The sequence below is a fragment of the Nelumbo lutea genome, chromosome 1 (genome assembly GCF_056320005.1).
Source record: "Nelumbo lutea isolate HS-2025 chromosome 1, American lotus-T2T, whole genome shotgun sequence".
Classification (NCBI taxonomy): Eukaryota; Viridiplantae; Streptophyta; class Magnoliopsida; order Proteales; family Nelumbonaceae; genus Nelumbo; species Nelumbo lutea.
The window spans coordinates 64,361,240-64,471,761 of record NC_142684.1 but is presented as its reverse complement, the minus strand read 5'-3'; the positions used below and the strand labels follow the sequence as shown (position 1 = coordinate 64,471,761).

The 110,522-nt window shown below is 38.5% G+C and overlaps 6 protein-coding genes and 1 non-coding gene across 10 annotated transcripts; 2 read left to right on the top strand and 5 right to left on the bottom strand.

Moving 5' to 3' along the window:
- The first annotated feature begins 5,396 nt into the window (after window positions 1-5,396).
- LOC148874945 (C2H2 type zinc finger transcription factor family) lies at window positions 5,397-8,003 on the top strand. Its single transcript, XM_088963921.1, has 2 exons — window positions 5,397-5,874; window positions 6,021-8,003. Exon 2 carries the CDS (start codon window positions 6,044-6,046, stop codon window positions 7,814-7,816), a length of 1,773 nt encoding a protein of 590 aa, XP_088820047.1. The 5' UTR covers window positions 5,397-5,874; window positions 6,021-6,043; the 3' UTR covers window positions 7,817-8,003.
- A 4,542-nt stretch (window positions 8,004-12,545) lies between these two features.
- LOC148874944 (uncharacterized) lies at window positions 12,546-15,039 on the bottom strand. The gene has a single exon (XM_088951588.1). The coding sequence runs from the start codon at window positions 14,525-14,527 to the stop codon at window positions 12,926-12,928; it is 1,602 nt and encodes a 533-aa protein (XP_088807714.1). The 5' UTR covers window positions 14,528-15,039; the 3' UTR covers window positions 12,546-12,925.
- An 11,386-nt stretch (window positions 15,040-26,425) lies between these two features.
- LOC148874943 (ubiquitin-conjugating enzyme E2 5A-like) lies at window positions 26,426-37,057 on the bottom strand. 2 transcript variants are annotated; one of them, XM_088963919.1, is made up of 3 exons: window positions 36,625-37,057; window positions 35,930-36,159; window positions 26,426-26,907 (listed from the first exon to the last, which is right to left on the bottom strand). In XM_088963919.1, the coding sequence occupies exons 1-3, from the start codon at window positions 36,743-36,745 to the stop codon at window positions 26,677-26,679; spliced, it is 582 nt and encodes a 193-aa protein (XP_088820045.1). In that variant the 5' UTR covers window positions 36,746-37,057; the 3' UTR covers window positions 26,426-26,676. The 2 variants fall into 2 exon arrangements, with proteins under 2 accessions (XP_088820045.1, XP_088820046.1); XM_088963920.1 differs by having other exon boundaries at window positions 36,951-37,057.
- A 2,802-nt stretch (window positions 37,058-39,859) lies between these two features.
- Window positions 39,860-86,308, bottom strand: LOC148874942 (high mobility group B protein 10-like). Of its 2 annotated transcripts, XM_088963917.1 has the most exons (7): window positions 86,174-86,308; window positions 85,438-85,555; window positions 76,065-76,143; window positions 51,571-51,733; window positions 51,397-51,480; window positions 50,509-50,870; window positions 39,860-40,281 (listed from the first exon to the last, which is right to left on the bottom strand). In XM_088963917.1, the coding sequence occupies exons 2-7, from the start codon at window positions 85,473-85,475 to the stop codon at window positions 40,201-40,203; spliced, it is 807 nt and encodes a 268-aa protein (XP_088820043.1). In that variant the 5' UTR covers window positions 85,476-85,555; window positions 86,174-86,308; the 3' UTR covers window positions 39,860-40,200. The 2 variants fall into 2 exon arrangements, with proteins under 2 accessions (XP_088820043.1, XP_088820042.1); XM_088963916.1 differs by lacking the exons at window positions 85,438-85,555; window positions 86,174-86,308 and adding an exon at window positions 78,237-78,767.
- On the bottom strand, window positions 86,111-86,904 carry PSAG (photosystem I subunit G). The gene has a single exon (XM_088963918.1). It carries the CDS (start codon window positions 86,766-86,768, stop codon window positions 86,259-86,261), a length of 510 nt encoding a protein of 169 aa, XP_088820044.1. The 5' UTR covers window positions 86,769-86,904; the 3' UTR covers window positions 86,111-86,258.
- A 195-nt stretch (window positions 86,905-87,099) lies between these two features.
- On the top strand, window positions 87,100-87,171 carry TRNAW-CCA (transfer RNA tryptophan (anticodon CCA)). Its single transcript has one exon. It is a non-coding gene; the product is annotated as a tRNA-Trp (tRNA).
- A 705-nt stretch (window positions 87,172-87,876) lies between these two features.
- LOC148874939 (Transducin/WD40 repeat-like superfamily protein) lies at window positions 87,877-105,562 on the bottom strand. Of its 2 annotated transcripts, none has more exons than XM_088966365.1 (10): window positions 105,276-105,562; window positions 103,712-103,865; window positions 102,502-102,669; window positions 102,335-102,421; window positions 98,190-98,324; window positions 97,980-98,090; window positions 95,173-95,264; window positions 94,988-95,093; window positions 89,008-89,094; window positions 87,877-88,762 (listed from the first exon to the last, which is right to left on the bottom strand). In XM_088966365.1, the coding sequence occupies exons 2-10, from the start codon at window positions 103,850-103,852 to the stop codon at window positions 88,349-88,351; spliced, it is 1,341 nt and encodes a 446-aa protein (XP_088822491.1). In that variant the 5' UTR covers window positions 103,853-103,865; window positions 105,276-105,562; the 3' UTR covers window positions 87,877-88,348. The 2 variants fall into 2 exon arrangements, with proteins under 2 accessions (XP_088822491.1, XP_088822492.1); XM_088966366.1 differs by having other exon boundaries at window positions 105,100-105,294.
- Window positions 105,563-110,522: the final 4,960 nt, after the last annotated feature.

The following is a 110,522-nucleotide window of genomic DNA, read 5'->3' as shown; positions in this document are numbered from 1 at the left end:
ATATTTTCCTAATCTAGCTTAACATGCTAGGGTGCAAGGAGACATTTCTTTCTTTCCACTGGGACACACTGAATTTCTTAATAGAAAATTTGCCATTATTAGCCCTTTTCCTTGTGAATTTATCAAAGTCCCCATTGAATATATGTGTTTCCAGAATATAAGACAGCTCAGGTTGGAGAAATATCCTTGTCAATTTTTGGACATGCCAAGACCCCAATGAAGGAGAAATCAAATCACGAACTTGGGTATCCTCATTTTCAGAAAGGAGGAGGCCCAATTAGAGATAAAAAAGAAAAAAAATCCTGCATTTGAATCGAAGCAAAATCCCAAATCCTAAGATTGGATTGAGAATGAATTTGGACTCCCAAAGATGGGAGGATGTGCCCTCCATTCCTCCAAAGAGGAGAAGCTGACCTAGAAACCTTCCTGGAATTCTTTCATTATTTGAGAGATGCTTACTTTAATTTGCATAACTTGGACCCATAAAGTTTTAAGTCTTTAAATGCTAACCCTCCTTCTGTCTTGGGAGTACAAAGTTTATTCCAAGAATCCCACTTCATATTTTTCCTATTATGAGACTCATTCCACCAAAAAGCTTTTTGATGAAATTTCTCCATTTCATTTATGGTTTTGTGTGTGTGTATGTGTTGAAGTCTAAACTATAAATCCATGTTCATTTATGGTTTTGTGTGTGCTAAAAGCTTTTTGAATTTCCACCAAAACCTAAATAGTTAATGCCTTTTAATATTACACAGTGTGTTAAAGTCTAAACAATAAATCTTTGTTCATGGGTTTGTGAGTCCTCTAACCTCTTCCAAGACCTCCTTAGAGAGAGGTTGAGTTGATCTGTTAATCTTTCAAACACCAAAGACTGAGAGTGTAGTAACCCAAAATTCATTTCAGTGTGGTTGGTTGGTTGATTGATTTGATTCTAATGACTCACCAGAGTAAAATTGTACTACCTGTGAAAATGTTACGTAGACTTGACCAACCCAGTTTTAGTTTAAGAAGAAAGCACATTATTTTCTCAACCCAATTGGTTCCAGTCTAAGTTGTGAAGAGTATGTGTAAACCAAGCAAGCAACCAGGCAGTGCCACTGCTTCCCTGTCCCCACACATACCACAGTTCAGTTGCATGTAAAACGCCCAATTCAACGTTGAATCCCTTGATTAATTTCAATTCTCTCTTTTCCGCAAATCCCTCTTGGCTCTTTCACACCCAGCACCCAGTAATAACAACAATAAACCAGTATTAAATGGAAAATAAACTCATAATAAGTGTCAACCATTCATGGCGATGTTTGACTCAAAACTGTTGCGGACTCTCTGAATTTTGATAAATACCACCTAATTGCTTACCACTTTTAGTTTTGATACCTGTTGATTGGTTATGATTAGGGGTTGTCAAAGGATTTTTGAAGTCTGAGTCTGATTTGGCTTTCAAATCAACTACCCTACATTTAGATGTTAGAATTTGTAGTATAATTATGTTTGTGTGTAGATATTATATGTAATTATATGAACTTTATAATTAATAAATTTAATATTTTATATTTATATACTATATATAAGTTAAAAGCATTTTTTTTAATTTTTTTCTATTTTAAACATAATAAGATGGATGAGGATTAACTCAGGATAAATCCAAGTCCAACGTTTTAGATTTCAAATTGGGATCCGAATCAGATGTTGATATAATTAGACCCTATCCATGCATTATGGGTTCGGATCTCCTACCTATAAATTCTTCCCACATTCCTATCTAAGGTTTAAAGTATCGACACGTTTTGGCTGATACATATCTGATGTAACCGTTTTCGGCCACGTGTCACAATTTTACTGGAGGGCCAAATCTGCCCTCATCAATAGCCCCCCACTCTCGAGTTGATAGTAATTCAGCGAAGGGAGTAGATTTCTTTTGGCCCGTAAGTCGATGAGCTAGTAAGTGCTGATCCAATTACTAGTATGGCCCGTAGGCTTTAGGAGCGACTCGTAGTCTATTCTTTTTTTGACTTTGCCCGTGCCGGAGAGGCGACCGAGTCTTGAGCAGTAATGTGGCCCGTAGGCTTTTGGGAGCGACTCGTAGTCTACTCTTTTTTGACTTTTGCCCGTGCCGGAAAGGCGATCGGGTCTTAAGCAGTAATGTGGCCCGTAGGCTTTTGGGAGCGACTCGTAGTCTACTCTTTTTTTACTTTTGCCCGTGCCGGAGAGGTGACCGGGTCTTAAGCAGTAATGTGGCCCGTAGGCTTTTGGGAGCGACTCGTAGTCTACTCTTTTTTGACTCTTGCCCGTGCCGGAGAGGCGACCGGGTCTTAAGCAGTAATGTGGCCCGTAGGCTTTTGGGAGCGACTCGTAGTCTACTCTTTTTTGACTCTTGCCCGTGCCGGAGAGGTGACCGGGTCTTAAGCAGTAATGTGGCCCGTAGGCTTTTGGGAGCGACTCGTAGTCTACTCTTTTTTGACTTTTGCCCGTGTCGGAGAGGCGACCGGGTCTTAAGCAGTAATGTGGCCCGTAGGCTTTTGGGAGTGACTCGTAGTCTACTCTTTTTTTACTTTTGCCCGTGCCGGAGAGGTGACTGGGTCTTAAGCAGTAATGTGGCCCGTAGGGTTTTGGGAGTGACTCGTAGTCTACTCTTTTTTTACTCTTGCCCGTGCCGGAGAGGTGACCGGGTCTTAAGCAGTAATGTGGCCCGTAGGCTTTTGGGAGCGACTCGTAGTCTACTCTTTTTTGACTTTTGCCCGTGCCGGAGAGGTGACCGGGTCTTAAGCAGTAATGTGGCCCGTAGGCTTTTGGGAGCGACTCGTAGTCTACTCTTTTTTTACTCTTGCCTGTGCCGGAGAGGTGACCGGGTCTTAAGCAGTAATGTGGCCCGTAGGCTTTTGGGAGCGACTCGTAGTCTACTCTTTTTTGACTTTTGCCCGTGCCGGAGAGGCGACCGGGTCTTAAGCAGTAATGTGGCTCGTAGGCTTTTGGGAGCGACTCGTAGTCTACTCTTTTTTTACTTTTGCCCGTGCTGGAGAGGTGACCGGGTCTTAAGCAGTAATGTGGCCCGTAGGCTTTTGGGAGCGACTCGTAGTCTACTCTTTTTTTACTCTTGCCTGTGCCGGAGAGGTGACCGGGTCTTAAGCAGTAATGTGGCCCGTAGGCTTTTGGGAGCGACTCGTAGTCTACTCTTTTTTGACTTTTGCCCGTGCCGGAGAGGCGACCGGGTCTTAAGCAGTAATGTGGCCCGTAGGCTTTTGGGAGCGACTCGTAGTCTACTCTTTTTTTACTTTTGCCCGTGCCGGAGAGGTGACCGGGTCTTAAGCAGTAATGTGGCCCGTAGGCTTTTGGGAGTGACTCGTAGTCTACTCTTTTTTTACTTTTGCCCGTGTCGGAGAGGCAACCGAGTCTTAAGTAGTGAGGTGGCCCATAGGCTTGGCCTGCATCAGCTTCGTAATGCCGGTCACCTACTCCTACAAGAAGCTACTAGGGGCTCAACCTTCGGGGGCAACACCACTAACTTTAGGTTGCCAGCTCACACGGGAGCCTTGGAAGGCTCGACCGGTAAGGGCGCCTATGTAGTCAGTTGGCCGCCAACTTCCGCAGAAGCCACGAAGAGCTCATCTTTGTAGGGGGGACCTTGCGGAGAGGACTGATGTGGCATTATCTGAATTGAAAGTAAGGTTGGTAGAGCTACTTAGTCCGTTAGCTCCCTGCATAGTCTCTGAGTTCATAAAAAATGTAAACTATATAGCGATAGTTTCAATTTCTAAAAAGTGAGGACTTAGTTTTGGCAAGATGAGAACTTAGCTTTTTGTAGCGGGTTCCCACAGACGGCGCCAATTGATGTAACCGTTTTCGGCCACGTGTCACAATTTTACTGGAGGGCCAAATCTGCCCTCATCAGTATCCTATTGGGAGCATTCTATTATGCCCTTACAGAAAATGTATCGGGGTTTTAACCGGTTCAAGGGGTGGAGGAGCTTTAAATCGGCCCCCCTTGAATCAGTTTTGAAAAAAAAAAAAAAAAGACCGATACTGCTCAAATCCCGATACACCCCTATTGGCATATCGTACTTATAGGTATTTAAAACCTTGATAGAGAAAAAAAAATAAAAGAAAGAATCGAGGTTGTTTGATAAGGGCTGAAGTAACTGAACTGAATAACTTATTGCTTCTCTTTTATAAAGTGTTGGATACATTAATATTCCACTTATTAACTAACCCCATTACAGCTCCAGCCATCAAGGATCTCATAACCTCTTTTATAACCTTTTATTTTTCTACACAACCTCCTTAATAACTTTATTACCTAAAAAATATTCCTCCTTCCCAACTTATTTATTAAAAGAAAAAGCAGAATTATAGGAACCCACTACCAATACAAGCTCCCAAATACTGTCCCAACAATTCGTTGCAGCCAGTAGGGAATATGTCTCTTGTAATTCGTGTCATTTATAGAGAGGAGATCACATCAGCACCCGACAACGGAGCGCCCCACATGCATATCTCAGCGAGCGTGAAGACGTCGCTATGATTTGTTGGGATAGTGTTGGTAGTGATTATTGGCAGCAGATCTGAACAGGTCATTCAGTTCAGCCATTTCAGCTCACGTCCACCTGACCAAAAAGAAAAATAAAATAAAGTTGGGGAATGGAAACAGTACTATTACTGGATGTATGTAAAGTTGCCTTGTAACTTACGTAAGCTTTTTAATCCCCAAAAGGTCTACTTTGACAGTGAAATAAATGATGGTGTATTGGGTGTCATCTGTATTCACCACTGACCATATTCATCCAACCACACACCGGGAATATCAGCAATAATAATACAATGTTTTTCGCCAATGGTTGCATCACCCTATCAAAATCAAACGGATTAACTTGAACCACGAAATATTAAAACCCCCGAATGGCCCACGAAATATTAAAACCCACGAAATATTAAGTTGGGGAATGGTATGGATATGGATTGCCCAGGTCGTCGTCTTTCCATCAAATGGACGGTCAGGATCATAACGGAAGACAGACAAAATGAATTTCTTCGAGTCCACAGCCAAAGGACAAAATCTCAGAGAAAAAAAAAAGGCTGCATTTAAACTCACTACTCACCACAACTCAATTGGAATCTTAACAGATACGTTTCCTTGTATCCTTTTCCTGTGGAACCGACCCTTATTTCCTTTTTCTGACCTGACTTCCCTTTGCTTTGCTGTACTGACAAAGGGTACAATCGTAAAAACATAGAAGATGAGGAAACCGTGTGGGTGAGGGTGAGGGTGAAGGTGTGGGAGAAGTGGAAGGGATTATGGTTTATGAGGTGAGTGGGTGGTGAAGTAATAACATTTAATTAATTAATTTAATTAATGGTGAAGATAAACATGGATTTGAAAACTGAAGGGTTTCAGTTTTTGTGAAATTTTCTCCTTTTGGGGGTCACAGATTTCATTAAATGCTTACCTCTTTAATGGGCATTCACAGAGAGAGATTCGCGGTTATAGACTTTTAATGTATATCCAAAATTAAAGTGTCAAATTTTCAGAAAATTCGGAATTTCTCTCATTCTTTTGCTTAGGTTGGTTATTATCAGAGCCGGAGATAATTAAATTACCCAATTAAATTAAATTTCAAGAAAGAAAAAGAAAAATAGAAAGTAGAGTTGAGAAAGGAAAAGGAAAGGACGAAGAACGTGGTAGTCAATCTTCTGATTAAGGGAAGAAGTTTCAAGGTCGTGATGTGAGCTTTTGCTTAATTGGGTTCTCGTGGGGGAGTTTTCTCGACTGGGTTTCAGTCTTTTTGGTGTTTATTATTCCTTGATCTTTAAAAGGGTTTTTGGTTTTCTTCCTTTGGTTCTCTTCTCTGCATCGATCAGTGGAGCTGAATTTTCAACTGGGTATTGGATAGTTTGATGTTGTAACTGGTTTTTCCTTTCTGAGATCGTGTCAGCTCATGCTCTCTTTTGATCGGCATAGATCGGGAAACCTTCAAATTAGCTGTTATATATCTTCTCATTGAAACCATTCTATTTTGTGTTCACAGTTTCTTGTTCTTCGCTTCCTGAGATGGATGATGAAAATAATCATAAGAGCTGGAATCGGATTCGAAACCAACGCGTATTGCTCCAAGAGCAAGAAGAATCATCAGGGCCAGGCTCATCATCAATGGAGAAATCGGGTTTTGAGGATTCTGAAGAACTAACCAAGAAATCCGGCCTACGGATCAAGCTAAAAGTTGGAACCAGCAACCAATACAGCGGAGAGGAAAGCGACCACGATCAGAGCTCAGTAAAGGAAAAGCGAGTTTGTAAGGTCTGCAACAAATCTTTCAGCTCGGGACGAGCTTTGGGAGGTCATATGAGAGTTCATGCTCAGGAGCAGGACGGTGGTTTTGGTGTTGGTCCTGTCACAAAGAACCTCCACAACTCCAAGCAGCTCAAGGATCATCAGCTCCTCCATCGATCAAACGTCAACTCTAACAGTACAACCTGTTTGCTTTGTGGGAAGAGCTTCCCCTCCATGAAATCCTTGTTTGGTCACATGAGATGCCACCCTGACAGAGAATGGAGAGGAATTCGTCCTCCCCCATCAGCGACAATCAAGAACAGCTCGTCGTCGACGGTGTCCGATGCCGTGGCTCCTCCAAAGGTGGACGATCAGATAGATTCTGCTGCTACTACTACCATCACAACTACTGAAACCGAATATTTAACTCTTGATCTTGCACAGTCTCTTCGGAGCTGGTCCCTGACTGCAAAGAGAGGCCGGAAAAGTCTGGTTCAGACTAGAAGCATCGATCCTCCCCTATCCGATGCTGCTTATGATCTCTTAGCCCTATCCAACAAGCAAAGCGGCCATGGAATAATCGAGGCTCTAGATAGAGATTCTTCGTCAAAGAAGAAGGTCAAGACAGAAGATGTGAACCGTGTTACTAAAAATTTGAGTTTGAACACCTTAAAGCGGAAAATTAAAGAAGAATCGCAGCTGGAAGAGAGAGATTTGTTATCTAAGAAGATGAAACTTAATGAAAGAGGACTACCCATGTGCAGAAAGGACGAACCCGAGAATGATGTTGGTCCTGACTCGTTGAGCGTGAACTCCAGTTGGGAATATAGAGATGGGTTTGGGGAAGAATCAAACGACAACTGTGAGGATGAAGAGGAGGAGGAGGAGAAACACCAGTTCACTCACATATCAGGAGCCCACAGGCATAAGCATAAGAAGAAGAAGATGAAGACAATAAAGCTTAAGGACTTGGAAACTGTTCAAAGTGTCAGTCCGATGCCAGTGGTATATTGTGGCAGCAGGTACAAGTGCACCACCTGCAATAAATCCTTCTCTACTCACCAAGCTCTGGGTGGCCACAGATCAAGCCACAACAAAGGCAACAAGTTTCTGCTCGTTGCAGACACCGAAGACTACTCTGAATTTGCAGCAGATGCCTCGGCGGCCGAGGAAGAGCAGCAATTACTTGGGGCTGCCTTGAGTCAGACTCAAGTCGACAGCTCACCACCACCAGCACCACCTGAGATGACTGAGGTGGAGGAGTCAAGGTCGACGGTGATAACCATGCATCAGTGTAAGATATGCAACAAGAAGTTTGCAACAGGTCAGGCTCTTGGAGGGCATAAAAGGTGCCACTGGATAAGCCCAGCCGTTGCAGCTCCTTGCAGCAGCAGCTCGGTGGCATCACCGGAACAAGACAATAAGAAGATGGGTCGTAAGATGTTCGACTTTGACCTCAATGAGCTGCCAGTGGTTGAGGATGAAGAGATTCCCGAGTCGGTCTATGATGGAAATTTTCTAATGGATCACTCGTGTGATTGGGGAAAGAGATGAACTTAATTTGTCACATACTTGCTTTCTATTTAGATATATAAATAGTCTATTCTAAAATATTCATTTTTGTGTAGATACAACTTCATTCTTTTTTGTTTATTATTGCATTATATAGAGGTGTTACTACGTACTTACTGATGTTTTATGTATTTATTTTCTTATGCACTCGTTTGCTGTTCAGATTTCATTCTCAACTCAACCCTTTTTTTTTTATGGCATATATCCATGAAATTGAAAATGATGATTCATAGAAAATAAGTAACATGTCCGACTTAATTGATCTTGTCCTTCACCAAATCTATCTAACTCTTCTGGGCTGTGAATCCTCCAAGCCACTCCATTCCCCATCAACTATTCAAATATTGGGCATCCTCACACTTGAATTATATCTGGGCATCCTCACCCTAATCACTTAGGTCCCAATGGAACAATGTCATTTTATCTGACCATTGCGCCAAGACCCACATCTTCTTACAATTTGTCATTATATCAAAGAAGAATCCAAATTTCCTATCCACAAAATTTTACCCACAGGACACTACAGTTGTAGATTGAGAAATGGGAACATCTCTCCATGAATTGTAAATACCGAAGATGTTCACAATGTACAGCAGTGATATCATGTGGTTACGAGATCCATGGAGCTCCACTTGAATTATGTATACTGGGCAGAAGTTCTACTCCAACGCTGATGACCCACTACTACCCTTGTTATTTCTGATATAAGATTATAACAAAGTCTCTGAACTACAGATAGATAGATTGTTGGGGTTGTTAATTAATATGTCTTAGTTTAGAACATATTCACTATATATTTTACGGTTCTATTCTATTTTAAGTAAGTTAGAAAACTAAATTAGGGTAGGGGGTATAAGTGTCTCTTGAACTAAATTCGACCAGAGATCGAAAATCCAATGAATCACAGATCCAGAAATTCGTAAGATGTTGGGATTTTGACCTCAATGAGCTGCCAGTGATTGAGGATGGCAATTCTGTTTGGTTTTGAATGTTTACTTTGAACATTTGGTTAGCTCATCATTTCATTTATTATTCTTACTATTTCTTTATTCCCATTATTAATGGGTTTTGGGAGAAGTTTAAAATTTCAGTTCCTTAATTTCTGAGTTAACTTGCAGCTGCCAAATCTGATAATGTAGAGTTGGTTATTTTCCTAGTTATTCTAAAGCAGCAATGACCACAAGGGATGATGAGTCTGAGTCATGCACGCTGATTAAACCCATGTGAGTTCTGGCCCGCTCATCATTCATTCAATGGTGGAATTGAAATTTCTAGTTTCAAATGAAGGTTTTCAATCAAAGCTGCTTCTTACATCTTTGGAACTGGAACATGTTTATTTTCTACGACAACCAAGATGGAGGGTTGTGTTGTGTCTAGTGTGAGAGCGGTGACTTTGTTCAAAATTCAAAAGGGTTTGGTCCACATCCAGTTTTTTTTTTTTTTTTTTTTTTCCGTTCGCACCCCTCCCAGCTCTCCAAACGGACCAGATTTTGTTGCATCGTCTTTTAATTTATCAATAAGGGGTACCCTTATTACCTCGTCTTGTGTAGGGCTACCCTACATTATGTGGTGACCTCGGTCTCGCTTGGGTAGTTGGTGTTGAATGAATGAAACGAGAATTCTGCAATACAGGAGGCCCAGGAGGAGCAGAAGCCAGAAAGAGAACAATGAACAAAACGGACAAAAAAGGGAAGGGATGGACGTAGCCCGTGGGGTGGCTAGGTTCGGCCTTTTTGTGCAAAAACCTTTTCAGAATCCAGATCCCCCTAGCCAAGCCATGGGAGCTGTTCAACTTCAACACAACATAAACAGTTTGATGATTATGGCTTATAAATTCTGCCAACTTGAGCTTAATCTTCTAAGTGCTTACTGTGGCTAGACTTGTTTAATTATTACTAGTTTTGTTGTTCAATTTCAAAGAAAACTAAATCTTTTAGAGTTTGGAGTAACCTCCAATTTTTCTTATAATACTGGATGGAACCGGCCGGAAGATATCAATGGGTTGCCCAAAGGACAAGGACGCATTAATAATTATAGTAATCCCTATCTTCTAATCCTAACACAATGTGAACATTTGACATGACCATTCTTCAAAACAAAGCTTACTAGCTTATAAAAATATAGGTAGAGTTGAGGGATATTTTTCAGGCGTTTTAGTGACCCAGAAATCTTTCAAAGACATATTGAGTTTTTGGAGTCCTATCTGTAAAGATGAAAATTGTTTGCAAGTGGTTCAGTCTATCAGGTTTTTAAAAATTTGTTTAGAAGCTATTTGATATATTTATCACATGGAAAGACTAGAAAGTTCTACCTGAAGTTTTATGAAATTCCACATTGTCGATCTTTTCGGATCTTTCAATTAGCACATCCATTTTCTAGTCTTTCCAGCTTTTGGTTATCAAATGGAAAAAGACCAATTGATCAGTATTCCAAACTTGTCAAAGTCACCTTAAACTTAAACCCATTAATTAATTACATACGCACCAAAACAACAGGTAATTAATTACTGGCATGTATTTATATATCAGTCGTATAAAACCCAGAAGGCTTTGTCTTTGAAAGGGTGTTAATTATCAAAGGCTTCCTAAATTTCACATGTTAAGTATTGCAAAACATCTTTCTCCTGCAATTAAAACTAAAGGCCACTCCTTTTTGATTTAGGGAGAAAGACACGATTGAGTATTGCAAAACATCTTGATCATCCTTGATGAAGATGGGGCTGGAATACTGTACAAACGTAAATGTGTGTTGGTTATGATCGAGCTTTTCATATTGGTTCAACTCTACGCACTAGGCTTGCATTTTCTACACTCCCCCCTCCCCCTTCCCCTACGTTAAATGAATTATTTTAGGTATCACTTATCTGGGTAAGTCATATATACTTTCCAAATAAATAAATAATTTTTTCAGAGAGAAAAGTTGTCTATAAACAAAATTATCCTATTTAATAATAACTTTTTATAGGTAAAATGAATAAATATATTTACAATAAGGCCTTGGTGTTATTTGATGCAACATTACAAAGCAATAAGTGCGGCGTTTACATAACAAGAATATATTTTGCCTACTTAGCTATTGGCTCATACCTACCTGTATTGGAAACATCTGTGCCCCACATTGTCCCACAGTGCATTTCTGCCGTGTATTGGAAACATCTCCTGAAGATACTATCAGACCCGATGATATCATCATGAGGAGATGTTTCCAATACAAAACAGGGATGCACCGTGAGATGTTGTGGGGCCTGAACTCCATACCTACTTATCATGTACTGTGCTAGATTCTTTGCTTGACCATACTCAAACAAGTGAAGGGAACCACATACAAATGTAATATTTTGACAAGGTTTTTTGATAGCCAAAATTTAAGATGAACGTAAAATTTAAATGAACCCAACCAAACCTTTGGGCTGTAGGAACTTGAATAAATATGCAGTGCCGCCACTTCCACCGAGAGTAAAGCATATAGCGTGAGGAAGGTGGGAATGGATGCAAAGTCAAATAACCCGAATGTATAAGCGTTGCTTTCAAAGGGGTCACGAGAATTTGTCAAGAAGACAGTTCAGTTGGCACTTTAGGGATCTCCATTATAGTATATGGTTCAGATTTCAGAATCAATAATCACCTATTACGCTGCCTTCCTTACGTTGTTTCCATTATAAAATACTGGATTATTATCTACAACATTCCCATTCTCCAAATTGAAACAAATTCGAATTCACTTGAAGCATTCAACGTTCAACAACAAGAAGCTAATTCCTGGTTTAATTAGTTCTGTCACTCACTCCAGCTGTTTATTTCTTTTTCGTTTTTAGTTAATGTGTGTATCAAGTGTTTGAAAGAAATACAGCGGCAGTGAAATTATTTGTTTGACTTGGTCTGGGAATTGAAACTAGACCAAGCCAAATAAGTTAGCAGAATTTGCAGGTCACTGTCATGCCCACACACCCGTATCGTCGTCATTTTTTTTGTTCGCATGTTTTGATTTTTGGGAGAATGATCAATCAGCCCAAATCAGAATTGTATAGCCTCATAATACAGGGGAATGCAGATGTGGTTTATAGTAGGGGGCTGGAATTCAGAATTCTGCATCGGATGTTTCCGTACTTACCGTTGATTTTTAGGCTTGAGTAGGACAAAATCACAAAATTGAGGCCCAAAGCCCGAAATTGCTTTCTGGCCTTCTGGTTCTGGGGAGCACGGATTTGAGAAGCTGTTCAAGAAAAGACCCACATGAAATGAAAGCAAGCACCTCAAACTTTTATACAAAAGATATAACCCACCACCAAGAGAGAGAAAGAGAGACCATCCACCTTTTGGTTTTTGGCTTCACGAGGAAGAGGAAAGTTTGCACACTTTTAACTTTCTACTTTCTACTTTCTACACTGCAGAAGCAATTTTCTTTTTTTTCAAGATAAGTAATAATCAAACTAATGGAGATCCTTCCGCAAAAAGTTCTCAAGAGTGGTCATTTCTCGTTTACACCCCCCCCCCCCCCCCAATCTATTCTTTTCCCTCAGAGATCTCAGTATCTCACTTTTTGCCCTCCGGTACTTGTCCTCTCTCTCTCTCTCTCTCTCTCTCTCTCTCTCTCGTCAATACTTTAATAGAATTTGTTTCAAGATATTAAAATAATAATAACTACACAGAACAGAACACAACATTCTTCCTGAATATCCATCTGCTGGCATATAAGATTAAGAACTATATTTAAAAAAAAAAAATTCATATATACTCTAGCATAAAAGGTTGATGGATTGAATATGAACACACTACACAGTAATGAACACACATCTGTTTCTGTACATTGTCTTCATTCAGCTGTTGAGAGTAAAGAGAGTGCATTTACATGAACAACACAAACTAAAAGTCTAGTCTAGTCAAGAAAGAAAAAAGGAGCATAACCCATCAGGGAGGGGAATAAAAAAATACTGTTGCATCAATTCAATCGCCACTGGATGGAGTGACAACAACCTGAGCTCATCAGCTCAGCTAACTAAATGACATGACCAACAAAGATTCAAAATCACAAGCAGTAGAACGTGATTCCATTACCAAAGCACAAGCAGACGACTGGGTCTGGGGCTCCCTTTTACAGACTATGAACAGACTCCAGAACAACTTCTTCGTCCACCGCCGGCAGCTCATTAAGGTCAAAATCCAACACCCTACGAGTTTCCATTCTATTACTATCGTCTTCTTCTTCCTGTACATATGCCACTGAGTTCGATGCAGCTTCCACGACTGTGCCCGCCTCCGTCGCCGCTGAGTGACATCTCTCATGCCCCTCAAGAGCCTGACCAGTGGAAAACGTCTTGTCACAAGTCTTGCATCGATGTATGGCTCTCACTCCCATCGGACGGAATTCCAATGAACTGCAAACTTTAGTCGACGGATTGACAGGAACCACGAACACGGGTTGCTGCCGATGTTGTTCTTCATCTGCGGTGCTTTCTGCAGCAAACCCAGATGATTCTTCCGGGTCTAAGATGGTGGGGATAGGGAGGCAGATCTTGCCTACTTTATAGTTGGATCTGTGACCACCCAAAGCTTGGGGAGTAGAGAAGGATTTGTTGAATGTGGTGCACTTATATCCTTCAAGGAGGACCCTTTCTTGTGTCTCCTTGTAATTGATCGGATTGCCACCCTGAACAGCTCCCAAGTCTACGAGCTTGATTTTCTTCTTTTTGATCATACTAAGATTATTCTTCTTCTTATTCTTGTAGATCTCAGACATGTAACTGAAGCTCTTGGCATCCGGGTCCTCCTCTTCTTCGTCAGCCGCGTCTCTGTAAACCCTTCTCGCGTCCACGTTCATCGCTGGCCTATGGGTTTTGCCCTTCTTCGACGGAGGTAAATCTGTTGCGTCCGCAGCCTCAGCCTCAGCTTGTTCGCTGCGGTTTCGCTTGATCGAAAGAGACAGTAGACCATAGACGGCCTCGGGAACTGGAGCAGCAGCAACAGTAGTAGAAGCGAGACTCTTGCGACCACGCTTTGCAGTGACGGACCAGTTCGGAAAAAGCTGGCAGAGATCGAGAGTTGAAGTAGTTCTACCTGACGTAGTAGCGGAATCGGCCTGATCATCCATCTTCGGAGGAGGTAGGGCATCGGACACAGTGGAGGACGAGCTGTTCTTGGGTGCTGTGGTTGTTGAAGGGGGAGGACGAATACCACGCCATTGTCTTTCGGGGTGGCATCTCATGTGACCGAACAAGGACTTCATGGAGGGAAAGTGCTTTCCACAGATGGAACAGGTTGTTTTGGTCATTGGATCGGCTGTTGCGCCATTAGAAGAATAGCTTGGTTGATCCTTGTTAATGGACTCGTGAGGTTTGAGTTTAGAGAAGTGGGGTTGATTATTGGTTCTGGCAGGATCGTCCGCCTGGACTTGTGCCTGACCGTGGACTCTCATGTGACCTCCTAGAGCTCGTCCGGAGCTAAATCCCTTGTTGCAGACCCTGCATATACGATCTTCTTTTGATGCTAGACCTAGTGGTAGTGAAGAATTTTGACGGTGGACGCTCTGATCTCCAACCGTGAGCTTGATCTTTATCCCAGATTTATTCACGGACATTCCATCACCGGAAATCGATCTCTCCTCCTCCGATGTTGACGACGACGACGATGATGATTCACGGACCCCAGATGGATGGTCGTATGGATAGTAATTGCCCCAGTGGTTTTGATCAGCCATTAGAGGAAATGGAAAGAACACGAAATTAAGGAAAAAAGAGCAAGGTGGAATGAAGCAGCTGGTTAAGTGGGAAGATGAAGATCTGGGCTAATGGAAGAAAGAATTTGGGCTTGTTCTATAAAGGAGAAAGGAGAATCAAAGACATGATAGACGACTGATGAGACTAGGAGTCACCATGCAGATGCAGAGAGAGAGAGAGAGAGAGAGAGAGAGAGAGAGAGATCTTCATCGGAAGTTCCGTCCCTTCCAAATTAAGTAAAGTGGATAATTAAGGCGGTGATGATGAATCGCGAGCATCGGTTACCATAGGATAGGACCAACCCCAACCATTTAGCTTTCCTTCTTCCTTCAAATTCCTCTCTCTCTCTCTCTCTCTCTCTCTCTCCTTGTATGAATGTATGGGACGATCTTCGGCGCTTGCCTCTTATTTCGTTGCTGTGATTTCTCTCTCGGCTTCTCATTTTTTGATTGCCTAATTTGTCCTTTTCTCTTATTCCGTTGAAAATTGGAGAATGTTTTGGGTCTTTCGCGGCCTTTAGGCTTCTATCAAAACAAAAAACAAAAAACAAAAAAAAAAGGATGTGCCCTAATCACTCTCCATCTCCAACGAAAAAGGGATTTTTGTGGTTGGTCTTGTTTTGCGTAAATTACGCATTACTACCTTGTTTTTGTGGGTATTGACATTTAACCCTCAACTTTTATACTTGTTGTAATTACAAGATTTCGTAAAAGTTAAGGGTTCACGGGTCCGTTTTGGTTCTGTTGAAAGTTATTTGTCCATCGAAACTGACCTGATTGGGGTAGGGTGTTTGCTATGTAAAAATGATCATTAGTAAAAACCGACCAATTTGGATCTTATCTCTTTAATTGATCAGTTAAAAAAGACAATTTAAAAAATTAAATTGCAGTTGTGTTCAACGTTTTTGAACTACAATTGACCCGGATGATCAGACCATTTGGTTCAATAATCGTCTAGACAATTAGTTTTGTTTTATCCAAAACCTGGAATCTGGTAAAAAACCATTTACCCAAGCGGTCAAAACGTCAACCCATTCAATGGTTTTGGTTTTTTTTATTTTTTTCATTTTTTTTTATTTTGCTGTCAGAACTGGTCGTCTGTTTGAACTAGACGGCCGCACCATTAACCAAGAAACTGGTGACTAGAACAGTTATGTTTTTGGATAGTTTTTTAAAACGTTGGTTGTGTTATTAAAAGAATTAAATTTAAATTATAAAATATTTTATATTAAGAAATATGAAAATTTTCTCACATTTTCATATTAAAAATTAAATTTAAAATATAAAATATTAATAGATATCTATAGTGAGACCAGATTGGTTTTGGTTGATTTACATACCGTCAAATCGAAATTGATCCAACCTCTCGAGTTAGCATAATGTATGAATTAAAGCCGACCAAAAATGGTTGAAAATTAACTAACTTGAGTCAAGTTGGGTTGATTTGGTTGGTTTGATCGATCTTATGAACAGCCCTATTAGAAGCTTCTTGGTTTTCTCTTTTTGCAATTTTCATTTTATGGATTTTTTGGGTGGTTACTTTGATAAATTAACTAGGCCTTGTTTAGTGCATCTTTCTGTGCTGGTTGTGAGCTGTTTAGAAGCCCAATAGCCCATGTTTTCTTCTTTTCTTGCTTGGTTGGGGGAAGATCTAACCATTAAAAGACTCTACCCCAAAAAAAAACGAAAAGCTTGACTTGAGCTTATTTTGTGAAGCTAGAAATGAGTTCGAGCCTTGTATTACTTTAGTGAGTCGAGCCCAAATAGTTCAGCTTGACTCGAACCCACCCCTACTCCTTTGTCATTTTTTGTCTTATTTTCCTCTAAAAAGATGCACCTCCAGCCAAATGACCTGTACACTCAAAATCTTTATATAAGAGCCTAATACGTTTTTTAAATGTCAAATCTTTCAAAAAACCTTGTCCAACGACACCTTATACTCTCATTCACCCAACTTAACAGAGAAAGGTATTCGTTGAAATCTGAAAGATTTAGGAGCTAATTGCCACGGCCCCAAAATAGACATTACTAATACGTAATTTACCCTTTTTTTTTGTCTTCTCTATATAAAGATTCTAATTAAAAATAAATAAAACTCCAGGTTATAGCCAGCACGGATGGGAATTCAAGGCGAAAGGTAAGTCGTTGGACAAAAACAGAAAGTCTTGGGTTTTCAGTTTTCTATTTATTGTCTAAATATTAAATAAGGTAATTAATTCCAATTTTAATTAAATTCACCACCACCCACCCACTCGCCCCACTCGCCCACTCATTTCCAAGTTCCCAACCCCTACTCCCACTCCCACTCCCACGCGGACACGACATGGTTTGGTCGTTTCTTTCTTTCTTCTTTATTTTGTATTAATTATAATATTTACTTCTTTTCACTGTCAGATGTAGAGAGTTATTATTGATTGTGGGTTCTATGGAGAGTTATCAGCTATGGGTCTAGGGGTTATTCTATCTCAGTCATTTTTTCATTTATTTATTTAGCAAGTACCAAAGAGAGCAAAATCAATAAAAAAAAAACAAACAAAATAAGGAATATGGAGGGGGAAGGAAGGAAACGTGCATATTAATATTGTAATGGTGCTGTACTTATTGGGCTGTAAGGTTGTAGATAAAAAATGGTGTAAATCATTTTTGGTTTGTAGTTGTTGCTGAAGCCTTTCATAAGTTTGGTAATTGTAATGTAAGTAGATCCTCTTTGTGATAATCCCATAAGAGGCATGAAAATGTCCAAAATATTCATACAATTATTATTGAGGTTGGTTTCAAAACAAAAACAATAACAATAAAAATGAGAATTTAAAATTGTAGTTTTACCTTTAACCATTGACATGAAAGGAAATTTTGGGAAATAAATCAATTTTAGAAAAGAAATTGGAAGGGCTTGAGCTAACAATTCATATGAAGAGAAAATATAAAAGATAAACATTTTGGTGAAAATTAATTCCATGGGTATTTGGTCAGGTTCATGCCTCTTTTTAGAGGACTAGTAATTGTGCACGTGTTTTGTATGTTGTAATTCTAAATGATGATAATAATAATAATAATAATGTATCCAAAATTTTTTATAAACTTTATGTATTTTTATTTTTTTTTTGTTTTTTATTATTAATCGGATGCGGATTGAAAATCCAAATCTAATTACATAAACACCTCATCCAAATATGTGATAATCAGATTAAATTGTGAAGTTTCAAGTATCATTGATAGGCCTACTTGCTTGGTTAAATTCTTCCTTTTGTAATATTTAATATTTTTAATGTATCACTTTTTTGTTCATTTATCAAAAACAAAAAATATAAGATTTAAATAGAGGGAATTGAATGAGGTGAAAATTAATAGTTCAATTTACAATTTAAATCTCATAATTAAATAGGAACTAAACTCAAAATTGAGTATTTTGGTCAAAAGAAAGTTCCGGAATCTTATTCATATTTTTAATAGTAATGTAAATATAGAATTATAAATGGTTTCTCAAGTTTTTTATAATTTTTTTTTTGTATTTTTGTGTATAAAAATAATTTTAATATGTTACACCTACTTTTTATTTAATATAATAAATATATGATATTATACATGTGCCTAAATGCTTTTTTTTTTTGCAAAATTTATGTGTTTTTTTATTTTTTTATTTTATATTTTATTAACTTTTATTATTTATCTATGACATTAAATGTTAACATGTTTGACCCAAAATTTGAACTATCAATCTTTTCCAAATAGTAAAATAATTTTATTTTTGGTCAGTTCTAAATTATGTATTTTATTTTCATTACCAATAAAAATGGTTATTATTTATTACACTTATTTTTAATTTGATTAATAAAAATATCATGAATGTGTCTAATTTTTTCTATGTTTTTTGGTAAGTTTCTATATTTACTTCTATTTTAAAAATGTTATTACCTAACTATGATTTCATAGGTTGATCAATTTGATTTGGATTATTGAATTGCTTAGCCATTGATTAAAAATGGTTTTGTTTTTGAGTCATTTTTAAAATATATGGGCTTATATTGTTAAAAATATTAACACATATCTAATTTAATAAACGAAAATGGGAGTTAATAATTCTAGTATAAGACTTAATGAGAGGGGCTTAAATGAGATGAGAAGTAATAATTGAAGTTACATTTTCAACCTTACCATTAGAAATGAAATAAATATACAATTATTGGCATTTTAGTAGCCACGAAATCTGGTATTAAAGTTATAATAAAATGGCTTTTATACCCTTTCTTTAACAAAGAGGTAGAGGGTAATTTTAGTCCAAAAAATTTTTACATTACATTCACACTTTTCTATATAGTATAGATATCGATTTTTACAAAAGGGGGTCCGCTTGTAACCATGTAACAAAGTTCAATGGAGGTTTTAGCAAAAACTAAAACCTTTAGGGAGGCTTCAATAATTTATGCTAAAAAATAAAATAGATAAATAAAGATTTTGGATATGTTTGGTACCATTGCATTTTGAATTGCAATGGTAATTTTTTATTTGCTTGAGGCTGCTTTAACTCAAAATAATAAAAAAACGTTTTGTCCGATGTGGCATGGTGATGTATTGATACAGTGCATCATATATCATACAACACTTCAACGTGATTGGTGTTGCATTGGAGAAAAAATCTGATGAAATCCTATCTAGAAAATTCTTGTCAATTAGATTGGCATAACAGTAATTGGAAGTGTGATTGGTGTTGATATGTACTATAAATTCCTAGTCAACATTGCTGTTGATACTGTAAACATTAAGTGTTAACCAAACAAGTTTCTCCTTCAACCATTGAAATTTGCAACTCCCAAACTACTCAAAACATTTCAACCTGAAAATGACAATGATACCAAACACAACCTTTATTTTGTGGAACTGAGTGAGCTCATTAGACCATATTAATTAATATACTTAGTATCAGTTTGGAAAGAGTACAATGCAAATATGTACAGCGTGAATACATATAAAATAATATAAATTATAAAGTTTTGCACTCTATATATTTGCATTTGTACTCCTTCCAAACTCAGTTTTAAATTAATAAGTGGCCCTGCCTTACAAGGGGTCATAAGGTAGGCTTCGTCTATGAATCCCTTGTCGGGTCAACATTTGGCATTCTGTGTGGGCATGAATACGGCATTATACCGCACAAGATTGGACCACCAACCATTGCAGTGCTTTATCGCCAAGAGCCGTCATTAGAACCAGCTGCACCTAAGAAGATCCAGGAGGTCAATTTCTGCACCAACTCTCAAATGCCCGATGGGACAAGAGAGCAAATGGCAACAATATGCATGTAGGGGTGTCAATTGGATTAGATTTGGTCCAAACTGATGCAGTCCAATGTGAGTCCATTATAAATGGACCAGGTCCAATCCAATCCAATGAATGTTTTGGACTAATTTGGACCGGTTCAATTCAATGTCTGGACTGTATAATCTTCAAATTCATTTTCATTTAGATTAATTTCAACTCAAACCCAGTCCATTGACGCATACATGCTTATCTTATATCAATGGACTAGATAGTGGCTTAATCCAACCCAATCCAATATAAATTTATTACGAATGGACCAGGTTTAATTCAATCTAATAAATATTTTAAACCGGATTGGTCCAATCTAAAATGTCTTGTTGGTCCATTCAATCCGTACAAATTGATTTTGAACTGGACGGACCAATCCAAAACTGGTCCATTGACACCCTTAGATGCGCGGATGTGTTGCAACGGTAACAGAAAGGGATTCACTAGCCCTATTCTCTAACTCAAGAAAATTAAAGAAAAAAGAAAAAATATCCTTCAGATAGATAGATAGAATCTTTCTCCCACTTTTTCCTCCCATCTTTCATCTCATTTGGTAGTCCGGCCTTTATGCTATAAGTATGATCTTAGAAAGGACATTTGTTTGAGTAAAAGAAAGCTAGTGGCTAGTGGATGGCATAGGAATTTGGCATGGCACTATTAGACTAATAGACTACTGGTATAGTCGTGGCTTGACGCCAATTTCCACCAAATCTCTACTTGTGAGAGAAAGCTTCTTACACGAAATTGGGTTCTCTCACACTACTAAGTGTAATAATAGAATAATGAAGACTGTTTTTCTTCCACCTGCTTACTGCTTCCCCTCCCCATAAACCAACAATGTTTCTATTTTTTTAGGCTTCACTTATACATTTATATCTTAATAAATCATTTATTTGGGCAAATGCATCTATTCGGGCCATGATTTTCAAAATTGGATCAGACCAGAAGGTCAGACCAAAAAAACTGGGAACCTATCATGTGATTGGTTTTATTTTTCTCTAAAACCAGATTTCCTGGGCAATTATTTCTTGGAAATTACTCTCGGATAAGTGTCTGTTTTTTTGTAATCCGAATTAGCTGAACGTGACTGTTCAGCCAACTGTGGAACCAATGACAAGGTTTTATGCTAGTAATAAATTCATGGGCCCACACTAATTTAGTCGTCCCCACTTCCCAAAAAACCAATGAGGCCTTAATGGTATTTGGTAAATGTTCTAACAGTAACACCCACACCAAGGATTTTAAAATTGATCCGGACAACAAACTGGTCAGGGGTCCGGTTCCCGGGTTGAATGGTCCGACTATTCGAACTGAACAAATAGCCCGTTTTAACAAAAAATAAAAATTTAAAAAAAATATATAAAACATTCAAAACCATTGAACTGTTCGAACAGTTCAACCACCCACTTCAGCAGTTTGCTCACCAAATCAACGCTTTTTGGCAAAAACCCAATTTTGGGGAAATCAGAACCGGTCGCCTGACCGGTTTCCGGTTTTTCCGGTCCGGTTTTGAAAACCATGACCCACACCAAATACAAGTAAACATCCCACTAATGTTTTAAAAAACGATCAGAAACTAAAACCATTCTAACCACCAATTTTCAGGTTAATAGTTCGACCATCCGCTTCAAACAGATGGCCCTTAATCCAAACACGGTCCTAAGCTGAACAGTCCGACCGTCTGGTTCACGGCGGATCGAAAACTTTGCATCCCACCACCTAATGTCCTAATGGATTGGATTGATTATGTTTACTATTTCATCGTCACCATTGTAATTAATTTCAAACTCTCCTCTAAATCCATCTATCGTTCTAATCCTATTGGAGTTCGGGATCTGCTGGCCTCATTCATCCAGCTGCACGTTGCGAACACTGGCAATATAAGTACAAGAGGTATTCGATAAGGCTGTGTTTGGAATTAGTGTAAAATGCCATCGGTGTAAAAATACATTGATAACGTTTTACAATGAACCGTGAAAGTGACTGTTGCTTTTTGAAAAACGTGATGGGTGGAAGAGTGTAAAATTTTACATCGATAAAATTAATATAGTTTTTACATCGATTATCGATGTAAAACTTTATGCTTGATGAGGTTTTACATTGATTATTGACGTAAAACTTCACTCCATCCAAACGCATGCAAAACTGAACCGGAGTGAAGTTTTACGTTGATCATAATTACACATTCATTCCAAACGCCTACAAAACTGACCTTGATTTACGTCGCTTCCAAATGCAACCTAATGTGCAACTGCTAAATGTTAGCTAGCAATGTGCTTGTGGTCAATAGACCTGGCAAAAAATTGACCCAATATGCGAACTCAACCCAACCCGACCCGAAAAAACAGGGTTAGGGTCTCATATGTAGCTACCTGAATGTGAAAATGACTCGACCCGACCTGACCTAGAAAAATTGGGTTGGGTTGGGTCATGAGTCAACCTGCTAACCTGATTGTCAAGTCTAATTGAGACTATTTATGCATTGTTAGAAGCAAGGTTTTAAAAACAACTCGGAAATCAAACCGTTCTAGTTACCGGTTTCTAGGTCAGCGGTTCAACTGTCCAAGTCGAACGGTTTGTATACTAATGTTTATATGAGATTTTCCCTAATATGTAAACCTCATAAGAGATGTCGGCTGGGAAAGCTAGAAAGCAAAAGGAGAAAGGAAATTGTTGTCTGAGAAAGAAAAAAAGAAAGAAGAAGGAGAGAAGGAGAGGAGGGAAGAAGGAAGAGGATGAGGATGATTGGATTCTCACCGGCAAGGCAGCAACAACAAATACAGATATGAGATCTGAGTTCTTGGATCCCAGATTTGAGATCTGAGTTCGTGTCTTCTTCTTCTTCTTCTTCTTCTTCTTCTTCTTCTTCTTTTCTTTTTGCTAAATCCTAGATCTGAGTTCATGTCTCATACTGGATCTTAGATCAGAATCATCTGAGTTCTCTCTCCAACTTTATATTGCGAACCACTGACTAGGTCGAATGAGTCAACAGTTCGACCGCCCGGATCAGCAGTTTTCTGACAAAGTCAATGGGTTTTGACCCAATAACGGGTTAGGGGTGAAACGAACCGGTTGTCTAAATAGTTTCTAGGCCGAACGGTCTGACCGTCAAGGTCAACAATAGTTCAAAAACATTGGTTAGAAGTTTCCACTCTTTAATTTTTTCTATTTAGTCTTTAGTCTTTATTGTTTATTCTTTAAATTGTTAAATGTTCAAGCTTATTTATTTTATATTTGGAATTTTAAGATTAATTCTTTTAATTTTGACTTTTTTCATGTAGTTTTTCTTTATTTTTTTTATTTCATTTATTTTTTGGGCTGACCTGTATTGACCCATGGGTCAACCCTAACCCGAACATTTAAGGTTAGGGCCTAGCATTTAATAATCCAACCCGAAATTCAACCCGACCTAAAATTAACCAGAAGTATCTTGACCCAACCCGAACTTGACCCACCCATCCCAATTGCCAGGTCTAGTGGTCAATATATGGGAAAAGCTTACAACTTATCAACCAACATCATAAAAGTATAAGATTTCATTAAAATTCATGAGAATTGTGATTGGTCAAAATCTTTCCGATATCATGTCATCATAGATTTTCCCTTGGGGTATTTGTTATTCAATCCACCCATAAACGTTAGTACAGTGGAACAGTGACAGGTGGGGAAATGAATCAAAAGTTCAAGAGGATAGTGAAACATAAGTGGAATTGTTGGTAAATAAAACCCAAAAACCTAATAAAAACCCCTGAGACGGACTGAATCCTAAATTTCCCTTTTCCCTTTATAAATATGTTGTTAAACAATTTCAACACTATGAGCACGCTCTTACACAAGTCCATCCAAACGACACCTAGCATTCAGTTAGTTAGAGATGCAATTCAAAATGGATTAAACGAATTTCTGAATCCGTGATTCATTGCATTATCTCAAGTCGAATATAGTTCAGAGACACTTATACTCCCTACTCTAATTTAATTATTTTTCTACCTTAAAATAGAATTGTAAATTATATATAGTAAATATGATTTTAAGATATATTGTTAGTTAGCAACCCCAACTATCTGGTCTGTAACTTATGGGTTGCCCGCAACAAGCTGGTCTTCTCTAGGGAATCCCAAACCCCTCATCAAGTTCTGTTCAAAATTATGAAGGATTGGGGGCTCAAGGCGTTTCCGTGCAAAGTCATGTGGTTCGAAGATGGGAATGAGTCAATGACCTCATTGGTATAAGCTAAACTCTGAATCTTAGGAGTGTCAACTGGACGGGATTTGGTCAAATCCGATCCGGTCAAATAGGGTTCATTACAGATGGACCAGGTTCAATCCAATGTGATGAATACTCTGGTCCATTTTGGACCAGTCTAATTAAATGCCTTGACCATTTTGTCTGTTCAAATTGGTTTAAATTAGGTTGGTTCTAACTCAAACCTAGTCCATTGACACTTGTGTTCTTATATTATCAATAGACTGGATATTGGTTGAATCTGACCAATACAATATAAATCTATTATGGATGGACCAGGTCCAATCCAATTCAATAAATACTTCGGACCATTATGTCTGGACTAGTTCAATTCAATGTCTTATTGGTTAGTCCAATCCGTCTAAATTGGTTTTGATTCGGACGAAACCAATGCATGCACATGGCAACCATTTTCTCTCCACATGCATGCATATATCATCAGGGATATCGCTCAAAATGACATTGAGTTTCATTGTGATTAGGGTGGTGTTTGGAATCGTGTTCATCTCGTGGATGGACCATTTCGGTCCACGCCACAGGATGAACGCAAAGTTCAGTTTGGTGTGGACAGGACAGGTCCACAATATATCGTGGACCGGTCCCGTCCACAACTCAATATCTCACTAATACATTTTTATCATGGTTGAATTCAGTCCCCGATTATTATACGATTTTTTGTCAATAATATGCATCGCATGCCTCATTTTTTACCCTACAACATTTAATAGTTGAAGTTATTCTCCATTGCTTGAAGCTCTCCTCTATCATTGTGCTTCGCTGCAAAGGGAAGTCACCACATAGTCTATACATAGTTCTAAACAACTAATGCATTTTTATCATGGTTGAATTCAATCCCCGGTTATTATACAAATTTTTATTGATAATATGCATCACCCCCCTTATTTTTTACCTTGAGTGTGGACTGAACCAGTCCATACAATCTGCATATAGTTCTGAACAATTGTAGACTGTAGTGTGATATGGATTAGTCCTTCCCACAATGGTATGGTGTGAATCAACCCCCATCCACCAATTTCTCATCCACACTGCATAACACCGCCTAGATTTCAACGTTGCCCCAAATCCTCAAATATGGTGGCTCATGGTGTGGCAAATCACTTTCTTCAAATGCCCCTTGAGGTTTTCAATATTTTGTGGAAAATGCATGAAGCTTGGTTTTCTACTCTTGCTTTGGTTGAGCGTGTTTTGTCCATCTTTGCTTCCTTAAGGTTGTGTTTGGTTTGAAGGAATAGGTATGAAAAGGAAAGGAAAAATAAAGAAACCTATATGATCCTTGTATGGGTTTCCCTAATTTTCCTTTCCTTTCCCTACTTTTCCTTCAAACCAAACATAAGGAAAAGGAAAGGAAAAATAAAAAAACCTATATGATCCTTGTATGGATTTCCCTAATTTTCCTTTCCTTTCCCTACTTTTCCTTCAAACCAAACATAACCTAAGCGATTAATGAATTGTCTTTTAACACCCCCCCCCCTCAAAAAAAAAAAAACCAACAATCTATCATTCGATGCATCCATTTCTTTCCTCGATTTTAGGAAATAAAGGCTTTGGTTCACATAAATAAGGGTCTAAAATTAGAATTAGAATGGGCCAACTGTTTGGTTGGGTGGAATTAGAATCCCATTCTTCCACCTCCCTAGGAAAAAAAAATCCCATTCCAGTTCCCATTCCATTTCAACAATAGGAAAATAGACAATTCCATTTCAAATTCTGAGAGCTTTTCCGCTTCTGATTGACTGCAAGCCAAACAGATCCCAAGATGATTTGGCCAAGTCAAAGATTATTGATAATTTGTCCAAGGTTAAAGAAAGAAAGTTGTCGATGTCCAGTTGGTGTCAAGTCCCAACTCCCACGGCACTAAAATAGTGATAGCATGAGCGAAGCTCAAGCTGGGGCCAAGACCATAATAAACGACCCTAATAATAAGCCCAAGGCACGTAGGTGAAGGCCAAACTAAAGGTTGGTCAAAGGAAGGTCAGAGCATACTGAAGCTAAAACAAATTTAATTAATGCTACCTGACGATCATTTCTTCTAATTAATGTTAGTTACATCGATCCTCCTCCACAAGGACCACAACATCTTGTGAAGTATTGGTTTGTTTTGCATTCCATGTCATGCCATAGTCCGATGATGATAGATAATAGTCATATAGATAGATATGCATACACCAACTTAATTTCCCTATCCATCGGAAAGAAGGAACAAAGCAAACAACCGATACGTTGATGATAGCTGAAACCCGCCGAGAACAGCAGGGGTACGGTAAGAAGAGAAACCCATCGCCATATGCCATATCATATCCCCCCATCTATCCATGTATAATAGTTGTGATATATATATATATATATATATATTATACAAAAACCAAGCACATTATCATCATGCAATTCTGTTCTGACGTATCAGTTTGTTTCATCGTCAGAAAGCAAGCTTAACATGCACCAAGTTATTCTAGTTTTTGCACTCACATTAATTAATTAATTGGATAACTGATGAACTCTAATACCTGCCTGCTGCTGCTTCGGGACTATTTGGATCTCTATATGCACGGAATTGGATCTTAATTCATGGCATATTTCTGGGTCCATGCTCTTGCTGTCTCTTCGTATCGGGTTCTCTGGTTCTTGTAGATGTGAGCAATCTCTGGGACAAGAGGATCATCAGGGTTAGGGTCAGTGAGGAGGGAACAGATGGATAGCAGCACCTTGGATATGGTCAGAGCTGGACTCCACTGCTCCTTGAGGATATCAAGGCAGATGCTCCCATTTGAGTTGATGTTTGGGTGATAAACCTACGTACACAAGATCCAATAAACAACAGAATGCAGAATGCACTGCAGTCTCATTCGTCAAATCAAATAAAAAAATAAACACCATACTTTCTTTAGAGAATTAATTCCAGCACTTGTGCACTCATGCTAGGTTAGTTTGATGCCAAAAAATGTAATGTAATAGGGCTGAGTAATTTACTTCTTATTTCCATTGGCACCACATACCCATTCCATCAAATATCAACCATAAAAAATGGTTGAAATTTGAAAATCAAACAAGTGTGAGAAAACATATAACAGTAAGCATTAATACCTCTATATTATGCAATAAAGAAAAAGAATAAAGGCCTTGTTTGATTTTCAAAAAGGTCACTTACCCATGTTCTTTTGATTCCCAGGTAAGTTATATAATGACTTTTTTACCCATAAAAAGCCAATCTCATTATGTTTTGTAAACTTCCCCCCAGGCGGGAAAGTTAGTTACCAGTTACCACCTGGGAGATGGGCATCACTTACCCAAGTGATACTCAGGGAAACTAACTTAACCGTGGGGCCCAGAGCTTACCAAAAAATGAACACTGTAAAGTTGGTCAATGGGAATCACTTTCCCGTTGACCAACTTTCCCCATCCCATTTCCTGAAAAACGTTCAGGGCCTAAGTGTATCTGCACAAACATGAATATTTTAAATTAGACTATTTCCAAATGGCATGCTAGTATGTGACAAGTTCATCTCTTTCCCCAACCACCCGAGTCAATTAGCAAATTTCCACCCTCTTCAGTTAGATTGGCATGTGACAAGTTAGCTCATGATCAACCAAACCTTATCCTTGCAATTAAGTGCTCTAATAAATGTAGAGGACTCGAATTATATAAGATTAGGTTATGTTGCCAACAGAAAGAATGGGTTAAGCAACTTCAGGGGGAAGGGTCATCCAATTTTATGAGCTATTATATTAAGTCAGTTAAGAAATTGCCAAATAATCAAATATAAATTTGGTATTCATATGGATGGAAAGATGGAATGGTATTCATATTTAAGTCGGGTAATATAAGTATACTTTACCTTTTCTCAAAAAAAAAAAAAAATGGTATTACTATATTACAAGGATCACAAAATCAGACCCATATATGGTACAAACAGTAGTAACAACTATGCATAAAATGAACCATCAAGTAATAGATAACTTCATCCTATTTAACTCTTTAAAACATGGTACCCACCCAAAATTGTCACTTGACCTTTCCAAAATATTCGGGATCACCTTATAACCGTTATCATCAAGCATCTTTGGGTTTCTCTCCTAAATATTACCAATACATTGCCGAAGGAAGAAGATCCATGAAATCCAATCACTCCTACATGACCTTAAACTGAACATCTCTATCAGGTTGAGAGGTCGCATGGAGTGGAGCAAACCCTGCCAAACAGCTTCATAACATGCTGCTTAAGAAAAACGGTAGCTAAACAAAGGAAACAAACGGCCAGAATCTTCATGGGCCTTGCACAGGGAGCATATGTTTCCCATCACTCTCCTCTTAGGTATGAGATTATGAACTATAACATTTTCATTGGTATAGTAGAAACCATAGTTACCTTGGGTGCCATACTTGAATTCCATACAAATTTCCACAAGACCTGAATGCTTTCAATGCCTCATTGGAAGAAGAGAACCTAAAAGCGTAGGAGCAGATAGCATTGACCCTACCAACACAGACATCCCTCATTTGAAGGGATAGGTATGATTATCCAAATGTGCTACGAGAGCGATATTGATTTGGATTTCTTGATATCTTGCGATCTTTCTACATTTAGGCATTCATACACAGATTTATTTGAAAATCTACCACCTTTTGGTCCCAATTGTCGCAAGCTGTGGCCCCATTGTGTACACAGTTCTCCAATGTACCCAGTTCTACCCATTATCAGTTCAAATTTTAGTTTTCTTCCCATATGGACTGTAGTTTAAGTACCTTTTTTAGTGAATAATACCTCTCTAACTTGTCAAAAAAAAAAACAAAAACTGTGCCCAAGATGCATTTTTTGTAAATGAAACCTTGGAGTAGAACAATAGAAATATTAGCGTAGACATGGTTAATACTGAAAAAGATATACAAGAAAATACACAAATAGTTACATATAGCATATGACGGGTATAGTTAGATTAAGGAATAAAAGTATCAATCATAGCCAAATAGAACACATTGAAATGGAAAAATGTGCAAATAGCTACATATAATGGGTATAACTAGATTAAGGAATAAAAGTATCAATTATAACCAAATAGAACATATTTAAATGGAAAAATGTGCAAATGCAGTTTTGGTCAAGATATTTTTTACTCCCACCAACATTTGGTAAGCTTATAATGTAAATTCTTACTTTTATAAGAAGCCTGATATAGTCATGTTACAAGAAACTAAGTTGGCAGATTTGGATAGAAGATGGGTCAGGAGTGTGCTGGACTTTAGCTCCCTCATGGGAAGCCTCGGGAGGGATAGTGACTTTGTGGAGAGAGGATGTTGTAGAATCTGTGGAAGAACTTATAGGGAGATTCTCTGTGTTTTTAAAATTCAGAAATGTGGAATATGGTTTCATTTGGGTGTAAAACGAATGTCTATGGGCCAAATAGTTATAGGCAAAGGAAGGAAATGTAGGAGGAGCTGGATGGTATTCAAGGCTTGTGGGATGGCCCATGGTGTTTATGTAATCAGGTTTTGTAATGAATCAAATAACCCCCAAAGATCGGTTACTACAAGTATGAGAAATTTCAATGAATTAATTAACACCTGTGGGCTAAAGAAATTACCCTTTCTACAAGCTAACTTTACTTGGTCAAATTTCCAAGAAAACGCCCTTTGTTCCAAACTTGATAGATTCCTTTTTAATGTAGATTTGGAGGATCATTGGAGGAATTTGGTGGCTAAAACCCTTCCTAGAGTTACATCTGATCACTGCCCTATACTATTAGGTCAAGATGTTCTAGGCTTTGACCCTCGACCTTTTAGGTTAGAGAACATGTGGCTAACCCATCCGGATTTTGAACGAAAGGTTGGGGAGTGGTGGAATGAAGATTTGAGAGGGGTTAAGTGAAAAGGTGTAAGGTTCCACAAAAAGTTAAAGAGACTAAGAGCAAGGATTAAAGAGTGGAATCGGGAGCATTTTAGAAGGGTAAAAGATCAAAAGAATTCTTTGATGTCTAGGATTGATGAACTAGACTCCAAAGAATCCCAGGGAGGTATGAATGAACAAGAAAGGTTGTTAAGAAGTAGGTTAAAAAAGGAATTGGAAGAAGTTCTCCTTAGAGAAGAGATCTCATGGAAGCAAAAGTCAAGACAAAATGGATCACAGAAGGGAATACAAAATTTTTCCATGTGTTGGCTAATGGGAGGAGAAAAATTATGTGGCCAAATTAGAAGTGGATGGGGAGGAAGTCACAAGTCAAGATGAGAAAGCAAAAGTGTTGGTGGATCATTTTAAATCAATTACAGGGAAGCCCCTGAATAATAGCTTGCAATGTTTTCAATGGATAGATCCAAAGCCCCTATACCAGATGGCTTCGCCATGGCTTTCTATCAAGATTGCTGGAATGTGGTAAGAGAAGACCTTTGTGCTGTGTTTAAGGAATTTGAAGTTAATAGCAAAGTAAGCCCTGGAGTTAATGCCACTTTCATAGCTCTAATCCCCAAGAAAAAAGAAGCAAAAAACCTTAAAGATTTTAGGCCAATTAGTTTGGTGACTAGCATTTACAAAGTCCTGGCTAAAGTGTTATCCTTGAGGATTAAAGTAGTGCTACCCTCCATCATTAGTCAAGCACAAGGGAGCTTTCATGCAAGGGAGACAAATAACATATCAAATTCTAATAGCAAATGAATGTATGGAGGATATGAGAAAGTCTGGAAAGTAAGGGTTTGTTTGTAAACTGGATTTAGAAAAGGCCTATGATCTGGTGGATTGGAGCTTCTTATTAGTGACCAGAACAATTATGTTTTCGAATAGTTTTTTAAAACGTTGGTTGTGTTATTAAAAGAATTAAATTTAAATTATAAAATATTTTATATAAAGAAATATGAAAATTTTCTCACATTTTCATATTAAAAATTAAATTTAAAATATAAAATATTAATAACTGTTGATTACTTCTTCTTGTTTTAGGGTTCAATTCTGTCCTCTCAACATCATTTATTTCGCCACTCTCTCCTTCCTCACTAGGCAAACCCTTTTTCTAATGACTCTCTTCCAAGTAACCTTCCTTCATTCTAATTGCCTCAACTTCCGTACAAATCAGCTTCCAAATTCTCTCCACCTCCTCCCCCACACCCTCACAAGGAACCGACTCTTCTTAAGTTCATGATTTCCACCAGCACCTTCACCACTTTAGATACCAAATCTGCTCCATCTGGGTAAGATATTAGAGTATCTGCAACAGGCCGAAGACACAGATCAATAGCAAAAACCGAATGGACACCCATACCTGATTGCTGAGTAGGAGAAATAGGAGCAAACAAGGCTTGTGGATGAGACATTACTGATAGTGCCCCATCCATCCCTTTAGTTGGCAATTGCAGTGAAGTGATTAAGGTTAATATTTCACCTTTGTCCAATCTTACCATCGGAGAAGCATGTTCCTTCTCCTTCCTTCCTAGCCTATCTTCATAGATCATCGGAGAGTCCTGTGACTTTGTACTAATTCCGTTTATGGCCTGAGACGTTGGAGTTGCTCCCTCATGGAAAGGGGGGTTGATAAGCCAGGCTTCCGAAGCTGAATTTCCAATCCTCCTCACCTTCGCATCTTCCCCTTGAGAGCTTCCTTCTAGAAAAAGAATCTGTGTTAAAACTTCCTTCATGGAGCATGTCAGTTTCCTTGCAGATCAAGACTTCCCAAACTCTCTGTTTCAGTCGTGTCTTCAGCACCACTATCTTCTTCATCTAAGTAATCACTGTCTTCAACAAAGTCTAGATCCCTCCGTTTTATGCTTCTGGGGTTCCGCCCATCTAGGGATAACTGGTTTACCTTCTTGGTCGGAATCCATTGCAATGACGAAGTGGCCGAACCTGCAATTGGCATGCAGATATGAGAGGAGGAGCTCGAAGGAGAAGAAAATAGATGGTTTTTACCATCTATTGGAGCCTCCCCCTTCCCAAACACGTGTAACTTAAGTGAGTCATGTGCCCTCTTTAAGGGAGACTTGATTTGGGCCGACTTAAGTTGAGGACACAGCCCACCCTTGGTTTCTTTAACAGGCCCAACAATTTTTAGAGGCCCACGCGTGCTTTCTTGCATTAGCATGTGAGGCTTTACCACTTCACACTCAATGCTTGGGACACCCGGCTCAAGTTCACCCTTTTTTGGTTCGACCTGGTCTAAAACCTTTAATCTTCCTTCATAACTTGAATTTAAAACCTCCTTCTTGCCGCCTTTAACCATCTAAGCATAAGATTTACTACCCTCCCTTCTGATAGCTTGCACTCCACGTAGTTGACCACCCATCTACCCCTTCTCTTTTAAAGTTTCCAGTTTTTGCTTACCCAAATCGGTGAAAGACTGATCAACCTTTGATATTACCAATCTCCTTCTTCCACGTAGGGCCTCTTCTTCTACCTTCTCATCCCCTTCCTTGCGAGCCTCCCTTCATAGTGTAGCTTCTATGGAGGAGGCCATCCAAACTGAGTAGAAGCAACCTTCCACATTTATCTCCACTTTTCTGGGTATGTCTTTTGGTTTTACTCCGTTCAATAGAAGAGTTGCTGATCGAAGGTCCCCGGTCCCCCAAAAGGCTCTGGCAAGATTACCACCACATAATAGTGCAATGGATGCGGCCACTTCCTGTTTCCACAAATGAAAGGGCAGACCAAGAACTCGTACCACCACCCCGTCCTCAGTGAAGAACTCTTTAGAGTTAGATGAAGGGTTCCACTTAGAGATTGTAATCGCACCATATTCAGATTGAAAACTGATAGCTGAGAGCTCTAACTTATCTTCAGTCAGATCAAGCACCGCTTTACTGTTCTCAAAAGGTGTTAGAATAAATATCCCTTTTAACCTCAGTTGTAATATGAGCAGGTCTGAAACTCTCCTCCAGTTGCTAACCTGATTTTTAACTTGAATCACATATTTATCTTCCCATTCTTCTCTCCTGGAATAGCCAACCAGCCTGTTCTGCCTAAAGGCTAGTAGCTCTTGGATCGGGTCTTCATCTTCAGTTGAAAGTTTGTTGGTTTTACCATTCTCCTTCAGTAGGTCCAGACGCAAGGTTTTCAGGTGTTGGATAAACTCTTCCAGTATTCCATTGATTTTCTTCCATCCAAGTCCCTGTCTACCTTCAGGAAAGCAGACTAGTTGCCCCCTTCCTTTCCCGAAATATTCAGAAAGAGCTAAATAACCCCCTCTACTGTTTCTTTTGCATTCTACAACATACCTCTTCCCTTCTTGACTTCTCAATTCCTTTCAGTTTCTTTGTTTACCTTTGAGGCATGTTTCATTCACATACTCCTTGAACCATTTAATCACTTCCATACCTTGCAACATCACTGTGGCCTTCTTCCCTTTCCTAATCTTCAAGCTTGCCCCTCCTTTGTTTTTCAGCTCTTCAAGCAAAAACTCCTTGGCTTCAACCTTCAACACTCTCCTCCATCGTCCTGCAGCCACAAACCCATCGTCCTTTCTTCCCATCGTTCTTAGATTAGGTTTTCAAGGGTTGGGGGAATACCTTCCACCAGAAATGGGGATCAGATTCCAATTCCACCCAATCAAATGGTTGGAATCAGAATGGACCATTCCAATTCCGATTCCAGACCCCTATTCCCACAAACCAAATGAAGCCTTAGTTCTTTTTGTACAACAATAGTGGTTTCTGGCAGCTTTTGTTGTTTGTACTGTCTTCTCTATATCTCTTTCAAGATAAAAGAGAAGTTTTCTTCTTCTCATTTAATACTAATACATGGTTACTGATCAAAAAACAACAGCCCAGTATATAATCTTGTGATGCAGTCATTCAATCCATCTTAAGGTCTTTTTGATTGTTTTAGTAACTTTATTTTTTACAAAAATGGAGAGAAATAAAAAGAAAAGCTTAAAGAAGAAATGAGATCAATAAAAGTAGAAAAGAACAATAACTCATAGAATCTCATTATAAATTTCATCCTCTATATAAAGCCTCAGGAGATGAGAAAAGACAGAATCACACCATCACAACATTCTCCAAGGCAAACAGATTGCAGAACTCAAATCTCAAAACTTCTATCTATTAGGCATAGTTTTTTTCCTTACTGAGAAAGAAAATCCTTATTTGCCAAGAAAATATCTCACTAAAAGAAAAAAAAAAACTACAGAATATCAATTTAGGACATTCCACAATATTCCCCTTCTGGCCACTTAATAATGGGCTTGTTGGAACAGCGTTCAACTTTGGGCTACAGATCACATAGGCCTACACATGTTTAGGGCTCAAAGGCAAACATTCAGATATTGTGTCTACACGGATCCATGGTAAATCAGTTTGGACCTGCCCTAGTCGAATCCCCTTGCTGGATGATAGTTTCAGAAAATTGGATCAACTGTTTTTCTTGGTTAAATTAAATTCACCTTTTCAGACAAATCCATCAATATCAGGTTTTATATATAGATCAATGTTAAATTCCATCTTAAAATTTCTCCATTAAAGCACTTTATATCAGTATGACTTCCATATGTTTTGATGTTCCCACATGATGACATCATGGCACACTTCCCCCCTGCTTCATCTGAGAAGAACCTTAGAATCCCAATGTTCTATAGGTTATTCAATTACCAAATATCTTTATTTGTCGCATTCATCTCTTTTAATTTGATAACTGGCTTGTTGGATATGGAGGAGAGTAGAGTTGTTAGGACTTGGGATGTGAGAGAGAGTAGACTAGGTAAGATAGGATGGTAGAAAATGATAAAGGCTCAAGTTGTTGGGAAAATTGGAACTTGTATTGGCTTGTTCTCAAATGTACAAGTTTAGCCCAATTTATAGTAGAGCCAAGTAGGTGGAGCAAAGCCAACCAACATTCTAGACATCTCTCTAGAATTTTACCTTTTCTAGAAATCATCATCTTCTAGACCCAAATACATTCTAGAAGTTAGAACCTCTAGAAAGTGTATTACTTTTTCTAGAGACTTAGAGATTTAATTTCTAGAGTGCTAATTAATTCTAGAAGTTTGAACTTCTAGAAAACTTCTAGAAAACTTTTGGAAAGTGGATTATTTTTTGACATGGCTGTTAAAATTAAAACATAAACAAGATAAATCCACTAGAATGCCCAAAAAAATGAGCTTGGATCAGGTAGGCACACAAGATGAGCACACTGAGTAAGCACTCAGAAAATTTTGTGACACCGGTCCCATAAAATACCCTCAGCCTACCCTAGAAATGATTTAAACAAAATTCTAAGACCGCTGTCATAATATTTATTGAGTGCTTACTGAATGTGCTCACAATGGTGTGCCTACTGAATCCAGTCTCAAAAAATAAAAACTTAACAAAGGTTATAAGCTTGCATATGAACTTTGTACAATTATAATAACTATGACTGCCAGGCAGCTATAGCCCCATGCATATATCTTCATACACCATTCACCATCACTATATAGGTGAAGATATTTTAGGCCTATTCATTATAAGATAATCCTGATGGCCAATAAAAGCGTATTTATAGTTTAAAGCCATGAGCCATGACCATCATCAATCATGTACCTTGGTAAGAAAGGAAAGGTCAAATACCCAGTTTTACCCAAAGTTCCAAGATAATCTTCCAAGAATTAATTATCTCCACCATCTATGTTTCAGAATAACCATTAACACCAAGAAAAAAAAAGCATGATCATCTTACTACAAAAATTTGAATAAATAGAAGACAGTTTACAACAATTCATTCAGAAAATAAGAATGGTTTAGACAATTTGCAGCGTGGCCAACAAAGACAGCACTAAGAAACCAAGATTACCGTAACTAAACTTCCAGCACAACAAGGATTGAATAAATCAAATTTCTATCCCAGCGAAAGAATTCTTCGTTACCTTTGTTTGGAAGTTGACTTTGGGAGGCTTGAACGGATAATCCGGTGGAAAATGGATCATGACAAAGAAAACTCCGCCAGCATAGGGACTATCGGATGGACCCATGATCGTAGCTTGCCAGTGGAAGAGGTCCTCCCCAACAGGCCCAGCACTGCAGGATGTAGGAGGATCCCTCTGCAAATCCTGGAGCTCCTTCTGAATCCTTTTGCTGGCCATGAGGCTTCCTAACTCTATAAGTCATAAATTAAATAACGTTAAAATAAGAAATAAATGCAATAAAACTGTCTTATTGCAGAAAACCAAAAGCATGAAGAAAACTAAAGAGTTAAAATTACTTTAATCTATGCTCCTAATAAGAAAGATACAGAACTAATATGCACATCCATCAAGATATGTAATAAATAACAAATTTCATATATAATGAAAACCCAATTTAGTTCCAGAAAACATTGAAAGAGAAATTAGAGAATCTAACAGGGGATCTCAATCAAATTGTAAGTAAATCTGGAACAGGAACAGACTATAGATCAACACACCACCAAAATAAAAGAAACCCAGAAAATTCAACCTGAAATTATAGAAACCGCAAACTAAACTTGAACTAACAAAACCAAGAAATATCCATCTGGAATTAATGATACCCAGAAGAAAAGAAAACATAAAATTAAATAACCACAAAGAAATCAAACACTAACCAATAAACCAAAAGCAACTGAAGCAAGAATGAATCCGAAAGAAGAGAAAGCTCACTAAGAGGAGGACGATGATAGCGATCTTATTCGAAAAAATAGTAAAAATAAGAAAAATTAAATACATATATATATGTATGTATATCAGACAAGAGATTTCCCTTTTGGATATCAGACAAGAGATTTCCCTTTTGGGTTACGAACGCACAAAGTTTGTGCAAATCGAAAGCAAAAGAAGAATTCGTTTAAGAAGATAAAGGAAGAATGAATCTAAAAAGGTGAAAACGAGAGAAGATAAGAAAGGTTATTTTAGTATCTTTGGGGGGTTTTACTTTCGGCAAGGAGGCGAAGAATCCGACTGCGAATCTGATCTCTAATGGCGGATGCGAATGATCTCTGTAGTCGGCAAACTACAAAGGAGCGGTAGGGACTCAGAGAGAGCGCGAGAGGATAGGGATTGGTAAACGAGTTAATTTCGCGATTGTCGAGGTGGAGGATGCCAGCTGGCAACCACCCGATGGCAATGGAGTGGGACCCAGAGTTGAACTAGGATTAAAGGTGTGAATGTGATTCGCTCTCATCAAGATACGATGAAAGTGAAGTCAAGGTCAAAGTTCGATCTAACGACAGAGTTATGGGATTGCACGATGTATAAACAACAGATGGTTTATACAGGGATCGGGTGTAAACGGATCAAATCGAATCGGATGTAAACGGGTCGGGTGAGTCCATCATTACCATATTCCGAAAGAAATATGGTAAAAACTAAAAAGTCATTTTTTAGAAGTAAGCTTGTGTTTGGGAATGCTTATATAAAGCACTTATTGGGCATATAGCTTATTAGAAGTCAAGAGCACACAAAATCCGAATTGGTGTTTGGTAAAAAAGCTCAAAAGACATTTTTTACCCCAAAAGGCCTGTTTAAAAAGTAAAAAAATTGGGCTTTTGGCTTATTAAGTCTTGGAGAAGCCTGTTTAGAACATTTTTAGAACCTATTGGTTTCCTCTTAACTCTTATCTCTTAAGAATAATCTTTTAATTTTAAGAGAATTGATTATTCGTTTCCTCTTATTTCTTATCTCTTAAAGCCTGTTTAGAACATTTTTAACTTTTTGTTTTTCAAAGATATCCCCAAAAAGACAAACAAAAACTCTCATATATGGGGTCAAAATGGATATTTGATCATTTTTAGAATTCAAAATTCAGAACAGTATTCTCTAGAATCTTTGCATTCAAAGTTTAGAGGAAAGAAAAGTTCACTAATACCAATATACCTCTTAAAATAATTATTGCACTTTTGGATGTTAGGCTTCAAAGCAAACGAACATGTCAGGTCACACCCTTATTCACTCAAATGTGCATATCAAAATAAACAATTATTCAAAAAGTATTTTTTCTAAGCCCATTTAGAAAGGAAAAGCACTCAAATGTGCTCAATTATATGAATTGGGATATGCTCCTCACTGAGCGCTTCTCACACCAACCTCACAGCCACATCCCACCATGTATTGGAAACATATCCCCATGAATAATAAGTACAACTACAGGAGATGTTCCCGATGTGTGGCCAAGACATGTTGTGAGAAGCAGACTCGGACTCATCTCACAATTCTCACCCATTTATGACAGTTTTAATAACTGAATTATTGATAGATTGGAAGCTACATTTATCAAGAGTGAATCTCCTGCCAACAAAATACATTCCAACATCCTACTAACACGATTTGACACCATTTCCCATCCCATGACTGGGACCTTTTTGGAAATCCATCATCCACAGATCTGTTACAAATTACCATTCACTTCCATCCACAACAGATCTATGCAAGTGCTGTGCAAAGTTCTCTCATGAAATGGAAGAGACGCTTCACGCATGATCAAAGTATCAAACTAGACTCTGCTTGAGTCTCTCTCCAAGAATTGCACTATTACGAACTTAGGCCTCAATTGTTTTTTGGTATTCAGGTGATGCATTTCCTCGAACAATTGATTCGCGAGGAAACATTGCCCACAAGTAGCCTAAAAGCTAATGTTTCTTTGGACAATGACTTGGGTAAACAAGGCAGGACTCAGCATCTCATTCAATGGATGTGTAAGTAAAATTACCAACCCTCCAGGACAATAACATTAATTACCCGAGTGACCAATACTCCAAAAAAATTATTTTTCCATGGGCCAATCCCATTACAACCAGGTTCAAAGTATCGACAATTATCTGCCCATATTGGCTAATACGTATCGTTCCAAGACCCCTCTGATGCACCCCTGCAGTGGGTGTATCAGATGTCTGACCGGTTCAAGTGGTAAAAAAGATCTAAACCGCCCCCTGAACCAGTTGCAAAATAAAAAATAAAAAAACGGTTCCAAAATGTGTATCAATTTGCCCGATACACTCCTATCGGCATATCGATATTTTGAACCTTGATTACAACCGCAAAGAAACACTCCACGAAACCCACCACCTTATCCACTGACATTTACAGGAAAACGAACCAGACCTTAGAAGACTTGGGCTTAACCTACTTCAACAGTCTTGGGTTGGTTTTTTGGTGCTTTGGTCGAGACCGGCTTCAGTCAGTGCAAGTTCCATTCAAACACTTCGAACAGCCTTTACAGCCTTGGAAGCATCTCCATACGTCTGTGCTTTATTTCATGGGGAGACATTCTCAATGCAAGGCCATAAAGGCTGTTCGAACGGAGCTTGCACTGACTGAATCCGGTTTCTCTTTGGTCAGATACGCAGCAACTGGTACTGGAATCTACTTCCCAGAAAGAATCACCCAGAAGGCCAGAACAGAGTGAAAACCATCATGAAAGACCACCTAGAACAGAATGAGAACAGCCAAAACATAAACCCTGATGTCAACAATCAAAGTAAGAACTGTCCAGAGTAAGGTCCCACTGAGACACGTACCAGTAGACCTAGGAAAGCACTAAATATTGATGATCAGGCCATAAAATTGGAAAACTAGATCTTGTTACATAAATCATCGTTGGGAAAAAGAGGAATCGAGGATAAAAGATATTTCTCATTAAAAGATCAAACAGAAGAATCCAATGGGAAGACTGTTTCCACTTATCTTGTCTCCGGCAGTCCTCAGGCTCCAGCAGTATGACTTAGATTTGAAGGAGATTGTGTGTGTGTGTGTGTTTTATGTTTGATACATGTTAAAAAATGGGTTTTTTGGTTTTGAAGGAGATTGTATGTTTCGTACAGATTGACTGCATTCACACCCCTGCCGTAGAAAAACAACTTAAAAATAGATCTTTTCAATATTTAACCAATGAAAACTTTCATGGTTAAGAAAGACGTGGTTCTTTTAAATGAAAACATTCATTTAACAATCACCTGCAAATATTTTTTCCCTGAATGTTGTGTGACAATGGTGTAATCCCTTCCAGCCTCCAGAAAAAAAAAAAAAGAAAAAAATTGCAGGAGGTTGCCTCCTGTTTCCTCTCATTCCAACACCTTGATCAATAGGTTCATGCCATTTGTACAATCTGCGCAGGAAGATGACAGAAACCAAAGGTATTAAGATAAATCAATAACCTCAGGAAAAGGACCTCAGATATATTGAAGTTTTCAAGCATTTGATAATTTTCTGTACTCCAACATTTCGCTCCTATATCTCTCTTTATCCTGCAATCCTTTCTCCTGATAAACCTGTTAAGGTAGCAAGTGTAAATAATAAATAAAATTAATAGATAAAAATATTCAAAGGAGATTTAGGTGTTCACAATCCAAAAGAGAATATATAAGAGTAAAGGAGCCATATTTGGTAGTTTTCTCAGAACTTGATCAAATATCGCCTTAATCCGATGGATGGTCTATGGCATGCGGGCTTTCAAAGCATATTCAATGCACAATAGTTATCAGTGTACTATCAAAAAGTCAACACACAAATGGCTGGATATATGTAGCAAACTGGGTTTTAATATGTGAAATTTGTCCAGAGTAGATGGTAAACAAGATAATATAATTTATCCATCTGAAACAACCTCAATGCAGCCAAATCTAATGCAAGGGTCAAACTAGAAAGTAGAAACTAATTAGATTTTGCCAGTTTGAGATTGCCCCATTCATAGTGATCGGAGTTGGAAGCAGAAGTGATAAGAAAAAGGCATGGGAAGGAACACTGGATCCAGCATCAGATACTCGTACTCTAATAAAAAAATGCTGGAATAGGGTAATCCAGGTTTAATTTTGATGGATGTGCTTTGAGCAACAGTGGACCTTCAGGTATTGGTGATGTTCTCAGAGACCATGAAGAAATTATTATCATGAGCTTTTCAAACACAGTGGGAAAAGGCAATTCCTTGTGGGCTAAATTGTACACTTGGCTACATTTAATATAGAATAATGCAGACTTTTCTTCAGGATGGTCTCATTTGTTTCTGGAGAGTGAATGCTGAGTACTCATTGGTTGGATGTTGGCAGCTGCAGAAGGCCCCTGGTCTCTCAGATTCTTAATTATAGAAGTTAAATGCATTAACTCTCACTTTGAACAGCTTCTTTATTTGGTCCCCCTGATTGGCTAATGTCTTGGCAGATTCTCTGGTGATGCAGGATCTTTATGATTCAGCACTATTTCCTGCAACCAACTTAGGTCTAGATGTGTAGCACAAAACAAAGAACTAACAAAGAAAGAAGAGAAGAGATGGAAATAAGATAAAAACCCTAGGCAATCACACCCCCAATTTAGAAATCAAACCAAATTTGTAGAGAACTTTCCTTGTTTATTAGCCAAACCTGTCTCCAAATGAGCCATACAAGCTTAATAAGAAAGAAGATTCCGAAGGAAAAAACTTGCCCCCCAAGTTAGGATGCCCACCAAACCACTTACAAAAAGAAGCTAGATTTGACTAAACCTGCCCCCAAACAATTACAAACAAAGGGAAATTACTAGACTTAGATCTGTTCCCAAACAAAACCCCCATTCAAAATTACAAAAAGACCCTTGCTGTCCAGAAATGTAAGAAAGATAAATAAGCCCTGTCCAGCAGCAAATTCAACCACACAGAGTATAGATGGATTGGAAACTCTGGGATCTACTGCTCACGCATCTCCCATGTGGGCCCCACATTATCATAATGATGCCAAATAAGCATGGGAGCAGCTTTGGTTCTCTTTTGATAAGCCTTAAGTTGATTCCCATCATTCGGTCAATGAGGGAGTTCACATATTGGAGCTCATATAAGGACCACCAGGTCCAGGGATACATCAAGAAGGTCAAATTATCTTTATTTTTTATCAATAACTTCAGATTTCATTAAGACAGAAAAAAATGAATTACAAGGGGGAGAGCTAAAAACTCTATAACTCTCCCCAAAGATTTAAAAAAAAAAAAAAACTATTACAATTGAGCCCAAAACAATTGATTACTTCCCACCCCTTGTTTTGCCAAAGCATCAGCAAAACCATTAGCTATCCTTTTCACCCAACTAACCCTCACTTCCATGTCTCATATCAACCATTTGAATTTCTTCCTTTCACTGCTACAATTCCACAGTCCAGCTTCTTCCTTTTGCAACCATGCATAAGGCCAAATTATCAATATGTATTGTTTAATTTTCTTTTACACCAGCTTTATGTTGTTGTACTATTGTACAGGTCCCTTCTGGTTAGCCCAAGGCTTCCCTCTCTTTTTCGCCATCAAGGCAATCCCTATTTGGTTGTGATTATTGATATATAAAAAAAAAAATCCTATGCAATAGTTACCATTATTATACAGGAATACAGGATACAATCAAAAGCCACCTGACTCCCACATTGTTCACAACATTTTGGGGCATAGCTTCATGTATGTGGCCCCAAAGCACTTAATGTATTACCTTATTTCTAATATTCTCCCCAATCATTCAATGGTCAAGGTCAAATGGAACTAATTCCTGCATTTCAACAAGAATTCAACCATGCATACTTGATCAGCCTGAGTTACACAATTTCGAATTATGGATCTAGGATAAACACACAAATTTGCAAATGATCCTATAAAACTGAATGTTCTCATACTCTGTTATAAAGTCAAGTGTGACATAAAATATGGTTATATTTATATACAGATCATAAATAATGATGGAACTGCCAGGGAGCAGTCGGGGCAAGGTGGAATTTGCAGAATTATGGAATTGCTTTTTTCGATGTTTGAGTGCAGGTGGAATATGCCAGCAAAAGTATGCATGATCTTGATCTTTAACCATTCTACCTTCACTTGGCTTAAAAAAAGAGGATATCTAGGATGTGCCAGAGCAGCCTTGATTTGGACGATATCTAGGAAGAAAGGAATGCTAGAATCCTCCAGGAGGAGAGGAGCAGCCAAGATTTGAAGGAATGTGTGTTGAATAGGGCAATACATTGGTTTAAGACCATGGAACTCTTCCATCAATTCTCCTTTAAGGATTTATGGAGAAATTGGTTAGCAGTAGCAAGGTGCAGGGTAGTTATAAGGTGGGTTCCCCCTTCTAAAGGTTCATTAAAGATGAATTTTGATGGGAGCAATCAGGGCGATCCACGTCTCTCTGGAATGGGGGATTCTGAGAAATGAGTTTGGGGAGGTATTTCTTTACTCAGGTCCTTTGGAATTTGGAGATTCTGTTAGGCCAGAACTACTTACAAGGAGTGTAGAGCAAATCAACTGGATGTAGAGCATGAGCAACTATTTATTGAAGGGGAATCCAAGGTGGTAGTGGGGTGGTTGAAGAACCCTAGGGTGTTGTATGGTGCTATAAGAATGAAATCAAGAAATTTAAGTGGCTGACAAGGAATATGTCTGTAACAATAGAATGGGTGGGGAGATCAGCAAATGCATTGGTTGATGGCTTAGCCAAGCAAGGGGCAAATAGGGAAGTTATGTTTTGGCTCAGCTGTAATGTTTGTTCCTTTTTTCTAGTCTCTTTGTAATCTGTTGGGAAAGGGTGCAGCTCACGCCTCTTCAAGGGCTGTTGTATGAGTTTAAAGTTCTAAATTAATAAAGTTTTACTCATCAAAAAATTATGGAACTCATAATAGATCAAGATAAACATGTCAGAAGTTCTAATTAGATCACTACTTCATATTTTAGTTTACAAACCAGAAAATAAACAGGTATAGATCATGCACAATGGTTTATTAAAAACAAGAACTTGATTATGATGCAAACTCTTCCAAAATTAGGGGTTGAAAAAGCCTTTTTTTAGGTGGCATGGAAGTATGAAGTTTGATCTCTCATGTCTAATTAGATCTTATTGGAACAAGATCTAATTTTATGTTTGAACAGTCTCTGGATCTTGTCGGATTTCTAATCAAATAATAGTCAACCCAACTAAGCCTGATTCAATAATCAGAAAATGAAAACACAAAAAAGCAATCAACCACTACCACATGTATATATAGAATGAGAGAATGACTTTCTGATTTGGTGGATGAAGAACCCTAGTTATTGCAAGGATGTATCTTCCTATCAGGTAACTGTTATGATTCGGCCTGCCTAGGAGTTCTGTTTGTCTGAGATCAGTCACGTAGAGAGAGGTAGAAAGGTGGAAGAAAGAGAGAGACAAAAGAAGAAAACTTGGTTCGAACTGGAAGTCAAAGAACATAACTCCCATTCGGCCAGACGTGCTTTTATTATTAAAATTAATGGAAAAGACATATGTGCCCTTATTTAAGTAAGGGGCACTGGTTCTAACACAATATTACAGATCAGCAACCTTAGTCTAAGTATAAAGACAGAAATACCCCTACGCTATATATACTCCCAGCTTGTTACATATGTAATCCACTCTTCCCCGACTCAAGCCTTTTGTAAATAAGTCTGCCCACTGGTTTCCTATATTAACATATGTAGTGTCAAGCTCTCCATTCAGCACCTTCTCCCTCACAAAGTGACAGTCAACCTCGATGTGCTTGGTTCTTTCATGAAACACCAGATTAGAAGAAATATGAACTGCAGCCTAATTGTCACAAATAGAGCTTCATTGGAGTATTGATGTTGTACCCTACTTCCTGTAGAAGGTTCCTTAGCCACACTAATTCACAAGCAGTATGCGCCATAGCCCTATATTCTGCTTCTGCACTACTTCTTCCATGTCACCAGGTTCCTTAGCCACACGACTGTCTGCTTCTTACTTTTCCATGTTACCAGGTGGCCTCCCAGAAAAGTGCAATAGCCTGTGGTAGACCGCCTATCAGACATAGAACCAGCTCAGTCAGCATCAGAATACCCTTCTATTTCAAGTTTTCCGCCACTTTTGTATATCAAACCGCGACCTGGAGCCCCTTTTCAATACCTCACAATTCTCAGAGTTGCATTCCTATGAGGAATCAGAGGTTTCTGAATGATCTAACTCACCGCACTAACCGCAAATGAGATGTTTGGCCTAATAATGGTTAGGTAGTTTAGTTTACTTGCAAATCGCCGGTATCTGCCAGGGTCTTCAAACACTTCACCCATATCACTGCTTAGCCTAGTATTTGTGTCCATAGGTGTTTCAATTGTTTTAGCACCCAACAAGCATGTTTCTTCCAGCAAATCAAGCACATATTTCCTCTGGCATAGATTAATACCATACTTAGATTTTGCTACCTCTATCCCCAAGAAATATTTCAATTTACCAAGATCCTTGTCTGAAAATGATCCTGTAGATAAGTCTCCAGCCTGTCAATACCCATGTTATCATTCCCGGTAATAACAATATCATCTACATACACCACCAACAGTATTTTTCCTCCCGTAGAGTCATGACTGAATACAAAATGATCAACTTGGCACTATTTCATACCAAACTTCTTTACTACCTCACTGAACCTACCAAACCATGCTCAAGGAGACTGTTTAAGCCCATATAGAGCCTTCCTTAGTCTACACACCTTACCATCCTCCCCCTAGGCAACAAACCCTGGAGGTTGCTCCATGTAGACCTCCTCAAGTAAGTCACCATGCAAACCCAAAAGGCTCTGTAGGGTATTTATTCTATGACCCAGGAGAGCAGAAGGTGTTCTGTTGTTGAAATGTCCATTTCTTGGAGGAATATTACATCCTGAACAATCATTATCAGGAAGTTGTTCTTGATGAGGAGTGCTCAGGAGTAGTGGGAGATGTCCCATAAGCTCCAAATAATAACCAACCTAGGAGATCTACCTGGGCATCCAAGCCTCCAGTTCGTTACGGCTATGACCAAGAAAGTTACTTGGTGGAAGCCACGACTAGTGAGAAGAATCCCGTGACTTATATGGAAGCTATGTTGGACATAGATTCCTTGAAGTGGGTTAGATCGAGGAGGCGAATATCTCTCTGACAAATTCAGGGACTATTTCAAGGAAAATGAGATAGTATCACAACTAGCACCTCCTGCTACACTACAATTAAACAGTGTATCAAAAAGGAGGAACCAGACTTTATTGGATATGGTCTGATCACTTATTGTACACTCAGAATTACCCACAGCCTTTTGGAGTTACGCATTAGAGACTGCGATATACTTGTTGAACTAGGTTCTAACCAAATCCGTTCCGAAGACTCCCTATGAGCTTTGGACTAGTAAGAAACCAAGTGTAAGACAGTTGAAGATTTGGGGTTGTCCGACACATGTTAAAAGAACAAGTGTTGACAAATTGGAATCTACGACTTGTCGTTGCCTCATTCTTGATATCAAGCTGATATAGCGACCAATCATACATAGCTGCAAGAGAGATCACAACACGAACTGACCCTATCTTAGCAACTAGTGAGAAGGTCTCTGTGTAGTCAATACCATAGGTTTGGGAGTACCCTTTTGCAACCAATCGCGCTTTCAGGCGTTCAACACTACCATCAGGCAGATACTTAACTTTATAAACCCATTTACAACCAACAGCTTGCTTCCCAAGAGGAAGAACGGTGAGATCCCAAGTATAATTATGATGAAGGGCTGAAAGTTCTTCTTCCATCGCACGGCACCACCCTGGAGAGGCAAGGGCTTCCTGGACATCCTTAGGGACAACAACTGATGATAACAAGGTGACAAACTGGCGATGGGAGGCGGAAAGGTGAGTAAGTGAAACATAATTAGAAATAGGATGAAGGATGCAAGTGCACTTACCTTTCCGCAAGGAAATGGGGAGATCAAGCTCAGATGTTGGGTTCGGGTCTGGAGCCGGATCTATCGACGGAGATGTAGCCGGAGGAATAGTAGCTTGTACGCATGGGCGATGTGTATACACATGACGGATAGGTGGGCGTTCAACAGGTGGTGGCACCGGAGGCAAGGATTTGGTCACGGCTGGAACAAGGGGAAGAGGGTCAGCAACGGGAAGTGGAAGAGGAGGTGATGAGGAGGAAGAAGCATCACCGGACCCCAAAAAAAATGGAGTAGACTCAAAGAAGGTGACATCAGCTGACACGAAGGACTGTCGAGAACTAGGATAGTAACACTTATACCCTTTCTGGGTCCGAGAATAGCCAAGGAAGATGCACTTGAGAGAATGAGCATTGAACTTGTTGTTCCCGGGACCCAGATTATGGATGAAGCAGACACACCCAAATACCCTAGGCGGAAGAGGGAACGGAGACAGGGCGGGAAACAAGATCGTAAACGGAGAATGACCATCAAGGATGAACGTGGGCATCCGATTAATCAGAAAGCAAGAGGTAAGCACCGCACCACTCCAAAAGGGTTTGGGAACATTCATGTAATGCATGAGGGATCGTGCTGTTTCCAAGAGATGGCGATTTTTTCTCTCAGCCACCCCGTTTTGTTGTGGGGTGTAGGTACATGAGGTCTGATGTATAATGCCATGTTGGTCCAGGTATTCTTGAAATGATGACGATAAATATTCGCGGCCATTATTAGAACGGAAAACTTTAATGTGAATACTAAATTGATTACAAATCTCAGCATAAAATTTCTGAAAAATGGTAAACAATTCACTTCTTTCTTTCATTAGGTAGAGCCATGTCATCCTTGAAAAGTCATCTACAAAAATGACAAAATATCTATATCCATTATATAACATCACTTTATAAGGACCCCAAACATCGGAGTGGATCAAAGAAAAAGGACTCGACACATGGTTATCAACCGTAGAACTAAAGGGAACACGATGGTGTTTCCCAAACTGACACGACTCACAATCCAAAACAGAAAGTTGACTCAAAGACGGAACTAAAGACTTCAAGACTTTTAGCGACGGATGACCAAATCAGCAGTGCCACTGGAGAGGAGAAAGGGATGACTAGAGAGCTGTTGAAGTTCTTCCACCACCGTCAAGATAATACAGTCCACCAGCTTCTTGCCCTTCACCAATCTTCATCCCCGTCTTGAGATCCTAAAAAACACACATAGAGGGTTAAAAAGTAATGAAGCAGTTAAGTGATTTGGTCAGCTTACTAACATACATAAGATTAAAAGGCAATTTAGAAACATAGAAAACTAAGGAGAGGGATACAGGGTCTAGGTCAACATTACCAACACCACAAATTGAGGATGTGGAACCATTAGCAAGGGTGACAAATTGTGATGTTGAGCAATGAGATAGGGAAGAAAACACACCTGGAGTTCCAGTCATGTGATCGGAGGCTCCAGAGTCAATGATCTAGGGATTGGGTGTGGATGCCAAACAAGCCATACCTGAGTGAGCGAACGTCGCCGTGTTCTGCTGTGATTGGATAAACCTCTCATATTCATCAACGGGGAACATTCACCATTTCCTTCACGGGACCATCTGTGGATGTAGGAGTTATCTGATCAGATGAACGATTCTTCTGTCTAAAGCTGGAATTGGTGTCACTAGTCACGGCATGATTAGCCCAGGTTGAGGGTGGCCCATGTGGATCATAACAATAGTTAATGGTATGTCCAGCCATACCACAATGAGTGCACCTCCTCGGGCCTGAGCCATGTCCTCTACAACGGACTTCCCCTGAATCTCTGCCCCCAGTACGACCACCACCATGATTATAAGTAGGCCCACCATTGCCACTCCGGCTATACACCGGACCACTACTACCACCACGGCCAGACTGAGCTCCTCGAGCTCCACCTCTAGCACCACAGCCTCTCAACACAGCAAAGGCAGATCTATCTGAGATATTAGAGTTCTCATTAGATCCAATAGAAGTCCTCCGGAGTCGTTTAAATACCTCTTCTAAAGAGGGGAGAGCTGATCCTCCTGGTATCTGAACCCGTACTGGTTCATATTCAGATTTCAGTCCCACCAAAAATCTAGTCACATCTAGTTGTTCTCTCTGTTGTTGCTGAATCTTGACATCAGAAGTGAGAGGGTGATAGACATTCAACTCATTACGTATGTTTCTCATACTGGCATAGTACTCCTCAAGACCCCGATCGCCCTGTTGTAGATTAAAGTACTCCTGATACAACTGATACACTCTGGTTGTATTGTCCTGACCCGAGTACAATTTCTTCGCATGATCCCACACATCTTTAGTAGTGTCAAAAAACATGAAGTTTACACTAATCCTGGGTTCCATACTATTCCATAACCATGTGATGATCTAAGCATCCTCTTGCTCCCAATCTTCATACTCGTGAGAGTCAGTGGAGGGTTTCTCCTCTCTTATATGTTTTACCTTCTTCTTTGCCTTCAGAAAGGCTTCGACGGATTTAGCCCAAGGCACATAATTCTCTCCATTTAGTTTAATGGAGGTCATCTAAACATTCAGGTAGTCTGTAGGCACCATCACATTAGGTTTACAATCACTGTTATCTCCCATTCTGTTATCACCGATTCTGCACACTTGCTGAATTCTATTACCACTGAATTATGCACATTGCACCCGACTAGATCAAACTCGTCACACTGATTTCAGCACTTGTTGTTGCTGAAAAGTGTACTCTTTACACCACAAACCCTACTCCTACAGCTACCTGAAATCTCGCCACTATATGATCACAACTCTTCCTTCAAAATACACAAAAACAGCATAAACCTCAGCACGCGACTGTCTGAAACCCCAACATATGATCTAAAACATACTTCCTATTTGATCCACACCATAAATCATGCACAGAAATCTCTTACCTTATCACTGAAGGAACAACCACACGAGCAGAAAATCAGTCCACACAAGACAGCCACTGTACCACACAGATCGGCCCTCTTCTCTTCGTCGATTAGGAGAGGGCGATCTTAGAAACCATAGCAACCGACCACATAAGACACGACTGAAGGCATAGAAACCTCCAAGGGGAGAGGGCGATCACTCCTTTTCAACCCTTTCCCTAATCTCCAGTTGAATGCAGGAAAATCAAGAGAAACCCTAAATAGGGTGCGCAAAGAATAGAAATCTAGGCAGACAAAAATCTAGACAGACAGAAATCTAGGCAAATTCGAGTGGCTCTGATACCATGTTATGATTCGACCTGCCTTGGAGTTCTGTTTGTCTGAGATCAGTCACATAGAGAGAGATAGAAAGGTGGAAGAAAGAGAGAGAGAGAAAAGAATAAAATCTGGTTCGAATTGGAAGTCAAAGAACATAACTCCCATTCGGCCAGACATGTGCTTTTATTATTAAAATTAATGGAAAAGACATATGTGCCCTTATTTAAGTAAGGGGCACTGGTTCTAACACAATAGTACAGATCAGCAACCTTAATCTAAGTATAAAGACAGAAATACCCCTACACTAACAGTAACCTATGTCACCATCAGGAAACATGATATTTATCAGACATGACTGGCCTAGAAAACGTGTCGTAGGCGGCTAGACATGATCTCCAAGATTCTTGCTACCCACCTATTACACATTTAGAATAAGATACCTCTAACTTGTACATTCATAATATAAGAAAGCAGTCCATACATGCTGAGGTAAGCAAGTTTAGGGATTGGATTAGCCAGTAGCCACTCAAGCATTAGAAAGAACTTCAACCATGAAGTTGCAAGAGATAAAAAAGATAAAATCCTTAACCAGACCTGTTTTTCAGACTCAGTCAGTTTGCTCCACAGGTGTCCAATCTTCTTGCTGATGGCTTTTTCTTGCCCATGGTGCAGAGGCTTCAGTCGGGCATAATGCTCAGCAAAAAAGAAATTGTAACCACTCCTGTTTGGTTTAGGATGAGAGGGATCCTTCAATGCCAACCTGGATCTTTTTCGGTGCCGACGAGGAGGTACAGTTGAAGTATTAGAACTCAGAGACATCTGTAACTCAGGAGGAACATGATACAGGACACCTTTCAGCTTATTGGGACCAAAACTCACAGTCACTAAATATCCATTGTCAAATTTTCCATCAATTATCCCAGTAACCTGACATCCAGCACTCAATTCTGAAGTTCCTGTAGATGACCAAAAACTTTTAGCATCCAAATTCTATAGGAGAGATCCAATTCTTAGAAATATAAAATGCAGGGATCACTTCCCCATCAATATTTTATACAAGGTACCATCTATAAATTTCTATAAGAATAGGATAGCTCAGCCATCTCAAACAAGTAGCCACATCCAATCTTCTGAATAATCAAGCTAAACAACAGTTTTCTTGGTTTGGTTCTTACTCATTTTTTTTTATTTTTTTTCCTCGTTCCTTTTAATGATTAATTGGTTTTATTATGTATATGCTTTGGCAGCCATGACTAATTGCAGTGGTTTCTGTACTCTGGATAAGGATCCAATTCTCCCAAGCATTCAACAGCAGAGTTGGCCCTGAGTTGCTTTATGTTTTACACGTGAAGGCTTGCATTCAAATCAGCATTAAAACAGCAGAGCGGAACAAATCCTTGTTATTTCTTTATTGTTCACAATCATTTCACATAGAATATGCTTCAAACAAAAACCAGGAGGAAAAGAAGACTAGTGTATGACCTGCTAACTGATCCGTGGTGGTTTGTTTCTCACTAGTAGATGGTGTGGCTCCTGTGCAACTGACAGGGCTTTTGGGTACAGAATCTGTATAAGAACATAGCATTCAACAAAATTATAATACATAGGCACAAAATAAAACATGTAGAACTTATAACGATCAAAGTAAAAGTATACCAGATGCCTGGATTGAAGGGCTGTTTTTACGAAAGAAATACAGCTGTTCATAATGGTGAAGCAATGATATGTAGTACTTGCGCAATACAAAGGATGCATTAGTAATGGTGCTTGGGAAATTGAAAATGGTAATGACATCTCTCCATTTGCGATCTCTTATAACCTGTTATGGTTCAAGAGAGAACTCAATCATATTCTCTAAACCAGCAATGTACACATGCATGCACACATACAGGTAAACAGGAGAAAGAGAAAAAAAGTGATCCAGAATCTACACATGGCAATTTAGCTGACAAAAGGACCCTACTTGTTATGTCCATATCCAATCTTCTCCACCCAAGAGCTCAGATAGAAAAGACCAGCATTGGGTAATGGACTTACAAAAGAATTCCACATATTTACCACATCACCTTCCCCTGTGGTAAGTTCCATGCCAGTGGCCCTCTCTCTCTTTCTCATGACAAAAAGGAGAGAAAAGCCCTCTTTTTATCAGCAGTGTAGTTAAGGCAGCCATGCAGTGTTTAGGCATTTTGGCCCAGCAAAATAATGCGTAGGAAAAAACTATCGGCATTTTGGTTAAGAGTAGTTTATTTGAGTTCATATAGCTAAAACAGATTCACATTAGGTTGTTAGTATAGATCTTTATAACTCAAAATGCATTGAAAATAAATAGCATCTTACAAATCATCATTCTAAACATCACAAAAGTTTCTCTAAGAAATCAATTGATTATTAAATTAGTTTTGAAAATACGAATTAAAGCGGGAAGTAAAAGAGAAGAAAAGAGAGAAAATGGAGCAACAGAAAACAGATTTGAGAGGAGAAAAAAGCACTAGGTATATCGCCCTTTTCCATTATCTATATAGCACTCTACGACATGGAAATTACCAGAGCACCCCTGGGTTTTCCCTTTTAACAGCATCAATAACCAAGAAAATAGAAAATATATCAACTCCCTATCAGCCTTCAATAAATATAATAGGAATATATTAGAAGATTCCTACTCATACTAAAATGTTGCACAAACCAGTTGAACTCAAGCATAGACCAAGAGAAACCCTTCGTAAAATTATCTGATAGGTGTTGAACCGTTGATTGGTCTTGACAAATGGAAAACAAACTTCACCAGAAAGCACCTTCTTTCTTGCAAAATGACTTGTCCATCCCAATATGCCTTGCCTTGTCATGTTGTATTGAACTATGGGCTATGTTAACAGTTACTTGATTATCATGAAGCAACATAACTGGCTTGTCAATTTAAATGCCCAACTTCCTAATTAAAGAACACAACCAAAGCCTCTAAAACTCCTCGTTCCATGGCTCTATGTTTTACTACTGCACTAGAACACACAACTAGAAATTGGAAATTGTTTCTTACTTTTGTAGCACATTAAAATTTTCACCTATAAGCACACAATAACCTGATGTAGATCATCTATCATCAAGCAAATTTCCACCTTCATGTGATCACCACAAAGTATACATGATTTCTTTGCTAAAACTTCCTTCAAGTAAGCTAGGATGCATTCAGTTGCTGCCTGATGTGTACTACATGGTGTATGAAATATTTGGGTTGGCCATATACAAGTATAGTAATGGACTATCCTCAGAAGAATTTGTCTGAAATTTTTTATGGATCAGATGTAAACCAACCCCCAAAAGAAAAAGGTATTTCAATCTGAAATTTTGAAGAAAAGTGAAGAAGAAGATGGTAAAAGAAGAAGGGAGAAAGAGAAGAGAGTTCAATCAGTTCCCTCTCTTTTCTCGTAATTACTTTTATTAATCTAATCTAAGAGGACATAATTACAAATATGCCCTTAATGGGGTAGCCAGCTCATAACATAACACAAAACAATGAATAAAGCGTTTACAGGCCCATTAACATAAACATAACAAATAATAATATAGGAAATAAAAAGACACTAGGGCCTATTTGATCCAGTCTCTCTATAGGACCACCCCCTAACTTCCATGTATCTTTAAGTAGATCTAAAACATACTTTCTTTGAGAAATAAAACACCATGCTTATACAATTACCCAAAAAAAAAGGACACCATGCTTATAGCAAGCAACCACAATTTCAATGAAGTACCTAAATTTGCCCAAATCTTTAACCCCAAATTCAATGTCTAGGAATTGTTTAAGATAATTAATTCCACGTTGATCGTTTTCATCACCACAACATTATCAATGCACACAATAAGCATAGTCACCAACTCACCTATTGTTTTAACAAAGTGTGATCAGATTGAGACTAAATAAAACCGACCTTCTAAGGGCACTACTAAATTGAGCAAACCAAACTTGAGGTGACTGCCTTAAACCATACAATGACTTCTTGAAGCAATATATCCTCCCTCTCTTAAAACTAAGATAAAAGCCTAAAAGTGATGCTATGTAAACTTCATGCATGTTTCCATTCAAAAATGCATTCTTCACATCAAATTGATAAAATGGACAAGAATAATGAAAAACAATAGATACCAATACAAAAATTGAAGCTATCTTAGGCATCTTATCTACTGAAGAAAGTCTCCTTATATTCCATGCTATACATTCGAGTCTACCTCTTTGCAATTAAGCTTACCTTGTACCTTTCAACATTTCCATCTACTTTTTTTTTTTGATAAATAACATCAATTCCATTAAAATAATGAATAGATACAAGAAGATCCCCTTAGAGGCGTGAGGAGCAGCCTCTCCAAACAGTTAATACACAAACTACAACAGAGAAAACATGAATGTTGAAATTAAAACAATAGTTACAATTGTGCCCAGAACAATGTTTCCCTATTTATCCCTTGTTTTGCCAAGACATCGGCAAAAGCATTAGCTGATCTCCCAACCCATTGTACTGTTATAGACATATTTCTTGTCAGCCATTTGAATTTCTTAACTCATTTTTGTAGCCCCAAGTGACATCCTCCGGATTATTTAACCAGTCTACCACTGTCTTAGAGTCTCCTTCAATCAAAAGCTGCTCCACGCCCACTTCTTTTGCAAGAAGTATTCCTTGTAATGCAGCTAGCAGTTCTGCCCGGATAGAGTTCCCAACTCCTAAAGGGCCAGAGTAGATTAAGACAACCTCTCCAGCCTCATTCCTTAGTACACCTCCCATACCAGAGGGACCCAGGCTACCCTGGCTACTCCCATCAAAATTCAGCTTCAAAGAACCAAGAAGGGGGGGGACCCAGCTAGTCACTGCCCTTCCCTTGTAGGAGGAACAGCTTGCTACCAACTTCCAATCCTTCCAACAATCAGCAAAAGTAAAATGGTTAAATAATTCTAGAGTCTTTAAGGTTTGACTGCTTCCTTTTTCTTGGAAGATTCTGGCATTCCTTTCTTCCCATACTGTCCATAACAATGCTGCTCGTGAGCATCTCCACATTTTCCTTCCTCTTTTATGGGGCCAAGAGAAGAAAGAAGGGTTAAAAATTGTGCTTACTTCTACTGGCATATCCCAACTAGACCCAAACAAAGATAGAAGCCAAGCCCAGAGCTCTGCAGTGACACTACAAGATAAAAATAGATGATTACAATCCTCACCATGAGATCTGCAAAGAATGCACCGGTTTGGTGAAATACAAAGGACGGGTCTTCTCTTTTGTAGGTTGTCCATCGTGTTTACTTTACCATGCCACACTTCCCAACACAAAGCCATAACCTTGGGGGGGACTGGCCTACACCAGACTTCTTTGAAAGGGAAACTCTGATGAGAGGGAGATTAGCAGAGGAACTTGAAAAAGGAACCACAAGAAAAAGACCCTTTGGAGTGAATGGCCCAAATCCTTTTATCAGGTTTTGAGGGATCCAACCAAACCTTATCAATGAGACATAGAAGAGTAGACAAACACTCAATTTCCTCATCCCTTAATCCTCTACGGAAACCGAAATCCCAAGACAAAGTTGGTAAGGATAAATTCGATGGAAGGAAACAAAGTACAATGAAGGAAAAAGGTCTTTCAGAGGGAGATCTCCAACCCAAATGTCCTCCCAAAACCGAATAGAAGTACTTGAACAAGCATCATACCTGACATAGCTAAGGAACTGCAGAATAACGTAGTGAATTGCTTTCCAAGGAGTGGCTAGGTTAGCCCTCCTTGATGCACCAGCATCCCAACCACTCTCTGAACATCCATGAATACTCTTCACTACTTCGTGCCAGAGTCTATCCCGCTCCAAAGGCCATCTCCACAACCACTTCCCTAACAAAGTTGAGTTCTTTTTAAGCACATTCCTGAGCCCTAATCCTCCCTCCTCTTTGCTTCTACCCACAACCCCCCACTTAAATAAATGGTCTTTTTTACCTTCTCCTGAGTAGAAGATCAAGACTGTAATCAGTCTTGAATCCTAATAGGTTTTAGGTTTACAAAACAGAAGAACTGTGAGAGAAAGGAGAGAGAATAGAAGAGAAACAGGAGAACACAAGTGGTTGAAAGGAGGGACAGATTCTAACAGATCTGCCGCCGCCACTTTCTTATTATTTATAGGTTATGTTTAGTACATAATGGAAAGGGCACATCTGCCCTTAGTACTTACATAATAAATAAAGTAAATAAAAGCTAAAATAAATAACAACTAAATTAACAAACTGACTCAAACTGACACTACTATAACTGGAACAAATAACTACACATGTTGTCCTACGAACACAGTGGGGATCACTGTAGTGGAGCCCACATCAGTGTTCTCTACACTCCCCCTCAAGTTGGGAGTAGATATCTATCATTCCCAACTTGGATAGGTCTGTCTCTACTTTCTTCCTTGGTATAGCCTTGGTGAGGATATCCGCGAGCTGCAATATTAGATGTGATGTACGGAAGACACACTTCTTGTGATGTGACCCTTTCTCGCACAAAATGTCGATCAACTTCGATATGTTTAGTTCTGTCATGCTGCACTGGGTTGTAAGCTATATAAATAGCTGCCTGATTATCACAATACAGCATTAAGGGCTTTTCATAGTCAATACCCAACTCTTCAAATAGTGACCTCAGCCACAAGATTTCAGCCACTCCATTAGCCATTGACATGTATTCCACTTCAGCACCGGAGCGGCATCTGTATAGACCTTCAATCATCAACACTCCCAGCCCAATCGGCATCTGTATAGACTTCCACCCTCATGTGATTATTATTCTTGAGCAGTATACCTCTACCCGGGCATCTCTTCAAGTATGCTAATATTCTCTCTGCCGCAAGAAGATGAGAAGTTCTAGGGGAGTGCATGAACTGGCTAGCAACACTAACTGCATAGCTGATATCCGACCGAGTGAGGCAGAGATAATAGGAGCTTTCCAACCAACCGTTGGAACATAACTTTGTCTTCAAGAGGCTCCCCGCCCTCTGCACTAATCTTGTGATTTTGTTCGATGGGTGTATCAGCCGGCTTAACACCCAACTTTCCAGTTTCCGCCAATAGATCTAGAACATATTTTCTCTGAGAGATAAAAATCCCCTGTTTGGATCTAGCAACCTCAATACCCAAAAAGTACAGTAATGCACCAAGATCTTTCACCTCAAACTCTTGATGAAGGAGCTGTTTGAGGGACTCAATCTCATGACTGTCATTTCTTGTCACCACAATATCATCAACATATACTGCAAGTAGTGTCAGAGAGGACTCCACCCTCTTGATGAATAGTGTATGATCTGACTGGGCCTGCGCATAACCAAACTTTCTAAGGGCTAATCTGAACCTATCAAACCAGGCTCTAGGTGACTGCTTCAAACCATACAATGCCTTGTTCAGTCAGCAAACCTTCTTACTTGTCTTTGTATCATAGAATCCAGGAGGCAACTGCATGTAAACCTCTTCTTGTAAGTCTCCATTCAGAAAGGCATTTTTAACGTCCATCTAAAACAGGGGCCAAGAAAGATTTGCTGCAAGGGATAACAGAACTTGGATGGTGGTCATCTTGGCTACTGGGCAAAGGTCTCCAAGTAGTCTATACCATAAGTCTGAGTGAACCCCTTTGCAACCAATCGGGCTTTGTACCTTTCAATAGAGCCATCAGCATTATGCTTCAAGTGAACACCCATCTGCATCCCACCGGTTTCTTTCCTTTTGGTGGGTCAACCAGTGCCCAAGTATTATTCTTCAACAGGGCATCCATTTCAACTTGCATTGCATCTTTCCATTTTGGAACTGAGATAGGACCGGTAAGATGGAGACAAACGATCATAGGATAAGAATTGTGAGATGCTGTGTCCTGTAGAAGTGGTGCAATGTCGTTTCCCTTTGAAAATGGCAATAGGGAGATCAAGGTCATCCACAAGAGGGGAAGTGGCAATAGTGAGAGGTATCTCAGTAGGCTCTGGATCTGGAGCTGCGGAAGGAACTGGAGCTGGCCGGGACTGCCGATGACTAGGATCAACCTGCCTGCATCGCCTGTGATAGACTCTCAACTCCGGCTCCCTCTGACCACCCTCACCACTACAGCCTTCATTATCCAGTGGAATAGGTAAAGGAACAGCCCCACTTCCACTCTCACTGCTCTCCCCCTAAGGAAAGAAACTCACCACTCTCACTGCTCTCCCCCTGAGGAGAAACCCTAGGATAATAAAGTGCCTCCTCAAAGAAGGTGACATCCATGGAGACAAACCGTTTCCCTAAAACCGGATCATAGCAGCAATAACCCTTTTGAGTTTGTGCATAACCAAGGAAAATGCATTTGAAGGCCTTAAGTTCAAACTTGGAATGATGAGGCCCGAGAAGTTGAACGAAACAGGTACGACCAAAGATTTTAAGGGGAACAATGAACAACTCCTCGTCTGGGTATAGAAGGGAAAAGGGGGTTCTCATATCAAGAACCTGGGAAGGAACTCGATTAATGAGATAAATTGCTGTGAGGATAGCATCAACCCAGAAGCGAATAGGTACATTGGAGGTAAACAAAATGCTTCTAGCCACCTCCAAGATATGCCTATTCTTCCTTTCGGCAACACCGTTCTGTTGTGGTGTATAAGGGCAAGTGCTCTGGTGAATTACTCCATGGCTAAGAAGGTAGGAGGTCAATGGTTGAGCAAAGTATTCCTTTGCATTATCAGATCTAAGGACTTTGATTTTGGTCCCAAACTGAGTGAGACCATTTGATGGAAGTTTTGGGTCAGAGCAGGAACCTCATCCTGAGAACGCATAAGATAGACCCAAGAAAAACGGGTATGGTCATCAACAAACAGTAGAAAATATCTGTACGCACCCATAGAAGAGAAATGATATGGCCCCCAAACATCAGTATGCACAATATCAAGAGAGGAATTATTCCTTTTATTACTTAAAGAATAAGAGGTTCTACAATGTTTGGCAAACTCACAACTCTCACACCTCAACTTTGATAACTCAACAGACTCAAATAAAGAAGGAAACAGACTCTTCAAAGACATAAAAGACAAATGACCTAATCGGTTATGCCAAAGCATAACCGAACTCACAAACTGGTAAACAAAAGACTTCTTATCCACTGACTCCTCCCGATGAGAACTCTCTCCAAGCAGATAGATCCCGTTCGTCTCACGGCCAGTCCCAATCACCTTCCTTGTCTCCAAATCCTGAAAAACACATCGGTCAGGGAAAAAGGTTACTGAAAGGCTCATGTGTTTGGTAATACTACTAACTGAAAGCAGGTTAGTATCAAGCTTAGGAACATGCAAGACAGAAGATAAAGAGATAGTATCCGATAGCTTGATGCCCCCCTTGCCCGAAATGGGAACAAGAGAGCCATCAGCAATGGATACTCTATCTCGGCCAGAGGACAAGTGATAAGAAGTGAACAAACATGGCAAGCTAGTCATATGGTCAGATGCACCTAAATATATTACCCAGCAATGGTCAGTATTACCTAGAGCTGAAGCATGGTAAGCTGAGGCTCGAGTACCTGAATGTGCAAATGCAGATGTGGCAGGAGCTGATGGTGACTGAAATGGCTGAGGTGAACTCCCAACTTCCTTTTCCAACTATATGAGGGCAGCCCGAACAGCAGCTAAAGTCTCTAGGGATGTGCCTGATGAGGATGTTGAATCAGTGTTCACGGCCACATGAGCATTACCCTTCTTATTTCTTAGTTTTGCTAGGACCAAGTGAGGATGTAGCTTCCAACAAGAATCTTTTGTGTGCTTGGGTTTCTTGCAATGTTCATATACCAGATCCCATTTATCTTCCTTCTTCCGGTCCCTTTCTGAGTCACTCCCTGGCTTAGGTTTAATAGCTGTCAAGGCTGGGAAAGAGGGTTGAGGCTGTATCATGACTTTCCTCCTGGTCTCTTCACTATGCACCAGGGAGTATGCTTGAGAAAGGGTCATATTATCTCTTGTCAATATCTGTTGTCGCACAATGTCATATTCTGAATTCAAACCAGCTAGAAACTCAAATACCCTATTCGTCTCGACTTGCTTTCTGTGAGTCTATGCATCTTTGGGACTCTCCCACTCAAGGGTCTCTAGATGGTCAATCTCATGCCACAAGGATTTCAAGGTAGAGAAGTAGACAAAAACTGGCTTCTCTCCTTGTTTAAGGTTGTTCACCTCACACTTCAGTTCATAAGCTCTGGCAACATTAAGGGGTTGGGAATAGGTTTCTTTCACAACATCCCACATCTCTTTGGTTGTCCTTGCCCACAAGTAATTCCGGTTGATATGTGGCTGCATAGAATTACACAGCCACGCCATAACCAAATAGTTCTCTTGAACCCACTTGGTGTATGTTGGGTCATCCTTGGAAGGTTCTTTCACATCTCCCAAGAGGTAACCCAGTTTTCCCCTTCCTCCAATAACCATCATGGCTGATTGAGCCCACTCCAAATAATTTGACCCATCAAATCTCATAGTTGTAATCTGAAACCCGGTTTCAGATACACTACCATAACTGTGGTTTCCAAAACTACTTTCTCCCTGACCCTTAAACTCCATCTTTGATCAAGATTCAGTGGCTACAAACTGTTAGAGTCACTATACCAGAAAACAGAGTAAAACAAGCAGGTCTGAAAACTGATCCGAAACCAACACAAATCTGATCTGATCTGAAATCTGATCTGATCTAAAACCAACCCAAATCTGATCTGAAATCAATCGCCTATCATAGTATAGGCAAGGAATCAACTCAAATCTGATCTGAAATCAACCGGCATGCACAATACTAGGCAGCTTGTCAATCTGAGATGCTATTTTCTGAAATCACTACTGTGGGGCCCACTGCTGTGAGAGCAAAATTGGGGTTTCAACTGTGGGTCTGAAATAAGTGCTCAGATGCACTCTCCAAGCAATCCGCACAAGTGGGACTTGTCGTAGGGCAATATGAAACCCTAAAAACTAATCACCTCTGAGAGGGAAGGGGTTCGGCCCAACAGTCAAACCCTAGAAACAGACTTAAACACAGTTCGGCAAGTCAAACCCTAGAGACAAACTTGAACCTAGTTCGGCCCCTACTTCTAGATAGGTCCAACCTATCTCGACTGATTGCAGTCTCTGAAACTAAATAAAAAAAACTTACTTATGTACCTTGGTTTACTGTCTTCTAGGGTTACCTAAACCCTAACCTTCGCTGCTGCTTCCTGACTACCAACTCTCTGCAAGCCACAACAAGTCTTCAACTGCTGCGAACCTCTCCTGGTAATCTCCAAGATTCAGCCACTGAATACTTCTTCAAAGCTTCCAACCCTAGCTAGTCCTCATGTGGTCGGCTAGACTAGACACACATGAGAAGCCCTAGATAGGCTCTGATACCAAGTAGAAGATCAAGACTCTAATCAGTCTTGAATCCTAATAGGTTTTAGGTTTACAAAACAGAAGAAAAGTGAGAGAAAGGAGAGAGAATAGAAGAGAAACAGGAAAACACAAGTGGTTGAAAGGAGGGACAGATTCTAACAGATCTGCCGCCACCACTTTCTTATTATTTATAGGTTATGTTTAGTACATAATGGAAAGGAACATTTGCCCTTAGTACTTACATAATAAATAAAGTAAATAAAACCTAAAATAAATAACAACTAAATTAACAAACTGACTCAAACTGACACTACTATAACTGGAACAAATAACTACACATGTTGTCCTACGAACACAGTGGGGACCACTGCAGTGGGGCCCACATCAGTGTTCTCTACATCCTGGTTCCCACAGAAAATCTCTCATCGATTTTTCCAACTTCTTCGATTCCCTAGACGGTATCCTAAAGACAAAGAGATAATAGGTAGGTAGATTCATGAGGGTAGCTTTTACAAAGTGATCCTCCCACCCAAAGAGAGAACTTTTCTTCCAAACAACTAGTCTCTTTTCTAACTTCTCCAAGACTGGGGTCTAGAACCTACTCTCCCTAGGGTTTGCTCCCAACGGAAGTCCTAAGTAAGACAAAGGCCAGGAGGAAATGGAACACTCAACACAGCCTGCAATCGGTAATCACTTTCAAATTAGAGACTCCTTCAAAAACGGTAATCAATTCTTTCAAATTTTCCACCTTCTCACCAAAACCTCCCTCACAGAAGATCATCAAGTCATCTGCAAACTGAAGGTGAGTGACTGGAATTCGGTTTGTGCCTACTCTCCAACCCCTTATTACATTTTCCCTATCAGCCCTAGTGATAATTTGACTAAACACAACAGCTACCAAGGTAAAGAGGAAGGGTGAAAGTGGGTCCCCTTGTCTGATTCCCCTACTAGCTAGAAAAAAATCCCTCACCACCCCGTTTACCAGGATGGAATAGTGACAAGAGCTAACACAACCAATCATCCAACTACGCCATCTTTCCTTTTTCTTTTCTAGTAGCCTAGGATTTGGAGTATCACCCTCCCCATCCTTTCTTTGTTGACCTCCTAAGTCCTAACTTCTCTTCTACAAAAAGTCTAAACATCTCCATAACCAAATTCCAAATCCTTTCTCCTTCCTCCCCACCTTCCTCTTTATCCACCAAGTCTCCCAAGATTTCTATTTCTTTTCTTGAATCACATGAAATGGCAGTATTTAGATTAGGGCTGGTCTGACCTGTAAGCAAAACAACAAGAGGACTAGAAGAAAGATTAGTAGTAACAGGAGAAAAAAATAAAACAAAGGAGGGGAAATGTCAAGTGGACAAGAAGGAACCCAATTAACAAAGTTGAGGCTTTTGTTGGGAGCCATCTCTTCAGAAACAACTCTTAAATTGCCTTCCAAAAGTTTCATACCAATCATAGCTTTGCTTGGGGACAGTGGATTCAACTACACCCTGACCTTGGTCTTGTTTTACACTTGGTTCTCTCCTTTCCTTTACCTAAGTGTTCACCTCACCTGAAGGGTTACCTCCAAGTCCACAATCCTTATAGGTACAACCAGAGAAGCTTCTTGTGCCACACTGTCACCCTCAAATAGTAGCCTCTAGATTTGTTCATGGGTCGGGCCGAGCTTTGTCTATGTATCAACAGAATACATTCAAGCCCGAACCTGAGCCCGACCCTCATATAAAGCTCAAAGCTCGGGTCTAAGCCTAAGCCCGATCAAAATTTTGAAAGCAGAAGTTTTTTTTTCTTTTTTATTCAATAAAAAAGTATTTTGTTTATATTAAAAACCCTTAAAACTCAAAAGAAATAAAATATCACTATTACTTGAAAAAAGAGAAGATGAACAAAGAAAAAATATTGTATATATTTTTTATTAAATAAAATATGTTTTTTATTATTTAATATATATTATCAAGTTGGGCTCAGGCTGAGCTTTTTTGAGAAAGCCCGAGCATGGCCTGGTGTTTTAGGCTTGAGCTCACGGGCCTAAAATTATGTCCAAGCCCGACTTAGAACGGGCCAAGCTGGGCCAACCCGTCGGGCTACCCAGCCCATGAACAGGTCTAGTAGCCTCATACTAGTTTCTTCCTCATAGTAAAACTTGGATCTATAATTCTATATTTGCTACCTATACTCCTTATGCTGGATTCCGCATAAGTCTCTTCCATATCATTGCCTTCCTCATCCACACTAGCCCAACCTAAGCCGAAATTTTTTTCCCTATCCTTCCTTCGATCATATCTTGGATTCAATTTTTTTGGACTAGTGGAGTAAGACACTAGTCTTGGTTTCCAAGTGAAAATTGCTCCTGAAAGCGTTGTTTTACGAGAGCCAGTTGTTGGGATAGTTTTTTGGAAAGAAGGCAACTCAACAGGACAAACTATACCTTCTTCGCTCAACTCCATTGTCACATGATTACTTAAAGGATCACATACCATGGTCTTTGGGCCAGCTTCAGCCAACTAACATATTTCACAGATGGACCAGGTCCATTTAGATCAAAAAAGTTTGGTCTTACCCGCCCTCAGCTAGGCCAAGCCCAATAATCCCATTTTTAGAGGGAAAAACACCTCCAACTGTCAACTCCCTTTTAAGACAACTATCTGGCTAGAGGGCCTCACCTCTTGACTTCTTGGATACCTAGCTTTTAAATCAGCCACTAAGGTTTAAAACCTTCTTTCCTTATAACCTCATTCGTGTTTTCCACGCAAAGGTGCATGTCCATCTGTCTTCTCAAGCTAGAAGCCTCTACTTGGGCATAGGTCTTCAGCGACTGCTTCTAAGGAGGAACTAGAGAAGGTAATTTTCCAACTATTTTTGGTCTTCCCTGAACCTCCTCTTCCTTGTTAATGAAATCCCTCCAAAAGTTTGAATTGTCTACTACTAATTTTCCACGTAAGAATTCTGCCTCCACTTCATCATCTTCTACCTTCCGCCCTTCTCTCCACAGTTAACCAACCACCAAGGTCACAAGTCAAGCACTGTAAAGGGTTCCATATGATTCAATTTTGATTCCCCTCAATATACCTTCAAACTTAGCTCTAGTCACTTTGATTGCACTTGAGTACAAATCTCCTAAGAAAACACTAGTCAGAAAACTACCACACACAGTTGCTATTAAATTTTGATTCAATTTTGATTCCCCTCAATATACCTTCAAACTTAGCTCTAGTCACTTTGATTGCACTTGAGTACAAATCTCCTAAGAAAACACTAGTTAGAAAACTACCACACACAGTTGCTATTAAACGCATGTTGGATTCCGACCAGAGATGGAACAGGAGTCCTAAAATTCTGATTACCACTCCATCTTCATTTACCAGTTTCTCATTTGATAGAGGGGACCATCTCACAACTATCAAATGTCCTTCTTCCGTTTTAATAGCCACAGCTTTGATCTCAATTGAATCTTCAAGTAAATATAAAAGTAAATTTAATAGAGCTTTAGATTTTCCAAACGGAGTTAACATAATCTCTCCTTTTAGTTTGAGATGTTGGCTCACAGCTATACTGACTTTCCTCCAGTCCTTCACCTCTTTTGTAGTCTTAATCACCAATTTTTGTTGCCAATCTCCTTTACCCTAAATGATGATAAATTTTGAAGTCCCTATAGAACCCGTATGGCCCCCTGGCACCTCTACTCTGCTGTTTACTATCTCCTTCCATCCTTTCGCTCGTCTCCCTTTCGAAATGCATAGCATCTGTTTTGCTCCTTGTCCAAAAAAATTCACCAGTGTTAGATACCATCCTTTCCCATTTTTTCTTCTTTCTACAAGATACCTCCTCTCCCTTGCATCTAGCTATTTCTTCCAATCTAGATTTCTTTTATAGGAGATCACCTCGTCCACATAATTCTTAAACTAAGCAATCGCCTCCCCTACCAATAGAACTGATGCCATTTTGAGCTCCCTTATTTTAACTATTGATAAGCCCTTCACCATCATTTCCTATGCTACAAAGGTCTTGTCTTCAATCTTTACTATCCTTTCCCACCCTATTGCTCGAACAAAATCTTCTTCGCCTGCTACTCGAATTGTTGCCATTCTCTTCAAATGCTTGCAACTCCTTGAAAACAAGGCTGAATCCACCATGACCAAGCTGATTCAAATGGCTGCTCAAACAAGAGTTTATATGATGCTTAACGCCTTAACCAAGTGACAACTCTAGCATTCTAGACTCAACATTGCAAAAGACTAGAATAACATAGGAACTAAAGACTTTAATGAAATAAAAGACAAATCACCCAAACGGATATGCCAAAACATTATCCAATTAGCAAACTCAAATGGTACAACATAGGGGTGATCATGGACCAGGCTTTGGACCTATGTCACTTAATACACTATATTTAATTCTTTAATATACACAGTAATTTATATTAAATGGCATATAATGTATGTAAAAAATATATGGTATAGTTTACATATATATAATATATATTGTATTATCATTTTATAATTTTAATATATATAAATGTATATATAAAGTATATATGCCATCATCGTCATCCAAGCCTTATCCCAACTATATGGAGTTGGCTACACAAATCATGTTACATATAAATTTTATATACATAATATATAAATATGTAGAAAGTTGGGCTAGGCCTGAACTGTTTGGCCTAAGCTCAAACCAGGAAATTTGCAGGCTTAGGCTTAGGTCAGGCTAGAAATGATCACCCCTAGTACAACATAACCACAATGACTACTTTGATGCAGAAAATGTAAAGAATCCAATAAATAAATGCCATCTTCTTTATGATATTCCCAATCATCTTCTTTGAAATCAGATCCCAAAAAGCACGAGGTCTAGGGGGGAAATGTCATAGAGCAATTTAACTTTTTCTAAGACTACTGAACAACAAATTAGTATTCAGCAAGCCAACAGTATCTTTGATATTTCCCTAGTCCCTTCCCAAAAATGGAAACAAGAGACCATCCAAAATCAACACTTTATCCCAACCCACAACAGTAAGTGATATGAGCAAAACAAGGTAGAGACACTAGTCATGATCTAACTCCCTTAAGTTAATAATCCAAGGAGTACTAGAATTACTTGCGACTAAAACTAGATTTAAAATGAAATGAGTACCTAAATAGGAAAATGCAATAGAAGAAGAAAGGTAGAATTCTTAGTAACACTACTCCCTAACTAGAATAAATAACTGTTACAGCACTCCATCTCTACTCAAACAGCTACTAATGTCCCCTATTGATGGTGGAGTAGGGGTGGGCAGAATGCCAGAATTTTGCCAAACAAAGCTCTACAGAATCCTAAAATAGACATCACGTTAACACTTCTTTTTTTATTATTATTCTTCCTAAATTAAGAAAATATGGGGATGTAGCTTTCAATATGTACCTTGAGTGTGTTTATACAACTCCTAAAATAGACAGCATGTTAACACTTCTTTTTTTATTATTATTCTTCCTAAATTGAGGCAAAGATGGGGATGTAGCTTTCAATATGTACCTTGAGTGTGTCTAGGTTTCTTACAAAAATCGCGTAACTTATTCCCTATAATTTGCACCAACATTCTTTTCAAAAAGTTTGCATCTTTGGTATAGTTGAAACAAGTGTTGAATGATCATAGACTGGCACCTAAAACATCACTCACTATGAACTAGAGAATAGGCCTGCACTAATGTCACATCATCATGAGTAAGAATGTTTAGTCTATCATCATCATACTACTCCAGGTTCAATCTAGTCGTGAACTCAAAAACCCTTTTTTTATCAATAACTGGAATTCAACACTCCAAAGAGAGATAAATAAGCAAACTCTCTCCAGGAAGATAACAAAAAAGAAAAAGTTACACAAAACAGCCCAAAACATTTGATCCCTTCCCACTCCGTGCTTTGCCAAAGCATCACCAAATGCATTTGCTGTTCTCTTGACCCACTGAAACTTGATTTCCAGTCCTCTAGTTAGCTAATTAATCTCCCTCCTCTCATTAGCATATTTCCAAAGTCCCTACCTTCTTGTAACCAATTTAAGACCAGCTTTGAGTCCCCTTCAATGACTACTTTGTATATTCAGTTCCTTAGACTTCCTTATACCCTCCAGTACTGCATAGACCTCAGCTTTGAGAGTCTCCAAACCCAATGGAACCTGAATACAAAGAGAGCACCTTCCCATCCTCATCTCTGAAAACCCCTCCTACACCTGATGGACCTGGATTTCCCTCACTACTTCCATCAAAGTTTAGCTTTATAAGTCCACTTCCTGGTGGTGACCACACAAAACAAACTAAAGAGCGGGCAGGAGCAGAATTTGCCACCTCCAACCAGCTACTCGGCAACATATCCGTAGAGCAGGTCCAAGGATTTCAGCCAATGTACCACCCTCACTGTTACTACTTCAATAAGGCATTCTTTACTTCTTTCAACTTCAGAGAAAATCCTGATGTTGCTTTCCTCCCAAAGAGTCCAGCAAACAGCAGCCCTCACACATCTCCACATTATCCTTCCCCTTTTGTTTGACCAACCAAAGAATGAGGGGCTAAACAAACTTTGAATGTTTGGCAGTGGGGTCCACCTGCAACCAAAAGAGGAAAGAAACCATTCCCAAAGATCAGTAGCAAAGGGGAAAGAAACTGATAAGTGGTAGGACTTTCACCGTTAGCCTTGCAAAGAATGCACCAATTCAGAGACAAGCACCAAAGAGGCCTTTTTCTTTGGAGTACGTCACAAGTATTACATCTTCCAAGGAAGGCTTCCCAACAAAAGGCTCCAATCCATGGAGGAATCAGTTCACCTTAAACATCCTTAACTGGAAAGTTTTGTGCAAATGGACTGGATAAAGGCAGTAGGGACTTGAAGAAAGAGGCACAAGAGAAGGTTCCAGAGCGAGTCAAGGTCCACAATCTCTTATCCCTCTCAAAGGGATCAAACACCACCCGGTCTAAGATCTAAACCAAACTCATGACATTTTCAACCTCTGCATCCCTTAAGCCTCTTCTAAGCCCCAGGTCCCAATCAAACCCAAAATTAGATTGAGAAGGAACTAGAAAACTGGACACAACCTTGCCCTTAAACTGGGAGAGTGAAAACAAGGAAGGGAATTGGTCTTTCAAAGGTATCTCACCCACCCAAATGTACTCCCAAAACTTTACCTAATTCCCAAAGCAGAGTTCATACCTGATGTGCTGCAAAAAGGAAGGAAGAATGGAATGTATAGATTTCCAAGGAGAGGCACCAACAGACCTTGCCAAAGTCCCAATGTCCCAGCCATCATCTGCCTGACCATGAATACTTAAAATTGCCCCCGTCCACAGTTTATCCCTCTCACCTCCCAACCTTCACAACCATTTCCCTAACAAGGCTTCATTTTTCCTCCGAATGTTACCTAAACCTAACCCTTCGTCAGCCCTACTCCTAGAGACTAGTTCCCAATTCACCTTGTGATCCTTCCTCTCCTTCCCTAGTTCCCACAAGAAGTCTCTCATCAACTTCTCCAAACTCCTACTTATCTTCACTAGGATCCTAAAAACTGATAAGTGATACATAGGCAAACTAGCTAGTGTAGACTTAATCAAAGTAATTCTACCACCCATAGCTAAATAATTCTTCTTCCAAGAGGCCAACTTCTTAGCAAATCTTTTAATTACGGGGCTCCAAAAGCTCTCTTTCCTCGAACTCAAAAACCCAATTTCTCTCTGCCGACTTTCTCTGGGTAGCCATATCATTGGTGGGACTGTTCACAAGGAGAGTCAAAACGACCAAATTGGCCCGACCCAACCCGGTTTGGTCGGTTTTTCAAAGGCATCGGTCAGTTTCACACTTGAAAACCAAAACCGACCCGAACAAAACATGTCAGGACTTGGGTAAAAAGCCACTAGCAATGAAGAATAGCACTCTGGATCCATCCTACTATTGTAATAGTGGATCATCCAGTTTCCTTGACTAAAGAGCCATTGGCTTCATGGCTACGATCGCTGGAGATGTTGATCGGCTTTTGCCTATGTGCTTATGAACCATTCGCAACTCCATCGATATATTCATTTGTTTATGTAGGCGCTTCGCATTATTACTTATAGGTGTCGTGGTCTCCTTTGCTTCTCTATGATTGGTGATTGCTGTCGTGGGAGACGATACCGGTGTTGTCATCATTGTCTCTGCCACCGCCGGCGATGCTGACTTTCCCGAGTCCAAGCTTAGATGTCCAGAAAATCTAATCTTCACTCTATACCTCCTTGACACCCTATTGTAGAGTGGCTTGATCATCTTCAGATATTTCTGCACATCTTTCGAAAATTGCTTTTCATCCATGGTTATCTCGTTAGAGTTTTGCTTCTGTTGTTTATTTGTAGAGCTTCTGGAACCACCACCCCTAGTGAACAGGGAAATTATCGGGACCTCTTCGATTTTGAATCACAATAAAAAAATTTCCATGGTGATGATTATCTTGCTATTGCTTTTGTTGTTGTTGCGTATCAGGTTGTCGGTCCTCTGGAGCTTCTTCTGTGTCAGGCTGTTGGTCCTCTGCTTCTATACATCAGGTTGCTATTGTGTATCAGATCGTGGTCCTTTGTATCAAGTTGTTGCTTCAGTCACATTGGCCTCATTTGTCTCCGTCTTCATCATTATTGTCGTCATCAATTTGTGTTTTTTGAAGCCTAACGTAAAGATGACCCGATAGCCGACTTTAGCAAGGAAATGAGGAACTGATGTTTAGAGTTGGGCTAAGAAGATTTAAAAGCAAGAGAGGAGGCATGAACCTCCCTTTGAAGAAGAGATCATCAAAGGGTGTTGGGTCACTGTTCGTGACAGAAACACACTTACATGGTGAAGTTGAACTCCCCTATTCTCCGTCCATTCATACAAAGTCACAATCATCTTCATCACCATCACCCCCAAACCGACCAACCAAATTGAAAAACCGACCCTTCATGTTTGGGTTGGTTTTATCTTAATGTTGGTCAGTTTCGGGTTACTTGTTCACCAACCCAACCTGGTCGGTTTGGTTAAAGAAAACCTATACAACCAAACTAACCCAACCCGTGAACACCCCTAATCATTGGCATTCTCTTATTCTACTATCTCTAGATGGTCAATCCCCTAATACAAAGATTCTAAGGTAGAGTACAATGACAATGATTGCTCCCCTTTCTTTAGATTATTCACCTTAAATCTTAGCTAGTAGGCACAAGCTACATTTAATGCCTATGAATGTATTAGAAACATTGTTTTACAGCTCTCATTCACAAGAAATTTCTATTTAAATGTAGTTGCAAAGAATTACTAACCATGACATCACCATGAGATTCTCTTGCATTCACCTTCCACATTTTGAGCAATGTTCTAAGAATCTTAATCACATTGTAAATCATAAAGAAAGTTGAATTCAATTGAATCGTGAATCGTATCGTAAATTATAATATTATTTCTATATTTTTAAAACTTGTCAAAAAATTAAATATAAATATTCTAAAAGGAAAAATATAATACAAAAGTGATTCTACTTTTTTTTAATCTATATGTACCACATATGTACCTAAAACAATAGAATTTACCAATATAAGTTTAAGATGACATAATCTAGTTTGACTTGAAAGCCAAATAATCCACATATGATGGCTCTATATCCTACATATGATTGAAAATAAACCTTATATATGGTCTTAAATAACATAAAGAAATCAATTTCTAGTAAGGTCATTAAAACAAATCACCTTGAGAAAACTAAATATAAACAAAAGAAAATGACAAAGTTGAGAACTAATCCTTTATTGAATTGGTTTGAATTGTAGGAATCATATAAATCATAAGATTTATGAGTCAAATCATAGGATTCAAACAAAAATCATATGATTTTTGCAGAAAAGGATTCAGACATAGATTTGAACCGAAGCCCTTAGGATTCATGATTTAAATCATGAATCATATTGTAAATCGTAAGATCTTGACAACATTGATTTCAAGTCCTTGAGATCTAGCTCTAACTTAGAGGGTATGAGATAGCCCATCTTTCCATGCCCTCTGATATACATGTGGGATGATTATGCCAACTCCTAAAAATTGTTCCCATCAACTTTTACAATGGTTACTTGTATGTTTAGATTATCCCCAGAACCACTAGCAACACACACGAGATCCATGCTCTACTTGGAATCACTAAACTCATAGAAGAGTTCATATTAATATTTGATGATCAGAAACCAAAAATAGAATCAAATTCAACCCTTTGGACCAATTTCCAAAAGATAATTGTAGCACTACACAAAGTACAAGAGATCACCCCTACAAGGACTGGTAGAAACTAAAAAAATAGGGGGTGCTCACTCCCCAAGAATCAACACCACCCACTCTAGAATCGCCAAACCAATCTAGAAATACCTAAGCAGTAAGCACCAAAGAAAAAATCACCAAACCTGACAAAAATGCTTCTTGATTTTTTTTGGAACAATTTCAAGAAACTTTCTTAAGCAACAACTAACCTTCAGTAATTTTTCCAAGAATCATCTAAAACAAGGCAATCCAAATGGCATTGATCAGCTTCTTCAAAACTCCATGAAAAGAAGAGAGATAGAGGAAAGGAGAACAAAAGATTTGAAGAGAAAAAAAGAACAATGTGTATAACCCTTTTTTTATAGATAATGATAATTTTATTAATTAGAATAAAACATAGTATACATCATACAACTCCCCACAAAGAGGTGTGAGGTGCAGTGTCCAAACTACATCATAAAGCTTACAAGTGAGCCCAAAAGAGCTGATTCCTATGTACTCCTTGTTTGGCTAGGAAATCTGCCAGCCCAATTTCTGGTCTTCTTTCCCATTGAACTGTGACTGAAATGATTGATGTTAGCCACTTAAATCTTCTCAAAGCCCCCCTGTAAGGCCAGGCTGCCATCTCCAGTTCTTTTAGCCATCCAATAACCAATTTGGAGTCACCTTCAATCATTAAATGCTCCACTGCCAACTCTTGTATCACAGCTTGGAGTTCTGCATTAACTGAATCTCCCATCCCTATAGGACCAGAAAATAGAGCTACAATCTGGCTCTCAGCATTTCTAAAGACTCCCCCTATTCCAGATGGCCCCGGGTTGCCCAAACTACTGCCATCAAAATTTAATTTAATGAAGCCTACATCAGGAATGTGTATAACCCTTTTTCATTTATATATAACATTCTTCAACATTAAAAAAAAAAAGAAAAGAAAAAAACGACCAGAATACTTCTAGTCGTGGTCTCCCCTAAAACAACATCAATAAACCAAGAAATAGAAAATAATATCAACTCCCCATCGCCTCCAATGAATATATTAAAAGCCTCCTCATACTAAAACTTTGTACGAACTAGAAAAAAAAATGCATTTTTCAATCGAATCACATCCCTACATTTAGTATTTGAATTTGATATTTTTTCCACAATCATACAAAGAATCTATAGTTCTCAATAATTTAACCCAAACCTTTTTAATCCATATTAATCCTTTATTTAAGTCCAAAAATCATCCTTGAAATAGGGTAGAAACAAAGGCCCTACTTCAAGGTCTTAGACGGGCAAAACAGTGGAGAATGCAACAGTTAGAAGTGGAAGGTGACTCCAAACTGGTAATAAGTTGGAAGCAAGCAAGAAGTTTGGGTATGTGATCTTTCAGGCAACCAACCGCCAAGGAAATTTTGAACTTAGCAAGGGACTTAAGGGTGCAGTTTAAATGGGCAAGAAGATCAGCAAATGGAATTGCCGATGCTTTAGCTAAGCAAGGAGTAAACAGGGAGGCTTTGTTTTGGGCTTGTTTGTAGGATTGTTTATGTTTTTGGATTCTCTAGCCATCCCTTTGGGTGGTGACAGATGTACTTTTTTAATCTCATCAACGAAAGTTGACCATTTCCTATCAAAAAAAAATGTCATCCTTAAACCCTACTTAGCCCATGTTTAGCCTCCTAGAATTATCCTTGGGTCATACCAGTCCTACATCAAAGAGCAAGTTGAATCTAATGGCAATTAGTTTATGTTCCATATGAGTTTATCCATACATAAGGCCAATGATTACAAACTTGGACATCAAAACTTTCAAGGAGGAACCTAATGCATTGCTAATAAACAAATTTCTTACCACCTAGAGAATCCAAAATACCAGTCTTCAATATGGCATGTAGGAAAAAAGAAGACTTTGCACTTCATTCTTAAACTAAAACAATAATTTGCTGAATTGTTAAAGGCATAGTTGTTGAGGTGATGCCTAGGCAGGTGCCCAAGTGACATGCCTATACCTAGGTAACAAGATATTTACTTGGGAGGACGGGGAATATTTATATCACACCCTTTCACATACATGTTCAGCACCTTCTTAGGCAAGGAGAAGGGCAATACAGCAAGGCTGACACCTTATGTCTGTCTTGCCCTTCTCCTTGCCTAAGAAGGTGCTGAACATGCATGTAGAAGGGTGCAACATAAATATTGCATATATAATAATTATCATAAATAAATAAATAAATAAATATCGCATATATAATATTCTTTTTTTGAAAAGTAAAATAAAAAGAAGATTACATAAGGAAGGTGATAAGATATCACCCAAGAGAAAACATGATTACTGACTCAGAAACCCCACCAACTACAAGACTTAAAATAAAAAGAAGACTTCAACACGATCATCAGCAATCCTATCGGAACCAAGGCCCTAATCTTCCCCTTCAAAAACCTCCTCCTGATTGTTGCCATCTTCATTTCACCTCCCACCTCTGTTTTTCTTCTCCTTCTGGGTTTCTTCTCTCTTCTTCCTCTCAAACTCTTCAAAGGATTTCCTAGCAAATTCCTCTCCACCCCAGAAAAACAGACCCAGGCTTTTGCCAACCTCTACATCTTTTTTAGTCGCTTCCTCAATGGAGATACTTCCTGAATTCACCACCTTCCTCCCACAGATTTTATTGCAATCTCATTCCACCTCCCACCTCTGTTTTTCTTCTCCTTCTGGGTTTCTTCTCTCTTCTTCCTCTCAAACTCTTCAAAGGCTTTCCTAGCAAATTCCTCTCCACCCCAGAAAAACAGACCCAGGCTTTTGCCAACCTCTACATCTTTTTTAGCCACTTCCTCAATGGAGATACTTCCTGAATTCACCACCTTCCTCCCACAGATTTTATCGCAGTCTCTTACAGTGGAAGCAGAATTGTTCCCTATTGATTCCCCCCGCTGTTGAGTCCCCAATTGCTGGTCCTGGTTAGAACCAACCCGGAGATCCTTACCATCGGCATCTCCAGATTTCATCTTTGAAAAACTTCTGTTCCCTCTCTTGTAGACCTTGAATTTCTTATTCACTAGGCTATTGACTTGACACTTTAATTATTTTAAATATGGTGTGTTGTACTATGTTACTGAATTTAATCGACTGTACTGGATATGGAATATTGAAATTAATGATGAAGAGTGAAATTGCAACTTAACCCTATTCCCAAGACATTAACAAACTAGAAAATAAAGTTGGAAACACTCAAAAATACCAAAATCCAAAACACCCAAAAATTATGAATTGCCCTTGCCCTTGGATGATGAATTGGGAAAATTTTGATTTCTTTCTCCATGGATTCTTTTCCTGGTCCCATGCTTGCCTTACTTCTCCAAGGTATGATATTGTATTTCCCTAGGCCACTCTAATCTAGAGTTGGAATGTGACTACAAGTGGTATCTAGGTGTATGTTGCATGAGAAAAGAGGTCTATGGATGTAAAAGTACCAAATTTAGCTTCTAGTTAGAATACTTTGTTCATCCAGTTGAGGAGATCAGCCAATGAGATGGAAGATTCTCTTGCTAGAAGTGGAATAGACAGGGTTTTATAGTATTAGGAACCTGAGGTAGGCAGGTTGTAAATTTCAGGTAGGCAACAGTTTCCCTAATAGGAATGGATTTCATATTGCACTATTATATTTAACAATTAATAAAAGACTTACCAAATCCATTAATGACCAAATAAGAATATCAAGCAAAGATGAGTCCCCTCCCCCCCCCCAAAAAAAAAGTAATTGGCTATTTGCAAAAGGGGAAAAAAAAGTAGACACCATATGACTCGTCATCTTTGTCCAAACATTGGACTTTCTCAAGTGTAATTTATGTCATAAACTCCTCAACATTAGCCATAAATACAAAGAAGATTTGTCAGGAGATGACTTGGGAACAAATATGCCTGCCATCTACACTTTCTTGCTATTTTCCTGTGATTATCCACCTTCTCCCCACCCACCAAATCTCTCACTCTACAATTAGGCCATTTGTCATTTTATAAGTAACTATAATCTATTATTTATTACTAAAATTAACAAACAAATCCATGCGCACTTGCAACACACAGATGTAGATATAGATATTAGCAGATGTTATGAGATGCTGTCAAACCAGTATATTTTTTATTTTGGCAATCTTGTGCTCCAGGTTCTTGTTTTCAATCAGCATAATAATTATTTAGGTTCAAGAGTTTCACCCCTCCGTATTTGAGCTGAATTGGTAAAACAAGGTAATAAGTAGAAACAGATGCTCTAAGGATGTTCCTGCAGCTACTTGGCATTGCTTAAGGCATATCTGAAATGTTTATGCAGTTGAACTTGGGCAACAAATTATATGAAAATGAGAGCCAACATTTCTTCATAATATTGCATAGATCAAAATGCAGACATTTTGAAAAGTCACATTTAGCTTGGAATTTGACTATAACTTCAGCTTGCTAGACAAAATCCAAATACCAATTCCAGCCTCTTATAAAATGAGAAGCAACTTATTGCAACTCAGAAAGTGTAATCATTCATACCTTCTCAAGACCACCCCGCGATGTAACCTCCACAAAAAGTCGATGTAGATCTAGAGACTTCCCACCCATGGTAGGTACCCTGTAAAATGATACAATGGAGAGATTATCAAAATAAACATTGACTCTCTTTTCTTTGTAACCAAGCATATAATTAATGGGTGAGTAAGTGAAAATGATTTTCACTTTGTTAGATAACAATCTGCATAGACAGTACCAGCTTGACAAACCAGATTCTTTAATGTTTAGTTTCCACCCATAAGAAACATCAGTAGTTCTCCTCACATCCATACAGTCCAACATGACCCATGGACAAATTATACTTAAGTTACCAATTTTTTCCTCATGTATACAGCACAAATGGACTTATAACATGGAAAAATCTTTAGAAGTCAATATTGTCTAGTTACAATTGAATTCCAGTGGGGAAAATGCCTTAGCTGATACAGATTTTCATGTTAATGCATCAATGTTCTGTTTTTTGGGTAACTTATCATCAATTTCATTAAGTAGTGGAAAATAGAGTATAAATTACAAAGGCCACAAGCAGTACCAAGCGCATCATCATATTGTCATATTTCCCTGTCTTAGTAATGTATAAGATTCTGTTTACATTACATCAATCCCCATTAGTGTCTGACACCCCAAAGAATTTGCTCTCTACCAGTCCCCCTGTCTTGCTAGAATATTGACCATTCCATTTGTTGATCTCTATACCCAACAAAAATTGCATTCAACTCTCTTGAATGCCGCTTGCTTCTCTGACCAGAACATTGAATGCATCAATGTTCTGTTTCCACAAGACAAAGTGTAGCTCAAACATATTACCAAAAAAGAGTGCTAGTTGAACACATGCTCTAATGGGATAGGAAGAGATAAATGAAACTAAATATAGAAAAAATGTATTCAGTGAAGAATAATGCAAAGTCCTGTTTCAACCAAAATGAGATAAATCAAGCATCTCAAAACACCAAAATATTAGAGCACTCCAAAACTAAAATGGAAAGAAACACCCATGAAAATTCTATAGACCATGTCTGCTGCGATGTTTAAGGGGCAGAAAGTTATATTTTCACTGAAGGGGGAAAAATATAGCTGAATGTTTTACACAGAGAACTTTGGCACCCCTTTTACAATGAAAAAAATGGAGCCGTAAGGGGGGAACGAAAAATGGAATATGCGTGATGAGTAATTGATGAAAAAGATCTGAGGCTTCAGTTCTGATCCCATCTTCAGACATAAATAACTTGCATTTTTTACTTGTTCTGCAACATAAATAACTTGCTATTGACTAGCTTGCCCAGCAAAAAGAAGATATTGTGTGATGCAATCAAAGAAGGATGAAGACGTTGATCAGAGCAGAGCAAATACCCCCCTCCCCAAAAAACACCCAGAAGAAGCAAAGTTTCTCGGGAAAATAAAAAAGTCAAAAAAAATACATTTTTCGTCACAACAACGTTAAGCTAAGATAAATGCGGGGAAGCCCAAGAACCACCATACGAAAAGATGTAATCTTTTTCAGGAAAAGAGAACAAATACCATTTTTCTTTTGATAGTCAAAGAGATGATTGCAATGACCAATCTTCTGACATGTAAAACAGGAATGCACAGAAGAACCGGTGCACATTTTTGGAATGAAAAAGCGCATAAAAATTAAAAAAAGAACAAAATGTATTTCAAGTTTCAAAAGACCCATAAAACTCTATATGGATCAAAACATTAGGAAGAGAAAAACTACCTCAAGGAAATCAAAGCCCAGAATAAAAACAACAAATCAAAACCCATAACAAAAATAACAGAGAAAATCCAAAATAACTTCAAGAACGTCGTGATCAGCGGAACCCAGGTGGTACCAAGAAAGGAACTCAGTAGCGAAGAAGAGAGTTTTGGACTAAAATGCTGACATAATATATATATATATATATATATATATATATATATATATATATACACACAACATATATATTTCGAAGACCCATAAAGCTCTATATGGTCCAAATATTCAAAACACGAAACAAAAACACACAAAAAAAAGAAACAAGAAAAATCAAACCCAAAACAAAAACAACAGAGAAAACCCAAAATAACCGTAAGAACGTCGTGATCAGAAGAACCTGTTTGGTACCAGAAAAGTAACTCAGTAGCGAACAAGAGTTTTGGACTACAGATGCTTACATAAACTTAGTTCCCAGCAACCTGTGAAGATCCTTAAGTGTTTCCATGAACATCTCTGCATTTTGAACAACTTCCTCATATTCCGCAACTGGCGAAGGATAGAGCTTAGAAGGGTCTGAATCTTCATTTGTGTTGTTGGATGGTGTTTGTGGAGACACTGTTGTTTTTGTAGTTGTAGCTGTAGTGGGGGGAGTAGGCGTTGCTGTTGAGTCCTTGGAGAGATGGATGGACATTTTAATCAAAGGTAAAGGGAGATGATAGGAAAATAGAAAATAGACTAATGACAAAAAGAAGATGATTTTTGCCAAGTTTCTTTGTAAGGGGGATGTATATGGTCTAGACCTTAGATAGGAAAAAAAACCAAAGGTATAAGGGAGGAAAAGTGAAGAGATAAAAACCAGCAACTGGGTTTTTTTCGGTAAGCAAAACCAGCAGATTGTTTAAGGTAGACAGAGTGGGATCTGGGTTGGAGAAATGAGAAGGGTTAGCATTCAGCTGTGGGTTAAGGTTAATATTTAACAAGGATATATTGGGCTAAGGGCTAATAAAGGTAAAGAAAGAAATAAACCCATTAATGGCTTCTTTGTTATATCTTTTCAGTTTTTTATTGTTTCTTTGGACCTTATCTTGCATTAGTTTTCACTCAAAGTGAAGATACAAGATTTATCATCGCTGTTATATTATTATATTATACTAAAAAAAGTGACAAATAGAGCGGGTGAATCTTAGCATTTACTTTAAGGTGGGAGTGATTCCATTACTTCTTTTTTTTTTATTTTGAGATCATTACGGTGTGAAAATCGAGGGATTTTACAAATATGTAAGGAATATGTATTTTATTTTGCCCAGTGAGCAGTACTGAAGTGGCCGGCTGAACTGAATGACTTATTACTTATTACTTTTGTTTTCTTAATGAATGAACCATCAAGTATAATGGCATGTTGGGTTGCCCAGTCATAGTGATATTATCTCTAAAACTTTATGATATAATTATTTTATTGACTAAAGAGTAAAGAAAAAGCAATAAATCTTTCAGCTCAGCAATTTCATTTTCAGCCATTATCAAACAGCCCCGAGTCGTCTGATTTTATCTTCTTATTGAAAAATAATTGTTAGCTTCGCATTGGTGACAAATGAAATCTCACCAGTGAAAATGAAAATATTGGTTTTAACTTTGAACCATTATAAGCATTTAAAGTTGTGATTGTGTTTGTGACTGTGTTTTGAATTACACAGAATCATAATTATCGTTATGTTCTTAGTTCATTTTTTGAATTTAATACATTGTTAATTTTTCTGTATGATTCATATGTATATAAGCAATTCATCTATCATCATTCAATTTTCATCGTGCAACTATTTGTTTATATGAACAATAATATACAATATGTTAAAAATATAATATAACATGCAAATATATATACATATATATGTAATAATGTTTACAAGTATATATAATTTTATATTTGCTCATATATATAAAATGTTAGGAATCAGGGTCATGGAAACTTGAAAGAAAACTTATTTGCCCCTACTCAGTTTTATTGAGTTTAACAAAGCCTTGGGTGAGAATCTACAACCAATAAAGTTAAAGGAAAAATCATCTATGAGACATTTAGAAGAGGATGGTGCTAATTTAGAAAATGTTCTTTGATTCAACTGTGAACAAAGTGGACCTCTAAAGTGCCTCATTGTGTTGTATACATGCGTGCACACGCGTTGCACAGTAACAAACATTCATATTCTACTTTTATAATTCTAAGGAGTGTAAATAAACTCCTATTTAAAATTTAAAACAAGTTTAGTAATTTTCTAATGTGGGACAAGTTAAAAACTGATTTTAATAAGAGAAAAATACTATTTTTCAAGACATGTGTGCATGTGTGTTTTTCATGTAACTGATCAATCAAACCCCATTGGATTTAATCTCTACTAAAATTAAAATCCAACATAAATTATATATTGCATTGTATACAATATAGGAACATCGCTCAAGATATACAAAATCACTTGGTCACATCAACCTTCCTTTTAACCATGTGGTCATATTCAAAAAGCTATCTTTCACGGTGTTCAAAAAAATAAGGATTTTGTTGATTTTAGAACCAACAACAAAATAAAAATGCCTTCCAGAATGCCAATTGTGTTTATGAATCAAATGAAACACAAACACAATCATAAAGTATGTGTTTGGAACCGTAGAAGTTTATTCACTAAATATTTGTACTTGATTTGTTTATAAAACCGAGAAAAATAATAATGAATATGTTTATTGACACTTAGGTGCCATTAGGCACCACATCAGCAAAATAGTGAATGAATGCCTACTCATTAGGGGAAGCGCTAAAATGAAGCTTCCCCAAACAGTAGGCGCACACATAAATAAGTGATTGCTTTTGCAAGTCTCTATGTATACAGATTTGCACAATGAGGAAATTGTTGAAGTGGTGCCTATGTGACAACGTTTATTCAATAAACGCCCATGGATCCAAACACCACCAAACATAATAACAACATCTCCACATTGACAAACATCCCATTAGCTTCATGTGCATTTTATGAGGGTAGTTTTTGGCATATCGTTTTCTCAATTTATTCGTCTTGGTTGTTGCAATGGATTATAGTGCTTCATAGATTCATATAATTGCAAGGAATTTTATCTTGGCTCAAAAGCGGCAAGCATCATTCAGAGCATTCAAATAAGCACCCCTCTAGTTTCACATATTTAATAAAACCTACCCTCTAAATTGTTTATTACTAAAACACCCCTTTAATATGCAGTCATTTTACTAAATTGACTTTTAGTCTATATTTTCGTATAGGAATTGTAAGTGGGGTGGTAAGGCAGTAAAAGAATGGTTTCCTTGAAAGGCAAAGATGGTTGAGGATTGATGTGGGATAGAATGAGAATTGCTGGAAAGCGGGGGAATAGAAAGGCAATGGAAGCTTATAGGCTAGAGATCTAAAGACAAGTATCATGCATGGACTCTCAAGTCTCTCACTTTTAAAGAGGAGATCCCGAATCCATTAGGAGAAACGTCCAAAAAGGACTTTTCCTTGATAAGGAAGAGGATCAGAAACTTCTGATTCTAATTGGAATGCCATATTGGGGTTTCACCATGTGTCTAATGAAAATCTTCTAAGACTAGGATTTCCTTTTTCCCTTAGGATTCTCGCTTGGTATGTCTTAACTACAACCCTTTATGGGTTTTTGGCAGCTACATGATGAGGACAAAGTTCTTTTGGAAGCACTGCCATGTCTATGTGACATGGCAGTCATGATGGATTGAGCCATTCGTAGCCCATCGCAGAGAGTGAGGAATATGCTTCGTTCCTTTGGATCTGTTCGGCTATTGGGAAATGTATTCAACTCATTATAGGTGTAGGTGACTCGCGTTTGCTTCCTAGATCATTTGTCAAGCCATTCGGAGAGCCTACACTGACTTAATACTATTAGGTTTCCAGTTGTAGTGCTACTTATTACAAATGCTTTTTTGTTATATCTTGTACCATTACAATTCTTATTGTGACTTAGATTCCCTATGTGCTTGAAGTTCAAGGTTCTTATCGCAATCTCTACGATACCAAGCTACATTTACTTACAGGAATAGTCATGTGACCTTTTAAAACAAGCGGAAGATGTGAAAGGGCATAAATTCAAGGTTTTGACTATCAACTTTTTAGAAACAAAAATCCTACTCTCACATTACAACTTGGTCTAGAAAAAGTAGGGGTGCAACTTGGGTGGGCCTAACCCAAGCCAACCTAAGTTTTTGTATAGATTAGGTTTGCATTTTTGGGCTACGAGTTGGGCCTGGCCTAAACTTGGGTTGGGCTAAGGTTGAGAGCTCGAGTAGGCTAAAACCAACCTTAGCATGCCATTTAGGGGTTTTTATTGTTTAGTCCACCCCTACAAATCTTAACTCCACCGTACAGTTGGGGTAGGTGCCAGCTTGGAATTGATTCCAATACACGAGCGGGTATTGGTGTTTAGGTGGAGGTATTTGAAATTTTGAATTGTTGTAGATCTGCTGTGGAATTCAGAATTCTGAGGTGGAGTGCCGTCTACTTATCCTTTATATTTATATAAACCCCCCCTCTCTCTCTCTCTCTCTCTCTACATACACAAACACACACACATATATGTACACATATAAAACATGTATATGTACATTTGTAATTGAAAATTGTACATATATATTTTAATTCAATTCTACTCTTGAAATGGACCATAAAGCCTAATGGCATGCTTTGCACGTGGAAAATTACGACGACGATGATTATGATAGTAAATAATATGCTTTTAATTTTTTTTTATATTTTTATGTCTATAAAAATTATTCTAATTTGTCACACTTTTTTTTTAATATGATAAATAAAAGATATTAGAGATGTGCCTAAATATTTTATACATTTTTTTTGTATTTTTAATACTTGTGTGTTTTCATCTTTTTTAATTTTTATTGTTATTCAACTATTACATCAAAGGTTAGCACATTTTTTACCCAAAATGTTAAATTGTTGACTTGCCAACAAACTAGAAAATAACTCTATTTGGGTTGGTTTTGAATTTATATTTTATTTTTATGGTCAATAAAAATAATTATTCTTTGTCACACTTATTTTTCTTTAATAAAATATGGTTAATTAATATAGGATTCAATGAAAGAATGAAAATTAAAACATATACAAGAATTAAAGAAATGGAATTGAATGAGAAATGTAGTAGTTCAAATTACATTTTATGCCCTCACAATTAGAAAATAACCAAATTCAAAAATAGGGGTATTCTAGTCAAGAATAGGATTCAATAAATGTTAATGGGACTTAATACCTTAAAAATAAGACCTAATGAGAAAGATTTCAATGAGGAGAAAAGTGGTTCTTCAAATTACATTTCTATCCTTACAATTAGAGAGGGACCAAATTCAAGAATTGGGGTATTCTAGTTAAATAAAGGCTCATATAAGACATGCATATGTACATCTGTAAATGAAAAACATACATATTTTACATTATGTCAGGCTCGGGCTTCAGGTGATGCCCATTCAAATTTTGGCAAAAGCTAGGCCTGATCCGGCCCACGAACGAGTCTAATGAAAAGTGATCATGAGCATATAAAAATGTATTCACAATTTCTTTCAAACCCAAACCAACCCCAACCTGTTCCCAACTTGAATTTTGTTGGGTTAAGCTCGAGTTAGGCCTGGGTTGGTAAGCTTGGGTTTGTCGTCAAGCTAGGCCAAGAATTTGCACCTTTAGGGTTGAATCAGGGTTGACCTTCAACCTAACCCAACCCGTCCAGTTGCACCCCTAAGAAAAAGGTATAGAATGCATGTAATACAAGAATTGTTAAGGTAATTTTGAAAAAAATAAAATTGAATCCCAACCCAAGGTCATTTGAAGGTCAACCCTAAAGGTGCAAAGGCCTGGCCATGTCATTGCCGTTGTCTCAGGCTCAACTTATCAGGTTGAGTCAGATCAGTCTTAATCAGGTCAAGATTTGGTTGGGTTTTCTAAAAGCAAAATATTTTAAAGCTCAAAATACAAAACGATAGACTTTATAAGCTTAAAAATCTGACTTCAAATCTTTTGTTCTAAGAAAATAAAAAATAAAAAATAGGGTAAAATACAAAAACCTTCCTTGAAGTTTCTGACAATCATAAAAATCTCTCCCTTATAGTTTCATTTTAGCAAAAACCTCTCCTCTATTTTTGACAAAATTAACAAATACCTCCCTATTGTCAATGACCAAGATGGAAAACATCAAAGAGATAGATCTTTTTTTTCAAAATGCCTATTTTACCCTCTAATTAGTTATGACTTGAGCTGAGAGTTGCTTGCTTCTCTCTCCTCTTCTCAAACGATAAAAGATAAAAGGTACATCAAGAAAAAGCGGACACTAAATATCGACAATGATATATCGACTCCGGGGATTGTAACAACCGAAATTCCCTTTCTCTCGGTTATCTTCCATGGGTAACGGTTGCGGGAAGCATTATATCCAAGCCTCTCAATGAAGGTCTTGGCTACTCGCTATGTTCGCCCCGATCCCTCTCGTCTCTCCTCCTCCAAGGTTTACTCGGAGGAGACCACCACCTTTCGATCCATCTCTGGCACTTTTGTAAGTGTTAACACGTCTACCCCTCTCTCTACAGCTTTTGTTGATCTCTATTCCTCTAACAGTCTTGATCGAGCTACCGCTTTTGAAAGCTCTACCTCCTTTGCTTCCATTCCGCTGCAACCTGTTCCTTGCTATCTCATGAATTCTGGTCCATTGTCCGGAAATTTCAAGGGAGTTATGGGTTCCAATCCCCTCGACTGGGGATTTTTATTTAGTCCGATCAAGAGAGGCTTCATGTCTGGACCTCTTGAGCGTGGCTTGTTTTCAGGTCCTTTGGATAAAGGGTCTGATCAGTTTCAGAGGAGCTTCTCTCATGAGGGTTATGCGTTTAGACCAAGATCCAAAAAGGGGTCTCTGATTCAGGTTCTCCAACAGGCCAACGCAAAGACCATCAGTTGTAGTTAGAACTCCGTAGTTGCCCCGGTCAAAGGGGTCGTCTCCGTCAAAGAATCCGATTGGGTTGTTGGGTTGGAGAAGAACGGGGAGAACCTCATTGTTAGCAACACTAATTTGAGCAGCGAAGGAAGCTTGGATGACGACTATTCTTTCGAAAGCCAGAATCTTCAATGGGCTCAAGGGAAAGCTGAGGAAGATCGAGTCCATGTTGAGAGATGCTTGTTTCTCTCTCCTCTTCTCAAACCAAGGAAAATATAACAGAGCGAAGAAAAGATTTTCAGAAAGGCCATTGACTTCAGATGAGGACTGTGGAATGAATCGCGTAACTAGAAGGTTGAACTAACGTATCTTATGTTGGTACAGAAATATTTAGAGGGGTGCCACCACTACTTCTGCCTCTGGTTCGAATGGGAAGAAAATGAGTAATGTTTAAGAAAGGGTAAAATAGGTATTTTGAAAAAATGATCATCTCTTTAACGTTTTACGTCTTGATGATTGACGGAAGGGAGGTACTTATTAATTTTGTCAAAAATAAAAGGAAATTTTTTCTAAAATGAAAGGAGTGATTTTTATGATTGTCAGAAACTTCATCAGAGATTTTTGTATTTTACCCTAAAAAATGAGGTTTAAAGTAATAATACATCCGATACACACCAATCTGCATATCTTAAGCCTGCCTACCGGTGAAACTCGATGTATGGTGTTAAGATCATCTTCATAGGCGGTTGGAATGTATTCTGTTGGCATGTGATCGGGACTCCCGTGAAACAGGTCAAAAGCCCAAAAAAGTATTGGTGACCTGCCAATACAACACATATTTTGATCATTGATGGAAAATGATGAATGCATGTCTTCTAGTTGTTTTATAAATCATAATTAAAAAATTAAAAAGACTAGTACCCAAAAAAGTAAAAAACAATTAGACCAATTTTTGGGTTTTAAAAGGATAGATCAAAGCAGAAAATTGGACAAAGCTCCAATTAAAGCTTCTTTGTTTATTGGTCATTTTGGGGCTTTTCTTTCCATTGGATTTCATGCATTTCAAATGCCGAGCCAGCCATAGCATAACTATATAGGTCTAATTTACTTTTGAAAATCAATACAGATTTAAGACAAATCCTGGAAAAATAAATGTTATAAAAAGTAGCATTTTTTCTTGTTTAATTAAGTAAACGAAAACATTTAATATGTTCCTAGTTTTGAATAAGAAAAACAAAAAAGGAGTGCAATACAGAGGATAAACTTTTCATCTACAGAGAAACATTTCCTGAGGCATGCAGATTTACTTTTACATCACCAGCCAAATCGTTCATCAAGGCCACCAAAAACCCGAAAAAGAAAAGTGATATATAGATGATGGAGAAAGACGATATTTCATTTGATATTTCTAAAGAAGCAAAGAGAAAGAAAAGATTACAAATTAATAATAACAGTTGAGAGCCACAACCCTCCACAACTGTACACAGAAAAATTAACTTCTGGTCACGACGACTGGATTGATTTCAACCAAAGAACTTAGGGTCATAGCCGTTGCTGGAGGTGGCAAGTATGTAGTAAGCAACGATGTGGCCGATGGATCCCCAAGCGAGCACATCAACAATGTTGAATCCAACTGGGTCATTCGACTTGAGCAAGCTGACATACTCTTTGGCTCTAACATCACCGGCCTCGAAGTGGGTCATCCCGTTCTGCTCCGGCAGTCCTTGTTTGGCTACGTTCTCACGCTGAAAGTTGAAGAAGACAAACCTACCCAAGAAGAGAGACAGCCCTGTGCTCAAGCTTATGACCAGGGATGGATTCAACTCTGCTTTCACTCCAAATTTGGGAGTGTTTCTGCTCAACTTGGTGGAGGTCTTGGATGAAGAAGACAAGGCCTTGGTGAGACCGAAGAGGGAGGAATCAGTGGACTTGATGGGTCTGAGACCTTGAAATAAGGATTGGTGAGGAGTGAGTTGTGGGTGTTTCTGGATGGAGGGTGTGAAGGTGGGAGCTGAGAACAAGGTGGAGGCCATGGCTAGATCGTCGTCGAGTTGGTAGTGGTAATAGTCTGGTTAAGTTCTAGGTTCTAGGCTTCTAGCTAAGAGGACTTGGACAAATGTAGAGAGAGAGACAGTATAGACCAGAAAAAGAAAGTGATGATAAAGAAGATTTCAGAGGAGATTGAGGAGAGAGTTTGTGAGGAGGGGAACGATGTTGGAAAGATTTTGTGAGGTCAGTTGGGGTGGTATGATTGGTTGGTTTTGGATAAGAGATCCTTGGCTCTCACCGGTTATGAGATTAAGATGCGACGGGGAAAAGTTGTACAATCATATTTTATATAATTAATTAAAAGATATACAACAAGGATCCGTGGCGCAATGGTAGCGCGTCTGACTCCAGATCAGAAGGTTGCGTGTTCGATTCACGTCGGGTTCAATTCCCATGGAACATATATCAATTTTAGCGCCTTGGTTTTGGTGATGGACTGATGGGTATCCATTGAAAAGGTGGATTATATGTATCCCATGAATATGGACCACATGGAAAATTTTCAGACCCACCATCTAAAACCACTCTAGTAGTAGACTTTACAATTCAGACTCGTTCAATTTCATCTAAGTCGTAAACTGAAAAGGCAAGAATATCTAATTTATTTTCTTTGAATATTACACTTATATAAGAGCCACTGAGCCACGAGTAATTCTCCTTCATTTGTTCCGAGTAATCCTGCTCGGCCACCAAATAAGACCATCCTAATTGGCTAATTCTGTAACTCATTGTCCACCAGCCAAATTTAGTCGGAGAAAGAACTAAGAAATTCCAAAAAAGATAACATGCACAAGTTCCAACATAGCACATCCTTAATTCTTCTGATCTCTTTTCATTTCATGGTCAGAACTCAGAAATTCAAAATTATCCATAGCAGAAAGAATGCTAGAATCCACCTTGCATGAATTTTCCGAAACATAGATACTTTCAAGTTTCAACAGCCGTCGTATCCCATCCTGCATGAGGTCGGAAGTTGTAATAGATATCCATCCATTCAGATTTCATAAGAAACAAGGTTGCGGACAGAAGTACAGAAAACAGAACTCAGAAAAGACGAAGACATTATATCCTTTAAAGGCGTATCAAAAAGTATTTTTCCGATAAACGACAGAAAAATGGTTCTTAGAAAGTACCAAAAAGAACAGAGTTCATAAATATACACGTGCAAAGTACCCCCAATGTAGCCTGGTAAGTTTTCTTCAACAAATATGAAGCCTAACACAGTAACACCCCCCCCCCCCACCACCACCAAAACCCCAACCCCTACCACCCAAGAAATTCCTTCTTCTCAAGTTTGGCATTGTGCATTTCTCGCCCTCTGTACAGCACTGCAGCCCCTCCCTTTATACACATCCATCCCTTTTACATATGCGACATTATCAAATTTATCATGAACAAAAAAAAGAAAAAAAAAAAAAACAAATATGAAAAGCCGACAGCATATCCAATCTCTTGACGGCATTTTTTGCTTGTGATCCCATGTCATGTAATATCAAAGGTGACAGAAGACATGCTCAAATGTTTAAAGGGCATGGAGGATCATTATTTTGAAGTTTGTGCTCATTCATATTAGGGAGTCAAGGTATGAATAGTTCCGGCACCGGCCATACTGCAGGAGGCTACCATACGTGCGGTCCCATACGCCAATAAAGAGGGACTCCGTATCAGGGCTGAAAGATACACCAGAGATCTCACCAAAAAAATCAATCTCTTGCTGCTTCTCATATCCATTCTTTGCATCATATACATGAACAAAGTCAGCAGGCTCCGCCATTGCCATAAATTGCCCATCAGACGTAAATCGAATTGATCGGATGGCTCCGAGGTTGCCCTTCAGGACTGCAACTGACTTTGAGAGATTCCGTACATCCCAAATCCGGCAGGTCTTGTCCTGGTTTCCAGTGGCAAAGGTACGACCATCCGGATGCCATGCTGATGCAAATGAGTAATCCAGGTGTCCGCAAAGGGGCATGACTGTCTGCAAGAATACAAGTTTCCAATTAATTTCTTCCACTGACTCCACCTATATAGTAGATTTGGTCTGAGCTCCATTCAGATGTTTTGAGCTTTGACCATTAAGTTTTTCAAGGAAAAGTTTGAAGTTCAATATTAGCAGGTGGGCCCTTTGGTTCTTCCTTTGTGGATTTAAAATTATTCAGTGGAAATGTTTCAGTTGCATGAAATTTAATCCTTAAAATAAATCAAAGTAAAAGAGATTAGTACCTTTCCGGTCTGGGAGTCAACCAGTATTCCATCAGGGTTGTCGCCAACAATGACAATAAGCTTGCCGTCCGGGCTCAAAGAGGTATGCTGTACAAAGAACCATAAAAAGAGGATAGCAAATCCAATAAAAAAAGCTGTGAAGAAAAGTAATCATTTGCTTGATTATGAAGCTTGACACCACTAAAAAAAAGTACTTTTAACCTCTTTAATGAATGCAATGACTAGATCAACCACAAAAAGATAAGTATTAAAATTAAGATATTAATAATATCCCATAAATAAGTTGATACAAACTGCAAATATGAAATAAAAGAATAATATTTAACATTTAGTTAAGGACTGCAACTTGGGGGGCTTGGGTTTGAACATTTGTTACATATTGAATGGGCCTGGGCCATATGCTGTGCAAATTCTTCGAGCTGGGTGCCCTACTTGCCCCTTGGTTAGTTTTACAACCTTTGTTTGAATGTGTTTTGCAAACATTAAACAGTTAGCCTGGATAGGCTAGGATAGCAAGTTACAGCCTCTATTTTTCACAGAAAGAGTGCAACCTTTGGCCATCTGACATAATCCTTGTTTCTGGCAACTCCATACCAGAATACCACTGATTGGAAGAGAACTTGGAAAAATTATAAATAAATACAAGCAAATAAAGATTTAAACAACATTGCAGTTATCTAGTCGACGTAGTCATTAATTGACTAGTTGACCGAGTTGTCGCAGGCGACCACATCATGAGTATCAACTTCCAGTCAGTGATGCAGTTAGCCTGGCCCTCATCTGACTAGTTGACTACTTCGATAAAACTGCTGTAGAATAGTTATTGAATGGAGAACAGCATTGGCAGAAGACCCATTGACTTTAATGCACCAAGTTAGAAAAGCAAGGTCTTTGGCCTCTAGGCCTCCCCAATACAAAGCTCCTTCTGTCACCATCTCTTGCTAACACATCATCAACAAGAGAGGCAGCTGAGCTCCAGATCCATTGCATAGTTAATAATACCTGAAGATGATCAAGACTGCTATCAGTCTTGGAATTTCAGGTTCGAACAGAAGAGAAAGTGAAGAAGAAAGAGGAGAAAGATTAGTGAGAGGGCAGTAGAACACAGGTTTGAAAGGAATGACAGATTCTAATTAATCTGCCACCACCACTTCAACTTAATATTTATATGTTATGCTAGTTACAGGAAAGGACACATCTGCCCTTGGTGTTTACATCATAACACTTCACAATATAAAACTGAAAAGTAAATAACAACTAGAATAACAGAAAAACATAACGAATAGACTAAGTACATTCTACCCTACGGACAGAGAGGCCCCACAGCTGTGTTTGGTTCTGTCATGCTGCACTGGATTATGTGTTATGATGTAAACTTCAATGTGTTTGGTTCTGTCATGCTGCACTGAATTATGTGCTATATTAATGGCTGCTTGATTATCACAATACAGCATCAGAGGCTTCTCATACTCAATACCCAACTCCTCAAGTAGAGATCTTAGCCATAGGATTTCAGCCACTCCGTTGGCCATGGACCTGTATTCTTCTTCAGCACTAGACCGGGAGACAACACTCTATTTCTTACTTCTCCAGGAGACAAGGTTTCCTCCCACAAGGGCACAATATCCTGAGGTAGACTGTCTGTCATAAACACTCCCAGCCCAATCGGCATCCGTATAGACCTCCACCTTCATGTGGTTATTGTTCTTGAACAGTATACCTCTACCCGGGCATCTCTTCAAGTATGCTTGTATTCTTTCTACTGCTAGAAGGTGTGTGGTTCTAGGAGAATGCATGTACTGATTGACAACACTAACTGCATAACTAATATCTGGCCGAGTGAGGCATAGATATAGGAGCTTTCCCACTAACCGCCAGAACATAACTTTGTCTTCAAGCAACTCTCCACTCTCTGCACTAATCCTGTGGTTCTATTCAATAGGTGTATCTGCAAGTTTGACACCCAGCTTTCCAGTTTCAGCCAACAGATCTAAAACATATTTCCTCTGTGAGACAAAGATCCCCTGTTTAGATCTAGCAACCTCAATACCCAAAAAATACCGTAGTGGACCCAGATCTTTCACCTCAAACTCTTGATGAAGGAGCTGTTTGAGGGACTCAATCTCATGGCTGTCATTTCCTGTCACCACAATATCATCAACATATACTGCAAGTAGTGTCAATGAAGACTCCACCCTCTTGATGAACAGTGTATGATCTGACTGGGCCTGTACATAACTAAACTTCCCAAGAGCTAGTCTGAATCTGTCAAACCAAGCTCTAGGTGATTGCTTCAAACCATACAATGCCTTATTGAGCCAGCAAACCTTCTTACCTGTCTCTGTATCATAGTATCCAGGAGGCAACTGCATGTAAACCTCTTCCTGCAAGTCCCCATTCAGGAAGGCATTTTTAACATCCATTTGATACAAAGGCCAAGTGTGGTTTGCTACAAGAGATAATAGAACCCGAATGGTGGTCATCTTGGCTACCGGGGCAAACGTCTCCAAGTAATCTATGCCATAAGTCTGAGTAAACCCTTTTGCAACTAGTCGAGCTTTGTACCTCTCAATGGAACCATCCGCATTGTGCTTTACAATAAATACTCATCTGCATCCAACTGGTTTCTTTCCTTTGGGCAAGTCAACTAGCTCCCAGGCATTATTTTTTCAACAGGGCATCCATTTCAACTTGCATTGCACCTCTCCACTCTGGGACTGATAGGGCCTCTTGCACTATTCTTGGAATAGGGACATTGGAAATGGAACTAAGGTAGGACCTGTAGGTAGGAGATAGGCGATCATAGGATAAAAAATGGGAAATACAGTGGGTTGTAGATGTGGTACAATGTCGTTTCCCTTTATGGATTGCAATCGGAAGATCAAGGTCATCTGTAGGAGGTGAAATGGAAACAATAGAAGAAGTCTCTGTGGGTCCTGGGACTGTAATGCCTGGACCAGGAGCCGCAGATGAGATTGGAGCTGGCCTGGACTGCTGATGATCGGGATCAACCTGCCTGCACCGCCTGTGATAGACTCTCAACTCCTGATCCCTCTGACCACCCTCACCATTGCAGCTCCCCCTCAACTCCTGATCCCTCTGGCCACCCTCACCATTGCAGCTCCCATCACCCAATGGAATAGGTAAAGGAATTACCCCACTTTCACTGCTCTCCCCCTGAAGACATGGACCTAAACCCCTACTCTCACTGCTCTCCCCCTGAGGAGAAACCTGAGGATAATAGGGTGTCTCCTCAAAGAAAGTGACATCCATGGAGACGAACTTCCTCCCTGAGACAGGATCATAGTAGCAATACCCCTTTTGAGTTCGTGCATAACCAAGGAAAATGCATTTGGAGGCCTTGGGTTCAAATTTGGAGTGATGGGGTCCGAGAAGCTGAACAAAGCAAATACAACCGAATGTCTTAAGGGGAATAGAAAACAACTCCTCATGTGAGTATAGAAGGGAAAAAGGAGATCGCAAATCAAGAACCCAGGAAGGAATACGATTAATAAGATAGACCGCTGTGAGGATAGTATCACCCCATAAGCGAATAGGGACATTGGAGGTAAACATAAGACTTCTAGCCACCTCCAAGATGTGCCTATTCTTCCTTTCTGCAACCCCATTCTGCTGAGGTGTATGAGGGCAAGAGCTTTGATGGATAACCCCATGAGTAAGAAGGTAAGATGCCAATGACTTAGCAAAGTACTCCTTTGCATTATCAGATCTAAGAACTTTAATCTTGGCATCAAACTGGGTTAGGATCATTTGGTGAAAGTTTTGGGTCAGGGCGGGAATCTCATCTCGTGAACGCATAAGATAAACCCAAGAAAGCCGGGTATGGTCATCAACAAATAACAAAAAATATCTGTACCCACCCATAGAAGGAATGTGATATGGCCCCCAAACATCCGTATGCACAAGATCAAAAGGATGATTACTCCTTTTATTACTCAATGAATAAGAGTTTCTACAATGTTTAGCAAACTCACAGCTTTCACATTGCAACTGGGACAACTCAACAGACTCAAACAAAGTAGGAAACAAACTCTTTAAGGATCGGAAAGACAAATGACCCAATCGGTTATGCCAAAGCATAACCGAACTCACACTCTGGGAAACAAGTGACCTCTTACCCACTGACTCTTCCCGACAAGAAATCTCCCCGAGCAGATAGATCCCATTCGTCTCACGGCCAGTCCCAATCACCTTTTTCGTCTCCAGGTCCTGAAAAACACACCGGTCAGGGAAGAAAGTTACTGAGCAGTTCATGTGTTTGGTAATACTACTAACTGAAAGGAGGTTAGTATCAAGCTTAGGAACATGTAAGACAGAAGACAAGGAGATCGTATTTGATAACTTAATGTCCCCCTTCCCAGAAATAGGAACCAGGGAGCCATCAGCGATAGATACTCTATCCCTACCAGATGACAAATGGTAAGAGGTAAACAGTGAAGGCAAGCTAGTCATGTGGTCGGATGCACCTGAATCTATTACCCAACAAGGTTCAGTAGTACCTGGAGCTAAGGCATGGTAGGTTGAAGCCAGAGTACCTGAATTTATAGTTGTAATCTGACCACCCATCTCAGAAACACTACCATAACTGATACTCCCAAAGCTGCCTTCTGCCTGATTTTTAAACTCCATCTCGGTCAAGCCTTAAAACAACACTTGGACTACCAATCACAACCAAAAACAGTATAGGCCTGATTTGTATTCACAGTGTATGTGCACAACTGGGATAACTCTGATATGAAACCAACTAACAAACACAACAGTAGCTGTCCGTAGAGCTCTAACCCCTTCAAGAGAGTTCGAAAACCCCAAAAAATTCTGAAAAACAGCTTAGAAGGAGGTCTGATTTGCCTTTGCAGAATTAGGGTTTTAATCAGTCCTTAAAGCGATCAATTCAGTTGCACAATCTAATCAGTACTGTATAGATACACTTGTAGTAGGGTTAATATGAAACCCTAGAATCTGATCAATGACAACAATAAACTTGAGGACAGCTCTAGGTAGATCACAAGGCTCAGTCCAGCACTAGGGCTTGCCGCAAGATCACTTTCAAACTCTAGTGCAGAAAGAAACCAGGCTGAGACAGTTTGGTGTAAACCAGTAGGGTTTTAATCACAGTAGAACAATAGGATTTGCTGTAAAACCTTAGTGAATCGAAGTGTAAAATAGTAGGGTTTTAATTACAGCAGAACAGTAGGGTTTGCTGTAAAACCCTAGTGAATCAAAGAGATGAAAACCTAGAATGGTTCAGCCTTCCTCTCCAGATAGGTCCAACCTATCTTTTCTTAGAAAAGTAAATGACTTACAAGAAAAGAATTGTTCGCTGCCTTCTAGGGTTACCCGAACCCTAGTTTTCTCTAATCCTTCCTGACCACCAATACTCTGCAACCATAACAAAACTTCCAACAGCTGCTAGCACTTCTGGCGATCTCCAAGAATCAGTCTGCGAACTCCGCCTTTTTAGCTTCTAGTCCTAGGAGATTCTCATGTGGTCGACTGGTATTAGACTCACATAAGAAACCCTAACCTCGCTCTGATACCATGAAGATGATCAAGACTGCTATCAGTCTTGGAATTTCAGGTTCGAACAGAAGAGAAAGTGAAGAAAGAGGAGAAAGATTAGTGAGAGGGCAGTAGAACACAGGTTTGAAAGGAAGGACAGATTCTAATTAATCTGCCGCCGCCACTTCAACTTAATATTTATATGTTATGCTAGTTACAGGAAAGGACACATCTGCCCTTGGTGTTTACATCATAACACTTAACAATATAAAACTGAAAAGTAAATAAGAACTAGAATAACAGAAAAACATAACAAATAGACTAGGTACATTCTACCCTACGGACAGAGTGGCCCCACAACATCAGTTTCTCTACAATACCCATGCACTTTTTGGATTGTTTTTGAAACTGCATGACTTGTAGAATCTAGATAATAGTCAATCTAATAAATTGGACTTACATTCACTGGCCAAGCAAAGCGAAAATGCTTCGAAAGCTGAAATCTCTCCATATCAAAGTCCCTAATTGCACAGTCGTTATTTGAAGCTGTGAAATGTACAGCACCGCTGTGCAACATTAGCAGCTTAGTTAGCCTCCATCTTGAGGAATTGCTGATTTATCACCAATTCAAGGCAAATAGTTTACCTATAACTTTCATAGATTTCAACAGCATTTGTGATTGCATTGTCATCATAAGTTGTCCTGCAGCAGAAAATAACCCCAGGCCGATCCAAATACTGCATTCCAACGAGGGAAGTAGATCAGTGTTTCCATAGATACCATCATTAAAGTCAATTATAAGCATTAAGGATATGTTTGGTTTGAAGGAAAAAGTAGGGAAAGGAAGGGAAAGGTAAGGAAACCTTTACAAACCTTGTATAGCTTTCCCTACCTTTCCCTTTCTTTCCCTATCTTTTCCTTCAAACCAAACATAGCCTAAGAGTAAAATATTAAAAAAAAAAAAAAAGAGAACTTTAGTTTGGACATCTTGGTTTTAACTTTTAATGCATTCAAGACCCTTTTTTAAGTTTCTCTACTCAACTAAGCCTTGTCTGAAATCTGAATATGGGATGGGAGGCTGTATTCAGTGTATTCTTAAAATTCAAATGTTCCAATAAGGTGTCCCTGACAAAATAATACTAGGTTCAACTATGATACCAGAAAAACTTGTAACCAATCAGGTATAATTTATCAAATTCACAGAGGGGGTTTGATTGGTCAAAGCCCTTCCGGTATCATGCCTTTCCAGCATATACTCCAAATCAAAATCACCATAAAAAGAAAAATCAATTAAAAAAGAGAGAAAATTAAAAGAAAGGATATCATCAATAGATTGCTAAGTATTAGCTTAGAAGCCTTAAGCACACAAGTTTGCACATTGAAGACAACATATTAGAAACTATTCATCCCACCTCAAGAATATCCCCTGAATCACAAAAGAACCAAATCAAAATTAAACATCAAACAAACACCTAAATAAAGATCCCAAGATTTCAAAGGGAATTCAAAATTTAAACACAAAAGTGTATATCCAGAATAAATAAAACCATACAAAATTTGATCTTTAATGTTGCACAAAATACATGCCAAAAGAATCAAGGTTCTATTGCACGTATGCCCTGAATTCAGAAAATGCAAAATTCATCAAAAAATCAGAAAAACGCATAAATGTGTGGCAAAAAAATTGCAAACATGTCCAACTACACACACACACACACACACAAGGAATGAAGAAAGCATGAAAATATATGTACCAAAAATACGCACCGATGATACAGAATACGAAGTCCAAAATGCACCAAAAGGAAAAGAAAGAATGCATAAGGCGAAAAATAATCTTGAAATCTGACTTTGAAGAGTCATAGAAAATAATATAATAATTTTGACACAACCAAATAATTATGGAGGAGATTGCCATTAAAAAATTGCCCAGAAATGTTAAAATCAAGAAAAGAAAGAAAGAACTCAAGCGTTGCAGAGGTTAAATAGACAACCGGAGGAAAAAAGAAAAGCAATGCATGCCAAAGAAATACCACCAATATTTGATATGTGCATGCATGTGTTTAACTGTTTACTAAAAAATGGAGATCCTCTAATAAGATTATTTAAAACAAGAAATGAAATAAAAGACCTCCACTATAATTGAGCAAGACCTGTAAAAGCAAACACCACTCATTTTTAATAAACTGCATATACAACTTTCTTGAGGGCACTATAGGTTTGCCACATGTAAATTTTGAACTCAGGGTAAAACAACTTCTGATAGTGACTGCTTTAGGCATCTTAATGAAATGCACCCAGATATGGATACAGACATGAACACAGACAAGGGAAATCAGGGTACACTCTCCAGTTCCTAAAATTCCAGACACAGATACAGGTAATGGTATCCCATGTAAAATGCTTATATCATGTTTTTGTATCTAATTTTGAAGCTAAATGTCATTTCTCAAGATATCTTGTTGAATTTATTAAATCCTCAACATTTACAGTTTTCTACATATTTCAAAAGTGGTAATGCTATAAAGTAACATCTTGATGTCTCCATGCATCGTTCAATGTTGTATCTGATAAGTATCATGTCCAGCACCAGTAAGCTAAGCATGCACCATAATAGAATGAAACTACAATTGACATCTTTTCCTAGGATACTGGTGGCATTAAACAGAACAGGATGGTGAAACAAGAATCTTGTAACCAACCCCATATAGTTGGGATAAGGCTTGGATGATGATGATGATTTTCTACGATATTGGAAGAATGCAAGCAAAAGCAATAGCTTGAATAAAAAGTCCTTGTGTCTTTGGATCAACTGTTCAAGTGTATTTGTAACAGCACTATGCAACTGTTCCAACCATCTGCATGAGTGAGGTGTGCATTTAAAATTCCTCTCATTACATGTATATACTTTATATTTAGCATAAAACAGCATCCCTAGTCCTTTTTTATGATAAAAGTAAACCTTCATTAAAAAAACATTACAATGCGATGGTGAACAGTTTTCACCTGAAGACAAAAAACATAAAACAAAGCAACAACATTTTATAATGATTACCAATTACCACACCCACAGTAGATCACGAATTGTCTCCAAGATCTTCTTTAATAATGTCCTTAAACTACAGCTAAAACTCCAAGATAATTTCTAATAACCCTCACCAAAAACTACAGCTAAAAAGCTAAAACCATACAAAAAAAAAGGGAACAGCCTTCAAATCCCACATTTAGACAACATATTTATAATTAAGTTCAATTCCTGGGTACCCATTTATTTAAACATTTCAGTGCAGAAAAAAGTAAAAAGGGATGATCAAAGTTCCATTTTTGCAAAAGGTATTGCATTGATTCATTAAAAAAGATATGAAGAAGCCAACATCCTAAGATGGTAATGTCAAATTAGTGTTTGTTAAAACTAACTACTAGCTTGTTTGATTACCCAAAGCAAAAGTTACCTTGCAGATAAGTTCCCCTTGAAATCCTCCAGCAACTAGCAACTTGTCCTTTACTGCTAATGTACTAACTTGGGTCTGAGTGAAGCCCTCAAGCAAGCTTCCAGGATGTTTCTATGTAAGAACCACAAGCATTAATACAACTTCACAGATGAGCATAATCCAAAGACAAGCAAATTTTAACATAACAAACCCAAATGGAGAAAATTGTACCTCACATGGTGCCACATGACCTGATACATTGAGAACTTCAGATTTAGTGCACTTTAAGGATGACCAATGAATGACGGAATAGTGGGACATGAGGTAAACATCATGCTTTGATGTAGCCCAAACCAAGTTCCTCAACTGCAAGGATGAACAGTGATTATCTGTAAGACAATCATCATTCAGGGAGCCAAGGCTGCAATAGCCAACATGGAATTCCATGCAACCATAATTGCTGAGGCATCACTTAGGCTGATTTTAGGGTGATACCTTAACACCATGCTCATATTATTATGTGAAGCACCTGCCTGCCTTATCTACAAGGCACCCAATTAGGTGACACGATGCCCACCCATGCAGGAAAAAGGTAAAGCAAGTGCCTTTTTTGGTGCTTATGATAAGCATATGATAGGTAATAAACTAGATCTTTTTTCTTGAAAGATGGAATCTTCATTTATACAAATGGGATAAACTGGATCATAAGTTCATAAATACAAATGGGAAATGGCTTTATTGTTCAAGAAGCAAAAACTGCATCCAGGTATTCTTCCCCTCCCCCCCACATAGTATATGGTTGCCCCATGATATGTGAAACTTCTCTTTATTTCCACTTCCTTTCATTATCCTTCAGTAGAAAATAATAGTCAGATATAAACAAATACTTTGTCAAAGATCTAAAGAAATTTCTAGATTTACTTTATAAAATTGTCAATTAGGAGAGAGGAGCATAAATACCCAGATAAGTGCTCCCCTGTCACCTAGTCTCACCTCAGTACCTTGACAAATATGCTTATAACACCAAGTCACCAACTTGCCAAACGCCAGCAACCCCAAAAGGTGACAGTGCTGAAATTTTTAGAACAAATGCCATTCTCCAACAATTTCTTGTTCTGAGGAATGTGCATGTTTTCTTCTCTCTAAATTTCTTTTGATAGTAAAATATAAAAAGAATTTACTAGAAAAGAGAAAGTGAAACTTTAAAATACCAAGAAAAAAAAAGTAAAGCTTTAAAACATAAAAGAAAATGTTAAGGAAACGCCTCAGCAAAAACCAAAAATGTTTCCTGGGGATAGATAACCTATACTTCAACTTCAATAATTTGCCCACCAAAGTCTTCTGACTCCCCTCCCTCTAAAGTCCCCCAGCAGACAGCAAAAAGAGTCACATTTCAGAAGTTTATTTATATGTACCACTCCAGAAGATCTTCCATCCTTGCCTTAGGACCAACACATCACAAAAAGGAAGTTCCTTGATATTTTTCCACTTCTCAAGAGGCTTACATGCTGCTGGTATTGGAGCAGATTGTTGGGGCAGTCAAAAACATGTTGAAAAAATGAGTTTAATGAAGATGTGGATGTTGAGAAGGATAATGAATTGGTGGGAAAACTAGAGAAGATGAGATTAGAAATGAGCATATTCATGGGATCTAGCAGTAGCTCCAATAGGTGACAAAATGAGGGAAAGTAGACTAAGATGGTTCGGAAACATGCAACAAAGACCATCTGCAGTATCGGTAAGAAGATACCTATTGAAAGTCGAAGGTCTAGAAGAACTAGGACAAGCCAAAAAGGGCATGGATTACTCTAGTAAGAAACGATTTGAAGGCCCACAACTTAATGAATTATAATTATTATTTCTTTTTTATCAGAAACTCAAGAAAATTTTATTAAGATTAAATAAAAAAGGTACAACAAGAAGTTTTTAAGTCAAAGACCCTTTACAGCAAAGATCCCCCCACACAATTAGCATTGAACCCAAAACAACTGCTGCCTATGAGTTCCTTGCTTATCCAATCCATCCGCCAACCCATTTGCAGACCTCCTAACCCATCTAACATGGCTTTTCATATTTCTTGAGATCATCTTGAATCTTCTGAAATGATTTCTGAATTACCATAGAACCCCTTCTCCTTTTTTCAACCAGCCAACGACTATTTTTGAGTCCCCTTCAGCAATCAGCCTAGTAATTCCTATATCCTTAGCTTTTTGCACTCCAACATAACAATGAATATAGATTTAAACAGAGTGAAATAGCAGAACAGGATTCATGTAGCTGACCCCATATAGTTGGGACAAGACTAAATTGAGTTCAGTCGATACTGCCAACCCCAAAGGCCCAACGGCCCAACCTTTGAAGCATGTGCATGGATCTACAATGAACTGACCCCCACAACTTCGGAGTCAACAAATTCAATAAGAAAACAATGTAAGAGAAGAAGGTAGGAAGGGAATTAGAACTCGAATGGCCACCCACCACAGATGACCAACTGCTCAAACCCACTGACCTACTAACAGACTCGCAGCTATCACGCCAACCCCCAACAAATAGTTAACATTGAACTACTACTGGTTCTCCCCCTAACTCTGCAGGATGATTAGAGATTCCCTTCTCAGATTATTTATCAACCTTTTTCGTCCCAAGTAATTTCTTCCCAACTCTATTTCTTTATTTCTTTTCCTGCAGGTCATGGCTTCATTACCACGCTTGATAATCCGAAGTTACTAAAATTTTCTAAATTCAGTATTTTTTCCTTTAACTCAGGAAACTAAACTTCCTTGAGTAGCCCCTCAACTTCATCAACATTTTCAGGTTCCAAAGCCTCTGTACTTGTCCTTTCCTTAGCTAAGCCAGCCTCCCTAGTTTCACTTATTCTATCTTCTTCATCTCCCAAGTCCCAACCTTCTGAACATAACTTTAGTAGTTCTTTGCCACCTAAAAAGAAAAACCCAGTGACTTTACAACATTCATTTATGTAATGATTCACTCAATTGGTAATAGTTTTTCAACCTTGAAAGCTTGATGTACTTGTGGTTCTTTCGTTTCCTCTAACAACCCCAATTTCAGATTCATCAGTGACACCACCTCCAATAATCTAAGAATCTCCTCTCCTCTTCTAAAGAAGAAGCCTTGTATTGATGCTTGGATCATTCCCAGCATCAGAAAAGCACATCAACCAACAGAGGGCCTTCTTACCACTGACTCTTCTTACCTAAACAACTCCCCTTCCTTTGCTACAACCATCTGCCCATCAAAACCTGAAACAAATCCACCTTCTGAGAATGTGACATTTCACTGCTGCATAAGCCACACTCTTCGATGGAGCCTCTAGGACTTGTAGCACCAAAAGTAAGTTAGCTCTCTGAAGTGATAACTCCCTGTGGCCCAGATTCAGGTTACAGTCAGATACAGCACACATGGACCCCAACCCCCAACAACCTCAATGCAACCTCCCTCAAAAAATAGCAAAAAAAAAAAAAAGAATGAATGAAAAGAAAAGAAAAGATGAACCCTCTGACTGCACCCAAAAGAGTCTCTATCAAGAATAGATTGATGTTAATACCCACCAATTCTTCAAGCAGCATCAACAGACCAACTTTAGCTACATGAAACACTAGACGCAATAATGTCTTCAGACACTTCCACCTCATGCATGATCTCCGAGTGTATCTTGCCGCCATTGCCTTGTTTTCAGCAGTAAGTAAATTTGGAAAACAGAACCGTAGGCTTACTTTCAAAACCCCACTGAAAATCTACAGAAAACTTTATCCACTGACAAGGAAAGAGGCGCCCTTGGCAGAGTGAGAATGGGTTCCACATGCAAACCCTCTTTCTGGTGTCCACTGAATTGTCCTGTGTATCCGAAAACCCTCCTATCATGATTTCCATCAGATTAATCGAGTAACTTGCCATGTTAGCAGCACCATACCATGAGTTGCTGTCTTTGCAGTAACTAAACAGCATTATGATATTAAGAGGCTTGAAACTCAGAATTAAATCTTTCATAATCAAAGAAGAAATCTTAAGAGAAAAAATGTGAGCAGTGTGCTTTAGGAACTTCTCCAAGAAAGAGAAGTAATATTTCTTCTCCTCAAATACCTGTGTTAAACAAGGGCAAACACATCCTAAATTCTCAATAGCATGGTTGCCTCATGAGCATGGAATAGATGCATGTACATCAGGAGGTACTTTTCTAACAAGGCTTAAGCCTAATACTGCCTCAAGGCAAAAATCTTTTAAAAACTTCTCTAATACTATTACCATCTTATTGGATTACTCTAATAGAAAACAGATAGAAAATCTTATTAAATAAATAAACTGTTAAAGAAAAGTGCAATTCAAAGGTAAAATTACGCAAACTTAAATCAGCTTACCTGGAAATGAAGGATTGTTGACTTCACAGATCTTGTATTGCGCCGGAACTCATAATACATGCCACCTTTCTTTGTAGGTTTGCATTCCTAGTTAAATAAGATAAGGGTAAGAAAGGAAAAACAGACAGAAATCACCACTACCACCAAGATGACAAGGGCATTCTTACCTTCTCTGACCCCTCCCCAGATTGAGGAACATTTTCATAGTTCTTGTACTGTTCTAATCTAGTCTGTCTGTACTTCTCTCTTGTGATGTTTAGCCGCTCCCAAGGAATTCCTTGGATATCTATGCCCCTCCTTGCTTGTGCAGCTGAAGTGTCCATCACCTTGGCATTCTACAGAACAAATAATCATAGCTCATTATTATTTTTTTTTATCAATATAATCATAGCTCATTATCCCTTAAGCTTTTTTCTTATGAATCATAGCCGTTAAGCATTTATTTCATTAAGAAAAATGAAAATCAAGTGGAACAGAAAATTTTTGCATGAAAGATGGCCCAAGCCAAATTAGAGATTAGAACAACAAATGGGAAAGAACTATGCCACAGATCAACCAAAACATAGACCAACAGTACTTTCTTTTCTGGAGATGTGTGAGGGCTGCTGTTTGCTGGACTCTTTGGGGGAAAGGAACACCAGGATTTTTTCCGAAGTTGAAAAAAGTAAAAAAAGCCTTATTGAAGTAGTAACAGTGAGGGTGGTACACTGGCTGAAATCCTTGGACCTATTTGTTGATATTTCTATGGATATGTTGCTGAATAGCTGGCTGGAGGTGGAAAATTGCTCATGCCCACTCTTTAGTTTGTCCTATGTGGTCACCACCAGAATGTGGACTTATAAAGCTAAACTTTGATAGAAGTAGTGAGGGAAATCTAAGTCCATCAGGTGTAGGAGAGGTTTTTAGAGATGAGAATGGGAAGGTGCTTGCTTTGTATTCAGGTCTCATTAGGGTTGGAGACTCTCTTAAAGCTGTGAGGTCAAGGGTATAAGGAAGTCTAAGGAACTGAATATACAAAAGTTAGCCATTGAAGGGGACTCAAAGCTAGTCTTAAGTTGGTTACAAGAAGGTAGTGGACTTGGGAAATTTGCTAATGAGATGAGGGAGATTAAATGGCTAACTAGAGAACTAGAAATCAAGTTTCAGTGGGTCAAGAGAACAGCAAATGCATTTGCTGATGCTTTGGCAAAGCAGGGGGTGGGAAGGGATCAAATGTTTTGGACTTTCTGTAACTTTTTCCTTCTTTATTATCTTCCTAGAGAGAGTTAAGCCTGTTTATCTCTCTCTGGAGAGTTCTAACTAAATTTTTTTAATCTAATGAATTCCAGTTATTGATCAAAAAAGAAAAAAAAATAGTAAGCAGGGAAAAAAACGAACCAAGTGGTCGTATTCATCATCGTCTGACTCTGAGTCACCCAATCCCCTGCCATGGAATTCTTGATCCATGTCATCATCTACATCTGCCATTTCATAATCATCCCCCATGTATTCCATATCATCCCCTTGGTATTGGGACATGTTCTTTGAATACCTGTTCCAACATAAATTCAAAGAAATAAAACCATAATTAGAAATAATAGCAAGGTTTGACCTAAATAAAGAACCTAGCATGCCAGTACTGCAAAGTCCTTCCATTAGAAGGGTGTTCATCAATACAAATCATTTTATTTTTCAAAACAGAATAAAAAAAAACCTGCAATGTCAGCAAAACAATATGATTTTGTTTTAGATGTCAATTGCATGAAAACACCAAGACAGATATCGCTAATGTTTTTGTTCTGGGTGAATTTAGTAAAAAAACTCTCAATTTTCAGCATGAAACAGAAAAATCAAGCACAAGATTAAAGGCAAAGCTTGTTCTTTCATACTAGCAATAGATGCTAAATATAGTTGCCCAACTAAAAGTCATCACCCAGTGTTGGTCTCAGCTATCTGGGGTTGGAGGGTTGGGCGGAATACAGACCAAATCTTTGGCATTTTTTTCACAAAGTGGCCACTCTCAGACTTCAATCAGCGTTCTCACGCTTGTCAGTCCAAGCAATGGGTCCTAAATATAATGGCCCCAACTACCTTGAATTCCACATATGACCATATTATTGCACTAGAAATAAGCTTGTGTTTGAATTGGAGTCAAAACGTATGTGGGGTGGAATTGTGGAAAAAGAAACGTGAATCCCACCACTTCCACTTCCAATAGCTGCACAGTTTTCAGCCGTTTCAGAAAAGGCTAGTCCTTCTAAAATCTGTCGACCTTGCACTTCCGCCCAAAAATCCAACCACGGCCTTAAAAAAGATTAAAAATAAAAAACTTATTTTTTTGCATGTGCCATGAACTTAGTGAACCAAATTGAAGACGCAGACGTTTAAAAATGGAAAAACAACAAAAACCCCCCACAAAACCCTAAATAGTGGTGATGATGATGACGACGACGATATGATAGTGAAAATGATTAGCAATTTAGCCACACTAAATACGCTCCCCAAAGCAGCCATACGTCATGTTCGCCAGATAACAAACACGTACAGTTTATCCACGCCGCGAAGCAGCGAAATCAAACTCCTGAGTGTAGAATTATTAAGTACCAATCAGAAAGAAACCCTCATGCACAGAAAAAGAAGTTTATCTTGCTACGCAGTTAACGAACGAGAATCTAAAAGCACAACCAGAGGCAGAGCCAAATATGCATCAATAAACCTCGAAATCCTAGAATTACAACCACTCCATCAAAAAAAAATCAGATCGATGTTCGAGTGTTGACTCCAACCTAAGCCTTTCCAATCACTTGAAACACAAACCAAATACTCAATTCTTGACCTTCTTCCTTCACAGAATCAAACAGATACATGAAGATCAACACCCTAGAATTGCAAAATAAAGTCCATATGAGATTAACTTGATGTCAACGATGCAGAACGAAAGAGACCCCCAAGGGTTTCTGACCTTTTGTAGCAGAAATTGCAAAGCTTCTCGTCTCCGGTGCGGAAGCCTTAATCAGGATCTGATCTGCATCGGAGACTGGTCGGAACCGGGAAATCGACGGGAACCGTACGAGTTGGAACCAATGATTTTTCTCACTTTTTTTTATTTTTTGATTTTTTGTTGGTGGAAAAGGAGAGGTGGATATCGATGGAGGGAGTAGCGGGATCTGGTTACATTGGTTTTTACCGGAGTCAGCCCGACCAAAAGGAACAGAGCACGAAAGGGACGGATGGATAAAGTAGTCTTCTGCATCTACCATTATACCCCTACTATTTATAGAAACCGCCAAATTAGACTTTCGTGACTGACTGACGGTGGGGGGTGAGAATCGGGCGGAACTAGGCCAGTCTGAAGCAGGCTCAGGCCCAGCCCAAACATTAATGAAACTCCATGCTCCCGAACTGGGCCAGGGGCCAGTCTGAAACAGGCCAACTTGAAGCTCAACGCCTCAACTTTTATTTTAGGTGCCCGTTTGGGAGGATTTTTAGTTTCACTCTCACTCAGCAGCTTATAACCACTTGGCCAGGAATGGCAACGGGGCGAGGTAGGGGTGTCAATGTTATTCGAAAATTTGATTTTGAATTCGATATTAAACATAATTGAATCAAATTTGAATAATTCGGATATCCTATTCTTATTGAATAGTTAGTCATATTCAAATTCGGATATGACCTGATTCGATTCGATTCGATAAATATCCAAATTTGATCGATTATTTAATTCTTATATATAATATATAAAATATTTTATATAATTTATATATAATAATTAAGTTATATAAATAATTTATATACTTTATATCAATAAAATATTTATTTTATATATTTATTAATTATCTAAAATAATTAATTAATTGAATTTGAATCAAATCGAATATTCGAATATTTAATTGGATTCAAATTCGGATATTAATTTTCAATATCTGTCAGATATCGAATCAAATTTGGATATTGGATTTGCTAATCAGATTCAATTTCAGATATCACCTAATCTAATTCGAATTCAATCCGTTTACACCCCTAGGGCGAAGCGAGGCCCGGTTTTTTTTTATATCCCATCCCCAACCCCAAACACATGCACCTCGCCCCCATAGCCAATCTGTATCCTATCGTAGCTATAAATTAAGGCTGCAAGTCGGATTGGGCCAAGCTAATAGTTTACACTATTTTGGGCTTCGGGTTCATATTAGGTCATTGAAATTTTGACAAAATTTACCCTAACCTATAAAAGTTGCACTCCTAATCCCCATCCTGGAGGAATATCAAATTTGCCCTGTTCCCACCCTAATTATACATGCCCTCGGTTTTTTGGTTGGCTTTCTTAAACTTCATCAAGTATGTCTTAAAGGGTTCATTGGTGATTTGATTTATCAAATAATTTTTGATATATCCATTCTCGACGACAACAACAACAACAACAACAACAACAACAATAATAATAATAATAATAATAATAATAATAATAATAATATATGGTGTTTTAATCAAAATAAGGTTGAGGTGTACCACCCTACCCCGTCCCACAACACTTGAGTTTCAAGTTTTCCCAAAACCCGCCCCGACCTCAGTCAACAGTTGAAAAAAAAAAGGAAAACTACCTCAGAGGGGTGGGTTAGATTGCCATCACCACTTCTACCTTTGTGGGTAGGTCCCAAATGAACAGCCTAAGCTATGTTGAGTGAAAATCTAGAAAGCCAGCCCATTGCTCCCTCCGCCCCCCAAAAAATAAAATAAAAAGTTTTCAATTGAAGTTTTTAGCAGTTTTTCTGAAGTAGTTCAGTGAAAACAATTCAATAAAAGCTTCAGCCCTCTCTAACGGGTCCTAATAGAGTAGGACATTGTTTGACAAGTCTTTTTGAAAAGATCTTTCGATAGTTCTAACAATTAAAAAATACATTGAGATTTTACATGAAGATCTAAACAACCCAAAACTAGTTTTATTATTGTGTTTTTCTGTACATCTTTCCATGTCTTTCTACCTGAGAATAAAACAAGAAATACGCAAAAAACTCCATTTGAAACTTCGTGAAATCAATCTAAAATGGGCTTCTCACATCCTTTTGATGCACTGACTTTTAGTAGTTAGATCAATTACAAACCAAACGAAAAAAGACAATGACATAATCTGTCCAACTTTGTAAACAACCAAAAGATCACATGGAAAGACACGCCAAATGGACGTAGGTCTACCCCCCACCCAATTGCTGAGTGGAAAAATAATTATCTGGTAGTAAAAAGCAAAATAAAAATCATTATGAAAAGTTAATTATTTTATTTTCTTTGGTGTAATGAAGTTGTTTGTACACTTGATCAAATATGTCTATTTTATAGTTTTCTCCTTGAATATATACCATAAACTCAAATAAAAAATTTGTAAAATTATAAGCATTTAAAGGTTTTATGCTATATTTTATGTATAATGGCATGATGCATATAAAATTTATATCATCATCATCCAAGTCTTGTCCCAACTGATATTTATATTATATTGTAAAACAAAATTATTTAAACCTCGTCTAAATTTTTTAACAAGTTCCTGTATTTTGACCTTTTAAAATTTTTCCATCAACATTTTCGATAAATTCTAGAGATAGACCCTTTTCATTAGTTTGTTGATAAGAAGCTACCAAAAAGATGATGTCATGCTTTATGAACACGTCAAAATGCTCAATTTACCCATGGATAAAAAATATTAGAATGTCCATCGATCAAAATACCCTAAAAGGCTCTTACACGTTTTCATTACAAAGTTGGCCTTTTAAACAAACAGCAACAGATAGACTAGTATAGAGTGGTAGGTGGGGTTGGGTTTGTTTCTCTAGTACAAATCAAAGGGCAAAGTTGGTATATAAAATTCACTTTCGTGTTTGAAAATATATTAAGGGCATAATAGTAATTTCGTTGTCGTCAGAGCGTTTGGCTTTTGGCAGAAATTAAGCATAGGGGAAGCCCAAGCAACTTACTTTAATTAATCATATTAGTATATTCTATTGGTGGAAGTTTCATAGTTAAATGGCAAAGTTGTCCAATAGCTTTATTGTCCAAATAAGAAATAACCACTTGAATCGGCGTTGAAGTGTTCAGAGGGTAAAGTCATCTTTGAAGTTTTAAGAGAGGTTTTTTTAAAGATTCAAAGGCGTATTCAAGTGTTAGAATTAGACAAATGTTGACATCTTAAACAATCAATTTTTCAGAACTCAAGTTTGACCCAATACTTCCAAACACCACTGTGGGCTCTGATCAGACAGATAAAAGAAAACATGAAAATCAAATAATAAATGTTTTGGGGGTTTGATCAACAATGGTTAGATTGGCTAATTGGAGTTAAGTTGAACCCCCCTTCTTCCTCTGAGAGAACCTCAATATGCCCCTAATAAAATTAGGACTCTTATTATTATTATTATTCTGAAAGCCACCAAAATCATGAAATTAACTGTTAATCAAAAGTTGTAAATGACATTATAAACAAATTATATTCTAATAATGAAAGAAATTGCCATATGTCATCCAAACAAGCCATCGGTCACAATTCACAAATTCCATGTTAGCAACTCTTTCAACTTTCATTATACAATATCAGAAACCATTCCACATCAATGGGATCAACCACAAGAATAAGTGTAACCTAAAGGAGAGAGACAACCACAAGTGCAATTCATCACTATGGTATTTACACCCAAGCTTTTGTGTTTCCTAACAATCCGACAAGATCATGTAAGTGGTCAATCTGTGTTCTTGTACCTCCAATAGAATCTCTGATGCAAATGATGAGTGTACTACCAACTTTCATGCCTCCTAAGGTATCTAATGCTTTGTTTTTGGGTCTTGGCTGTTATATTGTTTATAGTTCAAAAATCCCAACTGTTCACATTGAATAGAAGTCACTAGTAGGTTGGTTTTCACAACTTCTTTACAAAACCCTGATGGATGATTAGGGAAGATGATGAAGTTTCTATGGTTGGTTGTACTAACTTATTTTTGCTTTTATTAGGGATAAGAAAACCCTAGAACATTCCCAGTCAAATTTGGTTACCCATACACTAACTTTCCTAATAAAACTGTCCATAGTTAGGTAGGATAAGTCATACTCTAACTAGGACTTTGACATCCAACAAACTAGCCTTCTAATCCTTCTTAAACTCAAAGAATAACAAGGAAGAATAAGGTTTGTGAACTCGGCTTCAGTCAGTGCAAGGCTGTAAAAGCTGTTCTAACGGTATTTGAACTGGCTTTACAATGACTGAAGCCAATCTCAAGGTTTGTATGGTGTGGAACCCCTACGAGTCCACCTAAACCCAAAATAAATGACCACCAACTAATTAGGAACTAATCCCAACAAGTGTCGGACCCACATGGCTGATTCTCACTTAGATCCAAAGGAGAATCCGCCCATGATTATTGGGTTACCGTTGGGCCCAATGTGCTTTACATTTTACGTATAGGCTTTGCTACCCTCAAAGCTCAAACCCGTTGGTCATAAGTGAATATAGTATTCATCAGGTAAAAGGGGCCTAACAATCACTTACAAATTTACAATACAATTCTTCTAGCATTGAGGTTAAGTGCATTTATCCATGTTCTTTTATATCCCAAGTAAATAAGATATTGTTAATTTTATTCATAAAAATCAATTATTAAAAGGGGCATTTTTGTTCAATTCAAGTGTTGGCAACCTTCTCATAGGTGGGAAAATTATTTATCCACGTAGAATTGGAAAAATAAATTTTCCTTAGTCCCCACATAAATTTGAAAAAAAAAACATGGATTTGTTGGTCATGGGAACCAAAATCCCATTGATCAACTTCTCCCCTTGCCAAAATCCAAAAAACAAACCCCACTAAAACTCAACATTGAGAATAAAGGAAAAAACTTCTTCCCTACTTGCATAAAAAGACAATGTCATTTTAATTTCCATGATGGTTCCCATGAATTCAATGACTTCAAACTAAATAAAATCTACTACCGTTATATTTAGGTATCCATGAGGTAAAACATTTACAAGGAGATTCTCCGGGCAAATCCCATCACAATGATCGCTTGTCACAATGCATTAATAATTGCACCAATATACCCAAGTATTGACCCTACAAGAATCTCACTAGTTGCATATCAAAAATAGATACATCAAAGATCTAATGTAGTACCAATGTTAAGTTTATCTTATCATAAAATCCAACAATCTTCTAGAAGTGGTCTAGTGTAGCATTTT

Coding starts and splice junctions, on each gene's coding strand:
- PSAG (XM_088963918.1), bottom strand. CDS start 86,768: ATGGCCTCCACCTTGTTCTCAGCTCCCACCTTCACACCCTCCATCCAG.
- LOC148874942 (XM_088963916.1), bottom strand. CDS start 78,469: ATGTCCATCCATCTCTCCAAGGACTCAACAGCAACGCCTACTCCCCCC. Junction 51,734..76,064: donor CGCGGGGTGGTCTTGAGAAG/GTATGAATGATT, acceptor GAACCATAACAG/GTTATAAGAGATCGCAAATG. Junction 40,282..50,508: donor TGACTGAGTCTGAAAAACAG/GTCTGGTTAAGG, acceptor CTACCTTAACAG/GTTTATCAGGAGAAAGGATT.
- LOC148874945 (XM_088963921.1), top strand. CDS start 6,044: ATGGATGATGAAAATAATCATAAGAGCTGGAATCGGATTCGAAACCAA.
- LOC148874943 (XM_088963919.1), bottom strand. CDS start 36,745: ATGTATTTAATTTTTCTTATTTTTACTATTTTTTCGAATAAGATCGCT. Junction 36,160..36,624: donor CAGTTGCTTTTGGTTTATTG/GTTAGTGTTTGA, acceptor TATGACTTATAG/AGTTAGGAAGCCTCATGGCC. Junction 26,908..35,929: donor AAGTCAACTTCCAAACAAAG/GTAACGAAGAAT, acceptor TTGTGTACGTAG/GTTTATCACCCAAACATCAA.
- LOC148874944 (XM_088951588.1), bottom strand. CDS start 14,527: ATGGCTGATCAAAACCACTGGGGCAATTACTATCCATACGACCATCCA.
- LOC148874939 (XM_088966365.1), bottom strand. CDS start 103,852: ATGTCCCAATACCAAGGGGATGATATGGAATACATGGGGGATGATTAT. Junction 102,670..103,711: donor ATGATGAATACGACCACTTG/GTTCGTTTTTTT, acceptor TTTGTTCTGTAG/AATGCCAAGGTGATGGACAC. Junction 98,091..98,189: donor GTCATGTGGCACCATGTGAG/GTACAATTTTCT, acceptor GTTCTTACATAG/AAACATCCTGGAAGCTTGCT.